General features: G+C 48.8%; 2 protein-coding genes across 5 annotated transcripts; one reads left to right on the top strand and one right to left on the bottom strand.

The window, feature by feature from the left end:
* The first annotated feature begins 32,783 nt into the window (after positions 1-32,783).
* RHBDL3 (rhomboid like 3) lies at positions 32,784-94,057 on the top strand. Of its 2 annotated transcripts, XM_003933018.4 has the most exons (9): positions 32,785-33,250; positions 34,795-34,818; positions 51,197-51,355; positions 55,703-55,927; positions 60,677-60,825; positions 65,026-65,138; positions 73,359-73,459; positions 84,334-84,394; positions 90,413-94,057. In XM_003933018.4, the coding sequence occupies exons 1-9, from the start codon at positions 33,140-33,142 to the stop codon at positions 90,682-90,684; spliced, it is 1,215 nt and encodes a 404-aa protein (XP_003933067.1). In that variant the 5' UTR covers positions 32,785-33,139; the 3' UTR covers positions 90,685-94,057. The 2 variants fall into 2 exon arrangements, with proteins under 2 accessions (XP_003933068.1, XP_003933067.1); XM_003933019.4 differs by lacking the exon at positions 34,795-34,818 and having other exon boundaries at positions 32,784-33,250.
* Positions 93,962-113,413, bottom strand: C17H17orf75 (chromosome 17 C17orf75 homolog). 3 transcript variants are annotated; one of them, XM_074388389.1, is made up of 10 exons: positions 113,144-113,413; positions 112,391-112,471; positions 109,829-109,954; positions 108,550-108,693; positions 108,254-108,311; positions 105,357-105,476; positions 104,803-104,867; positions 104,497-104,633; positions 103,338-103,441; positions 93,962-98,375 (listed from the first exon to the last, which is right to left on the bottom strand). In XM_074388389.1, exons 1-10 carry the CDS (start codon positions 113,281-113,283, stop codon positions 98,235-98,237), a joined length of 1,116 nt encoding a protein of 371 aa, XP_074244490.1. In that variant the 5' UTR covers positions 113,284-113,413; the 3' UTR covers positions 93,962-98,234. The 3 variants fall into 3 exon arrangements, with proteins under 3 accessions (XP_074244490.1, XP_039332051.1, XP_039332052.1); XM_039476117.2 differs by having other exon boundaries at positions 93,962-96,541; positions 113,144-113,410; XM_039476118.2 differs by lacking the exon at positions 93,962-98,375 and adding an exon at positions 98,737-100,906 and having other exon boundaries at positions 113,144-113,398.
* Positions 113,414-115,758: the final 2,345 nt, after the last annotated feature.

Below are 115,758 nucleotides of genomic sequence, written 5' to 3'. Positions count from 1 at the left end.
ATCCTGGCTAACATGGTGAAGCGGTGTCTCTACTAAAAATACAAAAAATTAGCCAGGCATGGTGGCACGTGCCTGTAGTCCCAGTTACTCGGGAGGCTGAGGCAGGGGAATTGCTTGAACCCAGGAGGAGAAGGTTGTAGTGAGCCAAGAGTACGCCACCTTACTCTAGCCTGGGTGACAGAGTGAGACTCTGCCTCAAAAAAAACAAAAAATGTATACACATACACACACACACACACACACACACACGCAAATCCTAAAAATAAGTGTGTGTGACCTGTTAATTTGACTTCATACTTCAGTACATATTTATTATTTTTATTATTTTGTTTTGAGACAGTCTCCCTCTGTCACCCAGGCTGGAGTGCAGTGGTGCAATCTCAGCTTACTGCAACATCTGCCTCCCAGGTTCAAGGGCTTCTTTTGCCTCAGCCTCCCAAGTAGCTGGGACTAAAGGCGCCCACCATCACACCTGGCTAATTTTTGTATTTTTAGTAGAGACAGGTTTCACTATATTGGCCAGGCTGGTCTGGAACTCCCGACCTTGTGATCTGCCTGCCTCGGCCTCCCAAAGTGCTGAGATTACAGGCGTGAACCACCATGCCTTGCTTTTAAAATTTTTTTAACCAACATACCAAATTCTTAAATCATGTTTTCACAGTCCATGTGTGTTTAGGGAACTAATTTGGGACTAGATGCTTTTTGAGAAATACTACATGTCAAGATGCTAAATTTAATGTTCACAGTATAAGAATGATCCATGCAGGCAGCTTGACCTTTCCAATTCCTTTATCCCCAGATTCACAGTCTAATAACACACTTGTTTAAACCCCTAAGGTTGCAAGTAATTTGTGTCTTTTTAACTTTTTTTTATCAAAAGTCGCTGTCAGTGAGAGCAAGTGTCTGTTAACCTGCTTGGCCCTCGGCTCTGTGGAAGTCTGACCTGTGAGTATCACAGCTGTGTATCTCAGGTTTCTCTAGTGCATCTCAGTTTTATAAAATATCCTCCTGCTCCCATTGCACTCAGACTTGTCAGACCCTTTGTCCCAGATATTTTGGGTTCAGAAAGTATCTTACTAGAAGGCAATATTTTATTTTCTTGGAGACAAGGTCTCACTCTGTCACCCAGGCTGGAGTGCAGTGGTGCGATGTTGGCTCACTCCACTCACTCCATCCTGGCCGACAGAGCAAGACTCCATCAAAAAAAATAATAAGAGGAAACCATTCATGTGCTGTACAGAAACTGACAGTGAGCCAGATTTGATAAATACCTCCTGTAACTGATGAAAATGGTAGTAAATGCACAGCAGCATTTACTAATGATTTTTTAAAATTACATGATTGTTTTGGAATGTGGAAAGGTTCAATACTAGGAAGAACTTAAAAATACTGTAGTCGTGTTTTGTTTGTATGGAAACTAAGAGTGGATGTAATTGTTTGATTTTTTTTCGCTTTTACTCATCACATTGTTTACAAGAACATGGTTCTCTGGCCAACGTTGGGTTAACCTCAAAGAGCAAGTTGCATATTTAGAAGGTAATGGGAGCATCATTTCCACTTTTTCTGAGCACTCATAAGGAGCTATTCTTTTGGCACGTTATTCATGCTTGTTTTCAGTTGTCCAGTTGTATAATTGGCTTACATGGAAAGTAAAGGAATCCCATGAGAATGTTTAGTTTGAACTCTAGTTATCTGGGGAATTTGCCTCCTTGTGTAAATGAACATGTGATCATGTTTCTTATAAATTTGAAAGCCAAAATTTCAGAGTGTAAATAGCTTACATAGTATAAAGGTCATCTGTCCAACTCCATACTTTTGTATCCTACAGGGAGCACAAAAAGGTGAAAAGTGATGGCCAGGTGTGGTGGCTCACACCTGTAATCCCAACATTTTGGGATGCCGAGGGCAGAGGATCACTTGAGGTCAGGAGTTGGAGACCGGCCTGGCCATCATGGCCAACATGGTGAAACCGTGTCTCTACTAAGAGTACAAAAGTTAACTGGGCATGGTGGCACGTGTAGTCCCAGGTACTCGGGAGGCTGAGGCAGGAGAATCACTTGAACCCAGGAGGTGGAGATTGCAGTGAGCTGAGATTGCGCCACTGAACTCCAGCCTGGGTGACAGAGCGAGACTCCCATTTCAAAAAAAAAAAGCAAGAAGTGACTTATTCAGAGCCACAATATTAGTTTGTCCTGGAGCTAGGACTGGAACCCAGGTATTTTGATTCCCAGTTCAGTACTCCTTCCACTGTCAGAGCCAACCTAACAGCTGGGCCTTTGTTCCTACCTTTGGTAAATTTGTAATATATTCTGCTTAAAAAAAAAAAAATCAAAAAAACAACAAACAAACAAAAAAACAGGCCTAAGGGGAAAAAGAAAAAGAACAACCCCACTAAATAGTTTTGACATCTCTATAACTAAAAAGAGTTAAAGTTGGTAAAGCAGATTTTCTGGAAGCCTTTCCTCCGAGGCATTCTGCCTTCATTTCTGCTAGCTGTCACTAGGTAATTGATGTGTCTATTGAGAGGAGTGCAGACACGTGGGTAGGTTTATTTCAGGTACAGATAACTGAGGGGAAATAAGGATATAACCACTCTTTGAAAAGCACTCATTATGATTTTTAATTGTTCTTGTTAATTTTGAAAAAATACTCTTAAAATTTATTCACATTTTATAAATGGAAAAAGTACTTGTGTCAGGGGCTTTAATGGAGGGGAACTCCTAGAGTAAAGTTTTGTCACTAACATTTTTCATCTCTGCTTCTGTAATCTGCCTCTGGAATTTCTATAATTCCAGTGCCATCCAGCCACTTCTATATACCATCTAGAGAATAAGTGGCTAAATATGTCTTTACCCATTCACTACACTTTTTACTGACTTCCTCTTACAGCTCTTGTTTTTTGTTTTTGTTTTTTTGACGGAGTCTCACTTTTGTTGCCCAGGCCGGAGTGCAATGGTGCAATCTTGGATCACTGCAATCTCTGCCTCCTGGGTTCAAGCACTTCCCCTGCTTCAGCCTCCCAAGTAGCTGGGATTACAAGTGGCCACCACCATGCCTGGCTAATTTTTTTTTTTTTTTTTTTTTTCTGAGATGGAGTTTTGCTCTTGTTGCCCAGGCTGGAGTGCAATGGTGTGATCTCTGCTCACTGCAACCTCCGCCTTCCAGGTTCAAGCGATTCTCTTGCCTCAGTCTCCTGAGTAGCTGGGATTACAGGTGTCTGCCACCATGCCTGGCTAATTTGTATTTTTAGTAGAGATGGAGTTTCACCATGTTGGCCGGGCTGGTCTCAAACTCCTGACCTCAGGTGATCTGCCCACCTTGGCCTCCCAAAGTGCTGGGATTATAGGCATGAGCCACCACGCTCAGCCCCTCTTACATATCTTACTTTTCCCCAGATTCTCAAAGTGTCATTACATCACCTGGGAATTTGTAAGAAATACCATTTTCAACAGCCCTTCCCCTACCCACCTCCCCCACCAGGCCTCCCAGATTCTGAGTCCTCAGAAACTTGGAGGATGGGACCCAGCAAAATCTGTGTTAACAACTTTCACCACTACTCACCTCCCCACCCTGCCCCATGATTCGGATGCATGTGAAGGTTTGAGAACTGCCACAGTAGACGCTGAAGTCAAAGAGGTTACAGTCTTTTGGGGCAACAAAGTTATAAAGTTGCTAGCAGTACAGTGGTTAAATTGTTTCAGATAAATTATACATATGTATAATTTTGATAAGCAATAGAACAATCCCTTCCATGTCTTCCCCTTTCCCCTAGGAAAATTCAAATTCAAATCTCAAGGCTCTGCAGACCCTGCCCCCAGACCTCTGCAGCGAAATCTGCGCTCTCCCTATGTGACTGCAGTCTAGCCCCGGAGAACTTCCTTCAGTTGTAAGAATGCACCTTGCTCATTCTCTTGAGCCCTTTGCAGATGCTGTCTCTCAAGAACCCTGTCCTCCCAGCCCTTCATCCTTTAGATCTCAAGGAGGGCCAAGGCCTGGCTGTCAGCGTCCAGGAGCTGAGTCTTGGCACTTAGTGCTCATCTGTCCACTTCACCCCCTTTGCACAGTATGGCCCACTTACCCTCACCTGTGGTTTGTCCGAAGGTCCTCTCTTGCCCTCTCTAGAGATTCCATTTAAGAGTGTGAAGCAGGGGAGGGATATGCTAGTCAGGGCTCGGCAAATGTCCTTTTCCCTTACCCTGGGGAAGCTGACCTGTTTCCATCCTGACCCAGCATGCCTGACTGGCCCTGAACTAAGTACTGGACCTTTGCCTGCCTGTGGTGCACCTGCCTACTCTTAAGAGTACCCAAGGGGATGTTTATCAATCCACCCATTTCTAATTCCATTTTCTTCATTTATACAACCCTTTCTTGAGAAAGCTTTACTCAGTCACTGAGCCTATGTGGGAATAACTGACTAGTGGCCCCAGAAACTAAATTATCTCTTAGTGGAAATTCACCAGGTTGTTGGGGGTGGAGGGTAGTAAAGGACTGAGTTAAGAGCTAAGATCTGAGTTTAAATCCCAACTTTGCCACATTCCATGTGCAGGTTACTTGAACTTTCTGTTTCCCTCCTAAAAAATGGAGATTAGGACTGTGCGCCTTGACTGAGGTCTGTTCCTTGGGGTGCTTTTTCCCCTTCTCAGGAGAATAGGAGGTCTGCTTCCCACAACAAGCCCCCCAGGATGGCAACCCTCTGCCCTTCTTCCTGACCTTGAGCAGAGCTGCACCACTGCATCTGGGGGAGCGGGAGAGGCAAGGGTGGCAGCTACTTTGTTTCTCTACATGTATCTAAGAAATGTCTGGATTCTCTTGAGTACTGGAGCTGTCCTAATTCATTCAGGCTGCCGTTAACAATATAACAAAATACGGTAAACTTGGTGCGTTATAAACAACACTCATTTATTTCTTACAGCTCTGGGGGCTGGGAGGTCCGAGATTAAGGCCCCAGCGGATTCCATGTCTTGTGAGGGCAAGATTCCTTATTCATAGATGACACCTTCTCCCTGTGTCCTTACATGGTAGGAGGGGCAAAGAAGTTCCCCGGGCCTATTTTATAAAGGCAACTAATCTCTTTTATGAGGGCTCTGTCCTTCCGGCCTAATCTCCTCCCCAAAGGTTTCACCTAATACCATCGCCTTGGGGGTCAGGATTCCAACACATGAAATTAGGGTAGGGGAGACGTATTCAGACCATAGCAGGGACCAACGAAATGTCCCTCACCCCTGTTGTCTTGGCAGGCAGCACAAACAGTTGAGTTTCTTTATCTCACTAGCTCCTTTCTCGGGCTTTCAGGCTACCTGATCTCTGATCAACCTCTAGGATATTCGCGTACCCCAAGGTTGTGTCACGAGTTTCCTTATCTTTCCTATCTAGACTTTGTCTCTAGGTGATCTCATTCAGCACCTTGATTTTGTTTTTTTTAACTTTTTTTTTTTTTTTTTTTTTAAGACAGGGTTTAGCTCTGTCGCCTAGGCTGGAGTGCAGTGGTGCGATCTTAGCTCACTACAACCTCCGCCTCCTGAGTTCAGACCATTCTCCCACTCCACCTCCTGAGTAGCTGGGACTACAGGTGTGTGCCACCACACTGGACTAATGTTTTGTATTTTTTTGTAGAGCAGGGTTTCACCATGTTTCCCTGGCTGGTCTTGAACTCCTGAGCTTGAGCAATCAGCCCACCTCAGCCATCCAAAGTTCTGGGATTACAGGCATGAGCCACCGCGCCTGGCCCTGATTTTTAAACTTTTTATGTTTAAATAATTTGAAACATTAAAAACAAAGTTACCAAAGTAATCATAGGACTTGCTCCTTTGGGGTACTTCCTGTAAATGGAATCATGCTGCATGTGGTCTTTTGTGACTGGCTTCTGTCACTTAGCCTACAGTTTTCAAGCCTCGTCCATTTTGCAGCATGTACCAGTACTTCGCTCCTTTTTACCACTGAAAAATATTCCATTGTATGGATATGTCACATTTTGTTTATCCATTCTTCAGTTGATGGACATTTGGATCATTTCTGATTTTTGACTGTTAGGAATAATGCTGCTATGAACATTTGTGCACAAGTTGGTTTTTTCATTTTCATTTTGTATTTTGCTTTTCTGTGTACAAGTTTTGGTGTGGGTGTCTACTTTCATTTCCCTAGGGCATATACCTGGGAATGGAATGGCTGGGTCATTTGGTAACTCTGTGTTTAATATTTCGAGGAACAGCCAAAGTGTTTTCCAAAGTGGCTGCACCATTTTACATTTTCACCAGCACTGTGTGAGGGTTCTAGTTTCTCCACCTCCTCACCAACACTTACCTGTCTTTTTTTTCTAACTATTTAATACTCTAGTGAGTGTGAAATGGCGTCCCTGTGGTTTTGACAGTTGCTGATCTTGCCCAGAACATGTATTTCTGCAGTATTTGCCAAATTTTCTACTTCAGTTATTCCCTCTATTATTTATTAATTAGAGTTGTACTGTAAAAGAATGTCCTTCCCCATTTATTTATTTGATATTTATTTACATCATGGATATTTACTTTATGCTATGGGTCATAAAGCATTACTAGCGTTATTTATTTTGTTGTTCAGTTTTGCTCATCCTATTGTTATCCCACATTGGGCCATGAGGAGCTGCTTCAAGCTGCCTCCTGCACCTGCCTACATGTGCTCCATTGTTTCTGAGCACTTCCTTCCTTCTAGGCACCACAGATGTTCCAAGCAACTTGTGTCCTTCCCAGCCTCATCCTGTACTTTACCTGCCCTTGTCCTGACATCAGCCATTTCTCCAAGGAACTCTGGTTCCTTTAATTAGAGAATGGTTATTTAGAAACAAAGATTCTGGGCCAGGCATAGTGGCTCACACCTGTAATCCCAAAACTTTGAGAAGCCGAGGTGGGTAGATCATGAGGTCAGGAGATCAAGACCATCCTGGCCAACATGGTGAAACCCCATCTCTACTAAAAATACAAAATTAGCTGGGTGTGGTGGCGGGTGCCTGTAGTCCCAGCTACTCGGGAGGCTGAGGCAGGAGAATTGCTTGAACCTGGGAAGTGGAGGTTGCAGTGAGTGGAGATCAGCCATTGCACTCCAGCCTGGAGACAGAGTGAGACTCCGTCTCAAAAAAGAAAAAGAGAAAGAAAGATTCTGGCACTAGGTGTAGCTCATTGCTACTAGCAGCCCCAGACTTTAAATACAATCCAACAACTCCTAAATTGCTATCACCAGTCCTGACCTCACTCCAGAAATCCACATGCTGTTTCTAGTTTCTCTTTTCTTTTCTTTCCTTCCTTCCTTCCTTCCCTCCCTTCCTTCCTTCCCCCACTTCCTCCTTCCCTCCCTCTCTCTCCTCTGTCTCTCTCTCTTTCCTTCCTTCCTTCCTTCCTTCATCTTGCTCAAGGCTGGGGTGCAGTGTTGCATGATCTCAAGTCACTGCAACCTCTACCTCCCAGTTTCAAGCAGTTCTCTTGCCTCAGCCTCCCAAGTACCTGGGATTACAGGCACACGCCACCACACCCAGCTAATTTTTTGTATTTTTAGTAGAGATGGGGTTTCACTATGTTGGCCAAGCTGGTCTTGAACTCCTTACCTCAAGTGATCCATCCACCTCAGCTTCCCAAAGTGCTGGAATTGCAGGCGTGAGCCACCGCACCCGGCCAACTGCTTCTAGTTTCTTGCTGGTTGTTTCTTCATGGATATCTGAAGCACCTTAAACAGAGCCCTTAATACCCAGCACTAACTGCCCCTTTCCTGATCTTCCCCATCCTGTTGACTCTACTTCCAAAACATGTATCTCCATCTCCACTCCTACCGCCCAGGGCCAGGCCACGACACCTTCTCCCTGGACTGAATGCAGGGCAGCCTCCTAACTGCAGCAGCAGTTCTCCAGTTTCTTCCTTTCCTTCCAAACTCCATTCTCTTTAAGCAGTCATCTTGCTGCTCCTGTACTTACATTCTTTCGTTGTCTTCCTGTCACACTTAAATAAAACCCAGATTCCTTGCCCGGCTTTATAAAGCCTGCCTGCACTGTTCCTTGCCTGCTTCTCTGAGCTCACTGTTTCCACACCTATAGCGTGCTTGCTTCAGAGCCTTTGTACTGGCTATTCTCTGCTGGAAATGTTCTTTCCTCTTTTTTTTTTTTTTTTTCAAAGCTGCCTCAGGCTTGTCACTTATATTTCAGTTTAAATGTTATCGCCTCAAAGTAGAGCCTTTCCAGACCATGTAAAGAAACCATCTAGAAACTAATTTGATGGTTGACCACAGTGGCTCATGCCTGTAATCCCAGCACTTTGGGAGGCCAAGGCGGGTGGATCACTTGAGGTCAGGAGTTCGAGACCAGCCTGGCCAACATGGTGAAACGCCGTCTCTACTAAAAGTAAAAAAAATTGGCCAGGCATGGTGGCATGTGCCTGTAATCCCAGCGACTTGGGAGGCTTAGGCAGGAAAAACATTTGAGCCTGGGGGACAGAGGTTGCAGTGAGCTGAGATAATACCACTGAACTCCAGCCTGGGCCACAAAGCAAGACTCTCTCAAAAAAAAAAAAAAAAAAGAAAAATATTTTTTATCACCCTGATGGTCAGCATCTCACTGCCAGCCAGCTTCTCTCTCTCCCTTCCATTCTTCCTCCCTCCCTCTCTTGTTCCTTCTCTCCCTCCCTCTCCTCCTTTTCCACATGTGTTCCTTCATTTGTCAGGATCTCCCTCCTGCTTCAGTGTAAGCTCTATTAGAGTAGGGCTTTGACTGTCTTAATCACCACTTTATATTCAGGGCCTAGAACAACACTTGGTACATAGTCAATGCTCAATAAATATGTTTTGAATCAATGAGTAGATGGACAAATAAATGAACTTCAAGCCATTTGCCTTAAAACTCCGTGAACGTCAATGCAGCACTGGGCGCAGTGGCTCATGCCTGTAATCCCAGCACTTTGGGAGACAGAGGCAGGTGGATCATAAGGTCAGGAGTTCAAGACCAACCTGGCCAAGATGGTGAAACCCCGTCTCTACTAATAATACAAAAAAATTAGCCAGGCGTGGTTGCGGGGACCTGTAATCTCAGCTACTCGAGAGGCTGAGGCAGAGAATTGCTTGAAACCGGGATGCGGAGGTTGCAGTGAGCCAAGATCGCACCATTGCACTGCAGCCTGGGCGACACAGCAAGACTCCATCTCAAAAAAAAAAAAAGCAGCTTATTGGACTGAGTGAGGAAATAAAGCTAAAAGACAACCAAAATATTTCCTGCAGAGGTGGCTCCAACAGCTGAGCTGTGGGAAGGTCTGCAACAAAATCAACGACAGAATGTCAGGGACTCTCACAGTTCAGAGCCAGCGGTCATAGACCTCAGACTTGGGTCTGAGCCTTTCTTCAAGTCATCTGGTCACCCAAGCCTCTTGGCCTGGACCCAGTGATCTCTCTCCTACTGCTACACTTAATCGTGAGGGATTCTGTTCTGCTTGGTTATTCTTTCCTTCAGAAACGTGTACTTGGAACCTCCTTTGTATAAAGTGCTGGGCTGTATGTTGTAAGAAACAGAGATGAAATAGTTATGGGGGAGGTGCTTGATTCAAAGATCTTCCAATACAGTAGGGAGAGGTACTATGTAAATAAGTATCTACTATAGGTAGAAAAATAAGAACTATAAGAGATAAAATCAAGTGCAGGCTGGGCATGGTGGCTTATGCCTGCAATCCTAGTACCTTGGGACGCTGAGGCAGGTGGATCACCTGAAATCAAGAGTTCAAGACCAGCCTGACCAACATGGTGAAACCCTGTCTCTACAAATATACAGAAATTAGTTGTGATGGCAGATGCCTGTAATCCCAGCTACTCGGGAGGCTGAGGTGGAAGAATCACTTGTACCTGGGTGGTGGAGGTGGTGGTGAGCCAAGATCACACCACAGCACTCCAGCCTGGGCAAAAGAGCAAGACTCAGTCTCAGAAAAAAAAAAAAAAAAATTAAATGCAATGGGAATTTGAGCAGAGGGGAGATTTTCTCCTGTTGAGGAGCTTCCAGAAAGCTTTTATGGAGAAGATAGTGTTCACCTTGCACCATAATAATTCATACATAAAGAGTATTTAGTTAGTTTCATTTGGCCAAGAGTTCAGGTGCCCATGCGCCTCACGCTTCTGGGGCTGGAGATCAGTAATCACCTCACTGGGTAAATTTCCTCCAGTTTCGTATGTAAAAACTGAGACACATACTTTCTATTAAAGATGTCAAAGCAGCAGCTGAATTTGAAAAAATATGCTGTGTAATAATGTGCTTGGAACAGAATAGGTGTTCATTTCAAGCTGTACAAACGCTGTGCTCACCTGTTATATATAAGTGGCAGCTGAAACATGTACCAGATTATAACTCTGCCACCAGCCAGGTGCAGCTGTAGCATCTTACATTGCTGCCAGGATTCTGCCACATTTCAGGAGCCACATTTTGGGAGTGAGGGTTACTGTTTGCCAAAAATGACCTCCCAAGTCCAAATGAAGAAGCCCTACCAGCACAGCAGTTTGGGAGAAAGAATTAGGAGATGCCTGTCACCTATAGAGGGAGTCTTCTTTATGTGCCCAGGACCACGGAGAGCCCAAAGCCAAGGGACCTGGGAAGTCAGCCAAGGACGCTTGCCTGGGTGTCTCCTGGCTGGTTTCTCTGTGCTGTGGAGCCACCTACGTTTAGAACCCCTTGCTGCACTCCCTCTGCTGAGCTTATATTTATGCTAGATCAAATGTTTAAGTTGCTTTTCTCTTTGTGGATCATAAATTTTAGAACAGAAAATGTGGGTTCTGGGGGGTGTGAAAGACAGGGACGACCATATGTGTTGCTTCAGTAGATGCTTCAGAGAAAGAAGACACTTAGTTCTGTAGTTGTTCACCCAACCCAGTACAGTTTCTGCTCCTTAAGCTCCATTCCTATAAAGATTAGCTTTCAGCTGCTACCACCAAGAAACAGTTCAAGTGCTGCTTACATTGTATTTTAACTAAAGATCTCAAGAACAAAAAAGAAATCCCTAGATGCTGACACTCCAAGTAAACTTAGGTCTAGGGGTAGAGGTGGGGAATTGACAGGTAAGGATTTCAGTGAGCGGGCAGTTCTCACCTTAGGTCAGTTCACAGTGCAGGAGTGCTTGGTGGGATGGTATCCATTTCTTTCATTTTGAGATATTTAAGGGTTGCTTACAGTAAGGGGATACCCAATCTGCCTATCTTGACACATTCAACATGAGTTCTTGAATTCCCAGCTAATGGGTTGGATTCCCATTCATTTTGTAAGCAGGATGATTCTATTTGGATGACCCCTTCTCAAAAAGGAGAAAGAACAAAGGCGCCAAATCCTTCCGAGAGAGAGAATGGGGTTATGGCAGCCAAGGTGAAACACCCGTCACAGGAGATAAATTATTTTGCTCATTAATGAGTCATCTGTCCTTTGATTTCTGAGTCCTAGGGAAACAGGAGCTCATCTGACAATGACCTGAGGGGACCCCTCCAGCGCTTCAAACAGTGCATGGAGGAGGAGGTGCCTTCCTAGTTAAGAAATTATCCCTGAACCCTTGTAGAGGACAGTCCAGCATAGGAAATTCTGGAACTGCAAGATGAAAATGTGTGCCAGCATGCTTCTACTTTCAGGGTACAGCCTGAGGCCCTAGGGAGGAAGAGTTCCTTAAGTGCTTTGACCTATTGCCAGGACAAAGATGAAGTGCTTAGAAGCATCTGGATGTGTTAGCTCTTCAGTTTTCCTCCTCCAGTCCCCACCCCACACACAGAGCCTCAGAAGGAGAGACCAGCTTCACCCGCTTACCAGCAATACTGAAGAATCACACCCCCCGACCCCTCAGGGTCACTGATCTCCCTCCCCTATGGGAACCCTGAACCTTGGAGAAAAACTGCTGCCTACAAACTCCCCACCTTCGCCTGGAATGCAGCCAGAGCAGAGTTTTGACTGAGATAATCAGTCCTTTTGGGGGGACCTGTTTTTCCAGCTTTCATTTTTCTCCCCTTGTTTCCTTTATTTCTAGAATTCTAAGAGTTATACTGTTCATTGTCTCTACCCATCATTATTAAGGGAGAGACATGGAAACATTCCCATGGTAACAGTTTCATCTCAAAATATCTGAATGCTATTAGCTGCCTTTCCACTCCAGGGAAAAGATGAGATTTTTTTTAAAAAAAGAAATCTTTATTCTCAGAGTACAGTTGACAGGTCCTCTCCACACTGCAGGGAGGCCTGCCGAGATCAGCAAAGATGGGAAAGGGCTCAGAAAGCCAGATTGGATTCTCAGCTGTCTTCACTTCTTGAACATTTCAAAAACTTAGTATTACGTGGTTTTGACACTGACCCGGAGACTTGCTGGTGGAAGAGCTAATGAAAACACCAGGTTCTCTGGGGGAAAATCATCCACTGAGAGCACGTGAGATGGGCCAGCACAGACTTAGCTCAAAGACCCACAAGCCACACTGTCTTACTGGAGAGCAACAGGTTTGAACAAACTCAGAGGTATGTGCTAGTCGCCATCAGCAAGCTAGGGAGAGAAAATGGGATAGGAAGCATTTTACCCCATATTCATGACATGCTTTATGGCTGGCCAAGGGCTTTTCATATTGAAATGGGATGATGGAGGAGATAGGATACACTTGTCTTAACCATGTGTATTAATTATCTATCATTGGCAAGGTGTGGTGACTGACACCTGGAATTCTAGCACTTTGGGAGGCCCAGGCCAGTGGATTGCTTGAGCCCAGGAGTTTGAGACCAGTTTGAGCAACATAGTGAAACCCCATCTCTACAAAAAATTTAAAGATTAGCTGGGTGTGGGACTGCATACTTGTAGTCCCAGCTACTCAGGAGGCTGAGGTGAGAGGATCTCATGAGCCCAAGAGGAAGAGGTTGCCATGAATTGAGATTGTGGTGCTGTACTCTATCTAGCCTGATGGACAGAGCGAGACCCTGTCTCAAAAATGTGTGTGTGTGTGTGTGTGTGTGTGTGTGTGTGTGTGTGTAGCTACATAACAAATTATCCCAAAACTTGGCGGCTTAAAATAAACTTGTGTTATCTCACAGTCTCTGTGGGTCAGGAATTTGGGAGCAATTTAGCTGTGTGATTCTGGCTCCAGGTCACTAATTAGATTGTATTCAAACTGTCAGCCAGGGCTGCCTGAAGGGTTGACTGGGACTGGGGGATCCCTTTCCAAGATGGCGCATTCACATGGCTATTGGCAGGAGGCCTCAGCTCCTCACCATGTGGGCTTCTCTTCACAGGGCTGCATGAATGACATGGCAGTTGGCTGACCCCAGAACAAGTGACCCAACAGATAGAAAACAGGAGGAAGCTGCATTGTCTTTTCTGACCTAGTCTCAGAGGGCACACATGATTACTTCTGCCATATTCTGTTCTACAGAAGCATGTCACTAAGTCCAGCACACATGGAAGGGAAGGGGAATCAAGCCACCTCTTGAAAGGAGAAGTATCAGGTACTTCCATGTTTTAGAACCATCAGGTCATGGTAGTTATGAAAATGAAGGTGTCAGTGCTGTATGTACTGATCTGAAGCAGTCTCCAAGATGTATCTTCAGTGAGAACAGCATGATGCCGAATGCTGGATAAGTCTGGATACTATTTGTAGGTTAAAAAAGGGAGGAGAGATAAATATGCAATCAGACATTGACCACTGCCTCTCAGAGGATGTACAATCAACTGGCCTGAAGGAGGAGGTTGGGGACAGGGAGGAGAGAGATTTGTTTTCTGTACCTTTTGAATTTTATTTGAGCAAGTATTACTCTTTGATAATAAAAGTTAATTTAAAAATAGATTAAAGTAACATAGAAATAAATAACATTGTTGAAAGAACTCAGGGTGAGCAGTTTGGGGTAGAATTATTATTATTATTATTATTATTATTATTATTATTATTTGAGATGGGGTTTCACTCTTGCCCAGCGGGAAGTACAGTGACATAATCATAGCTCACTGCAGCCTGGACCTCTGGGCCCAAGCAATCCTCCCACCTCTGCCTCCCAAGTAGCTGGGACCACAAGCACTTGCCACCACACCTGACTAATTAAAAAAATTTTTTTAGTAGAGGTGAGGTCTTGCTATATTGCCCAGGCTGGTCTCAAACTCCTGAGCTAAGGCAGCCTTTCTGCCTTGGCCTCCCAAAGTGCTGAGATTACAGGTATAAGCCACTGTGTACCTGGCTGAAATTCTTTTTTTTTTTTTTTTTTTTTTTTGAGATGGAGTGTAGCTGTGTCCCCCAGGCTGGAGTGCAGTGGTGCAATCTTGGCTCACTGCAACCTCCGCCTCCCAGATTGAAGCAATTCTCTTGCCTTAGCCTCCTGAGTAACTGGGATTACAGGCATGTGCCACCATGCCCAGCTAATTTTTGTATTTTGAGTACAGATGGGGTTTTGCTATGTTGGCCAGGCTGGTCTCGAACTCCTGACCTCAAGCAATCCGCTCATCTCGACCTCCCAAAGTGCTGGGATTACAAGGGGTGAGCCATGTCCTGCCTCAGGCTAATGTTTGTATTTTTTAGTAGAAATGGGGTTTTGCCATGTTGCCCAGGCTGAGCTGTGGGTTTTTTGTAGATGTCATTTTTCAGATTAAACCAATTCTCTTCCTAGTTTGTTGAGTGTTTTGGTTTTTTGTTGGTTTGTTTTTGTTTTTCTTTTGAGACAGAGTCTCACTCTGTCGCCCAGGCTGGAGTGCAGTGGTGCGATCTTGGCTCGCTGAAACCTCCGCCTCATGGGTTCAAGCGATTGTCCTGCCTCAGCCTCCTGAGTAGCTGAGATTACAGGCATACTCCACCATGCTAATCTGTGTATTTTTAGAAGAGACGAGGTTTCACCATGTTGGCCAGGCTGGTCTCGAACTCCTGACCTCATGATCTGCCTGCCTTGGCTTCCCAAAATGCTGGGATTACAGGCGTGAGCCACCGTGCCCAGCCTGTTGAGTATTTTTATAATAAAGCAACGTTGGATTTTATCAAGTGTTTCTTGTTGTTTACTGAAATGATCACTTGCTTTTTGTCCGTTATTCCATTCGTAGAGTGTGTATTACATTGATTTTTGTATGACAAGCCAACCTTGCATTTCTGGGGAAATCCCGTTTGGTTATGGTTTTTATATATTGTTGGATTCAGTTTGCTAGCATTTTGTTGAGGACATTTGCATCTACAGCATAAGGGGCATATCGTGTAGTTTGCTTGTGATGTCTCTGTCTCGTTTTGTTATCCAAGTAATACTTTTCATGGTAATACTGGCCTCATAGAATGAGTTGGGAAGTGTTCTCTCCTTTTCTGTTTTTTGAAAGAGTTTTTGAAGAGATTGATGTTCCTATTCTGTCTTCAGCCATTCAAACCAGCTTTTTGCTTCCCCTACCATGCCAAAATTGCTCTTGTAAGGGTCTCCAATGTCCATCTTGCCAAATTCAATGGTCAGTTCTCAGCCACCATGTTACCCTCAGTGCCAGCATCTGATCTCAGCCATTGTCTTACCCTCAGCAACAGCATCTGACACATTTCCCTGCTTCTCGGAGCCCTGTCTGCTCCTGGCCTCCCAGTCTCCTGGCTTTCTTTCTGCTTCGCTGGCCACTATTTTCCAGGCTTCTTTGCTAGATTCTCTTCCTCTATCTGATCTCTTGATGGTGAAGGGACACAGGGCTGAGTCCTTGACACCCTTTTTCTGTCTTTTCTCAGATTTTTGGTAATTTTACTTCTCTCTTGAATTTAAACAGCAACTATATGCTGAAGCCTCCCAAATTTAGAGCCCAAAGATGGTCTCTCTCTTTATCTTTGGATTTATATGTCCTCTGCCTATCAGACATCTTACCTTGGATGCTGAATGTATATCTCAAACTTAACTTGTCCAAAATTAAACTTTTCATCTATTCCACCAAAATCTGCCATGCCCACCATCTTCCCCATCGTTATTAACCACAACTTGACCTTTTCAATTGATCAGTCCAAAAATATCTGAGTCATCCTTATTGGATACCGTTTTGCCCTCACTCCCGGCAGCCGTTCTATTACCGAATCCTGTTGGACCAATCTTCAAGATAATCAGAGAGTGAGCACCTCTTGATACCATCACGATTAGATTATCTACCTCGTCTTCCTCTAGCCGGGATTGATGGAGTAGCTTCTAACTGGTCTCCCTCCTCCCACCTTTGCCCACCTTCAGTTTGTTCCCGGGACAGCAACCACCCAAGAGTTCCTACCAAAAATAGTTGTTGAATTTCATCAGATAATTTTCCCCATCTAATAAGATTATCATATGGCTTTTCTTCTTCAGTCTGTTAATATGGTAAATAACGTTGTTTTGGGTTTTGCTTTGTTTTATGTGGGGTCTCACTCTGCCTCCCAGGCTGGAGTGCAGTGATGCAATCACGGCTCACTGCAGCCTCGATCACCCAGGCTAAAGCAATCCTCCCACCTCAACCTCCCAAGTAGCTGAAACTACGAGTGTGTGCCACCACACGCGGCTGATATTTTAAGTTTTTAATAGAAACAAGATCTCATTATGAGGTCTCACAATGTTACCCAGGCTGATCTCAAATTCCTGAGCTCAAGCAATCCTCCTGCCTCAACCTCCCAAAGTGCTAGGATTACAGGCATGGAGCTACCATGCCCAGCCAACATTGATTTGCAAACGTTAAACCAACTTTGCTGTCCTGGGATTTACCCCATTTGGTCACAATGTATTATCCTATTCATATATGTTAGAGTTGACTTGCCAACATTTTAAGAATGTCTGAACCTATGTTCATGAGAAATATTGGTCTGTAGTTTTCTTAAAATGTCTCAAGTGTTTGTTGAGTGTATAAATGAGAGCCTGTTCCTCCAAGGGGGTGGATGGGAGAGTGCAATAAGAAGGAAAAAAATTAGCACATTTACGGCTGGGCGCGGTGGCTCAAGCCTGTAATCCCAGCACTTTGGGAGGCCGAGGCGGGTGGATCACGAGGTCAAGAGATTGAGACCATCCTGGTCAACATGGTGAAACCCCGTCTCTACTAAAAATACAAAAAATTAGCTGGGCATGGTGGCCCGTGCCTGTAATCCCAGCTACTCAGGAGGCTGAGGCAGGAGAATTGCCTGAACCCAGGAGGCGGAGGTTGCGGTGAACCGAGATCACGCCATTGCAATCCAGCCTGGGAAACAAGAGTGAAACTCCGTCTCAAAAAAAAAAAAAAAAAAAAAAATTAGCACATTTATAGAGCTGTTTCCAGAGCCCTTTTCACATGTCATTGAATTCTCATCACCAAGAGCTGTAGGTATTACCATCATGCCTGTTATAATAGAAGAGAACTAAGAAAAAAGGAGTTTAAGGAAGCTGTTCCAGTCCGGGCCAAGTAGCAGGACTGGGACTTGAACCCATGCCCTCTGTCTGTTGATGCCATGTTTGAAATTAGTACTGAGTTAGTGAAGACCTGTAGGGACAGGCAGAAGGGCTCCTTTCAGCTTTGATAATGCTTGTGGTCATTTCCTCAGGGAAGGAGCAGAGATTCCACCATGAACATGATACAAGTAATTCCATGGTTCTTACTTACAGCATCTTAAGAAAACTCCAGTGTGGCGAAATGAGCACTCCACCTGCAGATGCCCAGGAGAGCCTGAGACTTATTTTTAGCCAGAATAGGAAAATGCCGAATCTTTTCTAGGAGAGTTGGCAGCTGGCGGGCTGCTGATACAGCTGTGTTTATATAAGCTGGTACAGAGGGGAGGACGAGGGTTGCAAAGGAGGCCGTAGGTGCCTAATCCACCTATACACTTGCTGAGGTTTTCTTGGGAAGTTCTGGTCAGGAGTTACTGCTCAGGAGAGAAGGTCGTGCAGAGAGTTTGGAGGTTGCAGAGAGCATGGGTGCGACTGGCTTCTTTGAGTCAGAGCATTTGTCAAAGCGGCCCTTAAATAACCTGTCCACTGGTTCTTGGCCTCTTCCCACCCTATTATCCAGGAGTAAATGAAAGAACAGAAGCTCTTTCAAATGGTGCCATTTTATTTATTTACTTATTTTTTTGAGACGGGGTCTCTGTCCCCCAAGCTGGAGCTCAGTGGCACCATCATGGCTCACTGCAGCCTCTACCTCCTGGGCTCAATCTTCCTGCCTCGGCCTCCTGAGTAGCTGGGACCAGAGACCCAGGCCCCCCCACCCCACAACCTCCGCTACCCTAATTTAAAAAAAATTTTTTTTGGTAGAGATGAGGTGTCCTTATATTGCCCAGGCTGATCTTGAACATACTAAGCTCAGGTGATCCTCCCACCTCTGCCTCCCAAAGCCCTGGGATTACAGGCGTAAGGCACAGCGCCTGACCCTCACGTAGTGCAGGGTTTTTTTTGTTTTGTTTTGTTTTTTTTAAGCAGAGTCTTGCTTTGTCGCCAGGCTGGAGTGCAGTGGCATGATCTTGGCTCACTGCAACCTCTGCCTCATGGGATCAAGCGATTCTCCTACTTCAGTCTCCTGAGTAGCTGGGATTACAGGCACCCACCACCACACTCAGCTAATTTTTGTATTTTTAGGAGAGACGGGATTTCACAATGTTGGCCAGGATGGCCTCAATCTCTTGACCTCGTGATCTACCCGCCTTGGCCTCCCGAAGTGCCAGGATTACAGGCGTGAGCCACCATGCCTGGCCAAGTGGTACAGTTTTAAAGCATAGCAGTTCATCTGATTCTGACCATACTTCTCAGGTGTGCTTGGGGAAAGCAATCTATAACACCCCATCCTACAGAAGTTGTCAAATAGCTTTCTCACAGAGGCAGCAGAATAAGTCTTTTAAAGAAGTCACCTACGAGCTCTCAAAGAGAATTAAAGTAAAACTTACCTTAGTAAGGATTTTATTTTTACATTTAGTTATAAAAATGTTCAAATAAAAACATTATTATGATATCTCTCATGTACCTACCACCAAACTTTAACACTTAGCAGGCCGATCTGTTTCATTGTTCCCCCACACATTTTGGAATTATACTGAACAAATCCCAGATAGCCCATTATTTCATCTGAAAATACTTCAGTGTGTACCTCTCAAGTATAAGGAATCTTTAAAAGCCAAACAAAACAAAACCACAATACCATCTTCACACTTTTTTTTTTTTGAGACAGTTTCGTTTTTGTTGCCCAGGCTAGAGTGCAAGGGCACCGTCTCAATTTACCGCAACATCTGCCTCCCAGGTTCAAGCGATTCTCCTGTCTCAGCCTCCTGAGTAGCTGGGATTACAGGCATCTGCTACCATGCCTGGCTAATTTTTGTATTTTTAGTGGAGATGGGGTTTCTCCATGTTGGTCAGGCTGGTCTCAAACTCCCAAACTCAGGTGATCCACCTGCCTCAGCCTCCCAAAGTGTTGGGATTACAGGTGTGAGCCACTGCACTTGGCCCCATCTTCACACTTTAAAAATGAACTATTGGCTGCCGAGCAAGGTGGCTCACCGTCTCTACTAAATGCACAAAATTAGCCGGGGATAGTGGCACATGTCTGTAGTCCCAGCTACTTGGGAGGCTGAGACAGGAGAATCACTTGAACCTGGGTGGCAGAGGTTGCGGTAACCCGAGATTGTGCCACTGCACTCCAGCCTGGGCAACAAGAGCAAAACTCTATCTTAAAAAAAAAAAAAAAGAACTATTGGCTGGGCATGTTGGCTCATTCCTGTGATCCCAGCACTTTGGGAGGTTCAGGTGGACAGATCACTTAAGCTCAGAGCCTGAGGTAGGAGGACTGACTAAGCCTGGGATGTTGAGGCTGCAATTTGACATGACCGCACCATTGCACTCCAACCTTGGCGACAGAACAAGACCCTGACTCAAAAAAAACCACACTTCCTTAAGATCAAATATACAGTGTTTGGATCTCTCCAACTCTTTAAACAAGTTTTTTATTTTTATTTTTTCACTTGGTTTTTCAAACTCAGGATCCAAAATAAAAGGTCCATCTTTTTCCCTCCTCCTTTGCAATATATTACTGAAGAAATCAGGTGATTTGTCCTGTAGTTTCCTATGATATGGATTTTCCTGATCATATCCCTGTGGCGTCATTCAACATACTCCTCTCAATGTATTTATGCATTAATGACCAGTGTATTGCCTGTGGATTAGATCTAGACATGTGAACAGATTCAAGTTCAATTCTGTAGCAAAAATACGTAGTGGATGCTGTATACTTCCAGTTTCTTTTCGTGATGTTAGCCTATAATCATCGCCTAGACCCGTAAATTGACTGACAATACATTTTAAGGAACAAATGTGGCTGCAATGGCCTTCTGTGTAATACGTGCAGAAAAACATGTCCTGTAAAGTGTATTGCTTGTTTTTTTATTTTCCAGGCATGAAAACAACCCTGGAAGTCTGCCCTGGTGGCTGCACTATGAGACTAATCCAGGTCACTTTAGGGAAACTGCCCTGTTCAGGCACTGCACTGTCTCAGTCAGCTCTGTGTGTTGGGGGGAGTAGGGGGCCGGGGGGCGGTGGGGGGGTGGGGGGTGGGGGGGTGCTATGGCTTCATTTCCCCACTAGAGGACACTGTGGCTCCAGGACTTCATGTGGCTCCCAGCCAGTCTCACTACTTCAGTACCTCTAAAGAGGCAAAGCCTTTAGTGTGCATTTATTAGGCACCAACTGGGTGTTTCCTGTATCAAGGAGACAAAAGAGGTCAAATACAAGGTCCTATGGCATTGTTTCCTGGCATAGTCTCTTTGCATTGTTTTACTTTCTATATTTATTTATTTTTTGAGACAAGGTCTCATTGTGTTACCTAGGCTGAGTGCCGTGGTGCAAACACAGCTCACTGCAGCCTTGAACTCCTGGGCTCAAGCGATCCTCCCATCTCAGCCTCCCAAGTAGCTGGGACTACAGGTGCCTGCCACTGTGCCCAGATAATTTTTTTATTTGTCAGGATGGAGTCTTACATAGTAAGAATGTTGCCTAGACTGGTCTCAAACTCCTGGGCTCAAATGATCCTCTCACTTCAGTCTCTCAAAGTGCTGGGATTACAGGTGTATATTTTCCTTTAGAAAACAACAGAGGTGCTTCTCCACCTGCTGGAAACCATTTTAGCCTCTGCTAAAGGATGGCTGCCTCCTGCTCTAAACTGCAAATTTGGTTACCTAGTTGGATTTTTTTTTTTTTTTTTTTTTTTTTTGAGACAGGGTCTCACTCTTTTGCCCAGACTGGAGTGCAGTGGTGCAATCTTGGCTCACTGCAACCTCCGCCTCCCAGGCTCAAGTGATTCTTCTGCCTCAGCCTCCCCAGTAGCTGGGATCACAGGTGTATACCACAACGCCTGGCTAATTTTCGTATTTTTAGTAGAGATGGGGTTTCACCATGTTGGCTAGGCTGCTCTGAAACTCCTGACCTCAAATGATCTACCCTCCTCAGGCTCCCAAAGTGTTGGGATTACAGGCGTGAGCCACCACACCCCTCCATGGGATTTTTTTTTTTTAACTGTAATATATGGGCTTTGGAGAGTGTGAATGTATCCAAGAAAGATCCCAAAGTGTATTCATCTCTGAAATAATTTATTCATTTATTCAACTCCATGTTTGAGTATCTAGGGGGAAAGGAGTGGGGAACGGATGCTTACTGACAGCTACTGTGTGCCAGCTACTGTCCCATCCTTGTCACCTACATCTCACAAGATGGGTAATATTAGTCTCGTTTAAATCCAAAGAGACAGAGGCTTGTTGAGGTTAACCAACCTGCTGAAGGTTATCCTGCCAGACACAAATGGAAGTTTAAATGGGTGAATATGTACATTTTCCACTAAACCCCTCAATGCCACACTGGCAAGCATGGTACTAGGATGTAGAGAAAGTAAGATGATTACAGAGACATCCTGTCCTTAAGGAGGTCATGCTATAGCACAGAAGTTACAATAAATGGACAAACAATTATAGACCTTCTAATAGGTGGGCACCCTCTCAATACATAGCTGACCACACACAGCCTCCCTCTGTTGCTGTGATACTGTCCTTATGCAGAGGCAGGCGCTGACCACCAAGAGTAGGACCTCTGCTTGTAACAATGCCTTTGTGTTGACTGTCCACTCACCCCCCATCACCCCCATAACCAAAGTTGGGGGGGGCATCAGCATGATTCAGGCTCTAACCACCAATCCACCTGGAGAATGTAGCAAAGCCAAGACAGACATCATCCCTACTGCTCAAAATCTCTAGGCCAGGTGCAGTGGCTCACACCTCTAATCCCAGCTTTGGGAGGCTGAGGCAGGTGGATCAATTGAGGCCAGGAGTTTGAGATCAGCCTGGCCAACATGGTGAATCCCTGTCTCTACTAAAAATACAAAAAAAAAAAAAAAAAAATCAGCCAGGCATGGTAGCGTGCTCCTGTAGTCCCAGCTACTCAGGAGGTTGAGGCAGGAGAATCACTTGAACCTGAGAGGTGGAGGTTTCAGGGAGCTGAGATCGTGCCATTTCACCCACTGCATTCCTGAGTGGGTGACAAGAGTAAGACTCTGTCTCAAAAAAAAAAAAAAAAATCTCTAGTTTAGTGGAGGAAGACAAAGGCAGACATATGCAATACCAGGACCAAAGCAATGAGTTCTTAAAAATTCTGTGCTTATGCAGCAAATAATTTTAAATGCCCTTCCAGTTGTCAGTTATTCATGTTTTCTTTCTTTTCCTTTTTTTTTTTTCTTTTTTTGTTTGTTTTTTGAGAAGGAGTCTCACTCTGTCGCCCAGGCTGGAGTGCAGTGGCACAATCTCTGCTCACTGCAAACTCCGACTCCCAGGTTCAAGCGATTCTCCTGCCTTAGCCTTCCGGGTAGCTGGGATTACAGGCACACGCCTCCACGCCTGGATAATTTTTGTATTTTTAGCAGAGATGGGGTTTCACCATATTGGCCAGGCTTGTCTCGAACTCCTGACCTTGTGATCTACCCTGCTTGCCTTCCCAATGTGCTGGGGTTACAGGCGTGAGCCACTGCACCCGGCCCAGTTATTAGTATTTTCAAGCCCACTTAGCCTGTCCCAGCCTTGTCCCTACGGCCTCATAGGTCAGCCCTGGCAGCACAACTGAACTCATATTGCCAGAGCCCAAGCTGTGTTATTTACTAAAATCTGTCCAGTTGCACTAAGGACAAAATGACAGCTGGCAGTTGAGAGAATGGACTGGCTGGTGTAAGCTGGGAAAAAGCGACACAGGTGGCAGGTGTCTAAAGGAGCAGAGCTGGGGGTGTTTGGAGAAACCCAATCCCAAATGCCACTTCAGCTTCAGGCAACCACAGCTTCAAGGTTCTGGGAAGGAAGGACAAGCGCGGGTGTGCGCCAACCACCAACCTCCTCCCAACGAGCCCTGAGGTAATGAATGAGCGGTCAGCCAGCATCTGCTCCCTGATGAAAGGACCTTCCTGCAGACGTCCCTCTGCAAATACAATTGTGCCCCAGGAACCATCTGGCAAATGTGCCAGTTCCTTCAGCATTTCTGCTATTTCCCTGACTTGTGGCCCCTTTTTCTCTGGGATATAAATTGTTGCAGCAAGCCAAGCTAGGAGAATGTTTACTGATGCTTCACAGGCTTTCCCTGAGCCTGGTTAACCCCACGGCTCACAGCCTCTCAGGCTGCTCACAGCTAACAATGTCTTGGATGCATGTGTCTCTCCTCTGCCGTTCTTGTATATTTTGGAGTGTGCAGAGCCAGGCGTGTGAGCTGCAGCCCAGAGCTGCAGTGACCACATGGAGAAGCTGGGGTGGGGGGAAGTGCATTTCTGTTGCAGGATGTCCTTCACGGAGAAGGGACAGGTTAACTCCATCTCTCTGCAGAGGACTTGGACAGCTCCCCAAGGAGCCACAATAAGCCACCCCAGCTGTAGGACAGACCACGTGCTCTGGCTGCGCAGGGAAGGATGCCCAACAAACTGAGACGGCCCACGTCAGCCGCCGGGTCCCATTTTGCACAGTGCCATGTTCCTCTTCTGACCAGGCCCGATGGGCAAGGTTGGAGAGTTTTGGGTCACACTTTTGGACCCCTTGGGCCAGCCTCCCAATTTCAGTCTGCTTCACTTATTTTCATTCAGAGAAAAGAGGCAGGCAGGTGGAAGGGGGGACTTGATCAAGTCACTCGTCTCCTTGGTTGCACTTGATGGGCAGGGAGGCCATACGGAGCCATCAACTCTAAGTCCCCTCACCCCTAACCCAGGGAGGACCAAATCGTTCTAAGGGGCGGGAGAGGAAGCAGCCAATGCAAAGAATTTCAGAATGTCACTGTCACCCTAACAGTGAACAAGTGAGCAGTTCCTATGCAGATTCACACCTTCCTGCCTTAGCACGTGCAGTTCCTTCTGACCTGAACACCTCAGGCCTCATCCACCTGGCGGACTCCTACTCAATCTTGTAAGATTCAGCCCCAGCATCTCCTACTTGGACCCCTTCATGCCACCACATCCTTCGCATCCATCTCTACTTGGTACCTGTCACGTGGCGCCTGCGGTTGTTTTTAGCATGCCTTTTCCAGCCGACATGGAGCTCACTGGAGGCAGAGAACTATGTCTCACTAATCTCCATGTCTAGAGACTCGGGCTGGTTTCTCAGCCGCGTTTTGGAAGGAAAAATCAGGGCTTATGGAGTTTGGAGATGGATTCTCCTGCGGAAATCTCTTAGTCCCTCCCATTTGTTTCACAAAAGACAAAACAGAGATGAGGAAACCGCCTTTCCCAGGGGCACAAGGCGACAGAGCTTTGACAGGAGCCTAGGTCTGCTGGTCCCTGGACCTGCTGTCAGGTGCTAATAAATCAGATCCTGAACTGTATTTCCCCTGCTAGCTGGGGAAGGAGAGCTGACGGTAATGAACAGGCTTCTGGGCCACTCAGGACAGAGAAGGGTGAGAGGGACACCACTTGAATTGAGAGCTGGAAGGGGTGTCATGGATCGTACAGTCTGACCCTGCATTTACAGATGAAAAAAAATGGAGGCCCACGGGGTGAGGTGCCTGCCCAAGGTCACATAGCAAGCTGGTGAGAGAACTAAGCTGAGAATGCAGGCCTCCTAATTCCTAGGGCTGTGCTGTTGCCCGACTGAATTAACCTCCCACCCCAGAAAGATGGATGACCAAGCCCTCCCAACCAGCTGCTATCCGAGGGACAGATCCCTGGAGTCCTTGACTCTTGCAGGCTTTTTCTTCTCTCTCCTGGTGGTGCAATACTTATGTAGGGTGCATTCTGCATAAATAATAAAGAATGCTTCCTTTGCAGGGAGGAAGGCCGCGTCTGGGCAGGCAGTGTGACAGATGGTATTTACAATGTGCACTGAGAAGTTCTCACACAGCCTCACTTGGGCTGTGTGGCTGAGAGATGGAGGAAGTGGATTTGAGTGCCCACTGTCTCACTCCCCTGCCTGATGTTCCCAGGCAGTGGCTGCTGCTGCTCCCGCGGCTCCTGCGTTTATGTTCAGGACTGCTTCCCCAGCGCCCGCCACCTCCTGCCACACTGAACATGGAGCTCCAGGATGCCTTACTGCTGCTGCTGCTGCCTCATCATCAGAAAGCCTGCCTCACGGACCTCATGTCATTCTTCGCAGCAGCCCCTCACTGGAGCAGGTGCTGGGCTGAATTGACCTTCTTCCCCAAAGGAGGCCAACCAAGTCCTACGAGACCAGACACTGGGCAGACTTCCCAGGGATTCTGGCCTCTGGGAGGCCTTCTCTAGGCCTGTAGAAGTATAAATAGGACAGGTTCATTCATGGAGCAAATACTTTTTGTGAACCTTCTGTGTGCCAAGAATCATTCTAGGAGTCAAAGATCCTGCTGCAGGCTGGGCATGGTGGCTTATGCCTGTAATCCCAGCACTTTGCGAGTCTGAGGCAGGCAGATCACTTGAGGTCAGGAGTTCGAGACCAGCCTGACCAACTATGGTGACAACCTGTCTCTACTAAAAATACAAAAATTAGCTGGGCGTGGTGGTGGGCATCTGTAATCTCAGCTACTTGGGAGGCTGAGGCAGGAGAATCACTTGAACCAGGGAGGCAGAAGTTGCAGTGAGCTGAGATCATGCCACTGCACTCCAGCCTGGGTGGCAGAGCGAGACTCTGTCTCAAAAATATATATAATAATAATAATAATACAGGCTGAGGCGGGTGGATCACGAGGTCAGGAGATCGAGGCTATCCTGGTCAACACAGTGAAACCCCGTCTCTACTAAAAATACAAAAAGTTAGCTGGGCGTGGTGGCGCATGCCTGTAATCCCAGCTACTCAGGAGGCTGAGGCAGGAGAATTGCCTGAACCCAGGAGGCAGAGGTTGCGGTGAGCCGAGATCGTGCCATTGCACTCCAGCCTGGGTAACAAGAGCGAAACTCCGTCTCAAAAAAAAAAAAAAATAAATAATAATAATAATAATAATAATAATACTGCAAACTAACAAATCCTTGCCCTCTTAGATGGTGAGTTCTAATGTCAAGGTTTACCACAGGCCTTGCAGCTAATTGCCCTTGGCCCTGCTAGACTCACACCATTTCTTTCCCTTCACAGAGTCCGTTGAACATGCGGGTGCCTGGTTCTGTGCAGTGAGAAAGAATATCAGATCATTCCCTCTTTCTCTGGGAAGACTGCACACATAGGTTGAGAGAAACAAAGCAGATAAATAGACCAATGGAAGCTTTAGCTACAAAGCCAGAGACAACCCCCAAAGTTTCTGACTCATCCAAGCCTGCAGCTGGACAAGCCCTATTTGTGCGCTGGGATTTAGCCTTGTCCGATTGCCCTGGGAAGGCAGTCTCTGCAGGCAGTGGTCAGCGGTTGGGGCCAAGGGCACTCACTACCATCAAGGGCTTTTGTATCTCATTCTTTAAATAAAAACTTTGGTGAGAGGCATAGAGAATCAAACCTCCCCTGGGCCCAGGAATTTTAGTGTCCCCGTTTGTAAAATGGAGGCAATTGTACCGGTTCTGCTCACCTCTGAAAGGCTGGCTTCTTGAGGCTGGAATGCAGCGGCAAATGCGGAAGTTTTCTGAACTAAAGGCAGCAGACATACAGGTGTGTTATTATTATTCAGAAGAATTCTTTCTCCATAACATAAAAGTTGTCCCTTGTTGCAGGCTGAGAGTAATAACTATATAATTAGACTTTGTGTCACATCAAGAGAGGCATCCTCTGTTTTTCATTAAACAGATATTTGTTCTGTTTCTACGGTGTGCAATGTTGTGCATTGCAATGGATGCGAAATTGAGTAAGCTATAACCCTCCCCTTCAAGGAATGTACGTTCTGGTATCAGGAAGAGAAAACTTAGAAGATGTAATTCAAGGTCAAAAGGAAAAAGGGATTACCTGAATTGAACCTTAGAGAGACTGGATGAAAAAAAAAAAAGGAAAAAGGCATTCTAAGGAAGGAGTGGTTCGTTTGGGTTGCAGAGTGGAGGAAAGGCTTGTGGAGAAGAGAGCATTCATCAGAGAGATGGGCGAGATTTTCTTCATTTACATTTATTTATTTGTTTATTGTAATCTTCTAGCTATGACATTCCAGCTCACTGCAGCCTAGAATTCCTGTGCTCAAGGGATCCTCCCACCTCAGCCTCCCAAGCAGCTAGGACTATAGGTCCCATGCCACCACACCTGGCTAGGTTTTTAATTTTTTTGTAGAGGCGGGGTCTTGCTATGTTGCCCAGGCTGGTTTCGAACTCCTAGCCTCAAGAGATCCTCCTGCCTCGGCCTCCCAAAGTGCTGGGATTATAGGTGTGAGCCACTGTGACCGGCCTGATGGGTAAGGTAGAACAGATGGTTTACTGAGGAGACGGGACCTGCCTAGAGCACAGTGAAGGTCATACTGAAGTCTTGGGGCCCAAAGAGAATTCAGAAATGGGACCCTGGGCCAGCCAGGCCCCAAGAAGGTGTCAGGGAAGGAAGGTAAACCTCGCAAATTAGCGATTGTTTCCCTGAATGCGTGATCGGCTAAATCTTGGGACTGGGAAAGTTTTTTTCTGTGCTCTTCTGAGCTCAACTTTTGGGAGCCCACGCCTTGCTTTGAAAGGGTTTGGTCTGTGAACCTAGACATCTTTCAGTCATGATTTAAGTTACTCAGAAAACTGGGGGCCCTGGAGTGAAGGGAAGAGACCAAAGGGAAAGAAATCCATGTAGCAGTCTTGTTCTGTTTGATGTGGCAGACAGCGGGCAATAATGGAAGAGTGCTGGAGATGGAGATGGAGGGTGGTTGGATTCCGCCATCCTCAGCCACGTCTGCTGTTTGGACTTGCAGACTTCAAACACAGCTGGGGGATTCCTGGAAGACAAAAGAATTCAGGGCCAGGGCTTGGATCTCAGTCAAAAATAACTTAACGTCTTCATCTCAGGCAGGCAAACAGCGGCAGCTCAGGGCTGGTTTCTCAGACGATTGGAGCTACAAGTGGGGTCAGGGTGGCACAAAGGTCAGTTTAGGCTGAAGTGGGCTGCGGAGAGAGAAGGGCCTCGGAGGGTGTGGGCCTGGCCTAGGGAGATGCCAGAATGAACCCCAAGTGAAAGAACGTCTGGAGAAAAAGCCCCATTTGCCCCCACTTCTGGGCACTGCTATTGCTTTGAGCAATAATTACAGCTCTTCGCGTTTCTTCCCCGGCTTCTCATTAGCTCAGGGTGTCCACAAACAAACTGCTCAGCCCCTATGCCCTCCTCTCCCCACTTCCAGCAGCTACTCCTGGCTTTTCCACGGCAGCCAACTGCCCCAGCTCCCAGGACCAGAACATCGGGTCCTTAAAAAAGCTCTGGGCGCAGTGGCTCATGCCTGTAATCCCAGCACTTTGGGAGGCCAAGATGGGCAGATCACGAGGTCAGGAGATCGAGACCATCCTGGCCAACACGGTGAAAACCTGCCTCTACTAAAAATACAAAAATTAGCTGGATGTGGTGGCGTGCACCTGTAGTCCCAGCTACTCAGGAGGCTGAGGCAGGAGAATTGCTTCAACCCAGGAGGCGGAGGTTGAAGTGAGCCGAGATTGCGCCACTGCACTCCAGCCTGGGGAAAGAGAGAGACTCCGTCTTACAAAAAAAAACAAAAACAAAAACAAAAACAATCAGAACTCCTTCCTCGCTTGGAGGGCACATTCGAGAGACTCAACCCCCAAAAGGCTCTTCCCTCTTCCCTCCCCCTTATCCCACTGGACTGCTATTAGCAGATGACCTCATTTTCTCCCAGGAGGACAGGGCCTGGGTCTCATCCCCTTTGTATTCTCAGCACCTCAGCTAGGGTCTGGCACATAATGGACACTCACCACGTGTGAGTTGAATGGCACTGCTGAGCTGTCGCCAACTTAATCTTCCTAAAATGCTGCTCCAGTTAGAAGCCGTCAGTGCTTCTCTATCTCCCTTTGGGCGAGGTCCAACCTCCTGAGATCAGCACTGGGGGACTCTGGTGACACAGTGCTCCTTGCCCACTGCCCACCTGGCATCCTCTCTTCGTGCTCAGCCACTTCATGGTTCCCAACACAGTCGACGGCTTTCCCATCTCTGTGTCTTTGCCACAGCGGTTCCCTCCACCTAGAAACCCTTCCACGCTCTCTACTGCAAGCTTGCCCCGTCTTGCAAGGCTCATCTCAATATCATGCTCCTGCCCTTCTAAACTGAGTTTGATGCACCCTTTCACAGCCCTTTATCCTGCTCTGAGTTGACTTCGAGTGTCTTGTTAGCAACCTTAAAAGAGGCCCTTACAAAATGAAGAGCAGGGTAGAAGTGCCAACAGGCCCAGTTCACTGTCACTTCTCATTAGACGCCAAAGGTTCTCCCAGGGTAGGGCCTGTGCACAGCCCACCTCCAGACATTCATGAGCACCTGCCCACTGCAGCTGGTCAGTGAAAGTGACACCATGCCCATTCCCTCCTCTGCCCCCAAAATGTTGTAGAACATGCCAGTGTTAGGCTGTCTCAGGTGGGAGCAGAACAAAAGGTTGTCAGGATGCCCGGCCACTCCTATCCCCTGGAGCTTTCGAGGCCTGGGCCTCAGGCCCCGTGTCCTACTGCCTGCTGGGGAGTGGGTTGCAGATTCACCTGGGGCTGAGGGGCACATGATGTTCTGATCAGCTAGGTGACATTGAGGACAACAGGTGAAGGGCGGCCTCAGGCTCATGGAGGAGGCTGGATATAACACCTTGTCCTAACAGTCTCCAAGTCCAGACACCCAACACCTCCCAGCAAGGGCCAAGGCAAGGGAAGCCACCTTCTGAAGCAAGAATCCTGGTGAGAGATCAGGAATTCCTTCTTAGGAGGCTTTTGGGAACACAGTCTGCCAAGGCAAGATAAATGCTCCCAGGGGTAGAAGGAGGAACAAGAAAGCCTTCTGGATACACTTCTGATCTTCCCTCTCCCTTTTACTCTAACCGCTGCTGGCCTCGTGACCCCTTCCTTGGATGGCATCTCTCATGTCCTTCTGCTCAGACCAACCTCCCTCCTGTCTAGATGCTATACTACAGCCAGAGGGATCTTTTCAGTATGACCCTCCTGCTCTCAATTCTTCAGTGGCTCCCCATTGCCCTTAGGTAAAGTCCAAGCTCTTTTCCCATGAAACTCACAGCCCCTCACAACCTTCCCATCCAGGCTGGGGGCCTCTTTAGATTGGGCATCGTGCTCCAGTTTCCAGCCATGCCAAACTGCTTGTCATTTGCCTCCCATATGATGCTGCTCCCCATGCCTGGCTGTGCTGTTCCCTCTACCTGGAACACCTCCTTCACCTCTTCCATGTTGCCTGGTTTTGTTATCCTTTGGGAAGTCTTGCTGGCCCCACAGGGACCCCCTCCTTTGGAGTTCTACACCCTCTGGGCTTCCCTTGAATCCAGGACTTACCCTTGTGTTCAACGTAACTGTTACCCCAATTATATTTCTGGAGGGCAGAGTTTGGGTCTTACCCACCTCTGTATTCCCAAAGCTGTATCATTGGTACATGGTAGCAGCTTAATACATGTTCAAGAACAGAACTGAGCTTGCTAAGCTCCCTTCCCCATGAAGGGATGCTAGAGTTGGATATGTCAATAAGAGCTGTCCCTGGGCTGAAGAAGAGGCAAGTCACATGGGCAGCTGGTGTCAGAGCACTCTCCGGCGCAGCTGGGCCCCCCAGCAGAGTGGCCAACCCTTTTCTGTGCCCTTCTCCTTCCAGTTCCCAGGGAACCAGGCTTCCTGGCCCACTTCTCCAGTCCCAGAGATCTAAGTAAAATGGAGCCAACGCCCACAGAGGTCATGCAAATGACAGCAAGGGGTACAGGAGGCAGCAACAGGACACCCACCCCAGGGCCCCAGGAGTCACTTGTCCTTCTGGGTTTCTCTCCACAAAGGAATTAGCCTCTCTTCTGTCCCCTGAAGCCTGTTTTCAAAATCACACCCCATGCAGACAGTTTTATTTACAAGGAAATCTTGGCAGGATCTTGACTTGTTAGTAGAGTAGGGATGGGGAGGAGGGTGGTGAGAAACAAAAATAGTTGAAATGATCACACTTTCTGAAACGGAGATGAAAATTTGTGTCTGTAGCAAACTCACCTAATTAGAACCAAGTTAATTCCCTTCTCAGTGTTTCAGGAGAGCAGTCATTGCTGGTGAGATGGTCGCAGGTCGGATCCTGGGCACAGGGTTATGTGTTTGCTTTATAAAGATGACTGCATTAATTGCAGCTCTCACTAATGGAAAGGAGCCTGTTTCGCAGAGGAAGGAAGAAGGGCAAAGACTAGTGAGTGAGTGGGTGGTGGGAAGAGGAAAGGAAGAGGAGTGGAAGGGCACAGCCTTGGTGGAGGCTGCGGATTGACTGTGAGATGCTCCTGGAGGAGCCCCTGAGCCTCTAGGAAGAGCTGGCCCTGGCCAGGCCGGCCACTGGCACCGTTTACAGCCAGAGCCTCTGCTTCTGGAGATGGTCTCTTTTGGGGGCGCTTTCCTGGAGGGAAACAGCATCGATTTTTTTCTTTAAAAGATCCCCTACTCTTTTTGGCTTCCTTTCTGATTGTTGCAGTTTCTTTTTTTTTTTGAGACGGAGATTCGCTCTTGTTACTCAGGCTGGAGTGCAATGGCGCGATCCGGGCCGCAACCTCCGCCTCCCGGGTTCAGGCAATTCCCCTGCCTCAGCCTCCTGAGTAGCTGGGATTACAGGCACGCGCCACCACGCCCAGCTAATTTTTTGTATTTTTAGTAGAGACGGGGTTTCACCATGTTGACCAGGATGGTCTTGATGTCTTGACTTCGTGATCCACCCGCCTCAGCCTCCTAAAGTGCTGGGATTACAGGCTTGAGCCACCGCACCCGGCCAGTTTCTTTACCGTTCCTCTCCCCAGCTGGGGCACTTCCCTGAGCTCACCTTTGTCCACGTGGTCAAATGAAACCTGGGCATGGTCACTTAGCTCTGGGTTAGGGAGGGCAAGATTTAGGCTTTGGGGCCCAGGACCCCCCAATGTGACTTCTCCCATTTCTAGGCCTCCCGGGACCTCCCAGAATCTGAGACCGCAGGGAATAGGATGTAAGGATGGGAGGGGGGGATCCCGTCCTTACGGAACGGCGCCCCCAATTCACTCCTAGTTAACCCTGACGTCGCCAACTTAGTGAGAACCTCGCTTCTGTCTCCATCACACATCTGCCACCTCCAAAAGATGGTTAAGCCGATGGGAGAGAGGAGCCAGGGCCCGGAGTGCAGGCCCGTGGTGACGGGGTCGGGGACCGCGCAGTCCACCTCCCCGCCCCTGGCAGCGCCGCCACTTCCTCGCCAGCTGCGCCGCAGCCCTCCCCTTCCCGGGCCGCGCCGCTCTGACCGACTGGGCCCTGGTGGCGGCGCCCGGGGTGGGGTGCGGGGCGGGGGCCGGCATTCCCCGCGAGCAGCCCCGCCCCCGCCCGCGCACCGCCCCCGAGGACTCCGCGGGGAGGAGGAGACTCGGGCGCAGAGCGGGGGCCGCGAGAAGCGGGAAGGGAACGCGTGGAGCGGCGGGGCCGCGGCCGGCCCAAGGGCGCCCTCGCCTCGGAGCCCAGCGCCGGGACCGGGGCGGAGGCGGAGGCCAGCGGGGCTGCGAGCTCGGAGAAGTTTGGCAGCGGAGGGGCCGGGCGTCCCGGGGTCGCGAGGAAGCGGCTGCGGCTGCGGCGCGGGGACTCGGGCCATGGGGGCGGGGGCGGGCGCGGAGGCGGCGCGGCGCGCGCGGAACCCCCGGAGCGGAGCGGCAGCCGCGGCGCAAAGTTAGCCCAGCGCCCCGGGACGAGCCTCGCAGCCGCCGCGGGCCCCGGACCCCGTCTCGGTCATGGGCGAACACCCCAGCCCGGGCCCCGCGGTGGCCGCTTGCGCCGAGGCGGAGCGCATCGAGGAGCTGGAACCTGAGGCCGAGGAGCGGCTGCCCGCGGCGCCGGAGGACGTGAGTGCCCCCTCCCCGCCCGGCAAACTTTCTCGGGGAGCCCGGGGGTAAAGCCACCCTCGTCTCGCCCCCCGCCGGGCAACTTGGAGGTTTCAAGGTGACGCGGGAGCGCCCCGGATTGGCCGGGTCCCGGCGGGCAGGAGGAGGCGGAGGGACCGGTCCCCCGAAACGCGCGCGCACCGCCTCCCCCGCTCGGGCTCCCGCGGCTTCCCCGCGGGACGCAGCCCCGCCGCTGCACCGCGGAACTGTCGCGGCCGGAGCCCCCTCCCCGCCGCTGGTGCAGTGCCCGGGACACGGCGTTTTCCCGCAGAGGCGACCGCGTCACAGCAGTGACTCCCCCTCCCCTCACGCCCGCGACTTGCGGGCTTGGGAGCTGGGGAAGGAGCGGACGCCGCAGAGTCCCTATCCCTGGCGGTGCAGGCCGGTTTGGCGACCCCCTCCTCCTCTCCGGGATTAGCTCCTGCCCCGCACCTGCCTTGTCACTGATTGAAATTCAAGCCGGCCCGCGTCCCTGACCCCGGCCGGAGCTGGGAGGGCTTTGCTCCCGGAGCGGGGTCCGGGAGTCCCAGACCGCGGTTGTGCCAGGGAACGGTCCCCTGCGCGCGCGCGCGAGGGGCTTTCCTGAGGGCTTCCCAGCCGTCTGCTGCTCGGGTCTCCATCCCTCCGGTCCTGCGGGCCGGCCCTGGGAACTGGAGTTTCTTGGGTTAACCTCCCGGGGCTAATCTACAAATAGGGGCGAAAACCCAGGCAGACACCCTGCCCTGCCCACCCCTCCCTCAGGGTGGGGAGATGGTAATGAAACTAGGCCCCCAACCCACACAACCAAAGCGGGAAAGTCTGAATGGGGCTGGGGGGAGTTTACGATCTTCTCTTTTTGGCGTCTGCGGTTAAATCTATCACTTCTCTCTGGCCCTAAACAGCCCTGGTAGAATCTGATGTAGTCACCACTTAGACTCATCCTTGGAAGAGAATGGGTGGGCTTCAATGCATTCGGCACCCCGCCCCCCAACAAAAAGCAAAAATCCCCGAAAATCTGCAGGCAAAATGTTAGTGTTTATGCAGAGATGAGTTCTCTTGTAGCGGTCTCTGGCCCCCAGCAGGTGAGACCCACTGCGGCAGGGTCTGATGAAATTGCACTTGGCCATGCTCTTCCAGGCCTGGAAGTAGCTGTGGACATAAGCTTTAGGCAGCAGAAATTATTAGAGGCGCTTGGACATAGTTGGACGGCTTTATTTAGTAATTGTTGAGAATCACTTGTTCTGCCAGTTCCAGAACCAGCAACACCCACCTTGCTGCCTCCGCCCCCACCCCCACCCCATCCCTTACTGTGAGTTTCCTCCCTCTGTTCGGTGTGGACTCTTTGGGGAGCTCCTCCCAGGGTTTCCCTGCTCTCCTGTGGCCAGTCCCTGATTTTGGTCATGACTCCGGGGCAGCCGCTGGGAGGCTATGTCAGAAACATTAGAGGACTACAGAGACCTTGGTGATAAGTGTGTCTTTCTTTCTCTCCTCTTCCTCCTCTCCTGTATGGCCTCCCTCTCTGCCAGCACTGGAAAGTCCTGTTTGATCAGGTATGTGAGTAGTTAACCCCCCACTTCCTTCCAGCCCTCCCTGAAATCGGTCTCAGTCTCCCTGCTTGCGTGGGCTTCCCTAGCTCTGTGCTCCTGAGATGGTGACGTGGGGTGGGGGTGTGGCTTCGTGCATCTCTGGGGCTGAACGGCACTGCTCTCCAGGTATCAGGAGGAAGAGATGGGCTCCCCTGAGAGGATCTCCCTCCCGCCTCCTTCCTATTCTGCTGCACCAGAGCCGGGTTCACACCATATGAAATTGGACGTTATACATTGTATACCTGGGAAATCCTCCGTATGCCTGAGGATTGCAGTAGGTGGCTGGAGAGGTGGGGGAAGGGCTTGGGCTGACAATCCCTCTCCCTTTCTACCTCCACTGTCGAGGGTCCATGACCACCACTGAAGTCAAATCTCTGCCATCCTTGGGGGATGACACAATATGGACCCTTTTGAAGCCTGATTCAATTTCTTCAATTCTGTCATAGGGATGGGGGAGTGCTGGGACGTTCCAGAGGGGAAATCGTATGTGATTCTTTGCAATGCCTGGAGTCTAGGTGTAGGGAGTGGAGTTGGGGGTGCCAAGTATTGGCTTTTGGATCTGGAGATGGACGATTGACCTTCAGCAGGGAAATGGCTCTCTCCTCTTTGCTTAGCGTTTGAAGTGGGTGCTGTTGTGTGCTTTCTTCTCCGTTTGCCCAGTGTTGGGGGATAGTGAGTGTTGTGGCCTTTGGGTGAGATTGATTGCACCATGAAGTTTGTGCAACTTTAAGAAATTGGTGTGAGTGGGCCAGAGGGAATGTGTTGGATTGGAGGAGATAAAGCTGAAAATTAGCTTGAACCAGGTCTTCATTGTAGGCAGGGGAAGCCCTAGAAAGTTTTTTAGCAGAGTTGCTACATGATCCAAGCCAGGCTTTGGAAAGCTCCATTGTCCTAGGGGTGAGGGGTGAGTGGGTGGCAGGGATGAGGGAAGCTGGGGAGGAGCTGCAGCGCTGAACAGAGGCAAGAAGGTGACAGTGAGGATGGACGGGAAGAGGGACATGGTGTTGGAAGAATCGGAGGATCTTAATAGGCCTACATAGATGAGAGGAACCACATTTCTAACTTCGAGTTTCTGAACCTAGGAGGAAAAGAAAAAGTCAGAGTGGGGCCAGGTTCGGTGACTCACCGAACCTCCCATATTTTGGGAGGCTGAGCGGGGAGGATCACTTCGATCACTTCAGCCCAGTAGTTCAAGACCAGCCTGGGCAACAAAGTAAGACCTCATCTCTACAAAAAAATTAAAAAAAAAACTAGCCAGGCATAGTAGTACACTCCTGTGGTTCCAGCTGCATGGAAGACTGAGGCAGGAGGATCGCTTGAGCCCAGGAAGTCCAACTCTTGTGACAGAGTGGGACCCTATCTCAAAACAAACAAACAAAAAAAAAACAAGTTGGAAGTGGGAGAGAGGTTGGCAAGAATGACAACTTTGGTTTGAGACAAGTTCAGTTAGAGGAGCCAGCTGGTTCCAGATGCCCCAGTGGGAGTGGAGACTGGGAATTGCAGTGTGAAAGGCCTGGGGCGAGGATCGGGGGTTATGATCCATATCAACCACGAGGCCTGGCTGTGGTTTGAAGTTCAAAGCATGCACCAGCTCCTGTCCTGACGGGTAGAGCATCTCTCCCTCTAGCTCCTAAGAGTACAGCAGCTGCTGGCCTGACGCCCCGAGGCAGGAGGGAACCCGCTGCGCCACTGCCACCACTACCACCAAGCTGCCAGCCCTTCACACCTCCTGCCAGATTTAGAATCAGAACCTAGAACAAAGTGTATCATTCTTTTTTTTCCTCTGTCTGTGTCTATCTTTCTCATTTGATTAATTTCCTTTGCCAGTCCCTGTGTGTATGTGTACATTTTGAAACAAACCATTTGGGTGAAAGAAAGAGAGCTTTTAGTAGGAAGAATTTGGAACTCAAGGGAGCAGAAAGAATGTGTAGCACCTAATATTAGCTACTGGTCTATGAAATCCAATTTTTTCAACTGAAGGTAGGTCCTGGTTGTCACAGAGAGCATACTCCTGCTTCTGGGAGGCCTGCCTAGAAATCATTCTGGACAAAGAAAATTCATTCTAGGAAAGAAATTAGGCCAGGCGCAGTGGCTAATGTCTGTAATCCCAGCATTTTGGGAGGCTGAGACAGGAGGATGGCCTCCCAAAAAGTGAGACGCTCAGAAAAAAAAAAAGTAAGCAACCCTGATAGGTCAAACTGCAGTCATGGATGGGACATGACACCCATCAGAGTCCCTGTGAGCACATGTGGCTCTGGAGTTCACCTTCCAGAAATCAATGGCATGGGAGGCTGGAACCAGTCAGGCATCTCCTCCCTTCCTTCTTGGGTCAGTCAGACACCATGGTCACCCAGTTTCAAACTGGCATCTGCTAGGATCTGTTTTCCAGGAGTTAGGGATGGATTGGACCAGTGTCCCTCCATACTGTCTGGTTCTTCAGCATGTGGAGTAGCCTTGATCTAGCATGACGCCAACTGGACCCAAAGGGCTAGAAGCCATGACGTTGGTCTTGTTGGTTCTATGTGGTCATTGTTAAACTAAATGGCCAGGATGCCTTTTGTGGGAATTGGAGGTGAAGAAAGCAGGTGACCCCAGATCCGTGGAAGCTTCCACGTCCCTCTCCCTGGCATTCTGGTATTTGGCCTGCTCAAGCAGGGGTGTAGTGGGGCCAGTCTATGCCATGCCTCCTCACTGCCCCCACTTCTGCCCCATGGGTCCCAGAAGTTAAAGCAGGCAATAGACCTGAAGGTCATCTGTTTAACCCACTATGTTCCAATGTTCCATGTATTCATTTCCTATTCAAACTTCTTTTTTTTTTTTTTTTTTTTTTTGAGACAGAGTTTCGCTCTTGTTACCCAGGCTGGAGTGCAATGGCGCGATCTCGGCTCACCGCAACCTCCGCCTCCTGGGTTCAGGCAATTCTCCTGCCTCAGCCTGCTGAGTAGCTGGGATTACAGGCACGTGCCACCATGCCCAGCTAATTTTTTGTATTTTTAGTAGAGATGGGGTTTTACCATGTTGACCAGGATGGTCTCGATCTCTCGACCTTGTGATCCACCCGCCTCGGCCTCCCAAAGTGCTGGGATTACAGGCGTGAGCCACTGCGCCCAGCCTCAAACTTCTTAAGGGAATTGTCTTTTCATATTTTGGGGATCTTGATGGTTTTCCTAAATATTTCAATAGATTTAAAATTTACTGCCAGGTGTGATGGCTCACTCCTGTAATCCCAGCACTTTGGGAGGCCGAGGGAGGTGGATCACTTGAGGTTGGGAGTTTGAGACCAGCCTGACCAACATGGGGAAACCCCATCTCTACTAAAAATACAAAGTTAGCTAGGCGTGGTGGCGCATGCCTGTAATCCCAGCTATTCGGGAGGCTGAGGCAGGAGAATCACTTCAACCTGGGAGGCGGACGTTGCGGTGAGCCTAGATCAGGCCATTGCACTCCAGCCTGGGCGACAAGAGTGAAAAAACTCTGTCTCAAAAAAAGAAAAATCATAAATATTAGTCTGTTATAGTATAATATCATAGTAAAGATGTCTTATTTTTCTGACCAGGTGCTCACACCTGTAATCCCAACACTTTGGGAAGCCAAGGTGGGCAGATCGCTTGAGCCCAGGAGTTCAAGACCAGCCTGGGCAACATAGTGAGACCCCATATCTATTTCTTAAAAGTTAAAAAAGGATTTTTTTTTTTTTTGAGAAGGAGTTTCGCTCTTGCTACCCAGGCTGGAGTGCAATGGCGCGATCTCGGCTCACCGCAACCTCTGCCTCCTGGGTTCAGGCAATTCTCCTGCCTCAGCCTCCTGAGTAGCTGGGATTAAAGGCACGCCCCACCAGGCCCAGCTAATTTTTTTGTATTTTTAGTAGAGAAGGGGTTTCACCATGTTGACCAAGATGGTCTCGATCTCTTAACCTTGTGATCCACCTGCCTCGGCCTCCCAAAGTGCTGGGATTACAGGCTTGAGCCACCGCACCCGGCCCAAAAAAGAAATTTTTAAAGAAAAAAGGTCCTATTTTCTGTGGAATCTGTTGAACTCCTTCATGATTCCTTCTGTTGCCTCAGATCTGAGATAGTTTCCATCCCTCCCCAGATCTCATAAGCGTGCCCTTCTCTTTCCTACTACTTTTTCTGGTTAAAAAAATCATATAACCTTGCAATCCATCTGCATCTGATTCCTATCCAGCTATGCTAGCATCATTTATTAAGTAAGCCTCTATATACATTGTTTGAGAAATGTTATCATTTGATAAATTTTTGTGTGTGGTTGGGTTTATTTTTTATTCCTGATCTATGCCACTGAGATGAATATTTTGCCCAGGTAATGTTCCCTTTAGTTATCACTTTCTATCTGTTCCATGGGTTTCTGACAAGCTTCCCTTTTTCGGGTTATGCTTTGATAGTCTTATTCTCAGTCCCTTCCTGAATCCCAGGTAGCTTTGATATGAGGTCAAACATTTAGTCAAAGGCCAAATAGCGGGGCAGTGGCAGATGTGGGACTGGAGCCTAATTAACCCACAAAGGGTTTCTTGAGTTGGAAAAGTCATTTCCAGGTTTACCCTTAAAAATGCCTCCAAGATCTCCAAATGTTATTGAACAAAAGGGTTTGGAGCAGAGTTCTGTTAAGTCAACAAAGCACGATTGCTTTCAAGCTCAAAAGAACAAGAGGGAAAAAGCAGAATTGAAAGTAACTTGACTGTCTTCCTTTTTCCCTTCTCACTGGAGAGCCTGTATTTCCTAGACCCCTGAAAGAGACCCCAACCTTGCTAATCTTCCAGAAGGAAAGCAGACAAGTATTGACTATCCTACCAAAATTATAAATATGTGCTATTGTGAACAGAAGCCGTGTGGCCACTTCTGTTGGTGGGCTGCTTGGGACGACAGAGCCTTGGATTTGGAGTCAGATAGACCTGGGTTCAGGTCTTACTCACTTTGTGATTGGAGGTAATTACATTAGTTCTCTGAGCCTCAGTTTCCTCCTCTGTGAAATGGGGACAGTACTCTTTAACTTCAGGGTAACTTTGAGAATTAAATAGAAGTGGAAACTCCTTTAGCAATATCTGATTCCCAGTGGACTTTCAACAAATGTATCTTCATTGAGAATCAGAATTTGCTTGGAGAAGACAAGGGCTGCTTCTGAGATCCAGGCCGCTATGGGGAAGGCAGCTCCTCAAGAGACACTTGTGAGCCCAGAGGATTTTTCTGCTTTCTGTCTTCGAGGGCCTCCCCTTCCCAGCCCCTGCCCTCCAGCCTGGGGGTCTTCCCTTGGCCTGACTTCCTTTGTAGTCCCCCCTGCAAGCTGGCTTTAGGGATGTTCTGGGAGCCGAAAAGAGGTTCAGATAAGACCCCTGAAGGGATTAACAAGGAGCCGCAGAGAAAACTCCTGCCCTAGAGACAGGGTGTTGGCTACCCCCAGAACTCACAATTAGCCATCAGAGCAGGGTTCCCAGAGAGGAACAAAGCCATGGGCTTAACTGGAGCCCTTGGGCTCTGCGCCCCCAACTCCTTACCAAGTAGCTTGCAGGACCCTTGAGGCTGTGGACTCTTAACCACCACAGCCTGCTTCCTTACCTTGCTCCTGCCCCAGTGACCCCATCAGCTATGCTGACATTAACTCTTTTATTCCTGACCACTCACAGAAATGCATTTGATTGCTTTGGGCAACAGGGCCGAGGGATCCAGAATTGTACAACTCCTGGCCGCCTGCCTGACACATAATAGAATCACACATTTGAGTGAATGACAGGTCGGACTGCAGCCCTGAATGCGTCGTTTAGGGTTAAGATGTCCTCTCTAGTAGCAGGCCCTGACTGTGCGGCGAGCTCACTCATGGCAGCCCCTCTGCCACTGCACGGCTGCTGCCACCTCAAGGATTGTAGGTTATTAGAAGGCTGATGGAGGCATCTTGTCCAGTCTGCTCATTTTGTTTTTGTTTGTTGTTTGTTTTGAGATATTGTTTCACTCTTGTTACCCAAGCGGGAGTACAGTGGTGTGGCCTTGGCTCACTGCAACCTCTGTCTCTCGGGTTCAAGTTATTCTCCTGCCTCGGGACCCCCAAGTAGCTGGGATTACAGGTGCATGCCACCACACCTGGCTGATTTTTGTATTTTAGTAGAGATGGGGTTTCACCGTATGGGCCAGGTTGGTCTCGAACTCCTGGCCTCAAGTGATCTGCCTGCCTCAGCCTCCCAAAGTGCTGGGATTACAGGCATAAGCCAACATGCCTCGCCAGACCTAGGTCTTGAATCACAGTGTTCAGAGCACAGGTGGTGTTCCTTCCACCGTATCAGACTGCCTGCTTTAGGGAAGAAGCTAAAAAAATCATATTCCCCCTGAACTTTCCGGAGAGAAAGGAGAAGATTTTGGACAAAGGCTGCCTGGGGAGTGTTGTGCATGGCAGAGGGTGAAGGGTGAGATGAGGCGTCTGGCCGCCAAGTAGACAGGGCTAGCGTTCCTCTGTCTGGTGTTCTGATTTGGCACTTCCTGCTGGAGCTTTACTGAGTGGTCTATCGTGAGACACTGGGACCACTGTCTTTGCTGGGGAAATGAGTCCATGTGTGTCTCAAGCTGCAGACAACTAGAGGTAGCCCCCGTCTCCATTCCCCGGGCTTTTGTGAAGCAAGGTACAGGTTGAAGTCAGTATATTTGAGTCAGTAAATATTCTTTGAGGGAGCAAACATTGAATGTCTAACTGCGTGCATATAAATTTGTTGTCTCATTTTGATCTCTCAGCAGCCCTGTGAGGTGCGTGCTGCTGCACCTCAAAAGAGGAAACTGGCTGGGTGCGGTAGCTCACACCTGTAACCCCAGCACTTTGGGATGTTGAGATGGGAGGATGGATTGTTCGAGGCCAGGAGTTTGAGACCAGCATGGTCAACATAACAAAACCCCTTCTCCATTTAAAATAAAAGAGAAAAGTGAGGCTTGAGGGGGCGGGGCTTGCCCAAAGACAGCAGTGAGAACCCTCTGCAGCAGTCACGTGTGTGTATGTGTGCGCATATGTGAGTGCCTGTTTGTGTGTGAATGTGCACGTGTGTGTGTATGCCCCCCCCACAAGGCTTCTGGGTGGCCTCTGAAATGGGGCAGGAGACGCAGGAGCAGTTAAGCACCTGTATCCTTCCAGCCCTTGTCCTGCCTGCCATGCACCCCTCCGCACTTGCTCCCCTCCTTCTCCCTGGATCTGTCAGCTCTCTCCTCCGGGGGACCATAGGGACCCTTTGGTGCGTGCCAGGAGAAGCAGCAGCGGCCAGTGGTTTAGGCTGAAGAGGAGGATGGAGTGGATGCCAGACTCCTCCCTGCTCACATCCACTCTCGGCTCCCTGCCTGCAGCTCCCTGGAGACTCCTGGGCTTCATGGCCATGACTCGGCTTTAGTCCCCAGGCGGCTTCAGTCCCCAGGCGGCCATCAGGCTGGGCTGGATGAGTCAGCATGGATGTTACAGCTGCTCCTCCCAGGTACCCAAGGGCCTCTGAGTTACAGCCCACCCCCGCAAGCCCCTTCAGTGGCCTGGGAAAGGCAAGGGCCATTCTGGAATGGGGAGAGAGCCATCTGTGTGCCTGGGAGGCCTTGTGAGGAGGTCGGAAGGAGGAGAAGGGGCCTGCAGGAGTCCCCCAGGGGCAGCTGTCATGGTGGGAAGTAATAGGCCCAGTGGAGAAGGAAGGGGTGAGGTCGCTGCTTCCCCTCACTGTCCAGGTGTTGGGAGAGTTAGGTGGTTTTCTGGAAGCATGCCAGTTGTCGAGGGCTCGGCCTGAGTTCAGGCCAGAATGCCTGTCTCTCCCAAATCATCCTGCCCACCCCCATCCTGGGATTCAGCTGTTCGACTTGGGGCGAGGGGGATGCTCAGGAGCCTGCCTGGGGCTTTTGGGAGAAGCCCCATGAGAGGACTGAGCTGCTTTCCCCACCTCTCTGTGGTGGCAGCTGAGGGAGCAGAAATAATACAACTGGGAATCCCAGAATCTAGAGGCTTCTCCAGCTGTCAGGGGCCTGGCCTGGCCTGGCCAGATCCCAGGAGAGTGGGGGTTGCAAGGGCCCCTCATGGCTCCATCTGGGGAGGCTGGAGGACAGGAGGGGTCAGAACCTGGTTTTAGGAGCTGGTCTCTCTCCTTCCCACAGAGGCTTGAGGTCTCTGAAAACCCACTCCCAGCCCCAGCTTGAAGCAGGCCAGACTGCCCAGGGCCACCCGTTCCGGAGTGCCCTGGACAGGGGGCGTGTCTCTGAGTACCTCCATTTCTATATCTGTTAAATAGGACGAACCAGACTTACTCCAGGGTTGGCATGAGAACAACAACAACAAAAAAAATTGTGAAAGTCAGTATTTTAAAGTCAGGGGAAAGGTCAGGGGAAGGGTGTGAAGTGGTTTTCTCTATGGGTAAATTAGCATCCTCATTTGCAAGAAAGCAGAAGTTGGAAGAGAAAGCTGCTACTTCCCTAACCTCCCCCTTGACCTGGCAGCTGCAGCCTGGACCTAATTTAGGGGGCTGTAAATGTCCATGAATGGGCCAGAGTTCCCTGGGGCTCTGGCCATTGGGTGGGGAGAGCTCTGCTGAACCATAAACCCCTGGGCAGCCTCGTTAATTCTGCTCTGCTCAGCAGCCGGGTAATGAGGCAGGGGACCTGCAGATGAGCCATGGTAACCCCTACCACCATTCGCCAGAGGTGGGGGAGAGCCACCTGCACCGTACTCCAGCCCTAGCACACGCGCCTGTGCTCATTTCCCAGAGCTCGTTCTGTCTTGGTGGACTAGAAGACAGTGGGGACCTGGGCGGGAACCCGCTCTACATCCCAGATCTCCACCTTCCTTACCCAAGAGGTCTTCACCCTGGTGGCAGCTGGTTTGTTGGCCCCAGGTGCTGCCTTTGAGGTCCTTGAAAGTAACCCCACCCCTCCCTGAGATTCTGGTCCTGTCTAGATCGTGGACTGGGAGGGAGTCCTCCTGGGAGGGAGAATTCAAGCCTTGGAGGCAGGGACCAGACATGTATTTGTCCTGGAAATGCAGCTGGTGAAAATTAGACATACGTTATAGATACAAGAAGATAGAGGTATTCCCTTCTTTCTCATGCTTCCCTGCTGCTGGGCAAATTCTGAAGCCTGGGCCTGGTTGGCGGGCGGGCAGCGGGGAGGGGAAGACACAGTGCTGCTGTCCTGGGTGCTGAGCAGGCAAGTCCCAGCTCCAGCGGAGTTTGCTCCCTGAGAGCTCAGCTCAGCGGCCCCATTAGGCCAGTCACGGACTCCTCAGCCTCTCCTGGGGCCTGGTGTCCCCAGGCAGCTCTCAGGCTGGGCCTGTTGCCCACAGACTTCTAGCATTGCTGGAAGACTCCAGCACAGTGTCAGCTGCTTGGAGAGCCAGTGCTACTCGTGGGACAAAAGTGAAAGGCTGGTTCTGAACCAGCAGCAAAGGGAAACGTGAGTCTGCTATGAACTTATGCCTTGTTCCCAAAGAGTATTCCATGGAGCATTACTGTGAAAAAATACTATGAGCCGGGCGCAGTGGCTCAAGCTTGTAATCCCAGCACTTTGGGAGGCCGAGGCGGGTGGATCACGAGGTCGAGAGATCGAGACCATCCTGGTCAACATGGTCTCAAAAAAAAAAAAAAAAAAAATACTATGACCAGAGGTCAAATAAGTTTGAAAAATGCTGGGCTGAACAAAATCAGACATGTTTCTCCAGGGTAAGACTTTGCATAATATCCCTCCAAGAGCGTTTCCCGGTTGTAGGACCACAGAAGGTATTCCACAGAACGCACATGGGGAAACCCTTAACAATCAGTTGGGCATGGTGGCTCACATCTGTAATCCCAGCACTTTGGGAGGCTGAGGCACATGGATCACTTGAGGTCAGGAGTTTGAGCCCTGCCCGGTCAACATGGTGAGACCACATCTCTACCAAAATACAAACATTAGCCAGGCGTGGTCATGGGTGCTATAGTCCCAGCTACTCGTGCAGCTGTGGCAGAAAAATCGCTTGAACCTGGGAGGTGGAGATTGCAGTGAGCCAAGATTGCACCACTGCACTCTAGCCTGGGCGACAGCTTAAGACTCCATCTCAAAAAAATAAAAATAAACTAAGGGGCTATGTTTCATTCAACTGAACAAGACAGAGAAAAACAAGGGAGGGCAAGGTGGGACCAGCCAGCACAGTGGAGGAATCCTAAACTATTTCTGTCTTGACCGCAAACTGACTCTCTGACCTGGCCCAATTTATTTTGCCCCTTTTACCCTCTGCACCTGTTTCCTCATCAAACGAGTGTGATGCCTGGGTCACAGCTGATCCTTAGTGAATATGTGTTAGGTGGACACATAAGAGGATTGGATGAGGGTCTCTCACACTCTCCTTAGCTGCAGTACTCTAGTGATGGGAGAGAGTGCAGGATCTCACCCCTCTGCCTGGGTGTGAATACATCTGCACCAGTGACCGGCTGTTCACACTTGGACAACCCAGCTCTTGGTGCCTCAGTTTCCTCTCCTATAAAATGGAGCTCACAGTGGTATCTACCTGTTAGGGTTGCTGTGTGGTTTAAATTGGGGGGACCACTCAAAGTGACCAAGTTAGGACACTTTGAGAGAGGAGGAGCCACTGTAAATCGCACTCAAGGCCAGGCATGGTGGCTCATACCTATAATCCCAGCACTTGAGGAGGCCAAAGTGGGAGGATTGCTTGAGGCCAGGAGTTCAAGACCAGCCTGGGCAACATAGCAAAACCCTGTCTCTGTTTTTTGAAACAGAGTTTCGCTCTTGTTGCCCAGGCTGGAGTGAAATGGCGTGATCTCGTCTCACTGCAACCTCCGCCTCCTGAGTTCAAGCAATTCTCCTGCCTCAGTCTCCTGAGTAGCTGGGATTACAGGCACACGCCACCGTGCCTGGCTAATTTTTGTATTTTTAGTAGAGATGGGGTTTCACGATGTTGACCATGATGGTCTCAATCTCGACCTCATGATCTGCCCACCTCGGCCTCCCAAAGTGCTGGGATTACAGGTGTGAGCCACCGTGCCAGCTCCCCAAAATTTTTTTTAAATTAGCCAGGTATGGTAGCACATACCTGGTGTCCCAGCCACTCAGGAAGCCAAAGCAGAAAGATTGCCTGAGTCCAGGAATTCAAGGCTGCGGTGAGCTACAGTCATACCACTGCACCCCAGCCTGGGCAACAGAGCAAGATCCTGTTGTTTTTTAAACAACAACAATAATAATTATGCTTGGACAGCAGGTATATGCCAGGACTGTCACAGAAAAACCAGGATGGGTGGTGGACTGAGGTTTCAGTATCGGGGGTGCCCGATACACAGCAAACGTTCCACACATATCAGCCCTTAGCGTGTTACTGTTCCCTGGGATCGTATGCAGAAAGCCAGCACATGAACTAGCTCTGAGTGGAGCTGCTCTGTCTGAGGCGGGCTGGGGACTGCTCCAGTCCCTCCTCAGCATCCCTGGGCCTGAGAGGCCCCACAGTCCCTAGAACTCTGCAGTGCAGTTTGAAAACTACTGAGTTTCTTCCCACCTCTCCTGCACTGCAATTTCTGATTCCCTGACCTGCTGCCCCTCTCCCCAGTGTTGCCAGGCCCCTTGGACAGCACGGATGTGAATGGCCCCAGCCCTTCCTCACTCCCATGTGGAATTGCCTGCTCTTATCCCAGATGTCCCGTAGCCCCTTAACCGTGCAAAGATTCTGATAGAAGATCGGCTACCTACATGGGCTGCCTGAGTTCTGGATTTCTCATTTTCTACCCCCCATTTCCATATGGCACACTTATGTGCACAGGGTGGGTGACCTCTTTACGTCTCCCTGAGAAGAGTTTCTGCTTGATTGATGGAGAAACTGAGGCAGGGTAGTTGAATGAACTACCCAAGATGGCACAACAGCTGCGAGTAGAGCCGCCTCCTGGAACTCTCTTCCTCCCCTTGCCCCAGGTGACAATACAGAGGGAATCCTGTGGGTCAGCTCCCCCAGCTGGGTGGGCTGAGCACCCCAGGAAGGGGACCAGCATGGAAAGCAGGAGATGGCAGAGTGTGTGTGAGGCCTCAGGCTGGGGCAAGCTGTGACCTAGAGGATTAGGGTCGGATGCTGGGTGCTGGCGCGATTAGAGGCTGAGGCAGGTGGGCGGGCCAGCTCCTCTGTGTGCCTGTGTCCTTCTGCTCAAGCTGAATGTGGACGTGGCTGCCCCTCCCGCCAGGACGCTGAGCCCTATTCAGGAGGCAGCTTCCAGGACGCTCCCAGGCTACTGGCTCCCTGCTGGGCCCCTGCAGCCCGTTCACAGCCCACATTCTAACAGCTGCCCTGACCAGCGCCAGAGCAGCCTGGGTCAGGCCATTCATACCCCATCCCGAGCACCTCACTACCAACGTGGGTGAATCCGGGGCACAGAGTGCCTGGGGGAGGGGAGCTTCACAACCAGTGGCATGATATTAACAAGGAAATTGCATTGACAGGGCTTGTTTTCCCAAAAGCTTGAAACCACACTTTAATCTCCCTAACGATCCCGTCTGCCTTAAGCAGGCTGTGAAGGAGGTAGAAGGGGCGGATATGTGCCCAGAGAGGGTCGGCCACATCTCCATCACAGTGGGGTGCTCCCAGGTTTGCAGCAAGTGAACCTGGTCTGATCTCCTAGCCCCAACCCTGGGGAGCTGCTGCCCTGCAAGAGGAAGGTACCCACTTTATAGATGAGGCAACTGTGGCTAAGCAGTTCACTGTAAATTACAAAAACCCTAGTTAGTGGCAGACAGAGGCATGAGGTTTGCCTTGTCCCTTGCTGCCCCTGAGGGAGGGGTGCAGCCTCTTTAGAAGCTCCCAGCTTCCTTCTGGGGCAATGGGACTCACTTCTCTCCTGCTTTCTGGGCACTCACGCTCTCTCTGGCTCTCCCTGGTTCTTTCTCCCTTTGTGTCCCTTTCTGTCTCCCCCACGCCCCACGCCCACTGTCAGCGCCTGTCCTTGCTCTCATCTTCCCAGGGGTGGGGGTCGAAAGGTGTCCTGTGCATTCACGGAGCCCAGGCAGTCAGCCCATTGCTGCCTCCCCTCCCCCAGCCATCCTCTGGGCATCCCCGAGGCCTCATTATTAGGGTAGCGGTGACCCCCCATTGTCTGGCCTGTCTGGCCCTGCCATGAAAGGTAGAGTTTTGGCAGAGAACCGAGGCTCGGCCTGATTCCAGCTTGTTCTCTACTGTCTGGAGCCTGTTACTATGCCCGGGGCAGGGCAGGCAGGCCCTGGTGGGGGGGGTGGGGGCTTGAGGAGCCACAGGGCAGCCCCTGTCACTAGGACAACAGCAGGGAGCCCTGGAGGGGAAGACGAGGGGGAGAGCAGGTGGTTCTTTGTCTGGAGCCTGATCCCAGTACCCCCCCATCACACCCCTACCCACGGCCCTCCCCAGCCTGGAAGGCAGCCCCTGGGAGGGGATTGGTGCCTGCTCCTGGGGCAGGCAAAGCCATTGGGCTCCCTCCCACAGGCCGAGGCAGGAGTGACTGCACAAGCTGTGCCGCTGACCTTGGCCCCCTGCAGCGCCTACTTCGGGGCTTCCCAGGACTACATCTGCTCCTTCTCGTCCCACACCCCCCTCATCTGCCCACCGAGCACAGGAGGGCCAGGCTACTGAGACCCTGTGATGGAGTAGGGTTTGGCCCAGGTGGCTTGCAGAGGTGGGAGGGGTCCCAGGCACCAAGGAAACGGCCCCTCCCTGGCTGCCATTGCCACACCACCCCCTCCAGGCTCCATTCCCTTAGCTGAACAGTGAAGGAGGTCAGAGCTGTTGCTGACCAGGGCTCTTTCCTGCTTTTAAAGATCTCTGCCTATGCTAGGGCTGTGAGACTCCTAAAGCCCCTTCCTCTCTTGGGCCCACATTCACCTCTTTGACCCTTACATTTTGTTTCTGGGCAGCAGAGCTGGCCCTGGAGCTGGAGGTCAGTGGCACCTGTCCATGGCTTAGAGGAGTGCCCGGCCGCCTGGACGTGGAATCCTGGCTCTGCCATTTGCCAGGCAAATCACTTCACCTGTCTAGGCAACTTTTCTGTGCCTCTATTTCCTCATCTGTAAACAGGGACATCGATAGGATCTGCTACGTAGGTTGTTGTAGGGGGTTAAAGACATTATATCCATAAAGTGCTTAGAAGGGTATTTGGCTCTGGGAAAACACTCAGCAAATATTAAGTGTTTTTATTCTTCAGGATGGTTACTGAGCAACGAGTAGGGAAGTTTCCTGAAATACTTGATGTTGTGAACCAGAGAGATGTCATCCCTGAATCCTGGTATTTTGGCTTGAAGGTGGAAGATGTACAGATTTTAAAATATGCCTCGGGGTCAGGTGCGGGGGCTCACGCCTGTAATCCCAGTACCTTGGGAGGCTGAGGCAGGAGGATTGCTTGAGTGATCGAGATCAGCCTGGGCAACACAGAACCCATTGCTACAAAAAAATCTTTAAAAATTTAAAAACTAGCTGGTTGTGGTGGCACACCACTGTGGTCCCAGCTACTTGAGAGGCTGAGGTGGGAGGATTGCTTGAGCCCAGGAGGTCGAGGCTACAGTGAGCTATCATGGCACCACTTCACTCCAGCCTGGGTGATGGAGCAAGATCCTGTCTAAAACAAAACAAAGCAACAGACCTCATTGGAGACATATGTCCTTGTTGAATTCTGGGGAGAATTGAAATGGCCCATGACTGGGACTCCTGACTGTGGCTCTTGGAGTGTCTCAGAAATGCTGCACACAGAATCCACTTTCCTAAAATAGCCTTCATTGGCCATCTAGAAAAAGGGGGAAACATGGGTTTGGTATTCCAGACTCCCTCGTCTCACACACACACACTCCAATGTCTGTTTGCCTTTTAAACAACTCACAGCCACATCTCCAGGATGCAGGGGGAGTCTTATGTAGGGAGGCATCTGGTGAACAGGAAAGCTCCTGGCACCCAGGAGATGCCTGGTGTTAAAAGTGTTGCCGTGGGCCTTGGGTGGGTTCCATGAGGAAAGAGAGACAGAAATGATAAGGTCTCCGGGAGAGGTGACTGAGAGCCTGCCTTTTCTAAGTGAACCGATGAGGCTTTTCATAGAAAATCAGTGCCTGTCTGTTCATCTGAACACCCACTATTTATTTATCCAACAAATCTTGATTGAGTGCTGATAATGCCAGGCTCTGTGCTAAGCACCGGGTAAGTTTTGATACCGACCTGCGAGGCGCCGCGATCCAAGGAGGAGGCAAAAGCAGAGAGACACCAGTGTGGGCTGGAGGCCCAGAGATCTGGACAGAGCAGGGGTGCAGTGAGAACAGGCCATGCCTGGGGGAGCTTCCAAGAGAAGGGGACATCTGAGCAGTCAGGAAGGGTGAGTCGGAGTCTCCCAGGGAGATAAAGGAAGAAAGGAAATCCCAGGCAGAGGGACCCACATGTGCAAAACTGCAAACAATAAAAGCACAGTGTAAAACACATAGATGCGCAACTCATACTCAGGCGTGTGCGCAGACACCCTGCAAAACAATATGAAAACCAGAGCAGAGTGTCTCGGCCAGCCAGTCTTGCCTGCCTGGGTGTGTGGGAGGGGCTGTGAGAGGGCGACCAGGGGCAGAAGGACTTGCAAGGCGGTGCTTCTTGCTCCCCAGGGCCCTCTGGCATCCCCCTGGACTCCCTTTGGCCCCATCCCCTTTCCCTTTGCCAGTCACAGCTGAAACGTCCTCCTCCTGCTGTCCTCTCCCCTGCCCAGGCCCCAGAAGTTTCTCATCTTCCTGGCTCTTTGTTCGCACTTCCCTCTCCATGGTGAGAGGAGGCAGTTTGACTCTGAGCCTCAGTTTTCTTTTTTTTTTTTTTTTTTTTTTTTGAGACGGAGTTTCGCTCTTGTTACCCAGGCTGGAGTGCAATGGCACGATCTCGGCTCACCGCAACCTCCGCCTCCTGGGTTCAAGCAATTCTCCTGCCTCAGCCTCCTGAGTAGCTGGGATTACAGGCATGCGCCACTATGCCCAGCTAATTTTTTGTATTTTTAGTAGAGACGGGGTTTCACCACGTTGACCAGGATGGTCTCGATCTCTCGACCTCGTGATCCACCCGCCTCGGCCTCCCAAAGTGCTGGGATTACAGGCTTGAGCCACCGCGCCCGGCCGGAGCCTCAGTTTTCTTAACCACACGAGATGGTTGCATTGGGTGATCCTGAAGGTCCACAGGTCCTCTAGGGTTCTAAGTGATTGTCATGCCTATCTAGATGTTTCCGGGGTATGGGGGAAGGGCCTTGGAAACTCGAAGACACTGCCTGGGCCTCTGTTGGCCAGGGGATGGGGACTGAGGCTAGTGAGAATGGTGGTGATCGGGGCACCCACATCAGTGTGAAGAGGAGGTGGTGCCCTGCTGACCCCGCTGCTGTCTGCTTTTCCCTCAGTGTGACCCTGGGAACACGGGCTACATCAGCACGGGCAAGTTCCGGAGCCTTCTGGAGAGCCACAGCTCCAAGCTGGACCCGCATAAAAGGGAGGTGCTCCTGGCCCTCGCCGACAGCCATGCGGACGGGCAGATCTGCTACCAGGATTTTGTCAACTTGGTGAGTACTCTGGGGGCCCTCGCTACTGGAAGGGACCTATTTGAAGGTTGCAGCTTCCACATATTTAAGGATTTAGGCAATTAAAAGGATCTCTTGGCCTGCAGCATGGAAAATGTGCAGGCTTCTGCAGGTGAAAGGACACCACCCAGGGCCCGTTTTCTCTTTGTCTCTAGGCTCTGCCCTCTGCGGTGCCAGCCCATCCTCAAAGCAGCGCCTGGCAATTTCAGACCCTCCCATTGTGGCAGCAAAGTGTCTGCAGCTGTTGCAGCTCTCATACCCTCAGGCTGCACCTTGCAGAAGAGGGGACACACACACACACACACACACACACACACACACACACACACAAACGCGCACACACACACACACACACACACACACACACACACAGTGATTGAAATGGATCCTTCTTGTGGTAGCTCTTGCACAAGGCCTGGGATTTTCTCCCTCCCATTGGCCTAAATTGGGCAGTAGAATGGGTAGATTGACTTAAACCTATCATTGCCCCACCCCTGGAGCTGAGAGTAGGGTCAATTCCACCAAAATGAAGGGCTAGGAGTAGATAGGGTCTTGGTGGCAGGAGAAGGGGCTGGGCAGTGGGGGCCAGGAGGGTCAGCGCAGCACGTGGTAGAGCCAGAGCTCAGCAGATGTGCTCAGCAGATGTGCTCAGCAGATGCCCTGGGCTGCCAAAGGGGCTGGAGAAGGGAGGCCCATGAGTCCTGCCCAGCAGCCTGGTTATCTCAGAGCAGAGAGTCCCCACTCACTAAGGGTTAATGCTGTGCTATTTCAGTGTCTACTGTGGACTGGGGTTTAGCGGGGTTAAGCAGAGAGTATTTTACCCACCACGGGATGCAGATGACATCAGTAGAAGCTGTGTGAACAAGCAGGATGAATACAAAACCCAGAGTTTTTCGCTGGGTTTCCCTATTGGTGAGGTGGAGCTGGTTACCTCTCTTCATGGCACCCATGGAGGGAGCAAGAGTGAAATGACTTGTATGAAGCGCCCCAGGCTCCTGGAATTCAAAGGCACCAGGGACGGGGGAGCTGCCACCACTTGAGCCTGTCCTTGGGCCTCACCAATGCTCTGATGTGGATGCCCAGGCAGGAGAGATGTTTCAACAGCCTCTTAGCTGAGGGCCAGCCTTGGCCTGGGGATTGGCATGTAATTATAGGGAGCTGCTGTGGGGCTTTTGGGAGTGGAGGAATCTACTGCTGTTCAGAGTGGTGCCAGGGAGTAGACCTCATGGAGGGCAAGGGACAGAACTGAGCTGAGCAGGGAGGAGCACAGTCAGGATTCATAGGATGGGTGGTGGGGGGTGAGTCCTGGGACTTGGAGCCCAGTATGGCCACCAAAGCCCAGACCAAGGGTTTGAGCTGCCCAGGCCCATCCGTAGCCCCAGCGCCTGTGTGTTGGCTGCAAGAGGCTCTGCTTGGCCATAGGGCAGAGTAGGGCATGCGGCGCCCATGAGTGGCTTCTCTCCAGCCAGGGGTCAGTGGAGCCTCTGTCTGAGCTCAGGACAGCAATTACTTGTTACTGCTGGGATTTCCGTGTTCAAATTCTGCACTGGATCTGTATGAGCTAGGGCTGCCGTGGAGAGCAGACAAAGAAGAAGGAACTCAGCAGGGGGAAGCTCTCAGTAGGGCAGAGAGCTGAGGACCTGGAGTCTAGCAAACCCAGGTCCTGGTCTGGCTCTGCCTTTGCCGCTCACTGGGAAAGAGCCTCTGAACCTGGCTTTTCCCGTTTGTAAAACGAAGCCAAAGGATCCCCTCTTTAGGGCTGTTGCAAGGATCAGATAAAGTATTTGAATGTTTTTGATGTCTCTTAATGGTCTTCATCAGGTAAACTCCTCTGCATCCTTTGTGAGCCTTTACCTGCCAGTCCAGGCAGAGTGAGACAGCCTTTTTCAGAGCCCCCGCAGTGCCTTGCCCAGGCTTCTCTCGCAGTACAAACCACCACACTGCGTTACAGCTGAGCAGCCCAGGTAGTCCTGTATGGGTGTGCAGGTTGTATACTGAACAAGGGTGCCTGGCTGAGGGAGGATGGAGACTGAAATCTGGCCTGGACTTTGCCCACCAAGGCCTGGCATGGGTGCACCCATCCGGAAGAGACTCCTTTATCTAATTGGCACAACAGCTCCGAATGGGCTAGCATGGACTCTGGAGTCAGGCAGCCTGGATTTACGTCCTGACTTTGTGGTTTACTAAGTAGGAGTCCTCGGGGAAATTACTCACCCTCTCCAAGCTTCAGTTCCCCTATTTGTAATGTCGGAATAGTATGGGGCGCCAAATAACTACAATGGCACCCTCTCTTGCTGTTTATACACTTCTATCTCCCCTCGTAAGCTCCATGAGGCCGAGAGCATGGTCACGACTGTGCCCAGCACGGCGCTGGGCATGTGAAGGATGCTGGTGGATGGTGAGTGTGTACTCCTGCTGAGCCAGCTCCCACCACAGGTCTTCAGGGCCTCTGGGCCCTGTGTGTGTGTGAGTGTGAGCTGTGTGGTCTGCAGGCCCCTGTGCATGTGCATCCTCAGGGACTGGGAGAGGGACAGGTAAGTGCGGCCACAAGTGGCTGGGCACGGTGGCTCATGCCTGTAATTCCAGCACTTTGGGAGGCTGAGGCGGGTGGATCACGAGTTCAAGAGATGGAGACCATCCTGGTCAACATGGTGAAACCCCGTCTCTACTAAAAATACAAAAAATGAGCTGGACATGGTGATGCGTGCCTGGAATCCCAGCTACTCAGGAGGCTGAGGCAGGAGAATTGCCTGAACCCAGGAGGCGGAAGTTGCAGTGAGCCGAGATCGAGCCATTGCACTCTAGCCTGGGTAACAAGAGCAAAAAAACTCGTCTCAAAAAAAAAAAAAAAGAGTGGCCACAAAATAATCTGACAACGCGATTCTGTCTTGGGCTTGCAATGTGCACAAGGACCCTAACCCTGGCGTACATTTACAGAGCTCCTGGGCCATTGAGAAGAACCAGATCCAAGCTTTGTAAGCATGGAGAGGATGGGGATAGGGAATGGTTGGAAAGGGTTCATCTGGGAAGACCTGCTGGCGGGGGGCGAGCTTTAAGCTAGATTTTGACAGTGAGCGACAGCAGAGCTCAGGAATGCAAGGGTGGAGGACCATGCTGATGGATGTTCATACCTCCTGGCCTGGTCTGAACCTAGATGCTCCCCAGCCACCTGCCCTCTGACAGGGCCTCCAAACCCTGTGCCATGAACTAGCCTGGTTCACCTCACCAGCCTATTGGGCTCCTGCCTTCGGGGTTAGCCCGATGTCCACTGCTGGGCCCAGAGTCCCAGAAATACATTGATAATCCCCACACCAGCAACTATGGGACAGCTGAGATGTGGGGTGGGGAGAGCCATGTCTCTAGGATTTCTCTCCATAAGAAGGTCTAGAGTTGGCCATGGAGAGCAGGTAGGAGGTAACAGAGGCCTTGGGAGGCCAGGAGTCAGCAGGGCCACCTCCAGTCTCGGAGCCAGGCTGACCACTGAGCAGGGCTGCCACAGCTCTACCCAGGATGTGTCAGGGCAGCCTCAGGCCACTGAGGGTAGAGCCGGTCCCCAGGCGGAGCTTTGCAGCTAGTCCTTGGACTTGCTGGGTGCCACAGGTCTTGTGAAGGCCCTCAGGAGTGGTGACCTTCCCCAGGCACAGCTTGGGTTTTGGCTCTGGGGGCCTTTCTGCAAACCCATCTAACCAAGGGCTGTCTGCCTCTTCCCAAGATAGTATGTCTGAGGGTGCTACCTCCTGCTCATCCGTTGATTCTCACTCAGACTTCACCTCCTCCAGGAAGCCTTCCTTGACCCGCCTTGGGACTGGATTGGGCTCCCTCTTGTGTATTCCTCTACAGCAGCCTTAACTCTGAGCTGCGGTTGCTGGCTACTTATCTGTCTTGAGCACCACCGTATCCCTCCCTGTGCCTGGTAATGAGCCTGACACTTAGTAGTTGCTCAATAAATAGTGATGGACAGATGATGAATGAGTGGATGAAGGAAAGTATTGCAACCACAAATACAGGCTCTGGTGCCTTACTGGGTGTGAACTTGATGGATTCTAAAGCTCTCTGTGCCTCGTTTTTCTAATCCAACAGAATGGGGATGTTTATAGTCCTTATCTAATGGGAAGACTGGTGATCATCAAATGAGCCAAAAGACATGAAGGGCTGAGACTAACCCCTGACACCTAACAAAAGCTTGGTGAATGTTGCTTCTTATTAACTATTATGGGAGAAAGGGAAATGCGAGGTCAGGCCTGGTGTGAGGAACGTGCTGGCTGGGAAGGCGGTGGGGCCTCCGCTGGGTCCCAGCTCTTACTCTCTCCCCATTCCTTTCCTGCACAGATGAGCAACAAACGTTCCAACAGCTTCCGCCAAGCCATCCTGCAGGGCAACCGCAGGCTAAGCAGCAAGGCCCTGCTGGAGGAGAAGGGGCTGAGCCTCTCGCAGCGACTCATCCGCCATGTGGCCTATGAGACCCTGCCCCGGGAGATTGACCGCAAGTGGTACTACGACAGCTACACCTGCTGCCCCCCACCCTGGTTCATGATCACAGTCACACTGCTGGAGGCAAGGACGAGGGTGGGGAGGGGGTTACTCTGCCTTGGGGAATGGCGGGTATGGGGAGAGGAGCCGAGAGGATGACACAGATCAAGGGCGAAGAGGGACATTCTCCTCTATTGAAGAATGGATGAAGGATCAAACAACAGTTGTAGGCCGGGCATGGTAGGTGGCTCATGCCTGTAATCTCAGCGCTTTGGGAGGCTGAGGCAGGCTGAAGACAAGAGGTTGGGAGTTCGAGACCAGGCTGACCAACATGAAGAAACCCCATCTCTACTAAAAATACAAAATTAGCCAGACTGGTAGCTCATGCCTGTAATCCCAGCTACTGGGGAGGCTGAGGCAGGAGAACTGCTTGATCCCAGGAGGCAGAGGTTGCAATGAGCCAAGATCACACCATTGCACTGCAGCCTGGGCAATGAGCGAAACTCTGTCTCAGAATAAATAGGTAAATAAATAAATAAATAAATAATAAGAGTTGTATGGCAAGACAGACTCGGTTGCAGTAGATGCCAGTGTTATAACCCTGGACTGCAAAGAGATATTCCAAAGTTTATTACCTCAAACAATACTGATTACAGCCAAATCCCCATAGGACCACTGCCCCCCACCCACCCCAGAACAACAGCAACAAAAACAATGTCATAATTCCATTGACTTGGGGGATTTAGCCAGGCTGACTCGTTAAAGCCAGTTTATTTAGTTCCTCCTCAGGTGGGTAATGTGGACCAAAGGTAATGTGGACCAGGCATTTGCTCCATTTTCCCACCTGAAAATCGGAAATAACCAGACCTGCCCTCCCTCTCCCGGGACACCTCTATTTAAAGTGAGAGAGTGGCTGTTGGTGCTTTCTGAACACAAAAGCATCAGACAAACACATCTGGGAGGCAGTATGAACAGGTAAATACGGGCTTAACATTTTTAAAGAACATTCTCCCCTTAGGGAATCCTCTGTGCCTATTGTTACGCTAAATTCCATTGCTTATGCAACATCATCCAAAGGTACCGCTTGCTGTGTTAGTGCCCGTGTGTGATGAAACTCAATTCTTTTGGCTCCTCCACTCAGGAACCTGTGCAGCCCACTCTAGCTCCAGCTCCCGAACGATGCTTGGCTTCACTTTGGGATTTTATGATCTCCGCTGTTTCCCTTCCAAAGCCACGGGCCTAATTACCGCCTCTGCATATGTTCTTGTAAAGTTCCTGCCTAATCAAACGGCAGGATCGTTAAGCTTGGCGGCATCCTTCTTTTTTTCTAAATCAGAATATCTGGTCTGCAGGCCAGCGTTCCCTATTTGTTGTTATGGCTTCATCCAAGTACATGTTGAAGTTGTGATTTTTCTGAGATATTCTTGGACTCGTTCTTCAAGCTCATACTGTGTTGGTCTATTTATTAACTTCTATTTGAGGCCCCATAATAACGAGATGCCTTGGAAGCAGGATTTGCTGCCAGGCTACCTGCATGGCGCTAGGTGGACAGAATGGCTCCTCAGAGAGCCCAGGAGAATACAGTTGCCAGGGGCCTAAGCCATTCCCAGGCTGAGTCCACTAATTATAGCTTCCTTCTCTAAGTGTGTGCCGGGCAGAAGACTGGCTTTTTGTGTAGTTTATCACTTTTAAACCTCATGCCACTCTGAAAGTCTAGGCATTGGTACCCTTTCCAGATAAACTGAGGGCCAGAGAATTCAGTTTGCCCAAGTTGATCAAAAGGGGTGGATTTTGTGTCCAGACTGGTTCAGATGAACCTCAGCTATGTGAACTCAAACCACCAATCAAGAAGAAACTGGGAAGTGCTCAAATAGCTGAAGTGACTCCTCAAAACCCTCGTGCTATAAAACCCAAGGCTTTTGTCTTCTATACAGTCCTGGTAACCTGGCTTTCAGATTCCATAATGAATGGCAAATAGGAGGGACATGGTAGGAAGCAATGAAGGGGTCCACTACCAGCAAGCAATAAGAAGTGGTAGCCGGCAGCCTGGCAGTGAAGGAAGAGACAGAAGGAAAGTTTGAAGCAGACCTGAATTTTAAAGAAATACAAGAATTGGCTGGGTGTGGTGGCTCACACCTGTAATGCCAGCACTTTGAGAGGTCAAGGCAGGTGGATCTCTTGAGCCCAAGAGTCTGGACAACAAAGTGAGACTCTGTTTCTACAAAAAAATAAAAAAATCAGCCAGGTATGGTGGTACATGCCTGTGGTCCCAACTACATGGGAGGTTGAGGCCCGAGGATCGCCTCAGCCCAGGAGGTTGAGACTGCGGTGAGCTGTGTCCATGCCATAGCACTCCAGCCTGAGTGACAGAGCAAGACCCTGTCAAAAAAAGAGAAAAGAAAAAAGAATACAAGAATTTGGGGCCTTGGCCAGACGTGGTGGCTCATGCCTGTAAGCCCAGCACTTTGGGAGGCCAAGGTGGGCGCATTACTTGAGGTCAGGAGTTCAAGACCAACCTGACCAAGATGGTGAAGCCCCATCTCTACTGAAAATACAAAAAGTAGCTGGGTGTGGTGGTGGACACCTCTAATCCCAGCTACTCAGGAGGCTGAGGCGGGAGAATCGCTTGAACCTGGTAGGCGGAGATTGCAGTGAACCAAATCATGCCACTGTACTCCATCCTGGGCCACAGAGCAAGACTCTGTCTCAACAAAAGAAAAAAAAAAGAGTTTGGGGCCTTGAGTGTACAAGCAAAAACACTATCCTGGCCAGGCGCGGTGGCTCACGCCTGTAATTCCAGGGCTCTGAGAGGCTGAGGCAGGCGAATCATTGAGGTTAAGAGTTCAAGACCAGCCTGGCCAACATGGGTTTAGCAGAAACCCCATCTCTACTAAAAATACAAAAATTAACCATGCGTGGTGGCAGGTGCCTGTAATCCAAGCCACTCGGAAGGCTGAGGTATGAGACTTCCTTGAACCCGGGAGGCAGAGGTTGTGGTGAGCCGAGATCATGCCACTGTACTCCACCCTGGGTGACAGAGCAAGACCCTGTCTCAAAACAAAACAAAAACAAACAAAAATGCTATCCTCCTGTGGTTGCTCTAGAAAATATCACTCTTATAGCCCAGATCAATACCTGAGATATTCTTAAACAGTTGCGTGTGCCCTGATTAAGAACACAGAGACATAAATGATACATTTTAGAAGGAGTTCCAGAAAAAAAAGAGTGAAGATAAATACCGTTTTAGAGATTAAACAAGTATGCTTCTGTCACCTGTGCAAAGTCAACTGTGGAATGTCGCTGAGATGCAGAGAAATTGGAACCCTTGTACACTGTTGGGAAAGTAAAATGGTGCAGCTGCTATGGAAAATAGTCTGCCATTTCCTCAAAAGATGAAACGCAGAACTACTGTATGATCCAGCAATTCCACTTCTGAATGTATCCCAAAAGAATTGAAAGGGACTGGGCCAGGCGCGGTGGCTCACGCCTGTAATCAGCACTTTGGGAGGCCGAGGCGGGTGGATCACGAGGTCAAGAGATCGAGACCATCCTGGTCAACATGGTGAAACCCCGTCTCTACTAAAAATACAAAAAATTAGCTGGGCATGGTGGTGCGGTCCTATAATCCCTAGAGTAGTCAAATTCATGGAGACGGAAAGGAGAATGGTGGTTGCCAGGGTCTGCAGGGAGCAGGGAATGAGGAGTCATTGTTCAGTGGGTACAGAGCTTCAGTTTTGCAAATTAAGAGTTCTATGGATAGATAGTGATGGTAGCACAGCAACATGAATGTCATTTAGTGCCACTGAACTGATTAAGGCCAGGCACAGTGGCTCACACCTATAATCCCAGCACTTTGGGAGGTTGAGGTGGGCAGGTCACTTGAGGTCAGGAGTTCTAGACCAGCCTGGCCAACATGGTGAAACCCTACCTCTACTAAAGATACAAAAGTCAGCAGGCCCTGGTGGTTCACTCCTGTAATCCCAGATGTTTGGAAGGCTGAGACAGGAGAATGACTTGAACCCAGGCGGCAGAGGTTGCAGTGAGCCAAGATCGTATCATTGCACTTCAGCCTGGGTGACAGAGTGAGAGCCTACCACAAAAATAAAAACCCAAAAAACTGATTAAGATGGTAAATTTTGACTGGACATGGTGGCTCATGCCTGTAATCCCAGCACTTTGGGAGTCCAAGGTGGGTGGATCATGAGGTCGAGTGTTCAAGACCAGCCTGGCTAAGATGGTGAAACCCCATCTCTACTAAAAATACAAAAATTAGCCAGGTGTGGTGGCAGGCACCTGTAATCCCAGCTACTTGGGAGGCTGAGGCAGGAGAATTGCTTGAACCTGGGCAGCAGAGATTGCGGTGAGCCAAGATTATGCCACTGTACTCCAGCCTGGGCGACAGAGTGAGACTCTGTCTCAAAAAAACAGTAAATAAAAAACAAATAGAAAGATGGTAAATTTTATGTGTATTTCACTACAGTCTTTAAAAAAAAATCAACCTGTGTGGAATTTGTCATCTCCCAAGTGAGTGAATGAGTTATGACTGGAATTAAAATTCAAAATCCTCCAAAGCCTTTCTGCTTAGCACTGAGGAAGTGTGGACAAAGACCCGGGGACCACGTTGTGGCCATTTAACACAAAATAAGCAAACGGAAGTGGGTGAGGGGTGGCTAAAAGCTCAGTTGGGCCCTGGCTATGGGGCATCCCTCTTTCTCTGAGAAAGAAAGATGATAACTTCCTGTAGGGACTCCCCGTGTTAGTCAGAGCAACAGGAAGTTTCCTGGGCGGTGGACACCTAGTAACAGGCTCTCTCCGTTCTCTGCTGTCATCCAGGTTGCCTTTTTCCTCTACAATGGGGTGTCGCTAGGTCAGTTTGTACTGCAGGTAACTCATCCACGTTACTTGAAGAACTCGCTGGTTTACCACCCACAGCTGCGAGCACAGGCTTGGCGCTACCTGACATACATCTTCATGCATGCAGGGTGAGTACTTGTCTTCTTTTGCTCTGTCAAAAGATCCTGCAGAAAAATAAGTAGTTGAGATAGCCTGGATTGAAATACAGTTTTTGGATTATTTTTTATCTGCTTGGACACAGGATTTGAGATGGCTGCTTGACACTCATTTAATACCAAAATATACAGGTACATTATTGATAGTGAATGAGAAATGGAAAAATATATAAGAAGGAAAATGCTAAAAGCCAGCGGTGAGAGAGCACACACATACACAGTATGTGATTCTGTGTACTTGCTAGAGGTGTCTTGAAAATTTGTTCTCAGCTTCCTAGTGGCCAAAGCAAAAAGAGACATCAAGCCACCAGATTCATTGTCCATAATTGTGCGTGAGTTCCTCCCAGTGTGGTCTCCGTATGTATAGAGAGCCTTCTTGAGGAACTCTGGTGATTATTAGAGTTTCCATTTATAGAGCCCTGTAGCCTCTTTGGGGGCTGGAGCACAGTCAGTTCTCATTGGTGCCTCCCACTTCATGATAAGGAACTACCAGCTGGCCAGGTGACCACCCAGGTCCACGTCCTTTGAAAACCAGCAGGCTTTTATGGGGTGGAAGCACTGTGATGGGAGAGGAGAGACCCCAGACACCAGGCCTCTAGGTGTCTTCTGCAGCCTCTCCAGAGAAGTGAAGGAGCTCCCTGTTAGCCTGGGAAAGACCCTGGAGGTGCCTGGCCCTGGGGTGGGAACTGGGAAGGGGGCCACTCTGGCCCTAGTGACACCATCATTCCCATTGCTCAGCAGAAAGACCCACAATGGCCAAGAGGGAGTTGTCCTATGAGCCTCCATTCCCCAAGCCTCTTAAAGCAGGTGCAAGAGCTAATCCCGAATTGGCTGCACCTGTGGGGGAGGGTGCTTGCCGGTGAAGAGACCTGAATGAACGCCTCTGCTCGGGCTGAAGAGGATCATTGGTATAGGCTGCCTCCCTTGTCTGGTTTGCCCCGGGCTTTGATCTCACAGGGCTAACGAGCAGCAGGAGGGCTGTCAGGCTTCACTCACATCCACTCATGAGCCAGGGGTGACAACAGACACGAGGCTGCCCTGCCCAGGCAGCACAAGCCAATGGCTGCACATGGGTTCGGACTGTCTGCCTTCTTTCCAGGACTGCCCCCTGACCTCTCTTGGTGCCTCGGGGTGAGGAATGAGAATAACCAAAGCCTCCTTGCTCCATCCTCTGCCTCCTGGAGCCGAAAGCAGTGTGCTCACAGTGGACAGGGCTCAGATGCCCTCGGCTGCGGCCTAGAGGGCTGGCCTGGGCCTTTCTCCAGTAGTTGCTTTGATGGGGCAACGCCTGCCGGGAAGAGTCCTCGGAGGAGTCTCCAGGTCTGTGGATTTTGAGCAAGGGGCTCTTGCCTGGTGCAACAGAGATAGACACAGCAGTAGACAGGAGACAGGGACAGCTGGCCAGTGTCTAGGGAGGTCGCAGCAAAGTGACCTGTTGACCAGGCGTATTGGCTCACACCTGGAATCCCAGCATTTTGGGAGGCCAAGGTAGGAGGATCACTTGAGGCCAGGAGTCTGAGATCTGCATGGGCAACATAGTGAGATCCTCTCTCTACAAAAAATAAAAACACTTAGCCAAGTCAGGTGGAGCTTGGCTGTAGTCTCAGCTACTCCGGGGACTGAGGTGGGAGGATCACTTGAGCCCAGGAGGTCAAGGCTACATACAGTGAGCCGAGATTGCGCTGCTGCACTCCAGCCTGGGAAACAGAGTGAAACCCTGTCTCAAAAAAAAAAAAGCGACCTGTTACTCAGAGACATACTGTAGGCCTGGGAATCCAGAAGCCAGTGTGGTAAAGAAGAGCTCAGAAGGAGGCAGGAGCCTTGAGTTCCTCCCTGGCTGCTTCTAGCTTCAGGTTCTGAGACTGTAAAACAGGCCATGGTGCTGGAAAACCGGTAAGGCCCCTCCGCCTGTGAATCTAATGTTGTCACCAGCTCCCTTTCCAGTGACTTTTCCTGACACCTCTAATCTCCCTAAAATCCTTTAGCTAGCAATCAGTGGTGGGTAGAAGATTCTAGCATAGTAGAATCCAGGACACAGCCTAACATGTCTGCACTACCTTGCAGGTACAGTCCGGAGTAAGCAGGTGCCCAAGTGTTGCCCATGGTTTCTCTGGGCAGCACAGCTGGGCCTCCGGGCAGGGTCCTGCTTACCAGCAGCAAGATGGAGACCCAGGCAGGGCCCAGCCTCTCTGTTACAGGCTGTGTCACTTCCTGACAGATAGCATCTCCCGGGAGCTGCCCAGGGGCTGTCAGCTCAATGTAAATGAGACAGTGGGTGTTAAAGTGCTTTGTAAAGTTGAAAGCACCAGATTGACTTACTAATAGTCATGTTACAATCTTTTCTGGTAACATGCACACAGCTAGACACCCCACAATTTTAGCAGCAAGATCTAGTCACAGGTAGTATGGGAAAAAAGGCACTCACGGTGTCAGAAAGCCTGGGGTCCCATCTCCCAGTCCTGAGGGTTTTGGAGCAGAATAGGTCCTTCTCTTCTTCTTTTTTCTTTTCTTTGAGATAGAATCTCACTCTGTCACCCAGGCTGGAGTGCAATTGTGTAATCTTGGCTCACTGCAGCCTCCGCCTCCCAGATTCAAGCGTTTCTCCTGCGTCAACCTCCCAAGTGGCTGGGACTACAGGCGCACACCACGATGCCCGGCTAATTTTTGTAATTTTAGTAGATGACTGGCTAATTTTTGTATTTTGTATTTTTAGTAGTTCAAGGCCAGGCCGCCGCTGAACTCCTGACCTTGTGATCTGCCCACCTTGGCCTCCCAAAGTGCTGGGATTACAGGCGTGAGCCACCATGCCCAGCCAAGGTCTCTTCTTACAGCAGGAAAGAGAAACCTCCCTTATGAGACTCTAAGGGAAAACATTGAATTTTTAAGTTACAAGATGTATCTTTAATGCCTGAACTTGTTTTAAGAACATATTTTTCACCGGGCACGGGGGCTCAAGCCTGTAATCCCAGCACTTTGGGAGGCCGAGGCGGGTGGATCACGAGGTCAAGAGATCGAGACCATCCTGGTCAACATGGTGAAACCCCGTCTCTACTAAAAATAAAAAAGAATTAGCTGGGCATGGTGGCACGTGCCTGTAATCCCAGCTATTCAGGAGGCTGAGGCAGGAGAATTGCCTGAACCCAGGAGGCGGAGGTTGTGGTGAGCCGAGATTGCGCCATTGCACTCCAACCTGGGTAACAAGAGCGAAAACTCCGTCTCAAAAAAAAAAAAAAAGAACATATTTTTCTTTAAACATCCGTAGCTCTTACAAATAGAGCCAGAACATGGCCGGGAGCAATGGCTCATACCTGTAATCCCAACTGTAATCCTGTAATCTGAGGCAGGTGTATCACTTGAGGTCAGGAGTTCAAGACCAGCCTGGCCAACATGGTAAAACCCCATCTCTACTAAATATACAAAAGTTAGCTGGGTGTGGTGGCCCATGCCTGTAATCCCAACTATTTGGGAGGCTGAGACAGGAGAATTGCTTGAACCCGGGAGGCGGAGGTTAAAGTGAGCCGAGATCACTCCCCACTGCATTTCAGCCTGATTGACAGAGGAAGACTCCGTCTCAAGAACAAAAAGACAAAAAAACACACAGAGCTAGAATGACCACATGGCCCAGTGAATGGAGCAGATCAGGCAGATTAGAGACCTGGGCTGTGGTCCCAGCATAGCCACTAATTGTGGCTGGTCACTAGCTATCTGTGAGCCTTAGTTTTTCATGTGTTAACTGATGGAGTTGCTGGATCCTTTTTTTTTTTTTTTTTAAGAGATGGGGTCTCATTATGTTGCCCAGGCTGATCTTGAACTCGTGGATTCAAGTGATCCTCCCACCTCTCAAAGTGTTGGGCTTCCAGGCATGGGCCATTGTGCCCAGCCTAGTTGCTGGATCTTTACTGTGGTTAGTCTCTCACAGTGCCAAGTGAAATGCTGCCAGTCACCGCCCAGGCCCTGCACATGTGTTTCTGTCCCAGCTGGAAGGAATGCTCTTTCCAAGATGGTCTGTCTAAATTGGCATTCCTTCCCCCAGACCATGAGCTCCTCAGAGGCAGAGATGGTCTTGCTCACTGCTGGATTCCTGGCATCTTGGGGGATGCAGGTGTTTGTTGAATGAATGAATGAATGGATGGATGGATGGATAGATGAATGAGTGTGGTCTTTCTGTCACAGGATAGAACACCTGGGACTCAACGTGGTGCTGCAGCTGCTCGTGGGGGTGCCCCTGGAGATGGTACATGGAGCCACCCGAATTGGGCTTGTGTATGTGGCTGGCGTTGTGGCAGGTAGGCCCCGTGTCCACAGAGGCACACCGCCCCAGGGTGGGCTGGGAGACCCTGTGGGGCAGGGCAAGCCCCAGGCTTCCGGGACACACAGAAGATCCTCATCTCCAAGGCTCCTGACTTACCGGGCTGTCCTCCAGGCACACCCACCTCCCCAGGAGGCTGGAGAGGGGACTGTTGCCCAGAGAGGGAGGTGTGTAGCAGGACGGGGGAGGAGAGCACTGGATTTGGGGCAGGCTGGCCAACCGACTGTCAGTCTGACATCACCTTGCAGTAGCTCTGTGAGCTTGGGGAAGTTTCCTAACCTCTTTTGGCCATGCTAAGCTTAAAGAGGGAACTAATGAGATCTGCCTGTAGGGTTGCTAGGAGGGTGGAGTGAGTGAGGCAACAAATGGAATGGCAGTGCTCCAAAAACCGGAAGGACACAGTGAGATCCCCACAGGGGAACCAAAGGGTGAGTGGAGCCAGGCACTGCCCTGGCCACGTAGCACCTGTCCCCAAAAGGAGAGCTGGCCGCTACCCAGACCAACCGCAGTCCCCTTGCCTGACCCACTGCTGACCGGGAGTCTGGCCTAAGAGGCAGTGAGCCCTTGCTCCATCCGAAGGCGTCTGGGTCTCCAGCTGACTCGGCACACATGTGGCTGTGGCGGGTGATCATCCCTCATGGATAGTGGCCAGAGTGAGCTTTCCACCTTCTGCCCTCTCCCTAGTGGGAGGTGAGGCGGGTGAAGTGAGCTGAGGAGAGCGTGGATTTCTGCAGGAAGAGTCTGCCAGCCAGGCCTCTGAACATGAGGATCTCCCTCGTGATGTCTCTAACTTTATTGCCGGCAGTTTTTTGTTTTTTTTTTTTTTTAACAAGGTTTGCCGCCTCAGCTCTTCAGCTTGACAGCTGTGCCCAAGGGAGCTTTGTGTGTATGTTTAAGTAAGATCTTAATCCTTTCTGAGTGGCATTAAAGTTGTCATCAGGAGAGCTGGGCAGCATCAGCCTTGTAAACAACAGGCAGGCGGGGACCCTGGGAGTAACTGAAGTAGCTTCAGAAATCAAAGAGGAAGGGTCCCAACCCACCCACATGAGGCTGGTCTGCTAGTTCATGAACCCTTGGCCTGGTAGACTCACCCAGCACCATTTCCTTCCCTCCTGTATGGGCTGAGGTTAAAAACATTGGCCACCTTGGACAGCGCCCATGCAAGTCCCTCCCGGAATCCAGTGCTCACCGTGTCCTTGAACAAAGGGCTGATGAGCATCTCTTTAAGTGCCAGAGTTGTTCAGCCACCCACACACCCCCTAATCCTGACATCTGGGGATTTATAGCTCCATTTTCCATACCTCAGTACCCAGAGACCCAGATGTTAAATGGCGAGGAGCAGGGAAGACACTTATAACATTTGCAGTTAGTATTCAATTAGATGGGAGTACCAATCACCTAGAAGACAAAAATGAGATTCAAAAGGACTCGGACCTCACCCAAACCAGGTGACGCACAGTGGGGAGACAGTATAGGTGTCCCCTCCCCAGTGACACCAGTGCAGAGTGGGAAGATTCAGACAGAAGCAGAGCTCATCTGCTGAATGTGAGTGTGTAGAGCTGCATCATTGAGCACATGGCGTGCACTGTTCTCTCTGAGTCATTGATTAAGACCAGAGGGCACTCTGGTCACCACATATGTCATTGATCTCCATGATTGAGTTGATTGATCTACCTCTGCTGTTTGCCCTTTCCTCCCCTCCCAAGCTCTCCTCTCAGAGAGGTGCCGGTTTACAGCCAGCCTGCCCTGGACTGAACCGGTGGCAGTTATCAGTGCCTGCCATATGCAGGCCATATTTTATCCACACAGCACCACCACGAGGTGGGCACTGTTGCTCTCTCCCAGCACAAATACGGAAACCAAGGCTTAGAGGGCTAAGTGACTCGCCCAAAAGACACAGCTAGAAAGTAGTAGAGCTGGGTGCACGCCCAGGCTGTTTGACCCCCAAGGCTGTACTCTGAGCCACTACAACAGTGTGACGAGAACCAAATGGTGGGCCTTGTCCTTTTTGCAGATAATTTATTGTCAGAAACTAAGGCAGACCAGGTGCAGTGGCTCATACCTGTAATTCCAACACTTTTGGAGGTCAAGACAGGAGGATCGCTTGAGCCCGGGAGTTCGAGACCAGCCTGGGCAACATAGGGAGATTCTGTCACTATAAAAAAAATTTTTTTTAATTAGCCAGGCATGTTGGCATGGGCCTGTAGTCCCAGCTACTTGGGAGGCTGATGCAGGAGGATCGCTTGAGCCCAGAAATTCAAGGCTGCAGTGAGCTGTGATAACACCACTGTACCCCAGCCTGGGTGACAGAGCAAGACCCTGTCTCAAAAAAAAAAAAAAAAAGAAAGAAAGAAAAAGCCAAAGGAGACCTTAATAGATGTCCGGCAGCCTTACTCTGTAATTCCTGCCCAATGAAAGCATTCCAAACCCACACTTTGTAACTAGGATAGCTAACTTTTATGGAGCATATACGTGCTCCGAGCACATGATAAAGGGTTTATGGATGTTTGTGGACGCTATACTCATCACGACTGTCCTATGTGGTGGGTACTGTCATTCCCATTTTACAGGCAGCTCAGAGAGTTGAAATGACTTGCAGATTTGCTCACCTGAGAAGTACTAGGACTGGGGTGGAGCCCTTCCCAAGCCCTGGGCTTCTAAGTAATGCTTGAGGCCAATGTGCAAATCACTTATGGCTAGCAATTGTATGGCACACAATATAGGTATTTTAGAAACCAGTATCTTGGGCTGGGCAAAGTGGCTCACGCCTGTAATCCCAGCACTTTGGTAGGCCGAGGTGGGCGGATCACCAGGTCAAGAAATCAAGACCATCCTGGCCAACATGGTGAAACCCCATTTCTAAGAAAATAAATACAAAAAATTAGCTAGTTGTGGTGGCATGTGCCTGTGGTCCCAGCTACTTGGGAGGCTGAGATGGAAGAATCACTTGAACCGGGAGCTGGAGGTTGCAGTGAGCAGAGACTGCACCACTGCACTCCGGCCTGGTGTCATAGAGAGACTCTGTCTCAAAAAAAAATTAAATAAAGATTATATAGATTATTAACAACCATGTGTGCATCCCCCAGAGCCTAGCTCAGGGCTTAGCACATGTCAGGCAATAAATATTTATAGAAAAAAGGAAAGCCTGGGCAATAAGAGTGAAATTCCAGCTCAAAAAAATAAAGAAAGTTGCCTATAGCCATTACTGGATAGTTAATTAAAATAAATAAATAAATAAATAATAAAGGAAAGAATATGTAAATAAAGTCACATTGCTTAAAGATAAATGTTCTGCCAATATTTTTTTTTTTTTTTTTGAGACGGGGAGTTTCGCTCTTGTTACCCAGGCTGGAGTGCAATGGCGCGATCTTGGCTCACCGCAACCTCCGCCTCCCGGGCTCAGGCAATTCTCCTGCCTCAGCCTCCTGAGTAGCTGGGATTACAGGCACGCGCCACCATGCCCAGCTAATTTTTTGTATTTTTAGTAGAGACGGGGTTTCACTATGTTGACCAGGATGGTCTCGATCTCTTGACCTCGTGATCCACCCGCCTCGGCCTCCCAAAGTGCTGGGATTACAGGCTTGAGCCACCGCGCCCGGCCCTGTTCTGCCAATTTTTATTTGGATTTTTTTTTAAGGCCAAAGGAGATGTTGAAGGACACCTGCTTTAAAATTTTCTGGGCTATAGCCGGGCGCAGTGGCTCATGCCTGTAATCCCAGCACTTTGGGAGGTTTGAGGCGGGTGGATCACCTGAGGTCAGGAGTTTGAAACCAGCCTGGCCAACGTGGTGAAACCTCGCCTCTACTAAAAAAAAAAAAAAAAAAAGGCCAGGCGCGGTAGCTCACGTCTTTAATCTCAGCACTTTGGGAGGCTGAGGCGGGTGATCACAAGGTCAGGAGCTCGAGACCAGCCTGGCCAGTATGGTGAAACCTTATATCTACCAAAAATACAAAAATTAGCAGGGTGTGATGGCACATGCCTGTAGTTCCAGCTGCTCAGGAGGCTAAAACAGGAGAATCGCTTGAACCTGGGAGGTGGAGATTGCAGTGAGCTGAGATCACATCACTGTACTCTAGCCTGGGTGATAGAGCAAGACTCTGTCTCAAAAAAAAAAAAAAAAAAAAAATTCCAGGCTAAAATTATCATAGCTATACATTATGGCAAAGTTGCCAATTTATCTGTATGCTGGCATGGACTTGGAATTTTGTGGTGGTGGATACAGAATTCGTAATCCTGATGAGAACTAAATCCCACGGTTTGCCTCTGTGCAGAGGTATGATGTGTCACTCCAGTTTGCCATATTCTTTTGGTCCTTTGCCCCCAGTGACTTCTGTGGAATTCATACTGGCCCTATCTGCCCATACCTGTTAGGATAGTTAAGAGCTTGTAGAGGATTCCCCCTGGCCCACACTTCCTGCCCAGGGAGGGTCTTTGTTACTGTGCTTGTGTGTACACAGCCCCATGTTTGTCTATGGTCTCTCCCAGTTGCTCTAGTCCAGGGATCACCTGCAGTCACTTGAAGAAAGACTTTGCTCTTTTGGGGGGTTTAGGGTTTTTTTGAGACAAAGTCTCACTCTGTCACCCAGGTCGGAGTGCAGTGGCATGATCTTGGCTCACTGCAGCCTCCACCTCCCAGGTTCAAGCGATTCTCGTGCTTCATCCTTTCCAGTAGCTGGGGCTGCATGTGTGCACCACCATATCCAACTAATTTTTGTATTTTTTTAATAGAGATGGGGTTTCACCATGTTGGCCAGGTTGGTCTCGAACTCCTGATCTCAGGTGAGCCACCTCCCTCAGCCTCCCAAAGTGCTGGGATTACAGGGGTGAGCCACCGCACCTGGCCTGAAAGTCTTTATATCACCAGTGGAGGGCAGGTGGGTTCAGGCCATTATCTTCAAGGTTCCAGAATCAGGATCCAAGCCTCGGACTCTGGGTCTCAAGCCAAGACTCAGGTCACTGAATTTCTGATCTGGAAGGAACCAGGGAGGATCCCCTCCAGCGGTGGCAAACCGTTCCCCAGGCACCATCCCTGCTTAGTCAGAGCTGCTGCTTGTGCTCTCCATGGGTTAGGGCGTCCTGCAAAAGTTTCCTTTGAAAAGAAAGTTTTGGGCCGGGCACGGTGGCTCACGTCTGCGATGCCAGCACTTTGGGAGGCTGAGGTGGGCAGATCACCTGAGGTCAGGCATTCGAGACCAGCCTAATATGGTGAAACCCTGTCTCTACTAAAAGTACAAAAATTAGCTGGGTGTAGTGGCACATGCCTGTAATCTCAGCTACTCAAGAGGATGAGGCAGGAGAATTGCTTTGAACCTGGGAGGCGGAGGTCGCGGTGAGCTGAGATCACGCCATTGCATTTCAGCCTGGGCGACAGAGTGAGACTCCATCTCAGGGAAAAAAAAAAAAAAAAAAAAAGAAAAGAGTTTTGCTGCTCAAAAGTTGGAAAGCCTTGGAACTCATTTTACAGACATGGAAGAAAACTGAAGCCCAAAGAATTCAGGGACTGTGCCCAAGGTCACACAGCTAGCCGGCCAGGCCCCTTCCATACTCCTGCCGCAATCCCAAGCTGACCCCTCACCCTAGGGTCAGGACTCTGAGCTGTGGCTAGGGTGAGGGAAAGGTCAGTGTATGCCGGCTTGACCCTGGCAGGGGCCCTTCCCTGCCTAGGGCTGCCCTGAGGCCGCTCTGCCTTGGTGGACTGTGCTGGGGCAAGGGTGAGGGAGTGGACTCTGGGCCGGTTTGTACAGATCTGCTCTGAGATGAGAGGCCAGACTAGGGAGGCTAGGGCTTCCTCTGTCCAAAGGGTAATTAATGAGGAGCAGCTTGGGCAGCCAGCCCTCCTCGCAGCCGGGCAATGCAGCCTCCGCAGACTACCCCGCCAGGAGAGCGTGGGAAACCTTTGTCATGCAGATCCTGCTGCCTGTTTGTTTGCCACCCTGGGATTTTTCTTTCCTGTTATATATGGCTGACCCTGTGGCTAGGCAGTAAAAAAAGCAAAAGCAAAAGAAAGTTATCTGACAATAGATCAATACCTAATTAAAGCCAGAGGGAAGGCATGAAAGATTTATAGTTGCCCTGGGAGGGGAGGAGGACTTGGGAGTCCTCAGTTCATGACAGGTTTTTTTTTTTTTTCCTGAGAGATTATATCCCCCATGAGACCAAGAACTGGTTGTGGGGAATCTCTTTCTTGAAGGATCTTAGTGCGTGGGGAGGCCTTGAAAGAGGTGGGGGCAGGGGAGGTGGAGGAGTTGATCAGGGGCTCTGCTGCCAGGTTCTTGGTGCTCTGGTTGTGGGGCTGGGCCCAGCCTCCTCCTAAGTCATGGATCTTGCACCCCATAGAGCCTGCAGAATTTGGCTTTCTGCCTGTCCCTCCTCTCTCCAGCAGGTAATTGGCTCTTGAGCCCTCGGGCATTTTTCAGTGGTAATTTCTGCACACTCACCCAGGCCAGCCACCTCTCATCCTCTGAGCCCTGGGCTCTACCTCCTAGTTATTTTTAGTCTCCCATGTCCTACCCTGGAAGCCAAAGCATTGATCACACTTAAATGAGACCAGAACAATAAATTTCCCATCTTCTCTTTGCCCAGCTTCCCTCGCAGGACAAAAGTTTGTCATCCACCAGGCCAAGCCTCGCCTACCCTTTCTTTCCCCCAGAGGGTATGACGTCATCTCTTCTCTTCCTGTGACTCTTCAAGGACATGTTTCCTCCAAAGGAGCCCCACTCAAGACATGCTGTTGGCCTTTTGTGATTTAGCCAGGCTGGAGGAAGGGTGGAAGTAACCCTAAGCAGTTTTCTAGATGCTGTTGATCAGAGGGAGCAATGGTAGAGGGTGGAGGTTAACAACCTCTGGGCCAGTTTGGGGCGTGGCTGCTAGAGAGGCCAAGAGCACGGTTTTGGTCAAGAACACAGGTTATGCATCAGGCAGACCCAGAAGCAAATCCTGGTTCCAGCACTTCCTACCAGAAGACTCTGGGCTCAGTCTCCTCCTCTCTGCAATGAGGCTACTGTTGCTTGCCTCAGTCTCCCTATGTTGCCTAGGCTGGTCTCAAATTCCTGGACTCAAGCAATCCTCTTGCCTCAGCCTCCCAAAGTTCTGGTATTACAGGTGTGAGCCACAGCGCCCTGCCTTCACCATCACAAGGCTGTCTTGAGGGCTGAAGGGAAGAAAGTCTATAAAATATTTGCCTGGGGGGCCGGGCTCGGTGGCTCAAGCCTGTAATCCCAGCACTTTGGGAGGCCGAGGCGGGTGGATCACGAGGTCGAGAGATCGAGACCATCCTGGTCAACATAGTGAAACCCCGTCTCTACTAAAAATACAAAAAATTAGCTGGGCATGGTGGCGCGTGCCTGTAATCCCAGCTACTCAGGAGGCTGAGGCAGGAGAATTGCCTGAACCCAGGAGGCGTAGGTTGCGGTGAGCCAAGATCGTGCCATTGCACTCCAGCCTGGTAACGAGTGAAACTCCGTCTCAAAAAAAAAAAAAAAAAAAATATTTGCCTGGTATCCATGCCACCTAAGTGGCAGCCGTTTCTGCGATAACTACTGCTACTATTTTTGTTATGGTTCCAGAACCCCAACGTAGCCCCTTGTCAGGCAGAGGTTGGGTTGAGAGGCAGATAATCCAAGTAGAAGTCTTTAAGTTTCACTTTGGGCAAGATACTTCCCTCTTTGAGTCAAAGAATCAAATGGTTCTTTCAGCCAGAAATGAATCCTCTAAGAAATGCATAGGAGGCCGGGCGCAGTGGCTCACACCTGTAATACCAGAACTTTGGGAGGCTGAGGCAAGAGGATTGCTTGAGTTCGGGAATTTGAGACCAGCCTAGGCAACATAGGGAGACTCTGTCTTCATAAAGAAAAATACAAAAATTAGCTGGGCATGGTGGTGCAAGCCTGTAGTTCCAGGTACTTGGGAAGCTGAGGCAGGAGGATCACTTGAGCGTGGAGGTAAAGGCTGTAGTCAGCCGATCATGCCACTGCACTCCAGCCTGGGTGACAGACCCCGTCTCCAAAAAAGAAAAAAAAAATCAACAACAAACAGAAATGCATAGGAAGCTCCCAGGCAACATGGACTCAAAGGAGGAAGAGATGGAGCCTCTTGCTCTGGAGTTTTAGTGCTGAACCTGCAGAATCCAAGGCCTGGGGCTGGGGTGGGCAAGCCGAGTCCCGCATTCCTGAGAATTCTCGCTGTCTTTCTGTACTAGGGTCCTTGGCAGTGTCTGTGGCTGACATGACCGCCCCAGTCGTGGGCTCTTCTGGAGGGGTGTATGCTCTCGTCTCTGCTCATCTGGCCAACATCGTCATGGTGAGCACCTCCCATTCTCAGTGTGTCTTTCTGGCCCTGTTCTCTGCCATCACTGGGACTGAGTATTAATCCACTGGAGCTGGCTCAGCCCAGGCCCAACAAACGCCAGGCAGACCTGACCTCTAGCAGAGTTCTCGGGCACTCCTCACCCCCTGCAGGCCCATTTCAAATGGGTGCCTTCCGGATGCGATTCCTATTTTCTCCAGTTGTGGCTTGGCCTGGGACAGTGCCCATCTCCCTCTTCTGCCCTTTTCCCATTCACTGATGTTAAAGAGTTAACATTTGGCTGCTAGCATGCATAGCCATTGGAATTGCTTATTTATCATAGATTGTTAAAAGTAAAAGGGCTTAGAGGTTATCTCATCAAAATTCTCAAATAGGAAAGGAGGCTGTGAGAGGTTAAGTGACTTATCCAAAGTCACAGTCAAGTTTGTGGCAAAATGAAGTCTTGAACCCATATCTCCTGACAACCATTCAAGAGTTGTTCCCCATCCCAGCCTGTCATTGGAGCAGGACCCACTCCATTTCTCACCTTCTGCCTTTTCCTGAAAGGCAATACAGTGTGATGGTGAAGAGCATGGGCTGTGGAGCCAGTCAGCCTAGGTCTGAATCCCTGCTACGACCTGGGCAAATTGCTTAACTGCTTTGCACCTCACTTTCTACATCTGTGAAATGGAATGGGAGCTGGTCGTGGTGGCCCAGGCCTATAATCCCAGTTTAAGCCTCAGGTAGACAGATCACCTTGAGCTCAGGAGTTCAAGACCAGCCTAGGTAACATCTCTATAAAAAATACAAAAATTGGCCAGGCTCGGTGGCTCATGCTTATAATCACAGCACTTTGGGTGGCTAAGGCAGGCAGATCATGAGTTCAGGGGTTCAAGACCAGACTGGCCAACACAGTGAAACCTTGTCTCTGCTAAAAACACAAATATTAGCCGAGCATGCTGGCAGGTGCCTGTAATCCCAGCTACTAGGGAGGCTGAGGCGGGAGAATCGCTTGAACTGTGGAGGTAGAGGCTGTGGTGAGCCGAGATCACACCACTGCAGTCTAGCCTGGGTGACAGCGAGACTCTGTCTCAAAAAAAAAAATAAATAAATAGCAGGGCAAAGTGGCATGTGCCTATAGTCTCAGCTACTCCAGAGGCTGTGGCTAGAGAATCACTTGAGCCTGAGAAGCAGAGGTTACAGTGAGCAGAGATTGAACCACTGCACACCAGCCTGGGCAACAGAGTGAGGCCCTGTCTCAATTTAAAAAAAAAGAAGGCGGGGCACGGTGGCTCACGCCTGTAATCCCAGCACTTTGGGAGGCCGAGATGGGTGGATCACAGGATCAGGAATTTGAGACCAGCCTGGCCAACATGGTGAAACCCCATCTCAACTAAAAATACAAAAATTAGCCAGGTGTGGTAGCACATGCCTGTAGTCCCAGCTACTTGGGAGGCTGAGGCAGGAGAATCCCTTGAACCTGGGAGGCAGAGGTTGCAGTGAGCCGAGATTACACCACCGCACTCCAGCCTGGGTGACAGAAAGAGACTCTGTCTCCAAAAAAAAAAAAAAAGAAGAAAAAAAAATGGAATGACATGCAGTAAATGAGATAAAGTGCAAATAACCACCTATATAAACTTAATTCCCTTCTCCTGACGGAATAGGCCAGGATGGGCTCAGACTAGACAAAGCCTTGAAGGCCAGAAATTGGGTTGCATCTGATGGTCTTAGAGGATGTCAAAGTCCTTTTTTTGGAGGCAGTCTGAAGTCTGAAGGTGATGGAGGAGTCAGTGGCTAACGCTGCCTGATCCTTCTCTGGCCAGCGAGCCTCCAGGTCTTACTTGTCTGTTTCCCCAGTACCTGGTGTACAGCTGGGTGCGTGGTAGATGGTGCCTGCTAGATTTTAGTGAATGAAGAAAGAAACGAACAACGTCCAGAAAAAGGCATAGCTTCTCTTTGGGGTCCTCCTGTTCTCACCCACTCCCCCATCAGTGTCTTCGCCCACGTGGCAGATGTTTGAATGCTCAGTGATTGCAGTGCGCAGGGCTTGGAGTTCCTGAATTCTCCCATGTTTTTCTTCCTTATCAGTCTCACTGTCGCCCACCCTGCTCCCAACCTCATCCCTTTTGTTCTCATCAAAATGCCCTTTGTACATTGAGTGAGCGAAGAGAGAGCACAAGAGGGAGGGGGGAAGGAAAGGAAAAGATGGGGAGAGACAGACGGATACTGAGCACCTGCCTACATTTGCTACTGGCCTGAATTTTGACACCTTCAGGTGAGTGCTCTGAGAGAGGCTGCGGGTGCTGGGAAACGTGGAGCGGTGAGCGTCTCGGTGTGTGTGCAGGTGTGTTCACTCATGCACGCAGCTCAGTGTGTTGAAAACCCGAGCGCATGGGCTGCCTCCCATGGCCCTTTTAAATGGGTCATTCTGTATCAGTGCCACATCTTTCCCCAGACACAGCTTTTCCTCTGAATTCTGCCTCCTCCACTCCCCCCTCCCCCTGCCCCAATTCCTTTCAGTAGGGGAAGGAAATGCTAACCTCCTCCCTCCCATTCCGCCCAAGACTTGTATGTGTGTAGGGGTGATGAACAAGCTCAACTGAAAGAGAACATGGGGAGGAAGAAACAGGCTGGAGTTCATAACAACGCCCTGTTCCCACCCTCTTCCCCACCTCATGGGAAACAACCCTGATAGCACAGAAGTTCCCACGGTGAAGGCAGACCACCCAAGGACCATGGGGTAGGGCATGGGGGTTGACAGAGGTGTGAGAGCAGTTTTGTTCCAGTGGACGCTTCTCTCTGGTGAGTAGCTCATGGCCTGCAGCTCTGGAGATGAGCAGCCCCATCTGAGAGACCAATGCCTTCCAGAAGCAAATGGCTTTCTCTGGCCACATGGGAGCTGTGCAGTCTCCAGAGCATGACACATGGAGAGACCTTCTCTAGAAAGTTGTGTGGGCCAGGCGCAGTGGCTCACACCTGTAATCCCAGCACTTTGGGAGGCCCACACAGGCAGATGTCTTGAGCCTAGGAGTTGAAGACCAGCCTGGGCAACATCTCTACCCATCTCTACCAAACACACAGAAGATTATCCTGGTGTGTGGTGTCATGCATCTATGGTTCCAGCTACTCTGGAGGCTGAGGTGAAAGGATCACCTGAGCCAGAAAGGCAGCGAGTGAGTGAGCTAAGATTGCATCACCGCACCCCACCCAGGGCAAAAGAGTGAAACCCTGTCTCAAAAGAAAAAGAAAGTTACATGATGTCAATTGACAGTGAAAGAAAACTCATTGTCTCATTAAAAACGTTGGTTTCTAAGCTGGGCACAGTGGCTCACGCTGGTAATCTCAGCACTTTGGGAGGCCAAGGTGGGTGGATCACGAGGTCAGGAGTTCAAGACCAGCCTGGCCAAGATGGTGAAACCCCATCTCTACTAAAAAAAAAAAAAGAAAAATTAGCCAGGCATGGTGGCATGTGTCTGTAATTCCAGCTACTCCAGAGGCTGAGACAGAAAATTGCCTAAACCTGGGAGGTTGCAGTGAGCCGAGACATGCCACTGCACTCCAGCCTGGGCAACAGAGCAAGACTCCGTCTCAGGAAAAAAAAAAAAAAAAAAAAAAAAAAAAGTTGATTTCTCTTTGTCAAGAGGCTACCTTTATCCAAATTAGTTCAGTGCCAAGCAATTCAGAGATGTGTTGGGTCAGCCGTATGAAATTGCCCTTTCCATGGGCCATCAGCATTTGAATATTGGCAATTTCATATGGTTCCACCTAATAGATATACTATTGTTTTCAGCTTCAAAATGAGGATTTGGAGTGTGTGTGTGTTATACACAGTAATCTACCTCATCAGAACAAAATGTAGAAAAAGCATGGACTTCACAGAAAATCTGCATTTGAGTACCACTGTCAGCATCTTAATAGCTATGAGTTTATTACTCAGCTTATTGGAGACTCAGTTGTCTCATCTGTAATCCTATCTTCACAGAGGAGTTGTTTGGGAGATGAGAAAATGGACAAAATACTTCAGAAAAAGATCTGAAATGCAAAAAGCCCTATGATTAATATATTTTTTTTTTTTTGAGACAGGGTTTTGCTCTGTCACCCAGGCTAGAGTGCAGTGGCACTATCTTGGCTCACTGCAACCACCACCTCCTGGGCTCAAGCGATCCTCCTGCCTCAGCCCCCTGAGTAGCTGGGACCACGGGCTCATGCCACCATGCCTGGCTAATTTTTTGTATTATTATTATTATTATTATTATTATTATTATTGAGATGGAGTTTCGCTCTTGTTACCCAGGCTGGAGTGCAATGATGCGAGCTCGGCTCACTGCAATGCTCCACCTCCTGGGTTCAAGCAATTCTCCTGCCTCAGCCTCCTGAGTAGCTGGGACTACAGGCGTGCGCCGCCATGCCCAGCTAATTTTTGTATTTTTAGTAGAGATGGGGTTTCACCATGTTGACTAGAATGGTCTCGATCTCCTGACCTTGTGATCCACCTGCCTCAGCCTCCCAAAGTGCTGGGATTACAGGCATGAGCCACTGCGCCCGGCCTTACTATTTTTTTTTGTAGAGACGGGGTTTCACCATGTTGCCCAGGCTGGTCTCAAACTCCTGAATTCAAGTGATCCACCCGCCTTAGCCTCCCAAAGTGCTGGGATTACAGGCATGAGCCACTGCACCCTGCCATGACTTCTGATTTTAAGATGGAGTCTCGCTCTGTCACTGGAGTGCAGTGGCACAATCTCGGCTCACTGCAAAATCCACCTCCCGGGTTCAAGTGATTCTTGTGCCTCAGCCTCCCGAGTAGCTGGGACTACAGGTGCATGTCTCTACACCCAGCTAATGTTTGTAATTTTAGTAGAGATGGGTTTTACCACGTTGGGCAGGATCTCCTGACCTCTAGATCTGCCTGCCTCGGCCTCCCAAAGTGCTGGGATTATAGGCGTGAGCCTCTGCGGCTGGCCAACTTTTTATTTTAAACACGAGAGATATACAGATACACCTAATTGAATAATTTATTAATTGCCTCCTGCTGGCCAGAGTTCCATTTTTTAATCTACAAGATATTTACTTACTCTTTGCTCTGTATGATCGATGTTTTCCCAAAATGTTTGAGATCTGAATTTTCACAAACTGAACCATATTGTCAAAGCACAAGGAAAGATGGTTGTCTAAAAGATACTAAAGATTTCTGTTACAGGGTTTACTTTGTTAAGGAAAAATCCTTTTGTAGGACAAAGAATCACTCCCTAATTTATCTGTGTCATGCTTTCACATTCCCTGTGTTGGGTTTTCTTTTTTTTTTTTTTTGAGATGGAGTTTCGCTCTTGTTACCCAGGCTGGAGTGCAATGGCGCGATCTCGGCTCACCGCAACTTCCGCCTCCTGGGTTCAGGCAATTCTCCTGCCTCAGCCTCCTGAGTAGCTGGGATTACAGGCATGCGCCACCATGCCCAGCTAATTGTTTGTATTTTTAGTAGAGACGGGGTTTCGCCATGTTGACCAGGATGGTCTCGATCTCTCGACCTCGTGATCCACCCGCCTCGGCCTCCCAAAGTGCTGGGATTACAGGCTTGAGCCACCGCGCCCGGCCCTGTGTTGGGTTTTCTTGAAGTCATTTCACAAGAAACCGTTTCAACCAGGGATAGAAGCAGAAAGCTGTATTGGAGTGGAAGCTCCCTGCCTGGCTTTCAGCCTCTGCCCTCTTACCCGGTTGGGTGAGCAAGATGCTAAGGGACTGGTTACCAACTTGTTCGCTGTGGGTGAGTTACTATCCTACTCTTAGAGGCTCTGGGAGAGAATGAAATTAAAGGGCCTGTAAAAGGTTTGTATTCCCCAAGGATCCGCGGGCTTTTCAACATTTATAGCAGCAGCAGTGCTGGCTGCTTGAGATTTTTTTTCTTCTCTGCTGTTGTTTCGGTGCACTAATTTTATTGGCGGGAATATTGGATTGGGAAAGTAAGGCAGCTGGTTGGAAGGGAACTCTCTAGTTTAACCCCTCGGCTGCTGGGAGGGAGGCAGGTCATATTTACTGGCGTTCCTTCGCTCTGTTTGTGGGCAGCTGGGACAGACGGCACAGGCACATGGAATGTGACCTCAGAAGTGTGGGTGGACAGAGTCCTGGACCGGGAGCCCAGTCAGCTCGCCATTCATTCTCTGTGACCCTGAACCAGCCCTCCTTAATCCTCAGTTTCTTCTTCCCTAAAGTGTGGGCAGAGGGATGGACAGGATCAGCCTGGCAAGCTCCAGGGCTTTCAGGGCCAAGGCAGATGTTGTAAACCCATGAAGTGGGCCTGGGAGGTGCTGTTGCAGAACTGGAGTCATTCAGATTCAGAATTTTTCTTTTCTTTCTTTTTTTTTTTTTTTTTCTTCAAGACAGAGTTTCACTCTTGTTACCCAGGCTGGAGTGCAATGGTGCGATCTTGGCTCACTGCAACCTCCACCTCCCGGGTTCAAGCCATTCTCCTGCCTCAGCCTCCCAAGTATCTGGGATTACAGGTGTGCACGACCACGCCTGGCTAATTTTGTATTTTTTTAGTAGAGACAGGGTTTCACCATGTTAGTCAGGCTGGTCTCGAACTCCTGACCTCAAGTGATCCACCCGCCCCGGCCTCCCAAAGTGCTGGGATTACAGGCTTGAGCCACCGCGCCCAGCCCCACAATACATTTTAAAGAAACTAAATAGCCGGGCACGGTGGCGCCTGCCTGTAGTACCAGCTACTCAGCATCTTTGTCTCAGGTCAAGATACTGTCACACACTTAGATGATGCCTACTGTGTGCCAGGCATTGGTCTCAGTGCTTTACATGTATTAATTCATTTCATTCTCACAACCACCTGATGAGGTGGGTAACTGAGAGAAGGTGGTGGTGGTATCTCAAATTCACAAATGGGAACAATGGAGAAAAAGGAATTCTGAGCCACCCCACGGATGGCTGACCAGACCAAGAATAAGGATGGTGCGTTTAATATTTATCCTAGATAGGGCCCTGGAGGGGCATGGAGGCAAGAGACGTCAGCTAAAGGAGCCGTCCACACATTCTAACTTACTTTGCCTGGTATAATCACTCAGGACACGGTGAAAGAGACACTGTCCTCAGATAAGGTATTCATTCAGGCCAGCCTCAGTGATTCATGCCTACAATCCCAGCACTTTGGGAGGCTGAGGCAGGTGAATTACTTAAGCCCAAGAGTTCTGGACCAGGCTGGGCAACACAGGGAGACCCCATCTCTACAAAAAAATTTTAAATTAGCTGGGTGTGGTAGAGTGTGCCTATAGTCCCAGCTGGTTGGGAGGATCACTTGAGCCCAGAAGGTGAAGGCTGCAGTGAGCCGTGATCTTGCCACTTCACTTCAGGGAGGGCGATAGAGTGAGAACCTGTCTCAAAAAAAAAAAAAAAAAAAAAGGAATATTCACTCAGAGGGGGCCGAACACAATGGCTCATGCCTGTAATCCCAGCACTTTGTGTTTTGTTGTTTTTGTTTTTGTTTTTTTGAGGTGGAGTCTCACTCCGTCGCCCAGGCCGGAAGGCAGTGGTGTGATCTTGGCTCACTGCAACCTTCACCTCCTGAGTTCAAGCTATTTTCTTGCCTCAGCCTCCTGAGTAGCCGGGACTATAGATGCGCACCCCCACGCCCAGCCAATTTTTGTATTTTTAATAGAGACATGGTTTCACTATGTTGGCCAGGATTGTCTCAATGTTGACCTCGTGATCCACCCGCCTCGGCCCCCAAAAGTGCTGGGATTATAGGCCTGAGCCACCACTCCTGGCTTATTACTGTTTTTGAGAAAGGGTCTCACTCTATTGCCCAGGCTGGAGTGCACTGATGCAATCTCAGCTCACTGCAACCTCTATCTCCTGGGCTCAAGCAATCATCCCACCCCATCCTCTCAAGTAGCTGAGACTACAGGTGCACATGACCATATCCGGCCTTTTTATAGATGTAAGGTTTCACCATGTTGCCCAGGCTGGTCTTGAACTCCCAGGCTCAAGCAATCCTCCTGCCTCGGCCTCTCAAAGTGCTGGGATTACAGACATGAGCACCTGGTTTGTAATTCCAGCACTTTGGGAGGCCAAGGCTGGAGGACCACTTGAAGCCAGGAGTTTGAGACCAGCCTGGGCAACACAGTAAAGTTCCATATCTAAAAAATAAAAAATTTAGCCAGGTGCGATGGCACATGCCCATAATCCTAGCTCCTTGGGAACCTGGGGCAGGAGGATAACTTGAGCCCCTGAGTTTGAGGCTGCAGTGAGCTATGATTGCATTGTTGCATTCTGAAGCCCTGTCTCTTTAAAAGAAAAAAAAAAAAGTCTTCCGTACTTTGCTTTTAATTGTGATAAATGTACATAACATAAAATGTTGCATCTTAAAGTATACAGTTACATTTTAAATGTACAGTTCAATGGCATTAAGCACATTCATACGTTCACATTGTTGTACAACCATAGCCATCTGTCTCCAGAACTCTTTTCATCTTGCAAAACTGAAACTCTGTACCCACTAAATAATGACTCCCCACCCACTCCTCCCTCCAGCCCCTAGCAACCACGATTCTGCTGTCTGTCTCCATGAATTTAATTACTCTAGGTACCTCATACAAGTGTGATCACACAATATTTAGCTTTTTGTGATTGCCTTATTTCACTTAGCATAAGGTCCTCCAGGTTTATTCATGCTGTAACATGGGTCAGAATTCCCTCCCTTTTTCAGGCTGAATTGTATTCCATTGTATATATGTATCAGCAGATGACATTATCCTGCCATCTGCTTCTTAGCTTGGAATATGTCAGCAGGTGATTAGACTTTCCACCTGCAAAGGGAAGGCAGTGGCTCACCTCACCTTCTGTGAAGAAGGGGTTGCTGGTCAGTGATGAAGAGTTGGGGGAAGGGAGGAGGTGGACAAGAAACCAGATGTGCGGACATATATATGTATATTTCATTTATCCATCCACCCATCCATGGACACTGGGGTGGCTTCCACCTCTTGCCTATGATGAATAACGCTGCTGTGAACATACGTATCACGTTTTTTTTTTTTGTTTTTTTTTTTTTTTTTTTTTTTGAGACTGAGTCTGGCTCAAGTGATCCACCCACATCAGCCTCCCAAAGTGGTGGGGTTACAGGTGTGAGCCACCATGCCCAGCCGTGTATCACTTTTAAGGGAGAATTCAAATCCATGGAGGGGACATTATAGGGAAGGAAAACCTGGCAAACAACAGCAGGAAGAACTGTTCAGGGGTGAGAGCCCTTCCTGGGGCTCCTCAGGAGGCAGGAAGTACCCTGTCTTGGGGGCTGGAGGGCCATCTTGTTGGCTCCTTGGCAGTGGGTGTCCGCCTTTGGGAAGAGATGTCCCACTGGGTGATTCCCAAGTTTCTTCCCTTCCTTGGGTTTCAAATTGGAGAGGGGCTGTGGTGCCCACCATCAGCTAACTGAGCCAGCTCAGACTGGGTCACTAGGTCCAGGGGAGGGCACCGACTCCTGTTTTGTTCCTTGTCTCCTGGCAAGGCCCCTCTGTGGGCAGACACCAGCAGATGACAGAAACATCCTGCCATCTGCTTCCTAGCACGGAACATGTCAGCAAGAGAAGATAGACTTTCCACCTAAAGCAGGGCCACGGGTGGCCCACACCTCATGTTCTGTGACGAAGGGGTTGCTGGTCAGTGAGGAAGGGTGGGGAAAAGGGGAGGTGGGCAAGAACTGAAGGCTGTGAGGATTTCCCCCTCTTTGGCATCTGCTCTGTGTCCTGCTTGCCTGACTGAAGCTTTCATAGATGTTATTGTCCGTGCCAGTGTTCAGGGCCTCTGTAAAGTTTCACAGACATTCCTGCAATCTCGAAGATGTGCCAGACATGCCCCCTGAGCTGGGCCTGGGCCAGGCAGCAAAGGCAGATTGGGTGGGTGAGAGGGAATCAAAGTCCCCTGGCTGTGCCCTCCTTCCCTGGGGCCGATGTGTTCCAGGAAGATTCTGGGCTCATTTCTGTGCATGGACACCTTTGTATAAATGGAATAGTGCTTTGAATGCACTGCAGGAGTGCCTCTCAAAGGAACCCTGTGGCGAAGTCTTTTGTAAAGTGAAAAGTCCTTTTGTAGGGTGAATAATTGTACTGTTTATCTGCTTTGGAGGTTCCGAGTTCTCTGAGATTCTCAGGGGAGAGAGGGAGTTGTTTGAAGGCCACCTGGCCCACCTCCTCTCTAGCACCCACTTCTCCTCTGGAGCATCCTCTCCAGTGATGTGAAACCCCTGATGGTGGGAAACTCACAACCCCTGCAAGATGGATCATTCTATCTCTGGAGAGTTCTGCTTATTAGAAATGGAAACTTACTCTGAGCTAAAAAGTCCCTCTCTGTAGTTTTCATCCATTGCAAGTCTTCTGCTTGCAGGTTACCCTGAATTGAATGTGCCCTTTCCTTGTGTTGACTCATTTGATATTTGACAACAATGAACTTGACCCCTGAGTCTTCTCTTCTTTGAGCTAAAAGATCCTGGCTTCCCCATTCATCCTTCATTTGTGGGATTTGGGGCTCTTTTATCATCCTGGTGGCTCTGCTTTGACTTTGCTTGGTTGGCTGTCCTGCTTCCTTTGCAACCATGGAGCCCAGCAATGAATGCAGCTCTCAGATGTTCTCTGTCTGTTTGGATTAGATGGCATCTCCTTTTCCTAGATCTGGAGTCTCTTCCTATGTTAGTCCAGCTCAAGAGCTTTTATGACTGAAGTAAACTTGCTGGTGCCTAAAAATCTCAGCCATGTGGTGTGTTCTGCTACTAAGCCACAACCCTCTCATTCAGGACCTCATAGATACCATTATTTTAATATCAGATTTTCTCAAGCAAGACACACCGGCAGAGGAGTGGTCTAATCTGAAACTGACCGAACTCTCTCCTTTTTCCCTAGAACTGGTCAGGCATGAAGTGTCAGTTCAAGCTGCTGCGGATGGCTGTGGCCCTGATCTGTAGTAAGTACTGATGGGGCAGCTAGGGGATGAAAGCCTGGCGCTAGGCTGTGGGGTTCAAAGATGGCACAGTCCCTGCCCTTTGTGGGTGGGCTTGTGGTCAAGAAAAAAAAAGTGGGACATGTCAATAATGTGCAAAAAAAATAAGGCTGTTGTGAGAGCTGTCTGTCCTGCTTTGTAACATTCATCTTTTATTTATCTTTTTTTTTTTTTTTTGAGACTGAGTCTTGTTCTATTGCCAGGCTGGAGTACAATGGCACGATCTTGGCTCACTGCAACCTCCGCCTCCAGGGTTCAAGCGATTCTCCTGCCTCAGCCTCCTGAGTAGCTGGGACTACAGGTGCTCACCACCATGCCCAGCTAATTTTTTGTGTTTTTTTTTAGTAGAGATGGGGTTTCACCATGTTGGCCAGGATGGTCTCGATCTCTTGACTTCATGATCCATCCACCTCGGCCTCCCAAAGTGCTGGGATTACAGGCATGAGCCACCGTGCCCGGCCTTATTTATCTATTTTTTAAAAATTTATATATATATGGCTGGGCGCAGTGGCTCACGCCTATAATCCTAGCACTTTGGGAGGCTGAGGTGGGTGGATCACCTGAGGTCAGGAGTTCAAGACCAACCTGGCCATCATGGTGAAACTCCATCCTAGAAAAACAAAAACATTTATATATATATATATATTTTTTTTTTTTCTCTTTCTTTCTTTTTTTTTTTTTTTTTGAGACAGGATGTCTCACTCTGTCATCCAGGCTGTAATGCAGTGGCACAATCATAGCTGACTGCAGCATCAAACTCCTGCCTGGGCTGAAGTGATCCTCCCTCCTCAGCCTCCCAAGTAGCCAAGACTATACATGTGTGGCACCATGCCTGGCTATTTAAAATTGTTTGCAGAGACAGGGGTCTTGCCATGTTGCCTAGGCTGGTGTTGCACTCCTGGGCTCAAGCAATCCTCCTGCCTTGGCCTTTCAAGTTGCTGAGATTACAGATGGGAGTCACCATGCCCAGACTATTTTTTTGGGAAGAGTCTCACTCTGTTGCCCCGGCTGGAGTGCAGTGGCACGATTTCGTCTCACCACAACCTCTGCCTCCGGGGTTCAAGCGATTCTCCTGTCTCAACCCCCCGAGCAGCTGGGTTTACAGGCGCTTGCCACCGTGCCCGTCTACCTTTTTGTATTTTTTGTAGAGATGGGGTTGGCCAGGCTGGTCTCGAACTCCTGACCTCAGGTGATCTGCCCACTTCAGCCTCCCAAAGTTCTGGGATTACAGGTGTGAGCCACCGTGCCTGGGTCCAGCATATTTTTTCTTCTTCTTTTTATTTTTGAGACGGAGTTTCGCTCTTGTTACCCAGGCTGGAGTGCAATGGCACAATCTCGGCTCACCGCAACATCCGCCTCCTGGGTTCAGGCAATTCTCCTGCCTCAGCCTCCTGAGTAGCTGGGATTACAGGCACGTGCCACCATGCCTAGCTAATTTTTTGTATTTTTAGTAAAGACAGGGTTTCACCATGTTGACCAGGATGGTCTCGATCTCTTGACCTCATGATCCACCCACCTCAGCCTCCCAAAGTGCTGGGATTACAGGCGTGAGCCACCGCGCCTGGCCTTTTTTCTTCTTTTTATTGACATATAATATGCAAACAGAAAAGTGCTTAAGGACGAGCATTCAGATCAAGACAAATAACTTCCTAACTTTTTTGGTCATGGAACTGATCCTTTGAGATCCCTTGTTGAAAGTCCAAGACCCCATCATCAGAAAAATACATAAATGTTTACTCATGTGCACACACACGCATATCAAAATCTGCAGGTTTAGCAGGTTCACAAACTGTAACTAGTCCAAGAACCCCTAGGAACAAGATGTCTTCAGGGCCCTAGTTGGGAGAGCTGAGTTCTACCTTCAGAGGTCATTCTGAGTGTTAGGCAGACAGGTGTTCACCAAGTAAACAGGGTGCAAGAGGACATTTCAGGCAAAGCTGCAGCCTGAACTAACACAAAGATGGGTGAAGGGTCATGGCCAGCAAGTTGGTTAGTGAAACCAAGGAATTAGTTTTGGGACTGTGTATGATTTTGATCAGAGATGAAGTTAGTGAAATAGTAGGAGTCTGATTATTAAGGGCTTTAAATGCTAAGAAAAGAAAAAGTACTTCACCCTGCATGCCCTGGGTGGCCACTGGAGGGCTTTCAACAAGAGTTATTGATGGATAACCAGAATTTTAGAAAAACCAGTCAGGTTGCAGTGTGGAAAATAGATTGTGGGGATAAGGGGGATAAGACCAGATGCAAAAGGGCTCTTTCTGAGATCAAAAGAGATGAGTCTGAACAGAAGCAGTGAAGGTAGGGGCCATGCACTGTGGCTCATGCCTGTAATCGCAGCACTTTGGGAGGCTGCGGTGGGATGATCTCTTGAGCCCAGGAGTTCCAGACCAGTCTTGGCAACATAGCAAGACACTGTCTCTCCAAAAAAAAAAAAAAGAAAAGAAAGAAAGAAATTAAAAACCAGCCAGGCATGGTGGCTTGTGCCTATAGGCCTAGCCCAGGAGCTTGAGGCAACAGTGTGCTACGATCATGAGACTGCACTTCAGCCTGAGTGACAGAGCGAGACCCTGCCTTTAAAAAAAAAAAAAAAAAAAAAGGCCAGGCGCATTGGCTCATGCCTGTAATCCCAGCACTTTGGGAGGCCGAGGCGGGTGGATCACGAGGTCAATAGATCGAGACCATCCTGGTCAACATGGTGAAACCCCGTCTCTACTAAAAATATAAAAAATCAGCTGGGCATGGTGGTACGTGCCTGTAATCCCAGCTACTCAGGAATTGCCTGAACCCAGGAGGTGGAGGTTGCGGTGAACCGAGATCATGCCATTGCACTCCAGCCTGGGTAACAAGAGTGAAACTCCACCTCAAAAAAAAAAAAAAAGACTGGGCATGGTGGCTCATGCCTGTAATCCCAGCACTTTGGGAGGCCGAGGGGGACAGATCAGGAGATCAGGAGTTCAAGACCCCCTGGCCAATATGGTGAAACCCCATCTCTACAAAAAGTACAAAAATTTAGCTAGATGTGGTTGCGCACACCTGTGTTCCCAGCTACTTGGGAAGCTGGGGCAGGAGAATTGCTTGAACCTGGGAGGTGGAGGTTGCAGTGAGGCCAACATTGTGCCACTGCACTCCAGCCTGGGTGACAGAGTGAGACTCTGTCTCAAAAAAAAAAAAGCAGCAATGAGGGTAGAAGAGGGAGTGAACACATCTTCATCCAGTCCTCCAGACTCACCTAAAAAGGTATTGTTATTCACTTAATTTTTACATAGAAACTCAAGGCTCTGAGAATTAGGTTCCTTGCCCATGGTCACCCAGCTAAGAAGTGATAAAGCCACAATTCAGAGCCAGCCTGTGCCATTTCAAATGCCCCATGTGTTAGCCAAGCTGGGCAGTGAGCACCTGGGCTTTCTCCACCTGGGTCAGCCACCTGCTGTGTAGGTAAGAGGAAGACTGAGTCCGAACAAACCTGGGGCAGAGGGTCAGGCCTGTGAGGGCTCCACTTCAATTCACATCCACCTTTCTTGCCTCTTACCCCAGGGCTTTCAGGAAATCGGGTCTGCCCCTGATCCTCTGTGAGGCTCTCTGGATCTCAGTTTCCTGGATGGGGCTGGAAGATCTCTCATTCCAGCAAGGACCTTCCAGCCTTAAAACCCAAGGACTCCTTGAGTCGGGGCAGTAGGGTGCAGTGGGGTGGCAATGGGTGGCATAGCTTCCGCATCTGCTTGGGCTCTGAGTTCGTTTTTTTTGTTTTTGTTTTTTTGTTTTTTTTGAGATGGAGTCTTACTCTGTCACCCAGGCTGGAGTGCAATGGCAGGATCTTGGCTCATTGCAACCTCCGCCTCCTGGGTTCAAGCAATTCTCTGCCTCAGCCTCCCAAGTAGCTGGGATTACAGACGTGTGCCACCACACCCGGCTAATTTTTGTATTTTTAGTAGAGATGGGGTTTCACCATCTTGGCCAGGTTGGTCGTGAACTCCTGACCTTGTGATCCACCCACTTCAGCCTCCCAAAGTGCTGGGATTACAGGCATGAGCCACTGCACCCAGCCTGAGTTTGTTCATTTTTGAGGAAGAAAAGAGTCTTGTTGTTTGTTTGTTTTTGTTTTTTTTTTTTTAAATCCACTGTAAGCATCATAAAAACTAAAATGCTGTTTCAGAGTTGGAAACCATCATCTTTCAAACCTCCTTTATCAAACCCTGGACCTGGGGAGCCAAGGCTGGAAGGCTGTCCCAGGACAGGGGTGGGAGAGGGGAGGGCGGAGGGTCCATCCCTGGACGCACCTTTTCTGCCATCTATTGGTCATCCTTGAAGTTGCAGAGTTCAGCTCAGAAGGCTGGGCAACCCCAAGGGGAATGAAGCTCCCTGGTGGTTCTGGCACCCCTGCAGTGGTTAGGGTGGGGAGAAGTGGCCTGGCTGATTAACTGGTAGCTAAACAGGTACAAAATTTCCCTCAAAGGGCTTTTTTTCCATGTCATATTTGCTTTGGTTTTCTGATCTGTAAAATGGGAGTAAGAATACCTACCCTGAGTGTTCTTTTGGTAGTTGATAATGGGATGGCAGTTTCCTAGCGCCCTTCCTTTCTAGAGTCTCATCCCCACTTGACTGGCTGACCCAAGAAGTTCATGCAAGAGGCATGGATTGGAGATCAGGATGAAGGCATCTTAGAATCTGTTAAGGGTCTGGGTGTGGTGGCCCATGCCTGTAATACTAGCAATTTGGGAGGTTGAGGCAGGAGACTCATTTGAGTCCAGGAGTTCAGGCCTGGGCAACACAGTAAGACTTCATCTTTTCAGAAAATTTTTTTCCAAATTACCCAGATGTGGTGGTGGGTGCCTATAGTCCCAGCTACTTGTGAGGCTGAGGTGGGAGGATCACCTGAGCCCAGGAGGTTGAGGCTGCAGTGAGCTGTGATGGTGCCACTGTACTCCAGCCTAGAATGAGACCTGTGTCAACAAGAACAACAAAAATAATCTGTTAAATGATGAATTCAGCAATTTGTTTGGGTCTGGATTTTCTTTTCTTCTTCTTCTTCTTTTTTTTTTTTTTTTGAGACACAGTTTTGCTCTGTTGCCCTGGTTGGAGTGCAGTGGTACAATCTCAGCTCACTGCAACCTCCACCTCCTGGGTTCAAGCGATTCTCCTGCCTTAGCCACCCAAGTACCTGGGATTACAGGAGCCCGCCACAATGCCCAGCTAATTTTTGTATTTTTTTTTTTTTTTTTTTTTTTGAGACAGAGTTTCACTCTTGTTACCCAGGCTGGAGTGCAATGGCGCTATCTCGGCTCACCGCAACCTCTGCCTCCCGGGTTCAAGCAATTCTCCTGCCTCAGCCTCCTGAGTAGCTGGGATTACAGGCAAGCGCCACCATGCCCAGCTACTTTTTTGTATTTTTAGTAGAGACAGGGTTTCACCATGTTGATCAGGATGGTCTCGATCTCTCGACCTCGTGATCAACCCGCCTCGGCCTCCCAAAGTGCTGGGATTACAGGCTTGAGCCACCGCGCCCGGCCCTAATTTTTGTATTTTTAGTAGAGACAGGGTTTCTGCAGTTGGCCAGGCTGGTCTCAAACTCCTGACCACAGGTGATCCACCCGCCTCAGCCTCCCAAAGAGCCGGGATTACAGGCGTGAGCCCCCATGCCTGGCCAAATGTCACCTCTTTAGAGAGGTCTTATATAACTCCCCAAGCTAAAGAATTCCCCTCCTTAAGCCAGGCATTGCTTTTGTATCACCTGTTTCCCCCATAGATGTGTCTCTTCCTGAAATTATCTTATGTACGTCATTGCTTACTGGTTTATTGCCAAACCCTGTAAGCTCTGGGAGAACAGAGGTTTGCATGTCTTTGTTGCTACTGTGTCCCCAGTGCAGAGAATGGTGCTTGGCCTAATAGGGAATGAATTCACAGGCAGGTGATGATGTGAAGGCCCCTCCCTCAGCCCTGGCTCATGGCCCTCCAGTGACCTCTCTTTGCCTCCTCCCCTTTCAGTGAGCATGGAGTTCGGGCGGGCCGTGTGGCTCCGCTTCCACCCGTCGGCCTATCCCCCCTGCCCTCACCCAAGCTTCGTGGCGCACTTGGGTGGCGTGGCTGTGGGCATCACCCTGGGCGTGGTGGTCCTGAGGAACTACGAGCAGAGGCTGCAGGACCAGTCACTGTGGTGGATTTTTGTGGCCATGTACACTGTCTTCGTGCTGTTCGCCATCTTCTGGAACATCTTTGCCTACACCCTGCTGGACCTGAAGCTGCCGCCTCCCCCCTGAGGGCTGGAGGCCCAAGGTAGGGGAGGGGAGAGAAAAGCAGCACCCACAGGGAGCACCTGCAAGTTTTTTTCTCATCACCAGCTCAGCGAGGCCAGGCAGGCAAGGACAGAAGACTCTGGGCCACTGAATTGTTTGTGTTTAGATTTGGACAGTGGATACCTTTTTCTGAAAGGCACCTGGTGGAGGAGGAGATGTGGCTACTGTGGTTTTTCTAGGCTGCTCTGATGACGTGGGGCCAGGGTGAAGGTCTGGGTTGGGGGAGACTGGCCCTCCCTCCCCTGGGCTGGGCTTGTTCCACAGGGCCAGGGGTGCCCCTCAGTGCAGCAGCGTCTTCCTCATCCTGTACCCTCAGAGACCCTGAGAGACGTGGGAAGACCCGAGGGTTGTTGTGGCCAGGCATGGCCTCTCTCTAGCCATGTGGTGTCCCCTCCACAGCTGCTGGGTCTGGAGCTCTGATAAAGAGGACCTACTGGACATGTCAGCTGTGACCTGGCTGAAACCAGGGTGCCCTCCTGGGCCGGTCAGTGGGCACTGGGGCATGGTCTGTTGTGCCAGGGCTGGGCAGAGCAGGGAGGCTGCAGGCTCCAGGCCCCCTCTTGCCCTGGGGGTACCCAGTGAGAGGGATCCAAGCAGGGGGAATAAATGTCATCCCAAATCCCACCCCGGAGAAGACAGACCGAGGACCAGCTTTAGACTTCTCCCTCCCTTTCTTCCAGAATGTTGGCATCTCACACTGGTGCGCCAGCCTCTGTGCCCAGCCTTGTTTTAGGGTCTTTTTCTTTGCTTTTGCTGCCCTGACCCTACTTTGTGCCTCTCTTTGGTTATGGAGACAGTGTTTTGATATGTGTTTGCGTGTGTGTGTGCATACGTGCGTGTGTGTGTGCGCGTGCGTGCGTGATGGGAAAGGCAATTGAGGCAAGTCAGTCCCTGCAGAGAAGGCACAGCAGATGCAGGGGGTCATGTGGGTGTCGGTGCGAGGTGGGAGACTATGGTGTGCTGTGGTTGCTGACTGCCCTTGCCTGACAAAGCCTGTCCCCTTCTTTCCCATCTCCTGTCCCTTCCACACCTGCCCCTGAGCATCACTGACCGGCAGCAGAATGGCCCTGCTGGAGGGAGAGCTCAGCCCTTCTGGGATCCCCAGGTGCTGAGGTTTGCCAGGTTCAGCTCTTGTTTCCCTCTGGGATGGCCTTTGTATCCAAAAGATTTCCGTCCTGTCTCCCTTGGGAGAGAAAGAGCTTTGGGGGCTCAAGAGAGGCTGGAGTAAGGACTGTTGAGGCCACATGTCCATTTGAGTTGGGACAGGAGGCTATAGGAAGAGGAATTCCAACTTAGGTGGAAAACTTTGCCTCGGGACAATTGCTGGGTGCGTGGTTGAACCTGAGTGGGAGGGCAGCCAGTAAGCTCAGAGACTTGGCTGCAGGAGAGAACATGGCCATTATCACATCCACCCCACCCTATCTCACAGGTGAAGAAATGAGATTGCAGGAATGACCCTCCTAACAGGAGCTGGTGCAGGCCCCGAATGGAGGGCATGGGGATGATCTTTGACAAAAAAATGATACTCCCTTTATTGGGCTCTTGGAATTCTTAACCACTGACAGCCCAAAAGAACAAAGAATATCAGGCCTGGGAGGAGGCAGAGGGGCTGGGCGCATCCAGAAACAGAGGCAGGAGCATGGGGACTGTCTTCCTCCAGCCTCATGCCCATCCCAGCCCTTGAGCATCGCGAGGTCCAGGGTTACTCAGACTGGGCATTTGGGGTCTTGGGGAATGGTGGCTTCCCATCCCGGTGAGTACATGTAAAAGGGCTCACTCACTCACTGGCAGGCTAGGCTCAGCCTTTCCCCATCTTGGCCCAACGCTAACTAGCTTGCCCTGGCCTCATGTATAGCTTCCCTGGCCAGTGTGGTGCTGTGGGTGGCAGTCTGAGGCACTATGGGGGCATGTCTTGGGTGGAGTTGCGTCAGCCTGGGCTGTCTCGTGTGTGCCCTGCCTGCTGTTCTCTGCCCTAGTGATAGAAAGGTGTAGATGGAAGAGTCAGCACCTCAGAGGAGGAGGATCTGCGGCTGTGGAGCTGGGCTCAGGGAAAATCAGGGGAGGATGCAGAAGGAGCCAGGACGTTGCTGCCTCTGCCCTGGGCTGCAGCTACAGTAAGCCTAAGAGCCATGTGGTCCCTTCCTGGAGGGTGGAGAATCCCCTTCAGATTCCTGTCCTGGCCTCTGGGGCTTCTGGGGTGTGGGTGGAATGAGCAGAGTGCCACCTCTGTCTGGTATGACCTGGAGAGGGGGCTTCCTTTCTTAGGGGCAAGAAGGCAATGAACTAGAAGACTCTAGAAAGCCCTCAAAGAAGCGCTGAGTTCCCTCGGGGCCTCCCACAAAAGCTTGTTACGAGAAAGACAGTGGAGGCAGAATCGTGTCTCCCACCATGTTAAGTGTGTCCTCTGCTACGAGGGACCCTCATCTACACCTTAGACCAGCAGCCCCAGCCCTTCCCTGTCAGGGCACCCACCTCCACCACCTCTTCCAACCATGACTTCTAAGCAGAGCCACAAGCTGAAGTCATAGGGTCACTTCAGCAGACCCAGGCCTCTCCTCAGGTCAGGAGGCAGCTGTATGGTCAGAGGGGTTCACTCGGTGGCATCTGGCCTTCTCCTCAGCAGGTCCCACCACCCTCCTGGTAGCACTTCCCCTGGCCAAGGCTGGCCATGTCTTCCCTGCCTCCTTCCTTATCCCAGTGGCTGCTGCCTGGAGGGTGGTGTATATATCTTCAGGCTGGTGGAGGTAGGTCAGCCTTTTATCCACAGCATACAGAAACTAAAAGCTGGGGAATCCCCAAACAGCAGCCGTAGACTCACTGGCTCACTCATTAAACGGGAGAGGAATCACAGAAACTGGGGAAGGGAAAACAAACCTTCAAAGGAGAAATTTCGCTTTAATGACACTATTCATCATTCATTTTTTAATTAGGAAAAGCTCCCTAATGAGGCTCGTTTGCCAGCTAATAGGACTCTTGATTTTGATGAGAACCATTCTTGCCCAGAGGATTAGGGGAGCCACTGCTCCCCAAGCCAAGGTCTTCCCCCAGTGTCCAATTTAATCTGCAAATACGTAATGCCGATTCCCTGCGCGCCCTGAAAGCCCTTTCCTGGCATCACTCACGTTGCTTCCGGTGCTGGCTGGAAAGCACGGTTCTCCTCTGCCTTAAAAACAGTGCCCCTCCGTGAACTGCCCCTCCGAGGACTTGCGTAAGTGGAAAAAACAAAACACAAACTGCAATGTTTGTTTCTAAGTATTTTTGTATTGTGTACATTCTGTATATTTTTGTTGTAACATATTATTTGAGCACAGATTCCATTAAAGATTTTTTTTTCCAAGCCACTGGTTATTCAGGAAGTGACCTGAAGGGCTGGTAGTAGGGCCTGTTTCATCTGGGTCTGGGTCAGGGTGGGTGGGAGAGGACGAACAGCAGCAGTGGTGGATGTAGGATGTCTATAAAATACAGATCGGGGCATCAGTGCTTGGCAACAGTCTGTAGCTCTGTGCGTCTTACTTTTTTCAAATCACTGAACTATTTTGGGTGGTTGATAAAAGCTATGATTTCTCTTTCCATAAAAATGCATATGTACTGACTGGGTGCAGTGGCTTACACTTGTAATCTCAGCACTTCAGGATGCCGAGGAGGGCAGATCATGAGGTCAAGAGATTGAGGCCATCCTGGCCATCATGGTGAAACCCTTGCCTCTACTTAAAAATACAAAAATGAGCTAGGTGTGGTGGCGCATGCCTGTAGTCTTAGTTATTCAAAAGGCTGAGGCAGGAGAATCGATTGAACCCAGGAGGCAGAAGTTGCACTGAGCCGAGATCATGCCACTGTACTCTAGCCTGGTGACAGAGTGAGACTCTGTCTCAAAAAAAATGTGTATGTATGGGCCCAGTATGGTGGCTGTTAGCTGTAATCCCAGCACTTTGGAAGGCCGAGGCAGGTGGATCACTTGAGGTCAGGAGTTCGAGACCAGCCTGGCCAACATGGTGAAACGCTGTCTCCACTAAAAATAGAAAAATTAGCCAGGCAGTAGTGGTGCGTGCCTGTTGTCCCAGCTACTCGGGAGGCTGAGGCAGGAGAATTGCTTGAGCCTGGGAGGCAGAGGTTGCAGTGAGCCAAGATCCTGCCACTGCACCCCAGTCTGGGTGACAGAATGAGATCCTGTCTCAAAAAATAAATAATAATAATAATAAAGGCAAGCTCCTTGGAGAGCCAGAAGCTGTTGAATTCTTTTTGCCTTTACCTCCTCTCCCTTTTTTACTTTCCTGGTTCTTCCCTGTGTTAATACTAGATTCTCATTCTTCAATAAATTAATAAGGCACTTCCCAATAATAAGGTAATTAAGAAATGAAGGGTCGGGCACGGTGGTTCACACCTGTAATCCCAGCACTTTGGGAGGCCAAGGCGGGTGGATCACTTTAGGTCAGGAGTTCAAGACCAGCTTTGCCAACATGGAGGAACCCCATCTCTCCTAAAAATACAAAATTAGCCAAGCATGGTGGTAATTGCCTGTAGTCCCAGCTGCTTGGGAGGCTGAGGCAGGAGAATCGCTTGAGAGGTGGAGGTTGCAGTGAGCTGAAATTGTGCCACTACACTCCAGCCTGGCAACAGAGTAAGACTCCTGTCTCAAAACAACAACAAAAACCACATTTAGGCACTTTGTTTTTACATGTATATGTGTGTGTGTGTATATATATATATATATATATATATGTATATATATATGTGTGTGTATATATATGTGTGTGTATATATATGTGTGTGTATATATATATGTGTGTGTGTATATATATGTGTGTGTATATATGTGTGTGTATATATATGTGTAAATATATATGTGTGTGTGTGTATATATATATATATATGTATATATATATATATATATAATGTAATTTGTGTGTGTGTGAGATGTAGTTTTGCTCATTGCCCAGGCTGGAGTGCAATGGCGTGATCTCAGCTCACCACCACCTCTGCCTCCTGGGTTCAAGCAACTCTCCTGCCTCAGCCTTCTGAGTAGCTGAGATTACAGGCATGTGCCACCACACCCAGCTAATTTTATATTTTTAATAGAGATGGGATTTCTCCATGTTGGTCAGGCTGGTCTTGAGCTTCCGACCTCAGGTTATCAACCTTCCTCGGTCCCCCAAAAGTGCTGGGATTAAAAGTGTGAGCCACCACACCTGGCCTATTTCTTTATATTTGAGACACGGTTTCACTCTGTTGCCCAGGTTGGAATGCAGTGATATAATCATAGCTCAGTTACTTTGAGCTCCTGGGCTCAAGTGATCTTCCAGCCTGAGCCTCCTGAGTAGCTGGGAAGACACATACCAACAGATCCTGCTAATTTTATGTTTTGTAGAGATGGGGTTTCACTGTGGTGCCCAGGCTGCTCTCCAACTCCTAGGCTCATGCAGTCCTCCTGCCTTGGCCTCTCAAAGTGCTGGGATTACAGGCCTGAGCCACCATACCCAGTCACATTTAAGAACTTTAGCATTTTAGAGAACTGGGCTGCTGTCTCAGACCTCCAAGTGAAAAGACTTCATTGAAGCCACCAGGGTTTCCATTAACTGAGAAGACACACAGTTAGGAAATGTGGTCCTAGTAACTGCCTTTTATTTCCAAGAAGCCCACAGCCTTTCCCGGCACCTAGTCGGAGGGATCCTCTGGTAGAGGACAGGCATTCTGTCATGGTGAATAATGAATGAGAGTGAAAGAAAGTGACTTGGGTTATTAAGTTCTATGGGTATAACTCTACTGGACAATGAATAAAACATTGTGAGGAAAATTGCTCTTAGATTCTGCTTGATGCCTCCTCCTGCAAGAAGAAGAAAGGTATATCCCAGCAAGTGATTTGATTTTCTTCAACAAATGCCTTAGTATAACAAGTATAATTTCCTCACAAACTTGTTGGGGATACAAATGTTAGGCCTGAGGATTGAGCTCATTACATAAAAATAATTGTCTTGATGAGAAGCTAAGTTTTATTATTATAATTACAAATTAATTACAGATGAACTAAAGCCATTTTTCATACATGACAAATATACATTTCCTCTGTGTATATGGCTCACAAGTAATATACATAAATGTATTCCATGTCTGAACAAATCCTTTTTAAAACTTTAAAAGCCATGGCCAGGTGCAGTGGCTCACGCCTTTTTTTTTTTTTTTTTTTTTTTTTGAGACGGAGTTTCGTTCTTGTTACCCAGGCTGGAGTGCAATGGCGCGATCTCGGCTGACCGCAACCTCTGCCTCCTGGGTTCAAGCAATTCTCCTGCCTCAGCCTCCCGAGTAGCTGGGACTACAGGCACGCACCACCATGCCCAGCTAATTTTTGTATTTTTAGTAGAGACGGGGTTTCACCTTGTTGACCAGGATGGTCTCGATCTCTTGACCTTGTGATCCGCCCGCCTCGGCCTCCCAAAGTGCTGGGATTACAGGCGTAAGCCACTGCGCCCGGCCTGGCTCACGCCTATTAATCCCAGCACTTTGGGAGGCCAAGGCAGGTGGATCACCTTAAGTCGGGAGTTCAAGACTAGCCTGACCAACATGGAGAAACCCTGTCTCTTCTAAAATTACAAAAAATTAGCCACTCATGGTGGCACACGCCTGTAATCCGTTACTCAGGAGCCTGAGGCAGGAGAATTGCTTGAACCCGGGAGGTGGAGGTTGTGGTGAACTGAGATCACAAAATTGCACTCTAGCCTGGGCAACAAGAGCAAAACTCCATCTCAAAAAGAAAAACAAGAAAACTTTCAAAGCCAAGATAGCTTATTAAAATTTGAATACAGTACATGTTTCTAGTCATGAGCTCTGTGGTTTCTTCTCATGACCAAGATATTCAGTTCCATGACCCCATTTTCCTTGTCTTCAGTAGTGACATACTTCTTTAAAAAAAAAATTTGTCGGCCGGGCGCGGTGGCTCAAGCCTGTAATCCCAGCACTTTGGGAGGCCGAGGCGGGTGGATCACGAGGTTGAGAGATCGAGACCAACCTGGTCAACATGGTGAAACCCTGTCTCTACTAAAAATATAAAAAATTAGCTGGGCATGGTGGCGTGTGCCTATAATCCCAGCTACTCAGGAGGCTGAGGCAGGAGAATTGCCTGAACCCAGGAGGCGGAGGTTGCGGTGAGCCGAGATCGCGCCATTGCACTCCAGCCTGGGTAACAAGAGCGAAACTCCGTCTCAAAAAAAAAAAAAAAAAATTTGTCACACTTTTTTTTTTTTTTAAAGTAAGACTACCAGAGGCTGGACACAGTGGCTCACTTTGGGAGGCTGAGGTGGGTGTTCCCAAGTCTTGGGCTGCTTGAGCCCAAAACTTTAAGACCAGTCTGAGCAACATAGTGAGACCCCATTTCATTAAAAAAAAAAAATGTGGCCAAGTGCAGTGGCTCATGCCTGTAATCCTAGCACTTTGGAGGCCGAGGCGGGTGGATCACGAGGTCAAGAGATTGAGAACATCCTGGCCAACATGGTGAAACCCTGTCTCTACTAAAAATACAAAAATTAGCTGGGTGTGGTGGCACGCACCCGTAGTCCCAGGTACTCTGGAGGCTGAGGCAGGAGAATCCCTTGAACCCAGAAGGCAGAGGTTGCAGTGAGCCGAGATGACGCTACAGCACTCCAGCCTGGGCGACAGAACTCCATCTCAAAAAAAAAAAGTATACATATAAAATAAAACTATCATACAGAGCTATGTAATGTAGTAAGCCTACATTACAAAAACATGTACAAACACACAGAGAATATATAAGTACACCTTGCATATGTCCATAAATGATTTGAAGCAGGTAACACTTTTGCTTTTAAATGACATTTACAACACAGACTCTTGAATGGCAAGAATTGGAAAATGAAGTATTTTTTCAGACTTAAAATGTTGATATGTTAATGTTGCTGACTTAAAAAAATGATTTCCAAGTGGACAACCAACTACATTGGGAAAAGAGAGTCAGATTCAATGATAGTGTCGTAAAATTGCTGGTTTTCCTTAATCACTCTGACTGTATTTATTTATTTTGAGATGGAGTCCCGCTCTGTCGCCCAGACTGGAGTGCAGCGGCACAATCTCAGCTCACTGCAGCCTCTGTTTTATGGGTTTGTGCTTCTCTGAGGGAAGTGAGAACACAAGACTTCTGTTCTTCAAGCTATTCTCCTGCCTCAGCTTCCCAAATAGCTGGGACTACAGGCACACACCACCAGGCCAGGCTAATTTTTTTAACTTTAGTAGAGATGGGGTTTTACCATATTGGTCAGGCTGGTCTCAAACTCCTGACCTCAGGTGATCCTCCCGCCTCAGCTTCCCAAAGTGCTGAGATTCAACATGCACCACCGCACTCAGCCACCTTGACTTTAATACTATGAAAAATGCTACTTAGATTTTTTTCTATACTGCCTACAATCCAAGTTATTAAAGTTTAAACCATATGAAAGCATTTATGAAGATCCTGAATTGTATTTCTCATTAAAGGAAAAGAAATGCTTGGCGAGTCATGTCCCAAGGCTTATGTAGAGAAGGCAGAAGGCCGCTGTCAGTCATTCTGAAAGTTAAAACTCAGCACTTAATGTGAATTTAGATCCATTTAAGAAAGGATTCCTCAGTTTTATGGGTTTGTGCTTCTCTGAGCATCCTGAGGGAAGTGATAACACAAGGCTTCTGTTCTTCTATGCAAAAATCATTATCAAATGAATTTATTAAAGAGCTATGCCAAGCAACTGCAATCATATATGTGTAGCTGCATAGGCTTCCATGGGAATTGTAAATGGCTAGCTGAGGGCACTTTCAATTGATTCAGAGTACAACAATCTGAGGCTTGTAACAAATGTACAAAAAACTAAAATCAGGCCAGGCACAGTGGCTCACACATGTAATCCCAGTACTTTGGAGGCCAAGGCGAATGGATCACGAGGTCAAGAGTTCAAGACCAGCCTGGCCAAGATGGTGAAACTCCATCTCTACTTAAAAACAAAAATAAAAATAAATTAGCCAGGCATGGTAGTGGGTGCCTATAATCCCAGCTACTCGGGAGGCCAAGGGAAAGAACTGCTTGAACTTGGGAGGTGGAGGTTGCAGTTAGCCGAGATCGCACCACTGTACTCCAACCTGGGCAACAGACCAAGACTCTATCTCAAAAACAAAACAAAACAAAAAACAAAAACAAAAAAACCCTAAAATCAAGGAGTTTAACTCGAATATGAAGAACCTCTGTTTGCATTCCTTATGTTACAGTTTGCTTGTAAACTGTATGTACTTTCTTTTCTCAACACTGTTTTAAAACGCCAGCATTTTCACCAAAAAGAAAACACAGGCTCTTCATAAATGCCTGTGAACAAATGAATGAGAAAAAGTGGTGACTGGGGGCGACTTCAGCAGTAGCTTTATCCTAAAGCTGGTATATCTAATTTTAAAGCTCATTTAATTTCTTACATACTCAGGATTTGCATTTAGACTTAAATCTGACTTTTAACATCCATGCCATTATCAACTAGACACAAAAATGCATCAAGCACCCACAGGATGCACAGACCTCTCTTTGAAATGGTGTAGTGGTATTAATCTGTTCTAAGACTAAGATTACATTTTTTTTTAAGAAGCTACAATCCATTGAGAAAGAAGTATTATGATTTTTCTGAGAAGAAAAGTTGCTAAATACTGCAACTCCTGAGAAAAGCCACAAACAAAATCATCTCTGAAATTTTTTAAGCACTAACTTCCTGAAGCCTGGAATTTACAAGGCCAGGGAGACACTAAAATTCCACAACTCTCACACACATATCTATCTAAGATTCAGCGAAGATGCTCCTCAGATTTTTAAGTTAAATTGTTAAAATATGAAAAGAAAAACAATCTGGATTGAGTTTCAAATAATCTTAAGCAATCCTATGAACAATTATAACTGCAATCTCAAACACTAAGGCTCAAATATAAAAACTTGATCATACAATTATCTCAAAACATAAGATCAAAAACTTTGGTCAAGAGCTTCTTTCATGAATTCTTCAAGGACAGCTACCACATTTTTGGCTTCAGGCATTTCTTCATGTTCTACTTTAACAATCTTCAAAAGTATATCTCCACTACCACAGTTCTTTAGGAACATGTAACATTTAAACAAAGCATAATGATTCATTTCTGCCTGTCGGATAAATCTCTTCAAATTGTTTGTGTCTTGTATGGCCTAGAAACAGATAAAATGATTACCCAGTTAAAAATGCATTAAGTGAGGCCGGGCTCGGTGGCTCAAGCCTGTAATCCCAGCACTTTGGGAGGCTGAGGCGGGTGGATCACGAGGTCAAGAGATCGAGACCATCCTGGTCAACATGGTGAAACCCCGTCTCTACTAAAAATACAAAAAAATTAGCTGGGCATGGTGGCGTGTGCCTGTAATCCCAGCTACTCAGGAGGCTGAGGCAGGAGAGTTGCCTGAACCCAGGAGGTGGAGGTTGCGGTGAGCCGAGATCGCGCCATTGCACTCCAGCCTGGGTAACAAGAGCGAAACTCTGTCTCAAAAAAAAAAAAAAAAAAATGCATTAAGTGAAATACTAATGAAGCTCAAAAAATACCTCCCATCCAGTAAGAACTCAACATACGTTGCTGAATTGTTTGCTTTTCATATTAAATATTTCCAAAATTTAAATTGTAGTATGCTTTGCCCTTGGTAGAAGAAAATCACTTTTTTTTTTTTTTTGGGACAGAGTTTCACTCTTACTGCCCAGTCTGGAGTGCAATGGCGCAATCTCGGCTCACTGCAACCTCCATTTCCCAGGTTCAAGTGATTCTCCTGCTTCAGCCTCGCAAGTAGCTGGGACTGCAGGTGTGCGCCACCACACCCGGCTAATTTTGTATTTTCAGTAGAAACAAGGTTTCAACCATGTTGGTCAGGCAGGTCTCCAACTCCTGACCTCAAGTGATCCACCTGCCTTGGCCTCCCAAAGTGCTGGGATTACAGGCCTGAGCCACTGGGCCTGGCTGAAAATCTCTTATACAAAGTAAAAATACTTTAAAAATCTCCTGCCCAGCATGGTGGCTCACATCTGTAATCCCAACACTTTGGGAGCCCCAGGCAAAAGGACTGCTTATGGGCTGGTAGTTTGAGACTAGCCTGGTCAATGTAGCAAGACCCCATCTCTACAAAAAATAAAAATAAAAATAATTAGCCAAGTGTGGTGGTGCATACCTGTAGTTCCAGCTACTCAGGAAGATGGCCTGAACTCAGGACGTTAAGGCTACAATGAGCCATGATTGCACCACTGCACTCTAGCCTGAGTGACAGAGTAAGATTCTGTCTCTTAAAACAAACAAATGGGCCAAGCACAGTGGCTCACGCCTGTAATCCCAGCACTTCGAGAGGCAGAGGTAGGTGGATCTCCTGAAGACAGGAGTTCGAGACCAGTCTAGCCAACATGGTGAAACCCCGTTCTACTGAAAATATAAAATTAGCTGGGCCTGGTGGCCCACGCCTGTAATCCCAGGTACTGGGGGAACTGAGGCAGGAGAATCACTTGAACCCGGGAGGTGGGGTTGTTGCAGTGAGCCGAGATCATGCCATTGCACTCCAGCCTGGGTGACAGAGGAAACGCTGTCTAATAAATAAATAAATAATAAACTTTACCTCGAAAAAAGAATAGGTTATAAACAAACAAACAAACAAAAAACTCCTAAATAAGGTGATATCAGAAAATCTGTCCCCATCAGAATTTTTTTTTAGAGTCTCACTCTGTCACCCAGGCTGGAGTGCAGTGGCACAATCTGGCATTGCAACCTCTGTCTCCTGGGTTCAAGCAATTTTTTTTTTTTTTGAGATGGAGTTTCGCTCTTGTTACCCAGGCTGGAGTGCAATGGTGCGATCTCGGCTCACCGCAACCTCCGCCTCCTGGGTTCAGGCAATTCTCCTGCCTCAGCCTCCTGAGTAGCTGGGATTACAGGCGCGCACCACCATGCCCAGCTAATTTTTTGTATTTTTAGAAGAGACGGAGTTTCACTATGTTGACCAGGATGGTCTCGATCTCTTGATCTTGTGATCCACCTGCCTCGGCCTCCCAAAGTGCTGGGATTACAGGCGTGAGCCACCGCGCCTGGCTGTTCAAGCAATTTTTGTGCCCCAGCCTCCCAACATAGCTAGGATTATAGGCATGCGCCACCATGCCCAGCTAATTTTTCTAATTTTAGTAGAGATAGGGTTTCGCCATGTTGGCCAGGCTGGTCTTGAACTCCTGGCCTCAAGCAATCCACCTGCCATGGTCTCCCAAAGTGCTGGGATTACAGGTGTGAGCCACTGCACCTAGCCCCCACCAGAATTTTGAAAACTTAGGCACTGAACTACTTTTTTGGTGCTTTGCAACTAACGTAAGTCACAAATTGTAAGACTGATGTTCCTTAAATAAATTGGGTTGAAAGCAAGTATTCAACACAATTTAATAGAAATGATATGTATACAGAAGCTACCAAAAAATTAAAATAAGTAAATGCCTTCTGATAATTCCGGTGTTGAGAACATCCTAATTAACAGACATCACAGCTATAAAGCAGATTTGTTACTCTGTCACTGGTACTAATTAAAATGCAGACAAAAATTTTATGTGGCGATTGGCACACAGCCAACTAATTACCTTTAATTTAAAGTTCTCCAGTACTTGTCGGAAAAGAAAAGGGTTACCTCCTTCAGCACCATTTAAAAACGCTTGCATCCAATCCTCACAAAACCGGTTACTTCCTGTAAAATATTTCAGAGACTAAATAAAATGAAATTTTACAAAGCATGATTCATATATTTCTTTATAAAAACATCTATAATGAATTATTTAAGACTTGTATAATGGCCTAAAAAAACAGTGTGCTCACCACATGGCTAAGGAATACCAAAATGGTTGAAGCTCCCTATATGCCCCTTCCCAATCACATCCCCCTTTCTTTCCTATCAGAACGGATGATCATTCCGACAGACGTTTTTAAACTTCTGCCACATACCTTTGCATCTGTAAGCCTTATCTGCATTATTCTCTGTATGTTAAAAGTTTTATGTATTTTTTCTTTTATGGCTATTTCACTAAATAGTATGTTTCAGAGCTATATTGACACATGCAGCTCTAGTTCATTCATTTTCACTGCTCTGTTATATTCCATTGCATGAATATAGCAGTCTATCAGTTTTCTTGATAAACACTTAAGTTGCTTCCAATTCCTTGCTTTTTCAAATAAAGCCTTTATGGACATTTTAAAAGTCGTCTCTTTGGCCAGGCGCGGTGGCTCATGCCTATAATCCCAGCACTTTGGGAGGCTGAGGCAGGTGGATCACAAGGTCAAGAGATTGAGACCATCCTGGTCAACATGGTGAAACCCCGTCTCTACTAAAAATACAAAAAATTAACTGGGCATGGTGGTGCGCACCTGTAGTCCCAGCGACTCAGGAGGCTGAGGCAGGAGAATTGCTTGAACCCAGGAGGCGGAGGTTGCGGTGAGCCGAGATTGCGCCATTGCACTCCAGCCTGGGAAATGAGCAAAACTCCATCTCAAAAAAAAAAAAAAAAAAAAAAATCATGTCCTTGTGTACACATAAAAGAATTTCTTTATGCACCTAGGTGTGGAATTGCTAGGCATGGCATGATTTCCATGTTTCTAGAATTATATTGTTTTGAGCAAGTGGTTTCTCATGGTTTAAGATAACCATGTAAAACTGTACAAGGCAGGAAGAAGGTATCATATGCTCTCACTGCAAAGATGGCAACTCACAAGAGATCTAGGAAGACTGCTTCAGAGGTTGCAGCTTACCTGCATTGTGGAACTGAGGCTGGGAGCCACTGCAATCGATGACCACAGACTTATGCTGCTCCTCTGTCATGGCCATGCACAAAGAAGTCATGGTGCCTTCATGAATAAGTCCTTGAAGACTGGCCACACTCAGAAACCTGCCACACACACAAGCCAATTTCCACAAACAATATTGCAGGACAGAAGGGTGAAAACAAATTTATTTTGCACTGGGCTGGTGAGGAAGGGATGTGGGGCCGGCTTACAAACAGATGTCATTCTTGCTGAGGAAAAGCTTTTCTCTTTGAAAAAAACTGTGTTCTTTACCTGTTAATGTCTCTCTTTGTTTTTTCATCTGATTCTTTAACTTCAACAGGAGTATAACTCAAAGCCTATGAGAGAAAAATAAAGCCTGATCAATACATATATTCCAGTTTTTCTTGAGCAGCTACTCATGACTAAATGTCCCCAAAAGTCCTCACCATACTTGACAATTGATGGGCACTAGTCATAAGCTCTCCAGTCTTGTTCAGCCACTGCTCATTAACATTTTTATAGAGTCAGAATTGCTTTGGACTTTTGTTTTCCTTTTCAAATTGTTTTGGAAACTATACCTTTCCCAGATCACTTTGAAAAGGAATTATCTTAAAATGTTTTATCCTATTAGGAAGACTCAGTCAGCATTTGTAATTCAACTCTACCTTAGTAATATAACTTTCTAGATCTCAGAAAATAAAGTGTGGTCTATCTGGATGGCAAGCATAGTTTAAGTGAGTATTTTGGGAAGGGGTGCGGAGTCATGTGCAGAGAAAGTGAGTATTTTTCTAAATGAGCTAAAGTGATCTCAGTTAAGGAAATGCTCTCATTTGGGTAGTACTTACAGCATGTAGCAGAAAGGTAAGCTTTTCCTGAAACAGAATAACCACCCTTTGGATTGGGCATACAACATCCTCAAACCAGCTGCTCAGATAGGACTTTATAGGACTCTCCAGGCCCCTTTCCTAAATCAAGAAAGAATGTCATTTGCTTTAATATAAGCCTTCCTTTTAGTGGACTTAATATTTTCTTTATCATATCCTTGGTGGTGAAAAAGACCAGGATAGACACTTCCTTTTTTAAAGCTAAAACCACCAATTCAAAAAAAAAATGTGATATACTTTTCCTGGCTTGTTGGGTAGGGTGAGGATTAAGTCTGTACTCAATGTATAAAATGAAGAGACTGAATTAATAGGGTTCTATGTTATTTCTTCACCAGGAAGAGCTGGGCATTTACGTGTCCCTCTCCTCCCACTATACCATGCACTCAATGGAGATACTCATTGAATAATCCTCATTTCCCTGGCACCTGTGGTACAGTGTCTAAAACATGCCTAGTATGAGCTTATTAAGTATCTATTGAATGACTAAATGAATGTAGGTAGAGAATTCATTTGTATTCAGAATGTGAATAGGGAAGGATACAAGTAACTCATCAAAGCACTCCAGCCCACTCCAGATGTCAGACAGGCTGCCATAAGCACATCTGGCTTTCTAGGCTATGCTGCTCTCTGGAGACTAGTCATACAAGAGCTCTAGTCTCGGAGAACAGCTCCCCTACACTTGCATCCCCTGCTCACTCCTGTACTATCCCTTCCTCTCTCCTGTAGTATCTTCTAAGTATGTGAAAAGTAAAACTACTACTATATAGGTAATAGGTAGTAAATTTGTGAGAGTCATGACTAACAACTGCTGCAAGCTGAAAGCATTGTTTTTGTTTGCTTTTTTGAGACAGGGTCTCGCTTTGTCATCCAGGCTGGAGTTCAGTGGTGCAATCACAGCTCACTGCAGTCTCAACTTTCCAGGCTCGAGTGATCCTCCCACCTCAGCCTCCTAAGTAGCTGGGACTACAGGTGGGTGCCACCATCCCTGGCTAATTTTTGCATTTTTTGTAGAGATGGGGTTTCACCTTGTTGCCCAGGCTGGTCTTGAACTCGTAGGCTTAAGTGATCTGCCTGCTTCAGCCTCCCAAAGTGCTGAGATTGCAGGTGTGAGCCACAACACACAGCCAATTTTTAAAAGGTTTGAATAAAACAGTTAATATGGATATGCCTAATTCATAAAAGATCAATTAATGAAAGTAGAGTGTTTCTAAGAATCTTCAATGTTGGCCGGGCACGGTGGCTCAAGCCTGTAATCCCAGCACTTCGGGAGGCCAAGGCGGGTGGATCACGAGGTCAAGAGATCAAGACCATCTTGGTCGACATGGTGAAACCCCGTCTCTACTAAAAATACAAAAAATTAGCTGGGCATGGTGGCGTGTGCCTGTAATCCCAGCTACTCAGGAGGCTGAGGCAGGAGAATTGCCTGAGCCCAGGAGGCGGAGGTTGCGGTGAGCCGAGATCACGCCATTGCACTCCAGCCTGGGTAACAAGAGCGGAACTCCGTCTCAAAAAAAAAAAAAAAAAAAAAGAATCTTCAATGTTGAGTTCAAGAACAATAATACTATTGCATAGCATGTCTTTGGTGCCACAGGCTGCATGGACCACTACTTCTGACCATAATATAAATCTTATATGCCTAGAAATCAGGCAAAGGATATCCTCTTCTTCACCAGGCATGTTACTACATGCCATTGAATAGACAGAATTTTCCACAGATACAAAACATCAGAAGTAGTCTTATGAAACTTTCAGCACTTATGGGACTGTGTTCCCTATATCCCTTTAAAATCACCTGTAGGCTGGGCGCAGTGGCTCACACCTGTAATCCCAGCACTTTGGGAGGCCGAGGTGGGTGGATTACTTGAGCTCAGGAATTCAAGACAAGCCTGGGCAATATGGCAAAACCACATCTCTACCAAAAATACAAAAATTGGCCGGACGCGGTGGCTCAAGCCTGTAATCCCAGCACTTTGGGAGGCCGAGGCGGGTGGATCATGAGGTCAAGAGATCGAGACCATCCTGGTCAACATAGTGAAACCCCGTCTCTACTAAAAATACAAAAAAATTAGCTGGGCATAGTGGTGCATGCCTGTAATCCCAGCTACTCAGGAGGCTGAGGCAGGAGAATTGCCTGAGCCCAGGAGGCGGAGGTTGCGGTGAGCCGAGATCGCGCCATTGCACTCCAGCCTGGGTAACAAGAGCGAAACTCCGTCTCAAAAAAAAAAAAAAAAAAAAAAAAATTAGGAGGGCATGGTGGTGGTACGTGCCTGTGGTACCAGCTACTTGGGAGGCTGAGGTGGGAGGATCACTGGAGCCCAGAAAACCTGCAGTTGAGCCATGATTGTGCCACTGCACTCCAGCCTGGGTGACAGAGTGAGACCCTGTCTCAAAAAAGAAAAAAGAAAAAGAAAAACCACCTGTAAGCTGGGCACAATGGCTCACACCTGTAATCCCAGCACTTTGGGTGGCTGAGGCAGGAGGATTGCTTGAGGTCAGGAATCCTAGATAAGCCTGGACAACAAAATGAGACCCCATCTTGATAAAAAATACCAAAAGTTAGCCAGGCATGGTGGTATGTGCCTGTAGTCCCAGCTACTTGGGAGGCTGAGGTGACAAGATCACTTGAGCCCAAGAGGCTGAGGCTGCAGTGAGCCTGATCACACCGCTGCCTTCCAGCCTGGGCAACAAAGCAAGACCTTGTCATTTAAAAAAAAAAAAAAAAAGTCACCTCTCTACTAGCTCACAAGGTGGCAAGTTTCTAGAATATAGATGTCTTTGTGTCTACCTATATGATTTGACAAGTATAGCAATCACAACATGTTAACCATTTCAGTTTTTAAAAACCACTGTCACCTTACCTCACAGTTCATGTTATTTTTCAGGCCTTGAATGTACTTGTCCAATTCAAGCCTGAAAGTATGTTCTTAAGGAAGCAATAAAGGATGAATAATGAAAGTAGTATTTTCGTCTCTCAATGAGAAATAACGTAAGCTGCAAATGAAAACAAGCCAAGGCAAAATGGCCACATGAAGGTATGAAATTCAATTAAACACACGAGGAGTAGAAAAGCTTTCTGGAGGTTGGTAGTAATACTCTTCCACCTGCCTTCCCATGTTTCCCTTCCTGATGTCCTCAAAAACCAGAGAAAGGATATAGCTCAAGTCCTTTGTCAGAACCTCCTAAAAAACAGACCACATATTCTGAAGGGTTATGTTCAGAGTCCAGTGTTACTGTTTCAGGAAGCAGTTTTTCATTTTGGAAAAGGCAGTAATAACAACCAACTCGGTAACCTGGAATTCTAGAAAAGAAAGAAAAAGGTAAAATGTATTATTTTGGTTACTCATGCATCTATAGATTTGTGGACTGCTCGAATTCCAGTCATCTTGATCTGGCAATATCATTAAACTGCCCACTAATTCAGAGCTTCCCAGACTTCTCATTGGTTTACCTGTAGCAGCAAAGAAAAACAAATGTATACCCTGGTGGGCTTCAGTTAAAGCAGCCCCTAACATACATGAAATTTCTTTGAATTATCCTGTCTTATATGAAAAAGTCATACAAATTTCACTCTAGTTCATACCCATGTTTATATTAATAAAAGCATGTTCTCCCCTCTCCCAAACCTTCACAAATTAATGCTTCAGGCAGATGTGCCAGGTGGCCTCATCCTTGGGACGTGGCCTCATACTCCTGAGGGGACCTGTATGCTAACCTCACAGTCTGAATTGAACTATAATAAAGAGATGTAATGGAAAGACAGTTGGAATTGGACTGAGAATGCTCATGTTTAAGCCTGAATTCCATCAATTTGACCAGAAATTTTACATAAACTTCTCTGAGTTTATTTCCTCATCTGAAAATGGAAATAAGAGTATCTGCCATTTCCCCATTGTAAGGAGAACTGCATCAAAGTTTGTGAAAACACTTTACAAATTGTATATACACTTTCAGTTTTAATAATTGACTCTTTTCTTCTTCTAAGTACAAAACTTATTAGCCTGGGCAATATTAGCCTGGGGTGGAACCCCAGTTCTACAAACAAACAAACAAAAATTTTAAAAATTAGCTGGGCATGGTGTTAGCTGCCTGCAGTTCCAGCTACTTGGGAGGCTGAGTTGAGAGGACTGCTTAAGTCCAGGAGGTCGAGGCTGCAGTGAGCTGTAATCATGACTCTGCACTCTAGCCTGGGTGACAAAGCAAGACCCTGTCTCAAAAAAATAAAACTAATTAAATAAAGTATATTTGGGTGCCAGGGTCTCTGCCATTCAATTAATTTCATTCCACAAATGTTTATTTGTGAGGCCCAGTGCTTGGGCTGCCAGAGAACAAAGAAATTCTGCAGGTCTAGTAAGAGCTGATCTTTTGGAGTTTCTGTCACTTCTCATATTTAGTTCAGAAATAAAAACTCAGGACACAGCACATTTTGCACTTACCTCAGCTCCACAGATGCAACATTACCCAGCCCTTCAAAGACTGCACCTTTTGAAAGACGCTTAGCAATGAAACTGCGCAGCTCTGGCTCCACTTCAGATGGTAGATTACTATCCACCAAGGAGAGGCTTGACAAATGAAAGACACACATTCTTTACTAGTGGACCAGTGTATTCACACCCATTAAGTCAGACAGAATGGTACCAATGCCAGGGGCTCTTTTAAGGACTAGGGAAAGCTGTCCTTATGACCCCTATTGGTGAGGTTTCTAGGTATGTTTATCACTAAGTATGATCTACTTCATCAAATAGCTTAAAATATTCCTATCTTTCCAGCTCATTCTCTCCAGCACTGTGACTCCACTGGAACCCCCAATCCACTGACTCTACCTCTTCAGCCTCTCAAGTTTCTCATCTTACTTCCCTTCTTATTCAGCCTTAATTCCATGATCAGTCATTATAATCACACCCCTGCACACTTTCTTTTTTTATCTTTCTTTCAACTTTATTGATGTATAATTGATTTTTTAAAAACTTCAAGGCGGCCAGGCCTGGTGGCTCACACGTGTAATCCAAGCACTTTCGAGGCCAAGATGGGCAGATCACCTGAGGTGGGGAGTTCAAGACCAGCTTGACCAACATGGGGAAACCCTGCCTTAATTTAAAAAAAAACAAAAAACAAAAAACAACAAAAAAAAAAACTTCAAGGCTGGGCAAAGTGGCTCATGCCTGTAATTCCAACACTTTGGGAGGCAGAGGTGGGCGGATCACTTGGGTCCTGGAGTTCAAGACCAGCCTGGGCAACATGGCGAAATCTCATCTCTACCAGAAATACAAAAATTAGCCAAGTATGGTGGTCAGTAGTCCCAGCTACTGGAGAGGCTGAGGTGAGAGGATCACCTGAGGCCGGGGAGGTTGACGCTACTGCACTCCAGCCTGGACGACAGAGCAAGACCCTGTCTCAATTAAAAAAAAAAAAAGCCGGGCGCGGTGGCTCAAGCCTGTAATCCCAGCACTTTGGGAGGCCGAGGCGGGTGGATCACAAGGTCGAGAGATCGAGACCATCCTGGTCAACATGGTGAAACCCCGTCTCTACTAAAAATACAAAAAATTAGCTGGGCATGGTGGCGCGTGCCTGTAATCCCAGCTACTCAGGAGGCTGAGGCAGGAGAATTGCCTGAACCCAGGAGGCGGAGGTTGCGGTGAGGCGAGATCGCGCCATTGCACTCCAGCCTGGGTAACAAGAGCGAAACTCCGTCTCGAGAAAAAAAAAAAAAAAAAAAAAAAAAAAAAACTTCAAGGCGGCCAGGCCTGGTGGCTCACACGTGTAATCCAAGCACTTTCGAGGCCAAGATGGGCAGATCACCTGAGGTGGGGAGTTCAAGACCAGCTTGACCAACATGGGGAAACCCTGCCTTAATTTAAAAAAAAACAAAAAAAAAAACCAACAAAAAAAAAACTTCAAGGCTGGGCAAAGTGGCTCATGCCTGTAATTCCAACACTTTGGGAGGCAGAGGTGGGCGGATCACTTGGGTCCTGGAGTTCAAGACCAGCCTGGGCAACATGGCGAAATCTCATCTCTACCAGAAATACAAAAATTAGCCAAGTATGGTGGTCAGTAGTCCCAGCTACTGGAGAGGCTGAGGTGAGAGGATCACCTGAGGCCGGGGAGGTTGACGCTACTGCACTCCAGCCTGGACGACAGAGCAAGACCCTGTCTCAATTAAAAAAAAAAAAAGCCGGGCGCGGTGGCTCAAGCCTGTAATCCCAGCACTTTGGGAGGCCGAGGCGGGTGGATCACGAGGTCGAGAGATCGAGACCATCCTGGTCAACATGGTGAAACCCCGTCTCTACTAAAAATACAAAAAATTAGCTGGGCATGGTGGCACGTGCCTGTAATCCCAGCTACTTAGGAGGCTGAGGCAGGAGAATTGCCTGAGCCCGGGAGGCGGAGGTTGCGGTGAGCCGAGATCGCGCCATTGCACTCCAGCCTGGGTAACAAGAGCGAAACTCCGTCTCAAAAAAAAAAAAAAAAAAAGGCCGGGCACAGTGGCTCAAGCCTGTAATCCCAGCACTTTGGGAGGCCGAGGCGGGTGGATCACGAGGTCAAGAGATCGAGACCATCCCGGTCAACATAGTGAAACCCCGTCTCTACTAAAAATACAAAAAATTAGCTGGGCATGGTGGCACGTGCCTGTAATCCCAGCTACTCAGGAGGCTGAGGCAGGAGAATTGCCTGAACCCAGGAGGCGGAGGTTGCGGTGAGCCGAGATCGTGCCATTGCACTCCAGCCTGGGTAACGAGCGAAACTCTGTCTCAAAAAAAAAAAAAAAGATTTATTTCTGGCTAATCACCAAGCACATTATCAGTATGTGGATTTGTTTGCCCCAGCCTTGAATGAATCAGGAATGAGGAAATCAGGATGAGAGTCCCTAGGGGATAAGAGAAATTGATGGTTTGACTCAGGGAAGGCTCAGTGGAAATGGAGTGCCCACTGACATGCACAGGCCAGAGATGCAGGGAAGATAAAAGCACATGCATGAATTATGGTGAAGCTCTTTTTACCTGAAATCATCACCAGAGGGAGTTTCTGCATTTGTGCCACTTGGGCTTCCGTCATCACTGTCCCCTCGTTGCTGTGCCAATCTGCAAGCCACAAAAGCAACAGTGCTATCAATTATAGGCTCTAAACCAAGAGGAGTATGGCGGCCTTGCAAGCAGGGTAAGGCAAGGAGTCAACTAAGGCGGAAGTGCACTGCCTATCCTCATGACGACGAAAACCCTACAGCAGTGCTGACAAGAGCCCCTTCTCTCTCCAGTCCACCTAAAGGGTGGAGAAAAGGCTACCTAAAAGATTCAAGGAAACTCCTTTAAAAAACAAACCTGACAGGGCCAAGAAGGCCCCAGGAAAGTCAGTCAGGAGGAGGGAAAAGAGGAAGCAGGGGTGCGTGTGACGGAAATGGGAGAAAGTGGAGAGATAGTGACAGAAAGGACAGAGGACGGGAACTGAAATTATTGAGCGTGCAGGGCATTGCGCTAAACAAAGGGCAGCCGCGAGAGTAAGGGGCTGGGATGATACGGGGCAGATGAAGGGCAGAGGCATGGTCGGGCCAGGCATACAAGTCCAGGATGGGGGCGGGAAGAGCCGCGTGAGGCGGAGAGGGCCCTTCAGACCAGAGACCTTGGTTGGGAGAGGAGAAGATGGCTTTTAGGAGCGGCCGGGCCGCCGGGCCGGGGGTGGGGTACAAGGCCGGGCGGCGGGCCGGGGGCGGGGCCGCAGGGGCAGGCGGATGGGCAGGCCGAGCCGGGCGCCGGCACCTGCTTCCGCGGTAGCTGTAGAGACAGTAGTGGCTACTGGGCGGCGGCTCGAGTCTCCGCTCCTCGGCTGAGCCTCCCTCTTCGCTGCTCTCTAGCTCCTTTTCATCCCCATCCAGCGATTCCTGCAAGGAGGGAAGCATCGCGGCAGCCTCGGAGCGGCCCTGTGTCTCCGCCAAACCGCTCCCCGCTGCCGTGCAGCCGTCGGTATCTGGGCTCGTCCGGCTCTCGGCCCTCGCACACCTGCGTTCCGCTTGTTTCCCCGGGTTCTCAGGCCTGGAAAGGGAGGCTCTTCTCCCCGCAGGGACTGACGGGCGCAGTGAGTTCGCCTTCACTGAAAAGCTTTTACCATTTCCTTTTAACTTATTTTCGTTTGAGACGTCTGGGGAACTTACCATGTGATAAAGGTTGGCACGACTACCTAGCCACAGGGAAAAGAATAAGGCTACTCGTTTGCCTCCTTGCGCGCGTGCCAGCACGTACACACACCTGTCTGATCAAAAAGTTAAGAATTTAATCAATGAGAGGTTCTTAATTTTGCCCAGGTTGGCCTGGAACGCATAGCCTCGCCTCCTCAAGCGCCAGGACAACTAGCCAGAGCCACCGCGACTCCCAAAAAGTTAAGAATTTAAAATAAAATTTTAAGTGAAAATATGGGATAATTTTATTAATTCTTGAAGTCAAGGTCTTTCTAAACATAACAAAACACTTAGAAGCCAAACAGGAAAACATTTTAAAACTCTTACTATATAAAAACTGAAAGGCCAGGCAGGATGGCTCACGCCTGCAATCCCTGTGCTTTGAGAGACTGAGGCAGGTGGATCACTTGAGGTCAGGTGTTCGATACCACCAGCCTGGACAACATGGTGAAACTCCGTCTCTACCAAAATTACAAAAAAATTAGCAAGGCATGGTGGTTTACACCTATAGTCCCAGCTACCCTTGCAGTCTCTGCCCATTACCGGTCCTAACACCAATTCACATTTTCAGGTGTTTCTTTCTGTAACACCCCATTCTCTGGTACCAGTTTTCTGACTCAGTCCATTTCATCCTTTATAAAAGGATACCAAAGACTGGGCAATTTATAATCAACTCTTAAAGGTCCTACTTTTTTTTTTTTTTTTTTAAGACAGGGTTTTACCATGTTGGTCAGGTTGGTCTTGACCTCCCGACCTCAGGTGATATGCCCACCTTGGCCTCCAAAGTGCTTGGATTACAGGCGTGAGCCACCATGCCAGGCCAAAGGTCCCACTTCTTTTTTTTTTTTTTTTTTTGAGATGGAGTTTCGCTCTTGTTACCCAGGCTGGAGTGCAATGGCGTGATCTCGGCTCAACGCAACCTCCGCCTCCTGGGTTCAGGCAATTCTCCTGCCTCAGCCTCCTGAGTAACTGGGATTACAGGCACGCGCCACCATGCCCAGCTAATTTTTTGTATTTTTAGTAGAGACGGGGTTTCACCATGTTGACCAGGATGGTCTCGATCTCTCGACCTCGTGATCCGCCCGCCTCGGCCTCCCAAAGTGCTGGGATTACAGGCTTGAGCCACCGCGCCCGGCCCCACTTCTTAACATTGTTACAATAGCAATTAAATTTCAACATGAGTTTGGGAGGGGACAAACACTGGAACCATAGCACCATGTGAAGGAGGAGGCAGACTGGAGTGATGTGTCTACAAACCGAGGAATGTCAAGGTTTGATGGCCATCACCACAAGCTAGGAGAGGACATGGAACAGATTCTCTCATAGAGGCTTCAAGAGGTATGTCCCACCAGCACCTCCATGTCAACTTCTAACCTCCAGAACTGTGAAATACATTTCCACTGTTTTAAGCTACTCTACGTGTGTCTGTGTGTGTGTTGTGTGTGTGTGTGTGTGTGTTGTGTATATTTTTATTTTTATAGGGACAGGGTATCACTTTGTTGCCTAGGCTGGTCTTGAACTCCTGGGCTCAAGAGACCCTTCTCCCCCATCCTCCCAAAGTGCTGGGATTACAGGTGAGCCACTACACCCAGCCAGTAAGTGTTATAGCAGCCATAAGAAACTAACACAGGGCCGGGCGCGGTGGCTCAAGCCTGTAATCCCAGCACTTTGGGAGGCCGAGGTAGGTGGATCACAAGGTCAAGAGATCAAGACCATCCTGGTCAACATGGTGAAACCCTGTCTCTACTAAAAATACAAAACATTAGCTGGACATGGTGGCGCGTGCCTGTAATCCCAGCTACTCAGGAGGCTGAGACAGGAGAATTGTCTGAACCCAGGAGGCGGAGGTTTCGGTGAGCCGAGATCGCGCCATTGCACTCCAGCCTGGGTAACAAGAGCGAAACTCAGTCTCAAAAAAAAAAAAAAAAAAAAAAAAAAAAAAAAAGAAAGAAAGAAACTAACACAGGACCTGGTGCAGTGGCTCAAACCTGTAATCCCAGCACTCTGGGAACCCAGGGCAGGCGGATCACCTGAGGTCAGGAGCTCAAGACCAGCCTGACCAACATGGAGAAACCTCAACTCCATTAAAAATACAAAATTAGCCGGGCTGGGTGGTGCATGCCTATAATCTCAGCTACTCGGGAGGCTGAGGCAGAAGAATCACTTGAACTTGGGAGGCTGAGGTTATAGTGAGCCAGG

The sequence above is a fragment of the Saimiri boliviensis genome, chromosome 17 (assembly GCF_048565385.1).
Source record: "Saimiri boliviensis isolate mSaiBol1 chromosome 17, mSaiBol1.pri, whole genome shotgun sequence".
In the NCBI taxonomy this organism is placed as follows: domain Eukaryota; kingdom Metazoa; phylum Chordata; class Mammalia; order Primates; family Cebidae; genus Saimiri; species Saimiri boliviensis.
The sequence above is the reverse complement of the archived record's forward strand: the minus strand, read 5'-3'. Positions and strand labels throughout refer to the sequence as shown.

Bases quoted from the DNA above. Each gene is read 5' to 3' on its own strand.
- RHBDL3 (XM_003933018.4), top strand. From the start codon at position 33,140: ATGGGCGAACACCCCAGCCCGGGCCCCGCGGTGGCCGCTTGCGCCGAG. The intron at 34,819-51,196 runs GTATGTGAGTAG...CTTTTCCCTCAG, and splicing joins GGAAAGTCCTGTTTGATCAG to TGTGACCCTGGGAACACGGG. The intron at 55,928-60,676 runs GCAAGGACGAGG...GCTGTCATCCAG, and splicing joins TCACAGTCACACTGCTGGAG to GTTGCCTTTTTCCTCTACAA.
- C17H17orf75 (XM_039476118.2), bottom strand. From the start codon at position 113,283: ATGCTTCCCTCCTTGCAGGAATCGCTGGATGGGGATGAAAAGGAGCTA. The intron at 112,472-113,143 runs GTGCCGGCGCCC...TGTGGCTTGCAG, and splicing joins TACAGCTACCGCGGAAGCAG to ATTGGCACAGCAACGAGGGG. The intron at 108,694-109,828 runs GTAAGTGCAAAA...TTTCTTTTCTAG, and splicing joins GTTGCATCTGTGGAGCTGAG to AATTCCAGGTTACCGAGTTG.